This window comes from Thamnophis elegans, chromosome Z (assembly GCF_009769535.1).
Source record: "Thamnophis elegans isolate rThaEle1 chromosome Z, rThaEle1.pri, whole genome shotgun sequence".
NCBI classification, from domain to species: Eukaryota; Metazoa; Chordata; class Lepidosauria; order Squamata; family Colubridae; genus Thamnophis; species Thamnophis elegans.
The window spans coordinates 115,771,256-115,914,025 of NC_045558.1; the positions used below are offsets into that span (position 1 = coordinate 115,771,256).

Below are 142,770 nucleotides of genomic sequence, written 5' to 3' on the forward strand. Positions count from 1 at the left end.
TTTGGTCCTATCAAGGGTAAGTTCCAAATTCTAGGAGAGAATTTCCACTTTCACTTACAAACTCTCGCCTTTTTTCATTGTCATGTGATGCACAGCCCAAAACTTCCTGCCCAATTTAAACTAGAATTTAAGGGAACCGTAGGGTTCTCTTGGCCAGCTCAGCAGATACTTAACTGATACGAAGGCATCCCAGTGTAATTATTCATATTAGGAAAATGGATAAAAAGGCTGATGCACCAGACATTCAAGAATTCTACACTGCCTTCAAGAATAATACACTGAGCATGTAAACTCAAACTTAGTCAGGATCTGTTTAGGTTTACATGCTGTGCTGCAAATATGGCACAATAGTTTGGTTTGACATGTATCAGCTTGTTCCTCAAATATACTTAAAGACAACATAGGCTTAGAGTGATTTTTTTAACCCAGCAACAGAAGCCAATTAGCCTCATCAAAGTAACGCTTCATCTTTTCTCAATTTTTCTATCCATTTCTTGGAAGCAGCAAAGAATTCTTATTCAATTTCTTTCTGGCACAACCAGATTAGGATTAGTAGAACTGGACTGCAACAATATAGATAACCACTAAGTGGCAGCAAGGCATTAAAGCATTATACTGTATATTTTTCGCTACCATCTAGTGGTTGACTAAATGTTTTCAATCCAGATCTGAAAGCATTAGACTTGAGTACAGGTTGTTCTCAATTTATGGCCATTTGTTCAGTGACTAAAATTTCGATGGTGCTTAAAAATTGGTGGTTATGACTGCTTCTCAAAGTTCCATCTATCCCAGCATCCATGCAATCATATGATTTCAATCTGGAACTTAGCAACCACTCATACTTAAAATTGATTGTTGTGCTCTGCAAGCCATGATTGCAATTTGTTACCTTCCCTGAATGGCTTCCCCATCAATGGGGAAGTTGGAAAGGAAGGTTGCAAATCCCTGGGATATGCCTCTGCCACCCACACTGTTTCCCCTAGACCATCTGCTCTTGTTCCACAGAGACCACTCCACACACTGGCATCCTTGCACATCCCCCTAAACTTCACCTCCTCATGCCCTCTCCTTCTTATCTACCTGCCTGCTTGCAAGCCGCTTGTGACTTGCAACTTCCAAATGGCTTCCCCACTGATTTTAGTTGTGGGGCACGTCTGGAGGTTGCAAGGATGATGATGATGACTATTATTAGGTTATAGCGTTGTTATAGTAGCCAGGAGACCACAATGGTATTGCAGAATACTAGTTTGGCTTGCCAAGGTACCAGCCCACTTATAGGAAATGCTTGGGCATGTCCCAAGTTCCGCCACAGGAGGGCAACCTGGCTTCACTGGAAAAATGAATGGCTTTTCCTGCAGCTTCACCCAAGGGCCCCTTCTCTTCCCAGAGCTGCCTCATAAGCAGGCGCTGCAACCGGGAAAGTTCAGAGCCATAGGAACTGACTGCCTGCACAGAGAACCAGTTTGTCTCCCCTCCGAAGTGGTACCTATCTATCTACTTGCATAGACTATGCTTTCAAACTATTAAGAGGACAGAAGCTGAGGCGAGTGACAGGAACTCACCCTGCCACCCAATGCTAGGGCTCAAACTGTAGAACTGAGAACCATCTCCACCATCATTAAGCCACTGAGCCACCATGACTCCTTGTTGTGAGGATGTTCTTGCCTAACAACTGCTGCAATTCAGTTAACGGACATTGGAACTGCAGGGATTGTTGTCACTAAGCAATGCAGTCACGATTTATGACTGCACTGCTTAGCAACAGAAATTTTTATCCCAGTTGCCATTTGTACTTGAGGACTATCTTTATTAATGGAAGACAAGTCCACATACAAAATGCACATGCATCCTTTTTATAGGCTGCTTGAATAATTAAAACTTTTAAAATCTTGGGATACTACCCAACATTTTTGCAACAGCTGAAGCATCCCATTTGCTCTGCCTTATTCAGAGCTTTTCATCACTCACCAATTCGCCGTTCTTCCAGAAGAGACTTTATCTCAGCAATCTTGTCCAAGTCCTTGCGCAGGATGCTGGGTAAAGAGGGCAAAGAAGCAACATGAAAAGGATTCACCTTCTCTCCTCAGAAGCATTTAAGTTAGATATATACTCACTTGCATTCAGCTTCTGCATCAGCCTTAGCTGTTGTATAGAGGCCACGTAATTTTGTCCGATAATACGGAGAGACTAGACAGAAGAAACAAAGGCAGGTAATCCTGAGTGCCCATAGAAATCTAATTATCTATTGTTCTAAGCCATGTCCCAAAGGTGCTTTTTCAGGAGGCAATTGAACTTTCTTGTTTTTCTTTGAAGATATTTCGTTTCTCATCCAAGAAGCTTCTTCAGCTCTTGAATGAGTGGTGGGGAATAGAAGTATTTATATTCCTTGCAGACAGCTGGTCATTTACATTCTTTTAGAGAGTTGTTGAAAATAAATACTTCTGTTCCCACCATCCATGACCTGAGAATTTCCATAGATTTGTTTCATCAAGTTTGTCTGAATATATTAAAACTGAATTAACACAACACTGTGAGACATAATCTAAAGCTTAGAAGTGACAAGTCAGGCTCACCTGACACATTAAGCTAAATCAAATATACTACATATTCTAATATACCAGGCAAAAACTGTGGGATATTAGTCAAAATTAGTCAAACTTTTGACTAAGGGTATCTCGTATAGAAGAAATGGGAAACATCGAAAGCCTAAAGAATACAACAGACAATAAAATCACTTGTTCTAATTTGTGGCAACAGCCCAACCAGTTTAATTTTCTACAATGCTCAGCAAGTCATGGGAAGCCCATTCATTAGCTAGATGGAAGTGCTCTATATTATACATAATTCTGTATATATTCAATTTGTTGTCTGTTTATTCTTTTTTTTTCTTAATAATTTAAAAAGCACCATTTTATTATTCAGCCGAGAGAGCCATAAGTGAAGTGTGAGTGGAGAAAAACAACAATTCATTTTAAAACTAGATTTAAAATGTATTTCGATGACATAATCATTCATTATTCATTACTGAAAGAATATTATTGTTTCAATCTGCAAAATTAACCATATTATTTCATTCTCAAAATACACTTTGCAAGTTGGTCTCTTGTGAGGTAGAAATTCCGGATGAATGAGCAGCCCTAAGGACTATCTTCTGAAAATTAATTTAATACACACAAGTGATTGGCCAGAACATTTTGCAATTCAAGATTTTCTAGAAAACAGTCACCCATTTTCCTCTAAGAGGAAAACTTTAGTTCCAAACCTTTTCCAACTCCAGAGTATTCTTTCTGCAGCCACTAAATTGTTTAATTTATCTGCCTTTTGATGCAGCAAACAATGACTTTCCCTGCCTACAAGAACCTCCATGACCATTGCCACTATTGGCAATTGTTAAAGAGTAATGGTAGTTGAATAAATTGGCTCAACTAACTCTCTCTAGCACCAGTCTCAAAATGTTGCTTCACAAAGGATTTCTAGGGAAGATGTTACAAGGCTGGCATTTTCCACTTACTCTTGTTCTCTGTCTGCATCCGTTCATGTGTTTTCTGGATATTCACAAGATTATGTTCACTTCTTGATCGTTCCTCCTAGAAACAAAAAGTGTTTCTGGTTAATTTTTTTGGACAATACAGGGTTTATTCCTCAAAGTTAAGCCACCACACCAGTTTCATGCCTTCCTCTCATCATTGTTACATAGACTCTTTGGTGCATTACAAAAACAAGATGTGGGCCCAACTGAAAAAATACCCTCGCTTTCTAAAATTGCAAAAGGCAAACCTTCTCCTTTCCTCATCATTGGCTGTGACAAGCTAAGTAAATTTCATGTTACATACAGGCCTAAATATTCCAGGGGTGGGGAAAATCACATCACCTGGGTCTGTTTGATAAGCTGGTGCAATTCTCCTAGGAGTTCAGCAATTCTTGAATCAGCTGATACCAAAGCCATGTTGCTGAAAGAAATGTAAAGTGGGAGAAAGGAATTTCTCTCAAATCAATTGCATTATAACATTTGCACTGTTTATCTTAAAACATTAATAAAAACATTAATAAATACAGTATTTTTAGTCTTAAAGGTGCTTTTTCAAAAGGCAATTGGAAAAAACAGTCCAGTTGCCTTTTGAAAAGGCAATTTTGAGACAACTATGACCTGGATAACTGAGAATCTCCACAGACATACTTTTAGCATATCCTACATTTGGTGCAAATAAGTGTTCATAATGAAGTGAAAGTGTTTTCCTGTTTCATGGGAAGAACTAACTTTAATCTGCAAAATAGCTAAGATTTTGCTTATAAAACAAGTCTGCGTGTTTATTAAAGTCCATCTAATGAATTTGACTTTAGAAACATGAAATACAAACAAGTAAATAAAGTATTCTAGAAACTTTGGGAAAGTTTCCATATATTTTTATTTGGTAAAGTAGCCTTGGGACCAGGTTCATCTTGTATTCCTGTGCTTATATCTGCAGAATAAACTGAATTAAATGTACTTATTTTCTGAATTCAGCAGATATGAGGTGCATATTTTAATTTAAAAATAAAATTTGCTAGTTTAAATTGACCATTTTAATTTCTGTATGTTTTTAGCTGCCTTTTTATTCAACTTCAGCCTGACAGCTGTTATCTCCTTGGCATGAACAAAGTTGAACTTTAACATCCTTAATCAAGCATCTCACCATGGCTGGCCTAAGAGCTCTGGAAGCAGATTTACACTTCAACATATAGAAAAGGCCATCCCTCTGGAAAGTAATAAATACACATATGACTTCCAACTATCATTTGCAAATCCAGTATGCACATTTACAGTGTAAGGTGCATTAGGACAACTGCAATGTAGGCACTTGCTGTCAAAAACATGTCACTTTGTATGCTTTCACAGAACATTGAACAATACCACTTTCCATTTCTTTCATCCGAAGAAAACAGGAGAATCTGTGATCTCTTTCAAGATACAGTACGGATTCTCATGATGTGTTGGTTGAAAGAAGGGGCATCACTATATACAGATTGTCATGTTACAACCACCACAATTGAGACCAAAATTTATGTTGCTAAGTGAAACATTTGTTAAGTGAGTTTGCCCCATTTTACGATTTGTTTTTGGCCACAGTTGTTAAACAAATCATTGCATATGTTAAGTTAGTCACAGGGTTGTTAAGTGAATCTGGATTCTCCATTGACTTTGTTTGTCAGAAGGTTGCAGAACCGGATCCCATTATCCCAGGAAGCTGCAACGGTCATAAATATGAGTCAGTTGCCAAGCATCTGAATTCTGATCACGAAACCATGGGGATCCTGCAATGGTGTGAAAAATGGTCACATAAATCCCTTTTTTTCACTGGCGTTGGTCATTTTGAACGGTCACTAAATGATCTGTTGCAAGTTGAGGTCTACCTGTATTGCAATGATCGACCACACGCGCAGCAGCACAGAATAGATCCTCAACACGCAAAGGATACCAGTAGGGGGCGACACAGCACTATTATAATCAGTGCAATTATAAACTTCTTCACCCCTTTATTCCCGTTAAGTTCCCACTACCGCGACAAACACTTGACCCCCTACCGTTTAAAGTCCGCGGAGAATAACGCTCGACGCAGGTTCGCTAAACGATTGATAGAAAGATTAAAAAAAAAATAAAGACGGCACGCGCGCCTAAAAATGACGCAAAAACCTCGCCCAGTGAACTTCCTACAGCTAAGGGACTAGCGCGTGCGCACTGAACGGTGGGAAGTTAACGCACGCGCAATCCGCGGAATCAATTTTCCCGTTCATGGGCTTTATTTTTGCGCATGCGTCTATAGACTTCGCCGCAACCAACCCCCCCCCCAAAAAAAACCCGTTTTAACTGTGTTGTTTTTTCCAATCTTTAAAAAAAAAACAAAAAAAACAGAAGGTGGAAACATGGTCATAAGGAACAAGATATATCCAAGTGGACCTCTACAGAGGGACAATATTAAAAATACACCCCAAAGCAGGAGTTTGACCGTGGAATAATTTATTATTTCCAAAAAGTTAACGACCACTGCAAAAAGCCTCGTGGGAACTGTTGTTGATCGACGCTCTTTGGTTCACTTTCAAGCGCGGATTTGTTGCTGAGCCCGTGTTGGCATAACTTTTCAAACCTTGAAGTTTTTGAGGCGTGATCGTGGTTTATACAATGCTTATATTCTATAAAAAGTTGTTATTCCGTGTGCAAATCGGGAGGAGAAAGTAGAAAGGGAAATAATATATCTTTTTATATGGGGTTTATTTGGAGATGTCATACTCATTTAAGTTTCCTTCCAAGTAAGCGTTACAGAAACCTAGCATGGAATTGATATGAAAACAGAATTACAGTCACCAGCCATTCTCAAAGTCAAAACATGCTTTCTGTGCCTCCTAAAAAAGCTGGAAATTAATTGCAAAATGTGAGGGATTCCTGCTGAGAACATGCTTCGTTTTTGTAGCAAGCATATTGCAATGGATTAATGCAATCACACAACAAATACCAAAAGAGATTAAGACACATAACCGGTCAAACCACAATGTGGAACACTTAAATTGTTGGCATATGCCCTTTAGGTTTACAATTCATGCTTTGGATAAAATGAATTGTGGTCCATAAGAGTTTAAGCCAAATAAAGCTGCAGACTATCTTATTTATTTTTGTAGCCCTTCATTATTTTTACAAATGACTCAAGGTGGCAAACATGTTCCTCCTATTTTCCCCACTCAATCCTGTGAGTGGATTTAGGCTGAGAGAGATTGGATCAAAAATCATGTTTACCATTTGTTGAAGATTTAATTGAACAGCTGGAAAAGTGTTTATCGTTTTTTTAAAAAAGGCAAGCAGATGCAGAAGCGCTTCTCAAATTACAGTGACAATTTTATTAGCTGCACTTTTTGTCCACTCTTATTACATGGCAGGCAATTTCTCTCATTGGCCACTGATGCTTCCCTCCCCACATTCAGTTTGCATCATGTTGACTTCAGACATTACTCCGTTCAGTATGTTCAGGAACAAACTGTACCAGCCCAGTATTATTAACTTTACATAATTTACTGTGCTTCAGCATTGGCTGAACTGAACCTGCTAATCAGAATCACAAGACGGCAGAGTTCACATCAGAAGTATTGTAGTTTGGTACTACTTTTATAAATAGTCCCTCAGTTTACAACCATTTCTAGTGGCCATTTGATGTAGCAATGGCACTTACAACTGGTCCTCACACTTAACAACTGTCAAGTATCCCCCCCCCCCACAGTCACATGATCAAAATTCAAGCACTTGGCAACTACCACTAACATGTATTTACAAGGGTTGCAGCATCTCAATGTCATGTGATCAGCATTTGCAACTTTCCCAGCCAGTTTCTGACAAGTCAAAAGAGAAAGCGGGATTTGGTTAATGACCATGTGGTTAACAATGGTAGTGATTCAGGGTGAAATTCAGCAGGTTCTGGAAAACTAGTAATGGAAATTTTGAGTAGTTTGGAGAACCAGCAAATACCACCTCTGGCTGGCCCCAGAGTGGGGTGGGAATGGAGATTTTGCAATATCCTTTCCCAGCCCCGCCCATAGAACTGGTAGTAAAAAAAATGAATTTCACTATTGCAGTGATTCACTTATTAACCATAGCATTTGCCAAGGGGGCCACAGAAAAGAAAAATGTATTACACTGCAAATAATGTCATGTTCACATCAGAAAACATACCAGTTGCTGTTTTATGTCTTTATCTAGTAATGAGACTTGGAATGAAGGGAAAGAGGTTGGAAAAACACTGCTCTAAATGATTAACAATGCTATCAGGTCTGGTATTTATAAAGGGTGCTCCAGTGGTGGGATACGACCGGTATACCCTGGTATGGGAGCACTAGGTATCGTTCCAGTATGGTGCTCCAGAGGGTCTACCCACCCTCCTTACCTGTATTTGAGCCGATCAGGGCTTCTGCGCAATTGCCCGGAGCGTATGGCGCTTGCGCAATGCTCTGCCGAGCAGCTGGAGCATCGCAGAGCGTCACGGGCGGTAAGTACGTATGTGCATGCTGCGCACATGCACATATGGATGCCCAGCCCCATTGCACCGTACTGGTTGCAATGGGATCCGGAACCCACCACTAGGGTGCTTCCCTTAAGTATTATTGGTTGGCGTAATTTTGTGTTAATTTACAAATTATATACAGATAGTCCTTGGCTTAACAACTGTTCATTTGAAGCTTAACAACTGTTCATTTGACCACTTGAAGTTACAACGCTACTGAAAAAAGTGACGTATGACCATTTTTCATATGACCATTGCAGCATCCCCATGATCAAGTGAGTTACATTTGGATGCTCGAAACCTGACTCATATCAGTGTCTTGAGATCATGTGATCCCCTTCTGCAACGTCCTGACAAGCAAATCAATGGGTAAGCCAGATTCATTTAACAACCGTGTGATTAATTTAACAGCAGTGGTTCACTTAACAACAGTGGCAAGAAAAGTTGCAAAACTCATTAAATTTCTCACTTAGCAACATAGATTTTGGGCTCAATTGTAGCTATAAGTCAAGGACTACCTGTAAAGTAAATGAAAGAAATAGTAAGAAAACTGGTATAAAACTATGACATGTAAACTCTGACTCTGTAAATGTAGTTGTTAGATCAGGTAATGGATAGGCACACACAGGCTAACGGTAACAACAGCTGTTTATTAAATACAACAAGTGAGAACAATCCAGCAAAGGTTGAGTCTGACCGCAGCCCTTTTATAGGAAGCTGTCAGACCCTTCGACCAATGAGGTTAAACCCCTGTTCCCACTGGAACAGAGGACCTTGGTGGAGACCACTGTAACTGAAGCTAGTATATAACACTCCTCCCCTCTTAGATGGAATAATCCTACTGGTTATGTAGTCACGCGGGTAGGCAGGCTTTTTGGTACCGCTGCCTGACCTGCGCAGTTCAGTCGGAGGGTGCTCTTCAGACATGTCAGATGGACCTATTTGCTCCGCAGCTCCGCTTGGTGGAAGCTCCTGGAATCTTTCACAGGTCGCGGGTGGAGCTTCTAGAGCCGGTTCACTTGGAGCTTGCTGCGGGCCTGCAACACAATCAGATAAGTTCCCCGGTACCCTGGGGCTTGAGCTCCCTGTGGAAGAAGTACTTTCTTGCTCCATTTGGGTAGAGCTTTGACTAACTCATGCAGGAGTTATCTCTGGCTGCCTAAGAGTGGATTTGGAGAGGCGGCCACGGAGTTGGTCAATGTGCCTTCTCCAATTCCGGCCGTCCTCGAGCTCTACAAGATAAGAGCGAGGCCCGGTGATGCCTATCACTGTGGCAGGAATCCACAGAGTTCCCCTGGCATAGTTGTGGGCATATACTGAATCCCCTTTGCTAAAGTTCCGAATCTTGCTTGTGGAGTCAGGGGGCGATGCGACAGAATAGTTTGGGTGTAGCCGGTGTAAGTGGGACCTTAGCCAACGACCCATGAGAAGCTCGGAGGGGCTTCTCCCTGTAGTGGCACTGGGCGTGATATATTGGATTAGTAGGAATGGTCAACCCGTGTTTGCCAATCTCCCGGGCCCATCCTGGATAGGGCCTCTTTTGCAGATCTCACCATTCTCTCCGCCTGACCATTGGATGCCGGATGGAGTGGAGCGATCAGGGCATGTCTGATTCCTTGTGCTGCTAACGTCTCAAATTGCATGGCCGTGAATTGGGGCCCATTGTCAGAGACCAGGACATCGGGCAGGCTGTGCATGGAGAAAAGTCTCCGTAGTACCTTGATGACCGCTTCTGCCGTAGTGAAGGTCATCAGGACTACCTCTAGCCATTTTGAGTAGGCAACTACGAGGAATGTCTGGCCATGAACTGGGCCAGCAAAATCAATGTGCACCCTAGACCATGGTGCTTGAGGTTGCTCCCACTCCTTAGCAGACACCTCTGGGGGAACTGGTCTGGACTCCTGGCACCCATTCTTCAATCTCCCTGTCCATGTTAGGCCACCACACGTAACTCCTGGCCAAAAACTTCATCTTGACAATTCTAGGATGCCCTACGTGTAAAGCCTCTAATAATGCAAGGCACAGTTTGGGCGGAACAACAACCCGGTCCCCCCACAGCAAACAGCCATTAACAACAGACAATTTTTCACGCTTACAATGGTACATTTTGAATTCAGACCCAACAGGTCCATTGTGCCACCCCCTCCACACCCAATTCAAACTTTGTTTGATGGTGGAGTCTTTTGCAGAGTGGCGGGCAACATCACTAGACAAGAGAGGACCAGTCTCTAAACAATCAATAAGCAGGACTGGCATCTCGGGGGTAGGGTCTGCTAGAAGTTCTGGCAGCAGGCAGCGACTCAAAGCGTCGGCATGCCCCAAAGTGGAGCCAGATCGATGGATGAGATGGTAGGAGTAGGCAGCTAGGAAGATGGTCCATCTGGTCATCTGTGGTGATAATGACACAGGAGTAGGTCGGTCCCCAGCCAGTAAGTCCAGCAGCGGTTTGTGGTCCGTAATTAGTTCGAAATCACGTATAGGTACTCATGGAACCTAGCCATTTCGCATGGAGGGCCCTTGATGAGGACTATGACCTTCAGCTTTTTTGGCCACCTACTGCAGACTTGGCCGATTGAGATGTGATAGGTGACTCTGGTATCGCCCTCTGAGCGCCATGGTGGCTTCTGCCATGCCCCTTGGTTGGGCCTCTGCTGGCGATTAGCTCGGCTTCATAGCTGCCAGGTCGTCGTAGGGCAATGTGCCCCTTTTGCTTGCAGCGCTGGCAGATAGTGTTGCGGAAATGGCAAGCCAATTGGGCATGGTCTCCTCCGCAGCTAGCGCAAGGCAGGAATCATTCGAATTTGTGCACCTGCTTGGTGTTGCTACTGCGTATGGAACAGCTGCGATCTTCTTTGCCTTCAGAGCTCTCAGCCTCTGCTGTCTCACGATATACACGTTTGTTCTTCCGTGCGTCTTGCGGAGTGCTTTGATGCTGCAGGGTCTCTGTGGACTTGATGGCCGATTCTGACACCATGGCTTCATCCAAGGCAATTTGTAGAGTGAGGTTAGACTTGGCAAGTAACCTCCTCTGTAAATTAATGTCCCGCACACCGCTTATTATGCGGTCAAGAATAAGTTCGCCCAGGTCTCGGAACTCACAGTACGCTGCAGCCTTTTGTAGCGCCGCAATGTACTCGATTGATTCGCCTTCCCTCTGGTTGCGAATATTAAACTCATGCCGGCGGACGTGCTTAGACGGCTCAGGAGCTTAGTGAGTCCTCAGCGTCTGTTGGAGCACGGACCAAGCAACCGATTGTAGCGGCGTTGGTTCTGACAGGTCTTTGGCAGTTTTGAATACTTCCCGTCCACAGTAACCGAGGAACATGTTCTTCTTACGGCCTTCAGAAAGGCCCATGAGGTCGTTGGCTTTGAGGAAGCAGTCAAACCTTAGCATGTATGTGTCCCAGTGCTCGGTGACTGGGTCATACGGAGTCGGTAGGGCGTGCATGGCCATTTTGTGTTCTGAGGGCGTTTTGAGTTTGCCGCTCAAAAATGGCTGCTCGAAGCCACGCTGAGCTCCGGGCTGGATTACTTGCTGGATTGCTATGCTCTTTTTGGTTCACCTAGTTGCCTTCCAATCCTATCTTCGTCGCCAGTGTTAGGGGTAATGGATAGGCACACACAGGTTAACGTTAACAACAGCTCTTTATAAAATACAACAAGTGAGAACAATCCAGCGAAGGTTGAGTCTGACAGCAGCCCTTTTATAGGGAGCTGTCAGACCCTTCGACCAATGAGATTAAACCTCTGTTGCCGCCAGAACAGAGGACCTTGGTGGAGACCACTGTAACTGAAGCTAGTATCTAACAGTAGCTATGCTACAACTTTCTTTGAAGATCCCCTAATAGGAGTTGTAAATCAGCCATATCTAGGATCTTGGTATCTCTATTAAGGGGAAGGAAAAGAAATACAAAACAATTTTCACATTCTACACTTTAACTACACTTTAACACTTCTCTCTGAAATGTAAGTGTGCAAAGATCTCTCAGTTACCATTTATAGCAGCAAAAAATGCATTATATCCAGAAGAAGAGAAATATAATTATGTGGCAGCAAACCAATCATATGTTATTAGAACAGCTGTTATATGCTCTTGATCACACATGTATTTAAACATGAATCTATACCAGATTTGAAGGCAAACAGTAGAAGTTGTAAACTAGGATATAGGTTGCAAATTCCCGATAATTTATATTCATTTAATTATATTGAGGCTTAGGAACAGTAAAAGAGAGAAATCCTTGAGACTTTTTTTAATCACTTCACCATTATTTCTGTTTATTATGTACTTTTTAAATATCTCTGGAAAGGAAAAGTGGAGTGATGTATTTGAAAAATAAATCTACATCTTTCACTTTCTTCCTATGTGTTTCGTTTTTCAACTTACTTTTGCAGCTATAAAGTCGGGGTTATTTTTCTAAGTTTACTTTTTCTGGAGGATGGAAGCTTGAAAATTCAGAGAAGGGCATTTTTTTATATTTAGCTAAGACTACCTCACACCTTTGCTATATATTTACAATATTCAATATATTTATTTATTTAAATTTGTTTGCCGCCCATCTTACAACAAGGTAACTCCGGGTTGTAGCTTACAATGTTATACCTTTCTTCTGCCTATTGGGGCCATAACTGCATCCATCAGAAGCTAAAGTGAATTAAAATGTTACCTAGGCTTAATTTCTACTATATACTGGTGTATCTTTCTCAGATTCTTTCCCTGGATGAATTATTTTTGGCTACTTAAGCATCATAAGCCCATGCTTCCAAAAGTTCAATGTGGCAATGCCTTAACTGTGATGATTATCATGGATTTCACATAATCTTTCTAGAAATAGAATTTATACTTGTTTCCCTTAAATTTATTTCAGCAGACATTTTCATGAAGTAAAACAGGTATAGGCAGAACTACAGTAAGTACACTTATGTGATGTACAGCAGATTTTCAATTATTTCTGATTTCCAATTGTGTTTGGAATATTTGCATGAATTCATCTCAGATTCAGAAAATTAGCTCTTAAGTTCAGAAAACGCTCAGAGGTACCCTGATCTTTAACTCAAGACTCACACTAATACAAAGTGTGAATTGTTCATGTGCTTATTACAGGGTGATATGTAAATCCAGTCCTCGTGGTTTATAAATGATTTATAAAATAGAACGGTTGGCTCAACTAAAACCAAACAAACGGCATTATATAACTTAAAATAATATGCAAACTCAGCCATTTGTGGCTTTGACAACAAAATTAACTGAACATCGGATCAATGTACATGCCTTTTGTACCCAATTCTGATTAATCATGGATCTTGAACTTGTAGTAAAATGGAGTGAAATGAAACAGATCTGGCAAGTCTGAAATCTTTATTCATCTCGTGAAGCATTTCATGAATTTTATAACATAATAAATAAATTAGTCTTTATATTTATCTTAACCTGTGATGGCCTTGTTAAGATAATTACATAAGATGATTAGTAGTGATTATAGCTTTATTATAGGCAACTTAAGTCTGTACTTTGCTTCATTAAAATAAAATGTAGAGTTAATAAATGTTTTATGTTTACATTCACAAGAATGAAAACATTTCACTTGCAGTATATTACACCGTTCTTAAGATCAGAATCATGCAATGGTTTTCCCTGTGACCACCTATGGAAGCAAAAGTTGTACTTTGAAGATAATTTATGGATTTGAAGTTTGGTGTTGGAGAAGACTCCTGATAATGCCAAGCGCAGCCAGAAAAATAAACACATGCCTCCCAGAAAAAAAATTGATCCAGAATTCCTACTCAAGACATAAATTATCCTGTTTCAGACACATTATACAAAGACCCAGCTCTCTGGAGAATGTTCTATTGCTGGGAAAGTTGGAATGAAAGAAGATGACCAGTAACAAGAAGGAATGGGCTACAATGGTGATGGAACAACCTTCAAAGACCTGAAAAAACCTGGTTATACGATTGTACTGGAGAACATCTTATCTATGTTGTCATTAACAGTTGAGGTCAACTTGACAGCACATAAGTTAATCATTAATTGCATCCTTCACAGACTGGGCATACATGCTTGTGAAAGCCATGCAGAAAAATATGCATTTATGCTGCGTGCAAAATCAGATATGTAGAGTCTTCCCCAGACTCCTTTTTCAACCTATCTTGAGCAAAACAATTGCTGCAAGAAAGAAGAATGGGGAAATGAAACTTTAAAAATGCAATTTCACTTTCTTTAGAGAAGAGGAAAATGTAGAGTGCTAACTGTAAGTTTACTATTAATACACCAATATGACTTTCTTGTGAAATAAAAGCAGAACTCAAGAGCCAGAACAGGGGAAGAAAGAAGGAACAATGGAAAAAAGTGATTAATGATTTCTGATAAAAAAAACTTCAGCTGCCCAATAAAAAACAAAATATTACTGCTTCCAATACTAATCCCTGCAGACACTGATTATAAAATGGAACTTGGATTTCTCTGTAGTGTTAACATTGGTAGTATACAAAGTGAAGTAATGTTTTCTCTGGGCTAGCTTTGCCAAAGTCTCCAGAAAGACACATCTGATGAGAGTAATTGACCAATTGGATAGCTTGAACATAGAATAATAGCGTTGGAAAGGACCTTGGAGGTCTTCTAGTCCAACCCACCTATTCAAGCAGGAGACCCTGTACCATTTCAGACAAATTGTTATCCAGTCTCTTTTTGAAACCCTCTAGTAATGGAGCACCCACAATTTCTGAAGGCAAACCGTTCCTTTGGTTGACTGCTCTCACCAGATGTGTCCTTCTGGAGACTTTGACAGAACTAAAGAAAACATGGCTTGACTTCAGAAGACCTCCAAGGTCCCTTCCAACTAGTTCTATGTTCTAGGACAGCATTCATTTACTTCCTGTAGAATCAACTGCTTAACTGCAAGCTTTCCTTTCCCCTTTCCTTTCTATACCATCCATTCAGAAGCCTCTCGGCAGCATATAATGTACTATTAACATAAAAGAAGCAACTCACAAAAATATTCCTCCCCCATTTTATTTATTTATGAATTTTTTATGGCTACCCAACTGAACAATTGCAACTCTGTGTGCAACCAATAAGGAAAAAAAGAATCCATAGGTTCTGAAATATTAACTGAATATATAACTTCAATCATCTTCTCAGGAAGACTAGCAATAAAAGCAAAACTAATGTCTTGGTTGCCCAATAATCGTAAACCTGGTGTCAGATACCAGTTTTTAAAAGTTTGCAATGCCTTCTGTAACATCTTGAATGAAGGAGTAGCATCTTCTATCATGTGAGGGACAACCATAGAGAAGGTTCCTTTCTGGACCTCTCATGGAGTTAGAACCTTAAACAGGGCTTCTCAAGAAGCCTCTAGGACAAAAAGTGATTTTGTATAGTTATTCCTAATATACTTCAATTTTTTGAGCTTTATTGGCAGAAAATCTTGCTTAAAAAAGATATTATACTCCATTGACTTTGGATCTGCACTTATTGTTCCTGTAGAATATTTGAGAGAAACCATTTTGAATGCAACCATCATTGAAAGATTTGACTTTTGAAGCTCAAAGCTCAAAAAGATCACCTTCAGAGATCTGCTTTTGGAGGCTTGTTATTGCTTTAAAACTATCTGATCAGCCATATTCTGCTTTGCCAGTAGAGATATTATACCATAAAAAGCTTCTATAAAAGGCTCTCTAATGTGCTTTCACAGGTTCTCAGAAGAACAGAATATTATTGTTACATACATTATAAACTAGTGTAATGCCTTGCCAAATATCCAAACTATTGTTTAGTTGATTGACTCAGTGTTTTAGATTACCGTTGCCAATCTAAAATTCTTATCTTGTGTACTGTCTCTTGACTATGAAACAGTAATATCTGGGATCCATTATTATATGGTATGTCTTCCACAGAGTGGAATTCAGGGTGCTGTCTGAGGAATTCTGGGAGTTGAAGTCCACACCTTAAAGTTGCTGAGTTTGGAAAACACTGCTTTAGATGATCTGTATCTACATGGAGATGAAACACTCAAGTGTAGTCTGCACACATAAGTGTAGTGTAGATCTAAATGGGAGTGAGTAGCAGCATCTAGCCACAGATCTCTGCTGATTAGCACCTATTTCAGACTACCAGTTGTTTACCAATGCTAATAACCTCTTACAATTGCACTACCGAAAACTTTTGGATATGCCCACAGTGTTTTATGTATAGAGCCATATTCCATATAAAGTTGCATACATGGTTATATAGTGGGCATCCACAGGATGTCAAAAATTCAAAATAATATCTGCAACTGCAGTTGAAGCCCAATCACTTTTTACATACATATATCACACCTGTATAAAGGGATGGAACTTCAATTCAATTTTTTTGACTTGCCCAGATGCTGTTTGCAGTAAGGTAGGTCCTCTCCTTCTTCTTTTGATAGAATTATATGAACTGGAGAGAAATAATATTTATGTTATTTTATGCTCTCTTTCTTTTCCATGCCTAAACCTCCTCCCCTCTCTCCTCTCCTCTTGCCTTTCATCTTTTTCTTTCTTTTCTTTCCTTGATATTTGATTTCTCACTGAAGGTGGCCATATGTTGGCTGGGTTGACTGCACTCCCATACGAAACTGGCCATATGGGACAGCTCTTCTGTAGTTACGAATCTCTAATTTGACTCCTTCTCAACTGGAAAAGGGTGGGGTATGTCATCCAACACCTTTCCATTCTCCCCCCACCCACCCACCAATTATGTGAGCAACAGCAACTTCAAGGTGAGATTTTAGAAAAACTGGAAGACCATTTGAGTATCAGAAGCTCATTCTCTTGCATAGAGTCTGTTAGAGTCTTTTTCTTCTTTCCCTGTGCCTGATCAAACTGTTTATTTGTTCAGTTATGTAATAAAAGAATCGATGCATCATGACTGTTTTGCACTGGCAAAAAACCCATGTGCCTCCCGACTCTAGATTTGGTGTGTCCAAAATTAATACCTAGACAAGAGAAAGCAGTAATGAACTTTTTAAAAAACTGCTGAACAGTTCCTGATGGAGGTGGGTGAGAAAAGACAGTGTGTGCAGAGAGAGGAAAAAAGTCAGTGTAAGTCACCTTGGAACTCAGCAATAACATTGACTCAGCCTGTCCTTGTGATTCCATCTGTTTGTCTTGGACGTAGTCCAGACCAGGGCAAACACTGTAATAGCCAATAGAAAAGAAAAGAAAAGAAAGCAGCAGACAAGGGGGCCCTGTCTAGGGGGGGCTAAGAAGTCCAAATGGCAGTCCTAGTGACAGGACCATCACAGTAAAAGGAAGATAACTCAAGGATGGCAAGGAATTTGATTTAGCTTCTATGGTAATTGGGGTATGCATGTGTATGTCTCTTGAAAGTTTTTACACACTTCAGAAGATTTTTTAAAAATCCAACTCCCCCCCCCCCGATTTTCTTCCAGCTGTTTCTTCAGATGACTTGGATTGAAAGTACCACCGTTCCCATTCAGCCCTCATGATAGGAAGATGAGAGTTGTAGTACATGATAGACTGAACTCTCTGCATTGTTTGGAAGCTTATAGGCAGCTGTAAGCAAACAGCTCTAAAGTGACATGGTAGTTGCATCCATAGTCTGTAAACATCTAAAAATAGAGGTCTTCAAACCTCTGGTCTAAAATATTTTTGTTATTATAAAATGCAAAATGCACACAAAATGCACACAAAATGCACATATATAAATGCACACATGGTTTATATATTACTAACATCATTTAGCAACAATACAGAAATGAATAAGACTATGGTCGGCTCAAAAACCCACACTCCGAGCCCGGAAGGATAAACCAATGTATGCTTTTCACTCCATATAAGGTGACTTAAAAGCTTTACTTAGCAAATAACGTTTAAGCAAAAGACTTCTACAGTTCACGACCTATTTTTTCATATATAGTTTTCAAAACAGAACAGGCAATAGAATAATTTTGCTCAAGATGACACACATTTTAAATTGATCCTTATTCCTAGCAAAGCAACCCTTCTGGAAGATGACCTCATATATCCCTAGCCACTTCCCCTTAACAAGGGAGTAGCCCACATTAAGGAATGGTGAATACATATTGAAAAATGTGATGGAGTGATTTCAATTTTCACTAAAAAAAAATTGGTTTGCCAATTGCACAGTGGCAGATAGGACAGTGCTCCAGAGGGTCAATGTCATTGCCCACGCCAGAGGATAATTGGTTGGTCTCTCCCCTCTTTGGAAGAGCTTTATAGCTCCCACTGCCTTAAGAAAATTCAAAACATTCTTAAAGATCCATCTCATCCTGGGCACCCTTTTTTTTTAACTATTACCATCTGGCAGACGGTACAGGACAATAAAAACAAGCACAAAAAAGGCTGAAAAACAGCTTCTATCCCAGGGCAGTAACAATATTGAATTCTACGGTATAGTGCAAAATTAATGCAATGTCAGGATTTTCAATTGATTTGCAGAGAATGTGAAGGATGTGTGTTTTTGTTTTATTTTTTTATGTATAATGTACACTGAAGATGGCATTTAATTTTGTTGTACGATGTGCAATGACAATAAAGTAAACTAAACTAAACTCAAAGGATGTGGACAGATTACATATAAGCACCGTAGCACATGGAGGATTATTTTTATTTATTTGTAAGATGAATCTACATGGCCCACAGCAATTCAGAAGCAGAAATTCTAAAAATAGCCTCAGCATTACTTGCCTAGGCAGAGAAATCTTTTGCCTTTCCTTGTTCTCAAACAATGTTTTAATGAAACCCTAAAGACATGTGCTAACAATATGCTTTTTTCTTCGTCCTTGACTGAGGACAATTGTCTGAAGCTTATCTCAAATACAGTATTGGCTTGGCATCTATTTATCAGCCATTGCATCAGCTGGGCTGTTTTCTTGCCTGCAGCTTTAAGGGGTGGGAAAAGCTGATGCAATTGTGGGCGTTCTTGGAAAATATATATACATAGATATCCAGTTTCCCCCAAACAAACAAGTTTGGAAGATCAGTTGTCGCTACAAAACGCCTCGTCGCCCCTGGTTGTTTTCTTCTCTGCCATCTGGGAGCAAGAGACCTCTCATCATGTCCACTTCCTTCGTCCAAGCCGAAAAGCTGCGCCCGACCGCTTTCGAGGTGGAATACTTTGACCAGTACGATTTCTACAGCTTGACCGATAGATACAGCGGTAGGTGCACTGCCAGAATTGCCAGATGTGGGATGAGAAGGGGGGGGGAATTAAAGCAAGTTAGAATTAAAAAATCGGAGCTTTGAAGGGACCGATCAACAAATTTAAAAAAAAGGGCACAGGGAAAAAAAAACCCGAACAGCTCGGGCGTTAGCAAGTGGGATGTGGCGTCGCTTAATGTTGGATAGGACACCCGTGGGGCGTGGGAAGGAGAGATAGCTGACGTTAGGTGTACATTTCATCACCGTGGCTTGCGTCGCATGCCTGTGTTTACATTGTTTACATCGCTCCCACACTCAAGATTGCCCGTTTTGCAAACTGCATTAACGTGAAATTAATCAAATTAACAATCAGTGGAACAACTTTCCTCCAGAAATTGTGAATGCTCCAAAACTGGAAGTTTTTAAGAAGAGATCGGACAACTATTTGTTTGAAATACTATAGGGTTTCCTGCCTGAGAAGGGGGTTGGACCAGAAGACCTCCAAGGTCCCTTCCAATTCTGTTATTTTGTTCTGTTCAGGATGTGAGGGGTTTGCAGATATTTTCTTAGCCCTCCTACTGGTTCTGTTCTGAAATTATTAATCTGGAATTTGTCAGAATTCACCTTCATGCGTGTATTGTAATGAACACCACGCCCATAAGACAGAAACACAATCTCTACAAAAGTGCTTTAATACATACTAAACCAGGTGAAAAATACTAGTGGCTCTACTATACACCAAGGAATTGGTTGAAAGTACTTGCATAATATTCATTATTAATTATTTCTGAAACCTTGTGGGCCAACTGTACCTTGGCTTCACGATCTGACAAGAAGCAAGATACTCTCTAGATTCTTGGATTTTGTTAGTATTTTATGTAAATCCAGGCATTATGGGTTAATTAACCAAATGATTTATTAGGTTTTTCTTTTACTCAGCTACAAGCTGTTAAAAGCCCCACATTAGTCTTATTTCCACAGACACACAGGGACTCTGCTGGCACTGCTTAGAGATTTATGCATGCCTGGCACATGATTCCCACAATGGCTGGAAAACATTCCTTTGCTAAAAATAAATACATAATTTATGTTTTAGTTCTAGCGGCTGAAGAAAAAACAGTAACCAACAGCTTCCAAGTTGCTGAATTCTTACAACAACAAAAGGCTATTTTTTCATCCCATCAATTTTTTTAAAAAAGTCATAGCTTCCTGAATTTGCTTTTGCATTTTAGAAGACGCTGAAGAAAAATCAATTCTAGTGCACATCAAAAAGTTCCAGCCAGATTTTCTACCTAGGGACAAGCCTACATATGGTCAAAAACAAGCCCTGACAATTTATTTTAAGTGGAAACTTTCTGCTCAAAGCTATTATTATCCTTTCTAAAACATTATCCTCAAATTAGTATTGGCTTGTAGAATTTGGCAACCACATACCCTAAAAATAACCTTAAAAATTGATTTTGGTAAATATGGAGTCAAGTTTCTCTACAGAACTAGAACATTTTTTCATGGAGTCTGAAGATTATGAACCAAAATTTCAGAACAGTTCTTACTCTTTGCTAAGACAGTGTGAAAAGGGAAGGGTTTCCCCCTCCAAGTGATTGCTGATTGCAAAAGGAATAAATTAAGGTGGTACGCCATGCATATAAAAAGTAGCTGTTTTGATCATGTGGTGATGGTTGCCATCTTGACTTTTTTTTTTTTGACATCCGGTGGCTCTTCTTGCTACTCCTACTTTGCTTAATAGATAGTGAGAGGCTGGAGTTGATTTTCAACATCTAATAAACTGTTGATTATTTACTGGATTTACACAATAGCGAGTGTCAATGGCCCTAAGTAATTAACGGTTGTTCTGTGGTATGCCTAGGTGGCTCTTCACGCAAAGGCCGATCCAAGAAAGAGGCTGAGGACCATACAAATCGCCCAAATCCTGGTGGCCATGAACGCAAGATCGTTTTGAAACTGCAACGCACAGAGCAGAAGCGAAAGGCGGCAACCTCCAAAAAATGAAAAAATGAAGGTGAGGAGCCAATGTATGGCTTGATAAATAACTCCACTAATGTCAAGAGTTTAACCCCAAGTGATTGTCAGTTGACACAAATTAAGTGGGGATGCTTTCCTTGCAGAGGGGAGTACGTACAGCCATGTCTCAAATGCAATATATTTTTTATTCTCTTAAACCAAGTGTCCAATCTTGGCAACTCTTAAAAGACTTGTGAACTTCAACTCCCAGAATTCCCCAACCAGCCATGCTCTGAGGAATTCTGGGAGTTGAAGTCCACAAGTCTTAAAAGTTGCTAAGGTTGAACACCCCTTTTTTAAACCATTTTTTAATCAGCCATTCGGAATTCACATAGGGGCTACAAAAAATCCCCCCCCTTCCCTAGGTAGCTGTACCCATCACTCACCGTTTTCTTTCCTCTCTCGCCAGCTCTGAATCTGGTTTGCTATTCAGGTTCTGGACACCATGGCAATGTCGACGAGGATACGGAGACTGACGGATGGACGCCATGTAATTTGGTGGTTCTTTGAATTACGGAAGATGGTAGATAGTCTTACGGCTCACATCAGGAGCGAGTGAAAGTGAAGGCTGCAATTCACCCCAAAACCATCAGGGGGAAAAAAATCCACTGCCTTAATCATGGAAAAGCATATGGAATGATTGTACACTTAGGCTTGGAAAAGCAAATAGTTGTCCTAAGCTTACTTTTTTTCCCTTCAATGTTCCTCACCACTCAAAAAAAAACCAAACCCAAAACCAGTATATTTTGATGTCTTAAATAATTTTGAAACTTATGCTGAGGGAGGTGTTGATTCATCTATAAATGCTTTTATTAATTGTAGCCATTTTTTCTCTTTAAAAAGGGATGAAGATAGTAGATGAGTAAACTTTATAGTGTGGGGAAAAATGAGTTTGTAGCAATGTTAACCTTACATAAATTAGGAAAAGAGGGAGTGGGCAGGAGAATGGATCAAGATAAACCTATATTGGGATAGAGGGAATAACACACACACATATTATGTTCAATCTTTAGTTCCTTAAGATGCACATTTGTGTTTTTTCATGCTAAATAAAACCAGCTTAACTGTTTTCTTGCAATTATTTGAAATGAAGCACAGACTTTCACAGTGAGCAGAAGAAAACTGAGGCAGATTTTACAATAAGCTTTTATTAAACACGTAAATTCCTCCCTCTACCCTTCCAAAGTACCTTGGCAGTATTTGCTGGTGCACAAGGCATAAAAAGTGAGTCCTTTGATTTCAGGTCAGTTCGATGCCCCAAGAAGAGATGCATTCTAATAAATGTTAAGTAACTTCTGGCAAATATTTAACTTGGTTTGTTAACCTTCATCTCTGCCACTCTCCAGAAGCTCATGCAAACAAGATGGAGAGCTTGAAGAGAAGCAAAGACAATGCAAACCAATCCCCCCCACCCCCACTTGATATGGAACAGAGAATAAAGAGCTACCAAAATTATCTTAATGGGTTACCAGAGTCAGACTAATGCGGTCAACTGTTTTCCTATCCCCAAATAGCAAATTTTTGCTCAAATTGAAGCCAGAAGTTAATGTGTTTCAAATTTTTTTGTTGCACTTTTTATAAAGGACCCTGTTAAAAATTCTGATTCTGTCACCTCTATAACATGATGAGCTACATTATTTTGCTTAAGGCTGATGGGAGTTGAAGTCTAACTACAGAAGGACTTAATACACAGCATCTCAGAAGAGTCAGCAAAATGTTGTTTCCAGATACAGCCATGATAATTCTGGTATACAATAATTGATGAAGGCAGGGCAGTGAGATCAAGTGACCTGAACTGGCCAAAACAGTGGCTTCTTTTCAACGTAACTTATACTTCATGGCATTGGAGAAAAAGCTGGATTGGGGTTCCCAGCGTGTTCCAGGGGATGCTGAATAAATTATAAAGCCTAGAAAGTCACAGGTTTGGGGAAATCTCACAGTGTTAAGTACTATACTGGCATTGGTTGGGCTATGACCAAACAATGAGAGACTGTTACCGGGAACCATGTCCCATCTTGCACTCCCAAGAGATAGTCACATAAAGGCACTTGCTCATATGAAATGGAAGGGAAATACAGTCATCTGCATGCCTGCAGCATGCTGGTACATTTAGAAATATGAGGTATTCTACAAATGACAAATAGAATTATGCTACATTTAGCATAAGCTTATGTGAACTGTCGCTTTAGGTCACTGAACGACTAAGGCAGCAATCCAGAAATGGTGCCCATTACATCTTGGTGCAAATGCATTCTGCCCATCATGATAGGAGCCAACAAAGCAGATCACTGGTTTATAAAGTTGCCTATTTTCACATCGGGCAAGGCTCTACCATCCCTAAAGTCAGCTGGAGGCAGACTTGATCTTTACCGCTACGGTCCCCTCATAAGTCTGAAAAACATCTTTCTATCCACAGGCAGCAAACAGATTAGCAAAAAATATAACCAGTAAATCAATCCTTTCTGATGTAGGACATTAGAGGTATGGTTAGTCACAGTTCAAAAGGGCCCAGGATGCCATCCCTATCCAGCTGGTGTGAGAGAGATGGCAACTGGATTGGATCAATTAGATTTTTGACGGCTTGCCATTGTAAATGCTCTTTTCTGGGTATTGATGGGGGGCAGGAGGGAGGGGAGAAGAGGGGCGTGGAATCTCTTCAGAATAGGCCAGTTTCAGCTCAAGTCCTGTTCACCAATGCTCTGTCGAAGGTATTCCTCATAGAGCTTTCTCTGCAGAAAAACAGCAATTTAAAAAAATTTGCTATGCTCATCAATCCCTTTCAAGCCCCCACAGAATCTAAACAGGATTCATGTCCCTCTCCATTTAGGTCCTACAAAATAAGTACCAGGCCTCATGGCACAACTTCAAACCACCCTATACAAGTTGCTAAAGCATTAACCTTCTTAGCCAAGACCACATCCAACACGTAATCCCGTCGATCTTCCAGCTGCCGCTTTTGCTTTCTGGAGAGAGTGGGCTTCATTCTAAGTGGGGCAAGAGATACAAATGAACATTATAAGAAGTGCAGTAAACAGCCGTTCCTGGTAAACAGGAATGCTCTTACCTGAGAGTGTAGCTGGCCAAGAGTAGGAAGAGGATCGAGAGGAAGAGAAGACCAAAAAATACTGTTAAGGTTTGATCTTCAGGGACAAACTTCCAGACTGATGCAACCGGCTGCTAAAAATTAGAATTAAGAATAAATGGCATACTCGATGTTAGCTGAGGAAAATATAAGTGTAGCCACTTTTAAGAAAATAATAATATAAAAATACATTTCTTACAACAACATGTAAATTCTATGGCAATAATGTATAGATAATCCTCGATTTACAAGAGTTTGTTTAGCAACCATTCAAAGTTACAACGGCACTGAAAAAATGACTTATGACCATTTTTCAAACGTCATAGCATCACCAGAGTCACGTGACTTTTATCCTATTATTCTAGGCCAAGGGTGTCAATTTCATTGAGGGCTACATCAGGGCTGTGGCTGACCTTAGGGGGCCGGGTGGGCATGGCCAACTAAGTGGGTATGATCCAGTGGTGGGTTCTGGATTCCGTTGCAACCGGTATGGTTGCAACAGGCCTGGCGCTGCCCACATGGACGTGCGCAGCATGCGCCGCGTGCATGTGTCGTACCTACCAGCGATGCCTCCGCAAGCTTCAAGATGCTTGGCAGAGTGTCATGCAGGCACTGTACGCGCCATGCAGATGCGTGGAAGTACCAAAAGCTTTCAAGGACAGGTAAGGAGCTTGGGCGGTGGGTGGGCCCTCAAGAGCATCGTACCGGAATGGTACCTGGTGCTCTGGGCAAGCTCCGGTATTCCCGTACTGGGGCGTACCGCCTGCAACCCATCACTGGTGTGACCAGCTTGACACCACTCTCCAAACTGCTGGCATACTTCCTCTTTGCACTGGGTAGTCCAGGCTGAAGCTACATTGGCCTGATCTTTCCTCTTCACACTGGGTAGACCAGGATGATCCTGTGGGCTGGATCCAATCACATCACTGGCTGGATCCGGCCTGTGGGCCTTGAGTTTGGCACCCTTCCTTTAGGTTATCGTCTGTTCTACTTACAGCAGGCTTTAGACATTTTATTTCTATTGGTATAAGAATTAGAAACTTGATTATTACATATTTCTTCTGGGAAAAAAGATAGAAAGAAAAAAATATCCAGGATTCTGAATTTTGCAATAGTGGACCATTCTTAATTATCAATGGATAACATATATTCCTTAGATTTTGTGCTGTTTTCTCTTTCTCTCTTGTTCTGCAGTTTTTAGAAGCTGCATGTTTTAAAATCCTACCCATCAGTTTGTGTTGCTTTGTGGATGTGAGGCTAGAAAAACCTGTGTCCCACACCCTCAAGGCATGAAAGTTGAGACTCTGATGTTATGGAATCCAATGTCCTGCACCATTTTTTCTATGCAAAGTAGAAGAAGGCTTACTTGAAGGGTACTTATAAAGTGAGAAAAGGATGCTTTCAGGACCCTAGGGAACAGATACCAAAGTACTTACTATGTATAGTTCCAGGGCCTGGCTTTGCTTCTCCCCCAGGACCAAGGTCCACAGTTGGCGAGCAAATGTTGTACCAAATATCAATGTCAGAAGAAGAAAAATAGGCAGTAGGCAACCTGCTAGGCCCAGAAACACCCCGCGGAAGAAAGCACGGAAGTTGCTGTTTCTGGCCTCCCTGAGTAACAGAAAAAGCGTAAAAGCAAAATCAGCATATAGGATTCGGGAAGAAATTTAGCTGAATAGCATTAAATCCTGCATTCCCCTAGAACAGTGATGGCTAACCTTTTTCTAAAGGTGTGCCAAAATTGTGGGCGTCACCCAAGCATGGGTGTGCAACCCACCCTGTGCATGTGTGTGCAACACCCCTTCGGGGGGGGGGGGATTTTCGCCCTCCTCAGGCTCCAGAGGCTTTCCTATAGCCTGGGAAGACCCAAAAAAATCTAGTGGACCCATTGGGCCTCTTTTTCGCCCTCCCCAGGGAACGAACTTTCGGTTTTCCTGTTGGGCCATTTTTTGCCCTCCTCCTGCTCCAGAAGCTTTCCTGGAGCCTGGGGAGGGCAAAAACGGCCTCCCCCAGCCCTCTGGAAGGCCAAAAATCAGCTGGCTGGTGCACGCATGCGTGCCAGAGCTGAGGGATGCCATGCTGGCAAATATGGCTCCGCGTACCATAGGTTCACCATCACAGCCCTAGAAATAACCTACGTATCTTCAGAACTCTCCCAGATATTAGTTTCCTAGGACTTTTCCCCCTCTAACTGTAATCTTCTCACCCCTTTTAAAGTGAAGGTCAGCAGCCAGAACCTTCCAGTCCCAATTATATTTGAAATAGTTGTATATGTAACCAGCCTTCCCTTAAAGGAGTCTAGATAAGTCTACATTACAATTCAAGGCACTTATAATGCTCCATTTCTGTGGGATTTATTTCCAAGTAAATGTGAGCAAGACTGTGCTGTAAATTACACAACAATCCTTTGAAATAGGTCAAGCTAACGGCTTAACAGCATGCTTTCAGTACATTTTCTATTCACTTTCTACTCAATTTCCTTCCACAGCAATCTTTTATTTATCTCTCAACAGTTGTTAACTCAGAATTTTCCACTCAGTTTGTCAATTTATTATATTAATTAATTAATTAAATTTGCCACCCATCTCATCACAAGGTGACTTAATTTGCCATCTTATATACAAATTCACACACCCAGTTTTCTACGTGGGATCTGATATTCCATCCCTCTTTTGTTGTAAATGGTAGGACCTCTCAGATGTCACGTCTTTCACTCCCACAATGCTATGTTCTTACTTGTCATCCTCTAGCAAACGCTGTGTGGCCTCTTCTATGAGCTGGCAATCCCTTTCCAAGGCATTGAGTGTATGCTGCACAGTCTGGCTGATGGTCTTCTCAATTGTGCGACAGACCTCCTCAATCTGATTAACGCACCGAATCGGCTAAGGGTGAGTGCAAAACCCATTTCACCATTTTGCAGAGAATCTATCAGCATTCTATTTTCAGTCCCAATTTGTTCCACATCCTCATAAGGCGCTGACCAACAAGCTTTTCTCTTCCATCTACCCCAAGGCTCACCCATCCTTCCAGAAGTCTGGATTAATCATGGCTTCTGCTTCAATCTTACATCTAAAATAAATTCAAACTTGTCACTCACCTTACTGGGGCTGGGAATATAAATTGTAGGCATGTCAAACCCACATTTATTGAGGCCAGGGCGTTTACAAAGTTCTTGAACAATTTGCATCAACACTCTCTGTCGGACAAAAAGAAAAAGATTACACACACACATATATAATTTTACAAACTGCCATTCTTAATTCCTTCTGTTCCATGAGATGGCCATTCCCCACCCCATTATCCATGGGAGACTTTCTACCTGTCGGTCACCCTCAGCGCCTGCCTCATCAGCTTTGCTCAGATAAAAGCGTAACTTGTCTCCGTGCTCTTCATTGATCTTCTCCACTATATTTAAGGTACGTTTGCAAAGGGCCTGCCCCATGGGATCAAAGAAGACCAGGATGAGATCGCAGAGTTGGCCTGAACAGGATTACAAGGGAAGGACTTAGGGTGCTATATGACATGGGGAGAAAATTCTTATGGAAATAATAAATCAGTAAACAATTTCTTTCAAGCTGAGAGCTACTACAATAGAAAATGCCCTGTCCTAAAATCTTTTCTCCCATCACCATGCCTGTAGAACCCAAAATGGTTCTCTCAAGGATTTTTCCTAAGACTGAAACCATTCCTGGGTTACCTATATGAATCCTTCTTCAGTTTCAACCTTTCTCAGGCACATCTATTTCATTTTGAGGGCTAGGATGACTTGGGAAACAAATGTGTTTTCAAGACTTCCTGAGGCCAGGCTCCAGTTTAACAGAATCCTCCTTCAGGAACCAAGGCTGTTTCCTGAAGCTATACTAACCAAACCAGATCAGTGCTCCCTCCACATCAAAAGGGTATTTCATATCACCATCCACCAAGCCTGGTGTATCAAGAAAAGTGATCAGAGAAAATTGTTTCTGCTTGGAGGTACAAATCTCAGTACTCAGATATTCTGGCACTCCTAAATGAATGATAAAGAGCAGAAAGTTAAAAATTTGCTAGCAACTTCTTGCCATTAGCAGATAACAAAGAATATTTTCCTTCTAATAATCCTTAAACCAGACACCATACTTCAAATTTCATTACCGACATGAATTATTACAGGCAAGATGCCAATGATCAATTACCACAACTTTTAAATGTGAGCTTCCTGATCAAGGGCAATACTCATTCAGGCCACACAACACTGTTCTGAATTAAAAGCCAACTACTGATTTATCTTCAGGCTGCAACTAACCTTTGAAGTTTTGCAAAATCTGAAAATGAGGATAGAGGTGGAGTGTAGCATTGCCCTGCAGAAAAGGAGTGGAGAAAAAGAAGGCTTTAGCATACATGATATTATTATGGCTACAGCAGATAGCTTTTAAAGTCATTAGACAAGTTCTATTTAGCAAATTTGCATGACTATTTCAAGGCTGAAGGTTGCCTTTGATCTTTTATGTGAGATGTCAGTGTGTATGATCAAAGGCTAGATGGGCCCAGGAGGAAAATAAGTGCAATATTACAATTGAATTAATTAAATATTAATGTTATTGTTTCTCATGCATTTTCCTCTTTGGATACATAAAATATGCCTGTCTGAAGTAATGTTTGAAAGTCCAAACATCTGAATAACATGTGACCCTAGAAGCTAAGTCACATGCTTGCTCCAAACCACCAGCAAACTCACTGCATAGTCTAGGTCTGTGATGAGAACCTATGGCAGGAATGTCACAAGTGGCACGCAGAGCCCTCTCAGCAGGCATACGAGCCATCACCCCAGCTCAGTTCTACTGCACATGCGCGTGTGCCTCCTGCTGACAAGCTGGTTTTCGGGTCTTTGCCATGCATGCATCGGGGTGCGGGGGCATATGCGTCATGCACTCATGCGGTGTGTCATGCTCACACGCACAGGCTGCATGTGGGAGTCATGCGCGCATGTGTGCAGGGGCAAGCCACATTGGGGGGGGTTGTGTGTGCATTGCATTATAGGTAGGTGTGTGCACGTGCTTTCAGCATGCGGCAACAAAAAGGTTAGCCATCACTGGTCTACGTGGTGAGAAATGTGTGGCCCTCCAAATGTTGTGAAACATAAGTTTCTGCATTCTTTATCATTGCTTATTGTCTTATTGTGATTAAGACTGCTAGAATTATAGCTCCCCAACCAAATCTGCAGTACCCATGCACAGGAAGAAAACATCAGCAGGTTTGAGAAACCTAAGCTTTTTTTAGGGGGAGAGAAATGTAGAGGGTGGGGAGAGAAACTTTTATATATCTTTATGTATATTCAATAGTTGCATGTTGATTGGCTGTTGATAGGAAAACAAAACGAAGCAAAACAAAACTGGAGGAGAGGAAGAATTGACTGCCTGGAAGGAAGGGCAGTGCCTGGCATACTGAATAAGGGTAAGTCTTACTGGCTAAATAGCAATAGCCATAACAGTGATACATGCAATAGAACAGAACAGAACAGAATTCTCTATTGGCCAAGTGTGATTGGGCACACAAGGAATTTGTCTTTGGTGCATATGCTCTCAATATACATAAAGACAAGATACAGTTGTCAAGAATCATAAGGTACAACACTTAATGATAGTCATAGGGTACAAATAATGTACAATGTTACATTAAAAATGAATGTCTCATCTCACCGTGAGAGATTCTCGCTTTTTTCCACTGGTGATGAAGGTGAAGCCCTGAGTCTCAATAGCAACCCCAGTACGTTGGATGTGTTCCTCCACATACCTGCACAAATATGTCAAGAAAACCAAGATAGAATATTTTCTTCTTTGTCTGCAAAATACGGCCAAATCTGAACTAAAGTTGGGAAGTACAGTATTACAACACATTCAGAGCCCATTTCCTGAAATGTCCTGGGTTGGTAAATTGCTACAAGTGTCCCAACACCCATTTGTTCTTCAATTACATCAACATCATTTGTATCAATGACACAATAACTTAGGTATCTATGGATTACAATCCCTCTCCCTGTTTTAAAACTATTTTTAAAAATATTAACTCCTCTAGATCATATTCAGTATAATCAACAAACTGTTTTCATTTTGTTCATGAATCTTTTCTTAGTAGCCTTTAATCACTACTTTTAACATAAATTTGGCCAGAAGTATAAGAGTGGAGGGTTTTTTTCTCAGAGGAGCTATTGTCAGCCTCTGTTTTGCCGCTTGCTTTTCGGCTGCCACTGAAACGGGAAGGAAGGCCATGGTATTTGGGGGAGGGAAATATTCTGTGCAGGAGGACTGTTAATTGTGGGTTGTTCTCACCATCTGTTTGCGCATGTGGAAGGAGGAGAGTTTCCCGCTGAGGCCAACTGTCCAGCATTCCAACCTGATGATTTTTGAAGATGTCTCCCAACTGACAGTTGGGTGAATTATGATTTGACTATGGACTGGGGTACCAAGGGGAGGGGGGTGAATCATGTATTGATATCTATTGCTTTTGCGCTCTTTTACTCAGATCCAGCTTTGCTTTGCTTCTCATCGTTTATAATCAGTAAAAGTACACTTAATTCTGAAACTTGGAGTTGAGTGGTTTCTTTCTTGGTTATTAAATGAAGGAGCCGTGACAGGTTCAGCTTTTCAGACTGCCATTTTAAATGGAAGTCTTTCCCCAATATAATAATCACCAATGGAAATAAATAAGCAATAATTTCACCATTTTTAACCAGATATTATAGTTCACTAATTTCATTGTACTTATTTTGTATAATAACAATAAAGGCTGTCTGTCTGTCTATCTATCTATTTCAAAAAAATTAGAAGCAACAATTTCTGCAAGACCTGAACTACTACAGATTGCCTCCAACTTTTTGTACAGGTAGTTCTCGACTTACAATGGTTCATTTGGTGACTATTCAAAGTTATAACATCACTGAAAAAAGTGATTTATGACAATTTTTCACACTTACAACCTTTATAACATCCCCATGGTCACATGATCAAAATTCAGACTCTTGTCAAATGATTCAATTTATGATTGTTATGTTATCCAGGGGTCATTTTTGTGACCCTTCTGACAAGAAAAATCAAGGGGGAAACCTGATTTAACAACAGTGCTAGTAACCTAACAGTAGGAGTGATTCACTTAACAACGTAACAAGAAAGAGGGGCAAAATTCATTTAATTAATGCCTCACTTAAAATATAAATTTTGGGCTCAATTGTGGCTGTAGGCCGAGGATTATCTGTACTATGGATAACTTTTTAGGATTTTCCCAGAATGCCTTGTGCCATACCACCTTCTCCATTATGATTTTCCCAGAATGCCCTGCACTCATACCACCACCCTTTGGTTTCGTATCCTAATGATGCCATTCCAGAGATGGTATTTAGCGGGTTTCTGGCCAGTTCTGGAGAACCAGTAGCGGAAATTTTGAGTAGTTTGGAGAGAACCGGTAAATATCACTTCTGAGTGGCCCCGCCCCTTCTATTCTCTGCCTCCCGAGTCCCAGTTGATTGGGAGGAAATGGGGATTTTGCGGTAACCTTCCCCTGCCACGCCCACCACGCCACACCCACAGAACAAGTATTAAAACAAATTAAATCCCACCACTGTGCCATTCCCAGTTTTGACTTCCCTTGATTGATTTTCTGGCATTCCCCTTCAGCTCACCAGTTGATAAAGCTGCTCTTCCCAGCACTGTGGTTGCCCATCACCATGACAGTCACTCTACGGCGAGGGGGAAGCAGGGTCAGGCCCAGGCGCTCTCCTATGGACACCAAACCTGGGAGCAGAGCGGGAAAGTTATGGCAGACACTTGGAATGTTGTTTAACCCCACAAAAAAGAAAGAGTCCCCCCCCCCCCCTTTTATCATATCCCCTCAGCTCTCACCATGACCCTGCTGCACATAAAGCGAGTGGGCCTCCCGGAGGACTCGTTCTGTCACCGACTCCGTCCCACCGCCCACGGCGGGGTTGGCGGCTTCTCGGGGCTTCCCGCCCCGGCTCCCTGGCATACTTTCTGGCGGCCAAACCGGCAACGGAAGCTGCAAAGGCGACTGGGAAGAAGGAAGGGAATGAACTACAGCTCCCGAAAGGCATTTCGCGGAAAGAAGAAGCATGGCGCAGTCGCAGTAGCGTGTTTTTGATCGACGTCTGTCGCCACTGCATCACAGAACGACAACTCCCATGATGCCTTGTGGCCACAGGACGCGGTATTCAGCCTTCCCATCTGGACCTAAGTGGGTTATGAGGCAATGGAACTCTGAGGAAATTTACGGTTCCCGATCCTACAGTGCTTATTCGGGGACGCTTAGTGCGAATAAATGATGGAAATGTGGAAACATAAAGTCATCAGGGCCAGTGCATTTAAATTGGTCCTCTCCCTCCTATTCTTTCATGTATGTGGGGGTTGTCTTTAGGAGTCATGTGAATCGTTTTTTAATGCAGGTAGTCGCAATTTCCCGAATGTTATTTTTTGTAGTGCAAACCGTTGCAGTTTTCATATTTTATCTAAAGGATTTTCTTAAAAAGAGCCAGGTTGATGTGATGGTTAAAGCATCAGACAAAAAACAGGCGACTGGGAGTTCTAGTCCTGCCTTAGACACAAACCCAGTTACATGATCTTGGGTCAGTCACTCACTCTAGGATGAAGGCAATGGCCAAACCCTTCCAAAATCTTGTCAAGAAACTGCAAGGACTCATCCAAGCAATCAGGAGCCAAGGGAGAGGGAGAGAAGAAAATCCTGGTTCTCTTCGAAACAACCTTCTTTGATGCCTTCTAGATATGATGGAATATATAAGATATATATCTTACATATTTGGATTGGGGATAAGGTAAGAACTATATTTGAAAACTGGTATAAATTCTACAAATTAGTCTGAGAAATTGTAGCCTTGATCTTTTGACCATAGGTAAAGTTAAAGTTTCCCCTCACACATATATGTGCTAGTCGTTCCCAACTCTAGGGGGCAGTGCTCATCTCTGTTTCAAAGCCAAAGAGCACTGTCCAAAGACATCTCCGTAGTCATGTGGCCGGGATGACTCAATGCCAAAGGCATACGGAAAGTTGTTACCTTCCCAACAAAGTGGTTTTTCTACTTGCATTTTTACATGCTTTTGAATTGCTGGTTGGCAGAAGCTGGGACAAGTAACGGGAGGTAACTCCATTATGCGGCACTAGGGATTTGAAAACTGCCAACCTTTCTGATCGACAAACTCAGTCTTAGCCACTGAGCCACCACGTCCCCTATTGACCATAGCACTAGCTTAAACGAACACTGTCTTCACAGGCCAAATCCTACGAATTCAGGCTAGTATCAGAAAATGTTTTATAAAATTTGCCAAATTTCCATGGGAATAGTGGATCTCAAATTTTGAATGCATCGTGTAAATTAGCTCACTTGAGATACTTCGATTCAAAAATTGTGCTTTGTTGCACTGTTATAGGAACAAAGGTTCTAGTAGCATATATATGTCATTTTTTCACTTTAAGGCACCAGGAAATGTTCTTTCCAGTCTCCTATGCTTGCTGTCCAAAACAAGCCACACCAATCCACTTTCCCGCTTTCTATTTCTTGATTATCTAACCCACAAGATTTCAAATCGTTCTCCCAAAAAAAGTTTTACCAACTCATTTTATCTAATAAGGAGCCCCTGACAAACATCATATAATCCCAGACTGTTTTCAAAAATAAAAGTTTCTGTGGCTATAATTTTTAATGTTTAATAGGAAAAATATTTTTAATAGGAAAAAAAAGTTGAGGGAAAATACAAGGAAGATATGAAAGGTAATAATGTCCGGAACCCCTGTAAAAATTCTGTACTTGATCCAGAGTTCACTGTGGAATGCAAATCTTGTCTGGAAGCATTTCCATTTGCTTTCCAAAGGACTTCAGGCAATGTTCAAATACAAATATTCTAACTGTGGTAGAGTCTGACTTGTCTTTTAAATCTCTGGCTGAGAAACAGGTTGGGTGTTCCTGGAATTGCAAAACTAGGTATGGGGAAGATGGTATCTGCTTTTTTCTATTCTTAAACGGAAAAACTCATGTAAGGTTCAAAACAACCTGACATTCTGTGAAAAAGTGTTAATAAAAATCAATATTGAAATCTAACTTGGGCCAATAAAATCAGGTGATTTAGAACCTGCTTGTGAGGTTACCTTAAGGGTAGTTAATGATTTTCCCATTCCAGTTCCATAAATGAACAACAGGGCTAATATATCAAGAAGCCAAGATGGTGTGAAGGTAAATCTAAACGAATGAATAATAAACATTAATAAAAATACCTAGTTACAGAAACCTAGGTCCTTTATCTAATCTTAGATCTAAACACAGGCTTTCCTCTGATTGATTGGTCAAAGAGCATTAATTCCTTTTTACATTTTCTTCTTATAGTGGATTCCACAATTCCTAAGATCTTTTATTTGAACTGAAGGTTGTCCTCGGAATATGACTGGTAGCTTAACAATTGTTTGAAGTTACAATAGATGCCTCTCCCCCTCAAAAAAGCCTTGGAGTTGGACTAGCCACACACACAATTTTTGAATTACCGTAAAATTGTGACATACAAACACACACACACACACACACACACACACACACGATTGGATTTTGGATGCTTGGCAACTGACTTTATGACTGCTTGAAGCAGCCCTCAATCACATGACAATCATTTTTGATTTTTTTTTTTTTTTTTTTTGCTGATTTCTGATGTTTACTTCCAGTTTCCGACAAAAAATGCCCATCAGGTAAAAGTAAACTTGGCAAGTAAATAGAATTGTGAGTCTATCTTCTTACACACAAAAAAGTTTCAGATATTGTGAGATAGAAATGATGTCAAAAAAAGTAGTACCACAGGGTCGTCTGAAGCTGATGAGGTGTGAGCCACCTGTTCATCTGTGCAAACATACCTCTGTGCAGAAAAGCACCAACAAGACATACCTCTGTGCAAGAAGTGCAAAAGAGGTGCAAGCTTTGGAGAGAAGATTTTAAACCCTTCCTCTTGTTGCCTTCTTTTTCTCTATCCTTCTATTAATCAGCACTTCTTCTCTTTTTTACAGTACTTCCTTTTCACGCTGGACATCCAGTTAGAGAAAGCAGTTGACAAATACATGAGTCTTTGCAGTGCAAGACTTTACCATAGAAATGAAATGAAAAGAAACCACAAGCAGAAGCAAAGGTCATAAGTAGAGGCATCCAATTCTTGACTCCTAAGAGGTCCTTATTAATTTCTATACCACATAGCACTCTCTCTGCATGGGCCAACCGGACTCTGCCTGTAGAGAATGCAGTTGTTCCCCCCCTAAAGGGTTAGAGGGAAGAGAGCCCGCAAGGCACAGTATCAGGAACAGAAGATAATAGCTGGATGTTTTTTTCCATTAAGAGATTATCCCAAAGGTGCTTTTTCAGGAGGCAACTGGACTTCTTTGTTTTTTCTTTGGACATTTCACTTCTCATCCAAGGAGCTTCTTCAGCTCTGACTGGATGGTGAGGAATGGAAGGATTTATATTCCTGGCAGACAGCTGGTCATTTGCATTCTTCTAGAGAATCATTAAAGGACACAGACAAATCTCCAAGTGGCCTTAATGACTCCTTAAAAGACTGCAAATAACCAACTGTCTGCAAGGAATATAAATCCATCATCCAGTCAGAGCTGAAGAAGCTCCTTGGACGAGAAGCGAAACATCTTCAAAAAAACAACAACAACAAGAAAGTACAAGTTGCCTCCTGAAAAAGCACTTTAGGACAACCATGACCTGGATAACTGAGAATCTTCATAGACACTAAGACGTTATTTCCTGTTTTCTTTCCTCAGATTTAGAGTGGAAGGTGGTTATCACTAAGAAAGAAATAGAAAGAAAAAATACCTTTAGCAATCATGATAGCTCAGGAGCCAAAGATGCACAGCTTAAAATCAGAAGTTACTTTTTTTTGCTCAGTCAGGAGGTGGTTATCATTAGCAAATGTGATTAAAAGACATGCTTTTGTGAGCTAACCTTCACATCATCCGTTACACTGATAGAGTTTCCACTAACCTGAATTTCATGAAGACTTTTCTTGGCATAATATGATTTTTTTTTTTTACAAATAAAATCCATTCAGGATCTCAGATCAATGTGATACTTGGTTCAAATATGCATCTTCAATTCACAATCATTCATTTAGTAACCATTCAAATGACAGTGCTAAAAAATTCCATTCCTTCCACTTATGCCCTCTCCTTGCACTTATGACCAATACTCACACTTATGACTATCACATCAGTCATGTGATGGCAATTTGGGTGATTGGCAACCATCTTACACTTACCACTGGTTACGGCATGTTAAGGTTGCAGTTTGAGCCCAAACGCCCATACAGAAGAACAGGTTTATGCTTACAACCACAGTGGATTCACCCAAGTACCATGGATTCACTTAATGATCATAAAATCAGGTCCAACTTGATTTACAATTACAATGACTTACAGTAGAAGTACAAATTCCAATTGTGGTTGCAGGTTGAGAACCTCTATTTGAACATAATTTGGGTTCCTTTGTGATACAATCTATAATTATGTATTTTATGTTAGGTATTTAAGTGTGTTTTTCTGAGAAAGGGTCTTTAGGTTTTACCAGGCTGCCAAAAGATCCATGGCACAAAAAGGCTAAAAACTCTTAACAGATGTGAACTCACATTCTTCAATGTGGATCACCCCAATACTTTGGAATAGCAGTACATTCAGAGAGTATCAAACGGGAAAAAGTACAGTTTAAATGGTCCATCTGATTGATCCTAAGTTTGCAAGCTTGTAAGTTAAACATTACTGGTCAACTTATGTGGTTGGTACTTTTTTCTGCAAAGTAAACAGAGATAATAGAAGTAGCAGAGAAACTAAAATAAATTCATTTTCTTTTCATTTTCGTGTTAATGCCAAGATTATTAAAAGAAAAGGCAGACACATAGTTTGGTTTGCTCTTGCTTTCAGCAGTTTATTTTATTAAATACAAGGAATAGTCAGCATTCCAAGTGGTGAGAGGCACAGGTTTACAATTGGGTGTGGAATGTCAGGCCACTATCTGCTAGTAAGTGGACACAGAGATCATCTAGCTGTTCACTTTGAGCCACAGTGAACTGTTCTTTCCAGTCACCAACAGTGCCTGAAGGAAAGTAAATAATGCAGAATATAAAATACAGCAATAATAGTTAACTGATTAGATTGATTAGCAACTTTTGTTTAGTTTAGTCTACTTTATTGTCATTGCACATTGTATACCGAAATTAAATACCATCTTCAATGTACATTATAACAATAAAAATAAAACACAAACACACATCTTTCACATTCTATACAATTGAATTGAAAACATGATATTGCATTAATTTTGCACTATACCATAGAATTCAGTATAGTTACTGCCCTATGATAGAAGCTGTTTTTCAGCCTATTTGTCCTTGTTTTTATTATCCTGCCAGATGGTAATAGTTCAACTTTAGCAACTTCAATTGCTAAAGCAGTGATCTTGTGAAATAGGATGTATAAACACACACACACACACACACACACACAGTGAGAGACAATAACACTGTATATCTTCTAGTCATTAATATAAGCATTTTGTTGAATCTTGTAATACTTCTTAATATGAATTCACTTCTCGGAGAGTTAACTGTCCTGACATTTGGTATTATAAGTAAGAAAATAAGCATATCTGAGCATGTAGAGAGATTTATGCTCACTCTGAAGCAACAGCCAACAATAATGATGCATTTAGTATTGAAGATAGCATCTGCAGGAATGTGCCATAATGGCGCAGTGGTTAGGATGCAGTATTACAGGCTACTTCTGCTGGTTGCAGTTCAAGTCTCACTGCCTCAAGGTTGAGTCAGCCTTCTGTCCTCATGAGATTAGTAAAATGAGGTCCCAGATTGTTGGGGGTAACATGCTGACTTTGTAAATCACTTAGAGATGGCTATAAAGCACTGTGAAGCAGTATATAAATCTAAATGCTATTGCTATTCTATTAATGGCCCCTTTCTAAATATAAACCTAAAGGCATTTGTTTTCATTACTGTATTTAACAGAACATGAGACCAGAATCAAATTCACCCTCTCAATATTACCTTTTCTCATGAATGGAGAAATGTCTTGGTCTAAAATGAAACTAGGCAAGGTGCTGTAATTAACCATTGGATTTGTCTTCATGCTCTCAAACTTTGTATGTTGCACAATCTCACCCACAATTGCTCCTGAGAGCTCTGATCCCAGGAATTGGGCTACCTTCTGGACTTCTCGGGCTGGATCCTATGAGGTTAGGCAGAAAAATAAGATTGTGAATAAAATTCTTCAGTTTGTGCAGGATTCAAAGGCTAACTTTAAAATATCATTGCACTTCTTTTTTTTTTTTTTTGCTCATCTTTAATCATTGCTTGGTATACTGGTTCTAGGTAATTGACAAATCCTAATGTAGAATAAAAGGATTAAAATACATCTAAAAATTATAAAACAGTTGTTTTATGACTGGGAAAAATAAACATCTTAAGTCCTTTCTTAAATTGTAAGTCTCATCTCCAATAGCATGCTTTGTAGTTTAGGCATTATCATGAGAAAGACAGAATAAGCTGTTGAGGTGCCACATAATCCTTCATGGCACTTGCAAAAATGGTCCCACTGAAAATTTAAGAGGGCTAGGAAGTCTGTTTGGGGTAGATATTGTAGTAGGGTAGCCATGTTAGTCTACGGCGGTTAAATATCACTGGGAAAATGTATTATCATTGTCCAGTATGGGCTCTAGTTTATTTAAAATTGTGTGAGTGGTTTCAGCTATAGGTGATAACTAATGATGTTTTGTTTTTTGTATTTTTGTAGTTTAATAATCCTCCCAGGGAATTGATGCAGTTGCTTTGATTTCCTATACTCTTCATTCTGGACCAATGATAATTTCCAGACTGTCTTTAGGAACACACCCCACCCCACCCTAACAAAGATAAAACAGTATTTCAGTCATCTAGATATCCGATAAGCAATGTAGGTGTTCCCAATTGCCCAATCTTAAACCTCTAAGAATAGATACCACTGGTTTATAAAGTAATGCCAATTCAAAGAACCTCCTCACTATCAATATAACGTGACAATCAGCAATCAGTGTGAAATCCAGGAACTACCCTAATTCATCAGGAGGAGGGAGGGAGGGAGAGAAAGAGAGAAACACATGGAGGCCAAACATGAGGAAAGAGTATATTACTTCAGGGCAGAGGTCTCCTAACTTGGCAGCTTTAACACTAGTGGACTTCATATCCCATGATTCCGCTGCTGGCAGAGGAATTCTGGAAGTAGAAGTCCACAAGTCTTAAAGTTTGCAGACCCCTCATCTAGGGCCTAGAGATCCAGTAGACCTTTCCTACTGGGTTATTTCAAAATCATAAAGAACAAGAAGAAATAGGCTAAAATCAGGCTTGAGGATATTATATGTTTATGCATCATACCTATTGTCTAGATTTTGTAATATTAGCTGAATCCAATCAAATCAGTACTGGAACAGAATACCCATATTTTGAGCAGTCGTATTGAGATGAGGTCCTTCTTATAAAACAAGGGAAAGGGCCGACAAAGCATATTTATAAAAAAAGAGCTCCGAGTTTAAATAACATCCCTACCTAAACATTTGCCCTCAGTGTCCCCTGTGATTCAGCAAGAAAGTAATAAAACAATTAGAGACACCAATACAGGGATAATAAGACAGTGCCTCTGGAATAATTTATACCTCCAAAATATATGCAAGTAAGATATTATTCCTGGGATAGCGTTCAAGAGGCCATAAAATGTATTATAACTCCTCTTAGAACATATGGAAATCTCTCATAAAACTTTAGTGTCTTTCCATTTAGCCTCCTTAGAAAGTTCTTAAGTACTTAATGTTCTGATTATAATTATGATTAGAAGTGTGGTCAAGCCCGGCTAGCTGTTCCTGACCCCACTTGTAAGTGAACCATAAGCTTCCTAACAGACAGGAAGCAGCAGGTGAAGCTAGGCAAAATCGCATCAGATACCTGTACAATTGGCACAGGGGCCCCCAAGGCTGTGTGCTCTCTCTACTTCTCTCTATATACCAAAGACAGCATCTCAAAAGATCCCTCTGTTAAAGTACTGAAGTTTGCAGATGATACAACAGTGGTTGGTCTTGAGACAACAACGAATCTGCATACAGATGGGAGGTTAAACAATTAGCCCTGTGGTGCGGCAGGAACAATCTTGGACTAAACACATCCAAAACCATAGAAATGGTGGTAGGTTTTAGGAGAAACCCTCCTATACCACCCCTTCGTACAATACTAGACAACACAGTATCAACAGTAGAAGCCTTCAGGTTTCTAGATTCTATCTTATCTCAAGATTTAAAATAGACACCTAACATCAAAAATTTCATCACAAAAACGCAACAAAGAATGTTCTTTCTGCACCAACTCAGAAAGCTCAAATTGCCCAAGGAGCTGCTGATACAATTCTACAGAGGAATTATTGAGTCTGTCATCTACACCTCTGTAACATGTCTGGTTTGGCTCTGCAATCAAATGAGACAGAAACAGACTTCAACAGATAAATTAGAAGGCAGAAAAAACAATTGCTATCCACCTACCTTCCATTGAGGATCTGTATACTGCATAAGTCAAAAAGAGGGCTGTGAAAATATCTGCAGACCGCTCACATCCTGAGCATAAATTGTTTCAACTTCTACCCTCAAAACGACACTATAGAGCATTGCTCACTAACTAGACACAAGGTCAATTTTTCCCTGCATGCTATCACTCTGCTAAACAACTAATTCCCACAACACTCTCAAACTATTTACTAAGATTGTATTACTATTACTCTTCTCATCCTTCCTATTACCTATCTCCTTTCTACTTATGACTATAACCAGAGGTGATTTACTGCTGATTCGGCCAAGGTCAGGCAAACCAGTAGTAACGGCGGTGGGAGGCTGTGCCCACCTGCCCGGATGCTTCTGTGCATGTACACACACAAGCACACGAGCGAACCGGTAGGAAAAAAAAAATAGAAACCCCCCAATGACTATAACCTTGTTTGTATCTTTATAATTCATATTGTTTTATGTTGTTTCCTAGTATGATTTTAATTGCTTATTTAGTATCCTATAACTATCACTAAGTGTTGTATCTTATGATTCATGATGAATGTATTTATGATGACTACCCTACTTCCCTGAAAATAGGACTTCCCGGATAATTGGGCTTTTGAGCGCATGTGCTGAAATAAACCCTCACCTGAAAAAAAGCCCTCCCTGAAAATTTGCAACTACGAGGTGACCATGCTCGCTGCTTCTTGCACCTCAAAAATAATAAGACCTCTCGAAAATAAGACCAAGCGCTTATTTCGGTGTCAAAGAAAATAAGTCCCTGTCTTATTTTTGGGAAAACATGGTATGATCATGATTATCACTTATATCTTTTATGTACAGTGAGAGTTTATGCACTGAAGACAAATTCTTGTGTGCCCAATCACACTTGGCCAATGAAGAATTCTATTCTATTCTATTCTATTTCAATAATGGGATATAAAAAGGATGAATTAGGTGCGTAGCTGGGGTAATTCAAATATTGCTGGGAAGTTGTTGATCTGCCATCAATAATCCACTGAACTGCTACTATGAGCCAACCAGGGCTTGCTTTGTGTGTGTCAAAAGATCTGATTTCAGAACTTTCAAAAGAGATTGATGAATTTCTTGTCAGAATCAACTATAAAGAATAAAGATAAATACTGAGATGTACATATGAGATGGAATTGTGATATGTTTATGTTTGTGTGGTGTGTAGGTGTAGAGTCCAAAAACAAACCACTTACCTTCTTCATGTCTTCATAGAAGACATATAAAATTGGGTGACGATTTTTAGCTTTCCACCAACCTTGAACATGGTCAAACCAGGAGCCCCAAGCAACTGCAAAAATAAAATAAAAAGAAATTAGAGGAATTAAATTCAGCATACATTTCCTTCCATCTCTTAGTAGAGGTTGATAAATCGTGAGCCTGCTGTGATCCAGCCACTGAACCAATATCCACTTTCCCTTCCCCCCCCTTTTCTTTGTGCCAATTTACTGTTCCTTTCCTTCTGTTGCTTGTCTCCTATCTCCTTATCTAGCAGTAGCTGTTGTCATTTTTGAACTTCTTCATTTCTCTAGGATCTCTAGGGGAGAGGGAAAAATGTAGAAGGGAAAAGGACAGGACCCTTGATTGTTTTGTAACACACACACACACACATGCATGTGCAAATATATGCATTCTGAACTGGAGACCCTCCAAACTGAAGGGGAATCATGGACTCCAAAACATTTGGGGGGCACCTGCCTGGGGAAGCTGTTGATTGGTAGACAGAAAGTCAGTCAGACAGACAGCTGTTTATTAGGAAGGAAACAATGAAGAATTTGCAAGCTCACACAGAGCACAATTAATTATATCTCGCTGGCATTTTAGTACCTCTAATATCTACTCACCCTTTCCAGCAACAAATTTCTCCAGAAACTCATCCCAATTTCCAGACTCTGGCATCAATTTGCTAATCCGATGGAAGTGGAAATAGGAAACGGCATTGTCCTTGATGTTTCTGGCCACGTAAATAATCTGGGCAAATAAAATATTGAGGATGAAAACCAAGGAATTCTAGCTCCCAAGCTTTTCTATATATACATAACACACACAAATATATAAGTGGTGGTTCAGTGGCTAAGATACTGAGCTTGACAATCAGAAAGGTCAGCAGTTTGGCGGTTCGAATCCTAGCGTTGTGTAACAGAGACAGCTCCCATTACTTGTCCCAGATTCTGCCAACCTGTGCTAGGAGTACATACATATACATACATACATACATACATACATACATACATACATACATACATCATACATGATATACATCAATATAAATATTTTCACTTTCTATTGAAGAGGTACAATTTTCTATTCAACTGCAAATCTATCAGATGGTACAAACTTCTGGTTTGCATTTCATAACTTTGATGGTTCAAATACCTTGAGGGGTTTTGTCTAATACTTTGCTGAAAAACTACGATCATTCCTGCCTTGTGCTACAAAGAAAGAATTGGGCCAAACAAGCCTCCTTCCCCCACTCCATCTGCATGGACCAAATTATCTTGAAGATGGGGGCAAAACTTTTACATCACATCATCCAGTTTCAGAAAGGAAGCAACAACTACGAAGTATCTCTTCCCAAGGAAGACTGCATTAACAAGCACTCCAGCTGGCCACAATAGAAGTGTTTTGTTTGATTTTGATCGCCTTGTGTCAACAACGTCCCCCTTTTCGGGAAAGGTAGAAAAGTTGCCCTCTTCTGAAAATGTAGGTATTGTCATAGTTGGGAGATAGAGGTAAAACAAGCAGCTTTACTTGAGGCATTGCAAGAAGAAGGAAAGAGCAGATTCTTGGTCAGCCCGATTCAACCTCTGAGCTAAAGATTATCATCCATGATCTCCTTAGCTAATAATTAAAGACATAAAATGCCAACTTATTCATGGCAGATCTACACCGACATATATTGATTGCGGCAAACTTACAAGCTGGGTCATGGGCAAACTTTCTCATTAATTGCATCCATTCTGTGTTTTACAAACTTAGCTTGCAGGACTGAGCTTCAAACAAAGTTATACGCACAATTAGCTATGACAGGGATTTTTTTTCAACCAGAGTAGAAAACCATGTGCCTCTGATGCAGCGCACACTATCGGCATTCCTAGATAGCAACTCTGATGGTGAAAGAAAATAAACCAAATTCTAACTGCTCTAGAACTTCCATAAATGAGAATTTTCCTTCTCCTTATGCCAGAGGTGGGGAACCAAGGCCTTCAACTTGTGGACTTCAACTCCCAGAATTCTTGAGCTAGCAAGGCTGGCTCAGGAATTGTGGGAGCTGAAGTCCACAAGTCATAAAAGGGCCACCTCTGCCTTATGCCATCTCTGTTTCCAAGCAAAGGGTATTCACGTGCATAGCTTCATTTGAAAAGTTGACCCTTAACCCTAGGCTCAAGAATCCCCACTCTCCCAGCTTATAGTTCATAAACAATATGAGGATCAAGTAAACCAAAGCAAACCAGGTTTATTCTCTGTTGGAGTGGCTTGCAATCCCAGAGGTTTAGAGTGTGGTAAAGCCCAATGTATCTTCCAAGACTTATCCAAGTCCTTTCCCCCCCTCAGGTCTCAATACATCAGTCAGGAGTCCTTACCTTGCAATTCTGCTCCCAGAAGGAAGAGGGTAGGAGATGAATTGGCAGGTGAGTTTTGAGTGTGCGTGGAGAGGGCATGGCCTCTGCTTCTTCAAAACCTGGAAAGTTAGAATGGTATCTTCAGATCTGCACTTCCCATTGGCTCACAATCTCTCCGGAGCCAATTATTTTTCCTTACCTGTACGGATGGGTATGGGGGGGCACATCTCTATGAATGGCATCCGTTCATAGATGGGAGCCCGAGCACATTTCTGAGGATCTCCTTCCTGGTGGATCATGTCTACTATTTCTTGCATCCACGTTGTCCCTGGGAAGGAAAGGGGCAAGAGATGGAATGGAGTGGAGTAGAATAGAATAGAATAGAATAGAATTCTTTATTGGCCAAGAATGATTGGATACACAAGGAATTTGTCTTTGGTGCCTATGCTCTCAGTGTACATAAAAAGACAAGATACATTTTTCAAAAATCATAAGGTATAATACAATGACAGTCATAGGATGCTGATAAACTGTCAGGAAACAATCAATATCAATATAAATCGTTAGGATGCAAGCAACAAGTTACAGTCCTGCAGTCATAAATGGGAGGAGATAGGTGCTAGGAACTATGAGAAGAATAATAGTAATTGTAATGCAGCCTTAATGAATAGTTTGACTGTGGTGAGGGAATTACTTGTTTAGCAGAGTGATGGTGTTTGGGGAAAAACTGCTCTTGTGCCTAGTTGTCTCAGTGGGCAACAAGTTACGGAGGAAACCCAGTGGCTCTCATTCTCCCTCCATTTCTATACCCCTCTGTACCTATATCCCGTGTCTCCTTTGATCATACTTACCTGCTTTGGGATACGTGCAAATGAGAAGGTCATCGGGTCGAGCCTTAAAACCCCTTATAGCATCCCATTGCTCCACTATGGTCTCAGGTAGAGGAACTCCTTCAAGCTCCACCAACTGTAAGCGTTTGATGGATGCAGGATCCATAGCTTCTATTCCCATCTGAACGTCCATCTTCTGATGGGAAAAAGGGAAAATATTAATTTTAGCCCCAGCACCAGCCTCAGGCACCAGTCCCCTTGGTCTGTTCTCGTGGGTGCCATCAGTTGGCGGTAGAGTCATAGCACCTACCAACTCTCCACTTAGTCTCTCAGGCCGTCTGATGTCCTCCTTTGACTTGAGCGTTCTGCCTCTTGTCCTGAAGTGATCTGTGGGTGTGCCAGCAGGAATGCAGGGCGTGTGCTTCTTCTCACACAGTGTTTAAGCCAGGGTTTTCCAATGAAGTCTCTGACTCTGAAAGAGTTAAACTGCCATGGGTCTGAGTAAGCCTCTTCTGGGCTTCTTCTGTGTTGCAATTTGAAATATATATCCTAAATATCCTTGTTTTTCCCTTTGGAAGACATGCCTACCTTGGATTAGGAACACAGTCCTAAGCATTTTATTCTGAAATATATAACATGGTTTCCAGAACTGCGGCTGAAGTCCAGGGCTCTGCTTGCCTCTCCCTCCTCTGCCCCAAATGCCATAGAGCCACAATCTAAGAGTTGTCAAATGAGCTGCACAGTTTCAGATGAACACCAGATGGCAGGAAAGCAATGTGGAAAATTTCCTGCCATAAAGCGCATATGCAGATTTTTGCAGGGCAGATCTGGTAGCCTATGCCATTTTGCCCCTTTCCTGTCATATCCCATGCTGCATCACCTTTTAGGTTTATAGAACAAGGGAAGGGGGAAGGGAAAAAGAAAGGAAAGGAAATCCCTGTCAGTTCTTACCTCAAATACCTATGATTCCCCCGCCCTTCCTAGTGTTTCTCCTGCAAGTGCAGGGTTCACTTTTTCCCAATCAAGCGAACGTCAATCTATTGCAACAGGATTTGACCGAGTGGTTTGTCACCCAAGCCTGACATTGTGCACTGAGAGAGCGACTGATTGGCCCAAAATCACCCAATCCCTTTTCATGCCTAAGGTGGGACTAGAACATAGATTCTTCCAATTTCTAACCTGGAGCTGTGACCCTTGATCATGTAATTTATAGCTGTCGGTCATAAAGTTTTAAATCCTATGATGATTTAATTTCTGTTAACTTGAACCAGAATACAAGTTTGCTCCAAATATTTAACAGACTATTAAAAACAAATCCAAGAGTGGGACTTTATTATAAATGAAAAAGCAAAACATTCCTAACTCTGTCAGGACAAGCTGCTGGTATTTTAAAGTAAGAGCAAACCCCACTCCCTCCTAGCACTGATAATGTTACCTAATTTGCTAATGCAAGAAAACCACCAAGCTCAAGAAAGCACCAAGGACCTCAACCCTGAGCTACAGATATTCTCTTCGATAGTAATTCACAGACAGCTTACCAGCAGGCTAGTGGACAGGTTAAGGTTTGACCATGGTGGAGCCCAGAGTGACTTCTATCAAGCGGGAGGCGGTGCGAATGACTTACCAAGACAACATGTGACTTAACAAGCAAGCCTTCCCTGAAGGCTTCCCCATTGACCTTGCTTGTGGAAAGCCAGCAGAGAAGGTGTCAAATGGCGTTCGGGTGACCATGGGACTCTGCAACCACCGTTAGTGTAAATGTCAGTTGCCAAATGCTCAGATTGTGATTATGAGACCAAGTGGGTGCTTAGACAACTGAGGAAGGTCAGAAGTACCACATTTTCAGCAGCTGTTGTAACTTCAAAAGGCTGAAAAAATGTTGTTAAATGAGTGTTTGTTTAGTTAGCAGGACCAACAGAGTAACAGTTGGAGATTAATTTAGTAAGATTTGTAGATAATGGCCATTTGCCGCATGTTTTTCTCCCAACAGAAATCTGATCAAGACATGGAGAGAACGAGATGCTACGTTTGGTTATAATTTATATCTTTATTTTCTTACTCTTTTTTTTTCTTGCATAATGCACAAGCTGAATTTATGTAAGAGTAAAGTGCAAATTGTGTGTGCCTCTCTGACATCTTTGGGGAAAGGACAAGGTTATTCAAATAAAATGTACTCATTCTTTATCTCATCATCAGAGCGAGTGATTATGAGGTTAACTCTTTCCATTCATCTCAGGGCAATTCCTTTCCAAGGGAAAGGCTTATAAAATGGCAAGCCCACCCATCACAAAAGGACCTTCCACCATTGCTTGCAAATTCATAGTTATTTATTTAATTCAAGTAGAAATTAGTTGATGAAGAATTCTTTCTTTGAAGGCACTCTGAAGGTCTGTTTATAGCTCTGTGCGGAACTTCAGGCCAGTGTTGCCTAGTTCTTGAGTGCAGATTTCATCAAGCCATTCGCTTTGAGCCACTGTGAAATGGTCCTTCCAGTCCCCTACGGTGCCTAGTGATGAGTAAAACAATTTAGAGAAAGAAGGGAAAAACCTCAACAATCTGAATTTCCAGCATTTTTTCTTTAAACCCAGTGCTTCTCACTCTTGGCCATGTTAAAATGTGTAGACCTCAGGGAGTTGAACTCTACACAACCTAGCCTGGTCAAGGCCGAGAAACACTCTTCTGACACAACAAATTTCTGCACTCTTTCTCAACCAATTTGACTGCTAAGAAGTCCTTCTAATTTTAGCAATAGCAATAGCAGTTAGACTTATATACCACTCCACAGTGCTTTACAGCCCTCTCTAAGCAGTTTACAGAATCAGCCTATTGCCCCCAACAATCTGGGTCCTCATTTTACCCACCTTGGAAGGATGGAAGGCTGAGTTAACCTTGAGCCTGGTGAAATTTGAACTGCCAAATTGCAGGCAGGCAGCAGGCAGCAGAAGTAGCCTGCAATACTGCACTCTAACCACTGCACCACCGAGGCTCTTTTGTCACCTCTTTCTAGTTATTTGGGGAACTATTCTGGTCCACAATATACTATACTTTTCCAACTGCTCAACACAACACAACACATTCCCCTTCCCATCAGATGCAGCTAGTTACTCTCCCACCTTTTCTCATAAAGGGTGACACATTTTGGTCCATGATAACTGAAGGCATGTCGCAGTAATTAGTCATTGGGTTGCCTTTCATGCTCTCAAACGTGGTGTGCTGCACAATCTGATCCAGGACTGATTCTGAAAGCTCTATGTTTAGGAACTGAGCTACTTTCTGGATTTCCTTAGCTGGATTCTGGGAAGGAAAATAAAGATTAGAACGAGACATGACACGAATTAGATTGTGAGAATCTAGTCCCATCTTATAGAAAGTCTTGTTGAGGAGAACATATTTCTGTGTGTTCTTCACACCTTGTGTTTTGTTGGCATCATTAGGAACTTTTCATTCCACTCATTCAGCTTTTCCCAAAATAATGTTCTCATTGTCCAAATCACATTCATGTTTACATTGTCCAATTAATAAGGCAGTCAGATTTTCTTTGACTTGTGATAGACCAAATGCTCAGAATGCGCAACCCCCAGTCCATGAACCAACATCAGTCAATGGCCTGCCAGGAAGCAAGCAAAGCCCCATCTGTGCACATGCGTAACCACAAAATCACACTCCCAGCTGGTCCACAGAAAAATGCTCTCCATAGAATCAGTCCAGGGCACCCAAAAGTTTGGGGACTGCTGTGATGGACTAAAATAGACCAGTGGAAAGAATGAGGAAAAACAATTAACAAAAAACAATTAAGCTTTTCCCTTTGAAATCCAAATCTGTTATAGCAATCTATAGCCATTTTCAAATATGATTGCGTGGAATCCCAGGGTTCTGCAAGTGATTGCAATTGGAAAAAAACCACACTTTTTTTACAGTGCTACTCAGATGCCAATCTTCTGCTTTATGGATGGTATGTATGTGCATTTTGTGATTAACAGGCCTGTATTCAAACCTGATCATAATGTATAGGATTTGATTTTCAAAATGTATAAAATTGAGTTATATTTTTCCCTTAAAAATCACTATTAAAAGTATTAGTAGAAAAAAAAGCGACCCTTATTTTATGATTATTAATAGTTAGAAGCCCTAAGGTTCTCTTTAGTGGAAAATACCACCTGAATATGTCTGTACATAAAAATGTCTGAGAGATGCTTACCTCTTTTATGTTTTCATAAAAGAGGTACAAAATTGAATGATGGTATTTAGCCTCCCACCAACCATGAACATGGTCAAGCCATGAGCCATAAGGAACTTTAGAAAAAAAAAGAAAAAAATCATATTAGAAATTAGAAAATGATATATAGTATCCAACTCTGCTTCAGCCATATTCCCAAACTGTAAATCTAGAAAATAGTTAACATGGGCTTTTCCTGTATTTTTATCTTTTTTTTCCAAGAAGTTGTTCACTCCTCACCATGTGTGTTGTTAACCAGAAAGTTCCACTTGTCTCCTGTGTTATAAAATTCAATGAAAGGGTTATCAAGATCACCTACTCCCCTAAAACATGCAGGTAAGAAGTTTTGTTCTTTACATAAATAGCTTCTACTTACCTTTCCCAGCAATGAAATTCTCCAGAAAATCTTCCCACTTTCCTGGATCATCAAATGTTTTAAGCATGCGATGGAAATAGAAATAGGAGACAGCACAGTCCTTGGCATTTCTGGCTACATAAATGATCTGTGAAAATAAAACTTATGAAGAATATAAGTTGATGGAAACTCAATTTACAGGGACTATTTGATGGGTCAGGGCCTTTGGTTGCACTCCAGTGGTGGGTTGTGGCAGCCTCTACTCCCAGTTCACTCAGGGATGCGCCGCACATGTGCTTGATGCGTGCTGCACACATGCGCAGTACAATGAAAATTGCTCTGTGCATGCGCAGAAGTCAAAAACAAAATGGCAATGCCAACAGCACCACTGGCAGAACCAGTTCGGGGACATGGCAGGCCGCCAAGCTACTACCAGTTCAGCCGAACCGGGCCAAACTGGGTGGAACCCACCACTGGTGAACTTCCTTCCAGATAGTAAGCAAGTCCAATGTTACTTAGAAGTTAGAGAGCTTTAATTTAATCATTCATTTGTTCCCAGGCAAATGATTTAGCATTAGAGCAACCTTGGTGAGGAGGGCAGAATGAGTTCCCAGATTTATGTACCTTGTTATGGACAAAGTATTATAACAATGCGGAATCCTTTGTGGTCTTTGTTTTCTTGCAAATGTTTCATTACCCAAACTATGCAACAACATTAAGAAGTTTTGTAACAATCAAGGGAAAAAGGGAAAATGCCCTAATTCATATCAAATATATGTCAGCTGCAGGGGTGGGTTTCTGCCGGTATGGTACGTGCGTACCCATTCATCAAATTTAGCGTGCCTTTTAGTACCCATTCATCCGGTGGCACCGTACCAGAACACTCCCTCCCCTATCTCTGCCTCTCGCTCCCCCCACCCAGTTGCCACTTGATCTCTCTCCCCACCTCACCATGCTTGCAAAGCATGGCACGAGGGACAGAAGCCCCCAAACCCAGCGGGGAGCCTAAGCAAAGGAGGAGGTGGAGAGCTCGGCAGAGGAAGGGAGAAACTCTAGCAAGGGTGGCCTGTTTGACTCCATGCAGAACAGGCTGCAGAGGATTCCATAAGGTAAGTTGATCAGGACAGTGTGCTGCTGCAAGAAGCCATGCCACTACTGCTGGAGTTGCATTGCCCCACTGGGTTTGGGGACTTCTGTCCCTCATGCTGCGGCTTTGCAGCTGCTAGAGTCCTGCACGGACCTCTTTGGAGTGCTGGGCAATCTGGTTCTGGGGATTTCCCCTCCCCCAAAAATATCTACCACCTGTTTCTCCAGATCTTGCGGCTTTTTCAGGATTTTCTTTTTAAAAAACGCCTCTCCAGAGGATCTTGAAAACTTGCGAGGTTGCTTTGGGAGCGGCAGCAGATGGGCAGCATTCCCCTTCTTTTGCCCAGCTCTCTGTCTCCTCCTTTGCTTAGGTTACCTGCTGGGTTCGGGGGCTTCTGCCCCTCGTGCCACACTTTGCAGCCACTGGAGCCCAGCGCGGATCTTTTCAGGGCGCTGGGCAACCTGGTTCTGGGGATTTCCCTCTGATAAAAGACCGCCCGTCTCTCCATATCTTGTGGCTTTTTCAGGGATTTCTTTTAAAAAATGCCTCTCCAGACAATCTTGAATGACGCTGCTTGTCTGTCCCCCTCCCAAAGCAACCTCTCAGGTTTTCAAGATTGTCTGGAGAGGTGTTTTTTAAAAGAACCCCCCCCCCCAAGCCATAAGAACCGCAGCAAAAGGTGGTCAGTCTTTTTTGGAGGGTCAGATTGCCCAACACCCCATAAGAGGTCCATGCGGGGCTCCGGCAGCTGCAAAGCACAGCACGAGGGGCAGCAGTACACCACCCTGATCAACCTGGCTTATAGTTGGTGGCAGTCAGCCCTCACTAGGGTTTCATCCTTCTTCCTCCCGGCTCTCCACTTCCTCCGTTGCTTAGGCCCCCTTTCCAGTTGGCACAGAAAAGGGCTCAACTTTAAAATGGGGCATCTTGGCCCTGGGCCATCACGGGGTTTTCCCCGCTAGCTGCATCTTGGGTAAAGGAGGAGGAGAGGAGGTCGTAAGGTAGAAGATAAACTTCTTCCCCCTGCCCTCTGGTTCGCCAGCATGAGCATGGCTCTTCATGAGCTCGGCAACAACATGAGTAGCAATGGCGGCTGCCCACCCACCCGCTTTAGTTGAGGGCAGGCTTGGTTTGCAAAAGCTCAGCGCAGCCGAGGGTTGAAGAAACTGCCTGATGCAAAGGTGGAGATGCTTTTTTGCAGGGGAGGGGGTACGCCATACCAACAACTTTTATCCCTCGCCCACCCACTTATCCCCCCCATGTCTGGGAACTACGTTGGGGGAACTTGGGCGTGATTGGACTTGAATGTGGGACATGCACCTCCCTCCCCCGTGCCCACCTCCGCACTTTTGCAGATTGGCTGGCTGTGGGGCATGGGCCCTTTTTCAAGCTGGGTTGAGTCCTTCCTTGGGTTGGATGCCCGGACCCGATGGGCCCAGGCTAGGACTGGGTGCCCTCATTCGTTTCTCCCAAAGGTGCTTTTTTCCCCTCAAAGAGGCAACTGGACTTTCTGGTTTTTCTTTGAAGATGTTTTGCTTCTTCTCCAGGAAGCTTCTTCAGCTCTGAGGAAGCTTCTGGAGGAACTGAAGAAGCTTCTTGGAGAAGAAATGAAAGATCTTCGAAGAAAAAGCAGAAAGTCCAGCTGCCTCTTGGGGAAAAAAACATATCTTTGGGATATCCTGGATGACCAAGAATCCCCATAGACATCCCTCATCCTAGTCTTCCTTTCTGATGCCTCCTAGCCTTGCTTGCTTTCCATCCCTTGTGGTGGCCACTCTCCCAAAGCCCATGATAGTTGAGTATCAATAAGTCCTCTTGTAGTACCAAGGGTGGCTGAGGGTTCAGAGGAGGCACACACCCATGGTTTCCTGGTTGTCAGGACTATTTGGGAAATCTAAGCTGGAGAGACATGGTCTGTCACAAATCTTTGAAGCTGCTGGGTTCTGGATAAAAGTCAAAACGTTAGCTTGATGCTGACCCAGAGGTTTTTATTGAAATCCAACAAGTCTTTCTCCTTTTGGAGAAAGACTTAATTCACCCTAAACTTGTGACTGCTGTCATCAAATGTTAGAGTGATTTAGAAAGAAAGAGAGAAAGAAAGAAAGAAAGAAAGAAAAAGAAAAAAAGAAAGAGACACAGAAAGAGAGAAAGTACGAGAGAGAGAGAAAGAAAGAAGGAAGGAAGGAGGGAAGGGAAGAGAGAAAGAAAGAAAGTGACAGAGATGCACACATAAGAAAGGAAGGAAGTAATGGAGGGAGAGGGAGAGAAAAAAGAAAGACAAAGATAGAAAGAAAAAGAGAGAGAAAGAAAGAGAAAGAGAAAGAAGGAAAGAGAAAGAAAGGAAGAGAACCTATGACCACAATTGGTTCCACAATTTTGGTTGCTAAGCAAGAGCATTGTTTTCACCACATTTTCCAAGTTGGCCACTCCCACCTGGTCACATGACCACTGAGCCACTCCCACAAAACTGGTCATACCTACAGAATAGGTTCTAAAATATTTTGAAACCCACCATTGGTCAGCTGCCACCTTGTTCTTCACCGCTCTGAAGTGGGGAATGCTTGGGGAAATGAAAGTAAACACTGTGCTTCCTTGAGACACTGCCTCAAGGTCACCCAGTTGGAAAAAGGAGTAGGCCGCATACCAAACTGCGCTTCGACTAATCGTTATGGAAACACATTGCTTGAACCTGATTAGTTATATCAGGATGGGCAATCTGAGAGAGTTAAAGGATGTAAAAGTAGAATTTAAGGATTTTGGCACACGATTCTCAGTTCAGTCTTTGATCTCCAATAAACTATATTTTTTTCAACAAATGGAGCCAAGCATCATTTCTATTTAGAGGTTTAAATTGTGGCAGGTCCGACAATGATGTAGAACAGAACCCTGGCAATGGAAATTGATTCCAAGATCAAATGTGCATCAGATTAAATTATGAGTCAGCTTAGGTTCAATGACATCATCTTCTCCAAGTGAAATGTTTATGAGAGAAGCAAAACATTTAGAAATTTTGGGCTGTTCAAACATAGTTAATTCCTGTTTCCCTGAGCTATTCTTCAAATGCAAATGCCACCTATTACCACGTTGTGCTGAATGGGGGTAGTGAGCAATGTAGTCCAACAAGTACCAGATTGGAAAACAGATCTTGTTCACCTCAGAACAAATGTTAGATTGAGGGGATTCTGAAAAAGTGGAGTGCCTGTGCTGTGCTGTAAGGTAGGAAAGCATTACACAATGAAACCCTACACCTGAGTAAAGAGTTCCAAATCTTTCAATATCACCTCCGATAATTCTAATAAATTTCAGATCTTTGAATCCCCCCCCCCCCCCAGTTCTAATCTTGCACTTTTGTTCCCAGAAGGAAGTTGGCAGGAGTTGAACTGGAAAATGAGACTGGAGGGTTCGTGGGGAAGGCATTGCCAATGCCAATTCAAAGCCTGCAAAGTCAGAGGACACATCCACATGTTGCAGAGTACAGTGTTTAATTCTACTTTTTTCCCTCTGTGCCTGAGAGACTCACCTGAAGGCATGGGCTTTGGAGGGAAAAGTTCTATCTAGGGGCACCGCTCAGTAATGGGTGCCCAGGCACATTTTTGTGCATCTCCTCTATGTTGGACCATGTCCACAATTTCCTGTATCCACGTGGTTCCTAGCAGGAAGGAAGGAGAAAAGCTATAGGAAACAGAGAATTCATCCAGCTGCCGTGGCTATCCACATTTCCTGGTTCTCCTTCTCCCACAGCTCTGCCAATAATTCACATGAACTCCTCTTTACCTGATTTGGGATAAGAGCAGAGAAGAAGGTCATCAGGCCGAGCTTGAAAGCCACTTATTAGATTCCAATTTTCTAACGTTTCTCTGGCCATTAGGATTCCTTCAATTTCCGCCAGTTTGGAGGGCTTCATAGATTTGGTTTCCAAGCTTTCCATCTCTGACTTGAGGCCCACCTACAACACAGCAAAAGAGATATTATTGTATGGTACTTCTTAGTCACTTCTGTTTCCTTTAGCAGAGTTATCAGAATATACAATCTCCAATCCACTTGCTTTTTCACCTCTGTTGTGGACTTTCAGCTTTCTGTCTACTCCTTCCTCTTAACAAAATTCTGGGTGGGGCATATCTGTTGATGCAGATTTGGAAATACTAAGTTTCAGGTTAATATTTCTCATATATGAAAACTGAGTAACCAGCTTCTGTCTCCTTTTCAACTGGATGAGTGAATTGTACACATACAATAATTTTTCGCTGACCAAGACTTTTGATTTCCACACCACATTTCTTCATTATGTAAAACACGGAGACATGAGCTCTATTTAATCTAAACGTAAGCAGTGCTCTGCTGGATCAAACCCCTGGCCTATCTCACTCAGCAGTCCATTCTCACTGGTCTCCAAGCAAATAGTCTTCAGAGAAGACTAATATCTATTGATCTCCCATTTGAATGAGGTATACAGTATATAAAATAAAATTTAATGTCAGTTCTGATCTCATGTCATAAATGTTTGGTGTATGAGCACTAGCATGACTATTTGTGGTCTAGAAACAACCTAACATCAACATTAATTTATCTATTGCATATTTATCCTGGCTTATGTCTTTGAAGTTCTCCTTTTGGTTTATTCCTAAAATGGCAACAATCCTCTGGATGTGGATGGGCTAACAGAGTATCCAATGAGATAAATGGCTGAGTGAGGACAGGGTGGAGTTTCCTAGGTCCAACTCAAATATTGACGACTATTGTGTAGATTTTATTGTTAAAAACAGATTATTTTCCTAAGGAAGTCCACCAGGGTGCCTCATGTTAAAAGAAGGTCTTATTAATGCCATAATCTTTATAAACATATTTTTATTTCCATTTTCATAACATACAATCATATATATACTATACATAGCCAGTATCATATAGTATTAAATAATTATTACATCAGTTCCTCTTGTCATCAACGCCCCCAAAATTAAAAACCCCTATTAGCTCTTCTGCTCTCCATACACCTCTTTCTTCTACCTCTCTCCTATTTCCTATCTTCCCTCCATCATCCTTTCCTACTCTACTTCCCCTTCCTTTCTCCTTCTCCTCTCTACATTCCACTCCTCCTTATCCTCATCCTCCCCCCTTACTTTCTCTCCTATCCCTCTCTTCCCATCTTTCTTCTCCCTTCTGTTTCCCACTCTTCCTCTCATTGGTGTATTTCCGCTTCCATATCAATATACTTAACATATCCTAGTTTTGAAGAAAAAAATAAGAGAAGACAGTATACATGTGGAATCAAATTACATTAAAATCTAACACCTCTCGTCAAGCCTGATATATATCCCTCCGATCCACCCTCCCCCCCAACCCCCCCCCCAGCCTTCCCTCCCCCGACTTCCCAGAACCCATACACGGTATAAATCTTTAACAAAAACAATCTAAAACAGCGTTTCTCAACCTTGTCAACTTGAAGATGTCTGGACTTCAACTCCCAGAATTCCCCAGCCAGCATTCCCTGGCTGGGGAATTCTGGGAATTGAAGTTCAGACATCTTCAAGTTGACAAGGTTGAGAAACGCTGGTCTAAAATATATTGGAAAAAAGAATTGAAAATTGATAACATCCAATGCCTTAACCTTTTTGCAAGTCCACCATATATGAAAATATGTAGCATCGAGAGAACCACATCTCCAACATTTGGGTTGTAAAGTCGGATACATAAAAGCCAACTTTTTAGGATCCAAATGCCATCTATAAAACATCTTATAAATTTTTTCTCTCAAGTTTTGGGCTTGTGTAAATTTTACATTTCTTACCCAAATTCTTTCCCATGTATCCAACATTATTGGTTCTTCAATATTTTGAGCCCACTTTAACATACAGTCTTTAACTAATTCTGTTTCGGAATCCATCTGTACTAATACATTGTATATTCTCTTTATATGCATTAAACTTTGATCTCTTATTTGTTTAAATAAGTTGTCCTCGACTTGCAAGAAACCAATTTTTTGATCTGTTTTCTACCTGGCCTGTAGCTGTCCATACTGGAACCATGTTTGAATTACCTTTTCCTCTTTTAATACATCTAAGGGTTTTAGTTGTAATACATCCCTTTCTAGGGTAAGAAGCTGTCTGTAAGTACTTATATCCTATTTTTGGGCTATGTTCATATTTTCTATTGCATGTCTAGGAATTGCCCACATGGGTATCTTATCATTTAATTTATATTGATATTTTTTCCATACCCGCAGTAAAGCATTTCTTAAGATATGACTTTTAAAATTCTTGTCCACTTTTTTGTTGTATAACAGGTAAGCATGCCAGCCATATACCAGATCATACCCCTCGATATTAAGTATCCTATCATTTGTTAAATCAATCCAATCACTAATTACAGATAATGCTACTGCATCATAATATAATTTTAGGTTGGGTAATTTCAAACCTCCCCTCTCACGCATATCTTGCATTATTTTTAGTTTTACTCTCGGCTTCTTTTCTGCCCATACAAATTTATTAATACCCTTCTGCCATTCTAACAGGTTCACATCTTTTTTCAGTATAGGTAGCATTTGGAAAAGAAATAAAAATTTAGGTAAAATATTCATTTTCACAGCTGCTATTCTTCCCAGCAAAGATAACTGTAACTTGTCCCATTTTTTCATCTCTGTCTGTATACTATGCCAAAGTGGTTCATAATTATACTTATATAATTTCCCGTTTGAGGTTGAAATATGAACTCCTAAATATTTGACCTTCTTAACTATTTCACATCCTATCATTCCTTCTAGTTCTTCCTTTTGTTTAGTATTCATATTTATAGCTAGTATTTTTGTTTTCCCTAGATTTATTTTAAATCCTGACATTTGACCGTATTGGTTAATCATATTCATTAAGATCATACTAGATTCCTATGGTTGGTTTAATATTATAACCAAATCATCCGCAAAAGCACACATCTATATTCTTGCTGCCTAATCTTAATTCCCTTTAGGTCCTCCAAGCCCCGTATTTGGTTCATCAATATTTCCAAAGTTATAATAAACAGTAATGGAGACAAGAGACAACCCTGTCTTGTACCTTTTTCAATTTGAAAAGAGTCTGTTAAACTTCCATTAACTATAATTTGAGCCATTTGCTGTTGATATATTGCTTTAATTGATTGTAAGAAACGTTCTCCTATTTGCATTTTTTGCAGTGTGTTCAACAAGAATTGCCAATTAACTCGATCAAAGGCTTTCTCAGCATCCAGAAATATGAACGCGGCAGGAATTTGGTTATTCTTTCCCAAATATTCTAGTGCATTAACAATTAATCTTACGTTACTTCTCATTTGTCTCCCTTGAATAAAACCTGTTTGATCATTATGAATCAATTGTTGAATAACCAACATTAACCTATTTGTTAGTATTTTAGTAAAGATTTCATAATCTACATTAAGTAGTGAAATAGGTTTATAGTTTTTTGGTTGGGTAATATCTTGGTCTTCTTTGGGTATCAGGGATATATAAGCTGTCTTCCAGGATGGGAGTACCTTACCTTCCGTTTGAATCTTATTAAATAATTCCTTAAGAGGTGCTACCATTTCTAATTGTAGATTTTTATAGTAAGCCGCTGTCAAGCCATCTGTACCAGCCTTTAACTGCTTAATTACCTGTAAAATTTCCCCCGGAGTTATTGGTTGATTCAGTCTTTGCCTGTGCTCTTCTTTAACTAAGGGTATTTTTTCTTTGTCCAAGTATCTCTCTATATCTAGACCATTAATTTTGTCTTCCTTTTACAGCTCTGTAAAAAATTCACGGAAGATCTTTTGAATCTCACCCTGTTGAAACACTTCTTTCCCTCTATAGTGAATTTAGCTATGTTACACGAGATTTTTGCTTTTTCCTAATCTGATATGCTAACCATCTGCCAGATTTATTTGCATTACAAAAAGTATTATGTTTTGCATATAACAGATTAGTGACTACCTGGTCTGAGATCAACATATTAAATTGGTCTTTTAATATGGTAATTGCTTCTTTAATCTTTATATCTCCTGGTTTTAAAGTTAACTCTTGCTCTTTCTTTCTGATTTCATCTTCCAGTTCTCTTCGCTTTACCCCTTGTTTACGTCTATGTAATCTATTTAGATTTATCAAAGCTCCTCTCATATACGCTTTACTTGCATCCCATACAATTTCCATAGATGTGCCCTTATTCATATTAAAAACAAAATATTCTGTTAACCATTTTTTACATTCATTAATGTATTTCTCATATCTGAATAAATTTTCATTCAATCTCCAAGACCTTCTTGCTTGTGTCACCCCTCCCAACTCCATCCAAACTGGATTATGATCTGATAAGACTCTGGCACAAATCTTTTGTCTTCTTCACCCTAGAAAGCAAGTCATTGATAATTAATATGAAATCAATTCTGGAAAGGGATTGATGTCTATCAGAAAAGAAAGTAAAAACATATTCTTCTGCATTTCTTTCTCGCCAGATATCTCTCAGTTCGAAATCATCCATCATATCGAAAAGGACTTAGGTAAGTTTCGCTCGCATTTGAGTATTTGGATGAGAAACCTTCTTATCTTTCTTAGTGTCCATAACACCGTTCCAGTCACCCAGTACTATGCAAGACCTATAATCCCACTGTACTAATTTGGCATGAAGTTTTCTATAAAATCCATCTTGTTGTTGTTTGGGAGCATATATTCCCAGTAGCAATGTCTTTTTCCCTTCTAATACCAGGTCTAATGCAATATATCTTCCGTGGGGATCTGCTTCAATTAATTCAGCTTTCATGTCCTTTCTTAAGTATATAACTATACCATTTTTCTTCTCCGTAGCAGAAGCTATAAAGTGTTGTCCAAATCTTGTATTAATCAGATATTTTTGATAGTTGATCTAATGTGAGTTTCTTGCAAACAAATTATATCGTTCTTGAACTGTTTAAGATAGTGATATATTTTCTTTCTTTTCTGTGGAGAGTTTAATCCGTTGACGTTCCATGTTAGAAACTTAGTTGTCATCTTTGGTTCCCTGAAGCTTTTTTAGAGCCATATGAACCTCTTGGAGTTTAAGCTTGGGTCTGGCTCCTCCCACTGCTTCTAAGCTGGTAACTGTAGCATCTTGGCCGGTGACAGGTGTTTGTTGTGATTGTTGCTTTTTTAATTGTTGATCCATTCGTCTGGTAATCACACGGTTTGGTCTTTGTTCCATGGCTCCTTGTACTTCTGAGAGAGAAAGATGATCCATCCTTGTTGATAATTGTGTAGTTTGCTGTCTATCTTGTCCTTCTTGTTCTCTTTCTTTAGGTCCAGGTGGGGCGGGATGTCCGGCCTTCAAAATATTATGGTAAAAATCTCAAGCTTTCCATACTGAATTAAGATGGTATCTTTGCCCCTCGAAAATGGTGCATCCCATCTAAACTGTAGCTGACGATTTTTAAGCTCTTTGACTAAAAAGGCATAGTCTTTCCTGGATCTTAGCATTTGAGGTGTTATCTCTTTCAGAACAGTCAGTTCCTGACCCCCAATTTGAAGCTTGGTTTTATAGGACTCTTGCAATATCATATTCCTGATGTCTCTTGTAGTAAAGTAGATCACAATGTCCCGTGGAAGCTGCTTCTGTCTCGCCAGCCAAGAATTAGCGCGATAAACCTTATCAATTTGCCAATCAAAATTACTCCCTGGCCTTCCCATCAGGCTATCGAAAGCTTCTGAAAGAATCTGTTTCAAGTTTTCCTGATTGTTTTCACACAAACCTCTTACTCTTAGTGCAAGTTCCATTTGTCTATACTGTAACATAATAATTTCTTTTTCAGCATTTTTGACTTTGTTGTGCCACATCTATTTTCAATACCAAATTAATATTGGCATCATTAAGATCTTCTAATCTGTCTTCCATTCCTGAAACATGTTCTGTTAATAAATTAACAACCCCCAACATATCATCCCCGATCTTCTGAACCCGGGTCTCAAGTTTATCAGACAGTTTTTTATGAGCAACGGATATCTCTTCTTTAAATTTTGTTTCCATCGTAACTGCATGATTCTTAAATGCTTCAGCCAATTCCTTCTGAAAAAATTCTTTAGTTAGTGGCTCCCCTGTGGGGGGAGGAAGCAATGACTGCCGTTTTGTGCCAGGGATGGGTGAGCTGCCAGAACTTTTTGGAACCGGGAGGGTGGGGGGCTTTTGAGTAGGGTTTTGCTTAGAAGCTATTCCAAGTTTTAATCTTCTTCAACCAATTAATAAATCTCTGCTGGCCAATTGTACAGCTGTTACTATTTAATTTAGTATTAAATCACTCCTTTCCTTTGAAGTTTTAAACTCTGTAGAAATTCAAAGCATGAACAGTGTTACGAAGCTGCTCAGCGCCATTTTGAATGTCTCTTTAGCAAGTAAGTTATCAGAAGGAATTCTTGTAAAAATGAAGCTAAGGTTTAATACAAACAATTAACAGTTCATGTGTACAGGGTCCGCTCGCCTTGGATTCAATAAATCAAATTTTGTTCTGAGGAAGGGAGGGTTTGCTTTGCACTGCAAATCGCAGCTGGAATTCCTGGCACAGAGACAATTCTGCCCTCAGCTGGCCTTCCCCCCCTCCCAGAAACGAACTGCAAGGGTTGGTTGGCACGTTGCCTGGCACAATGGCTCACCTTATCTTCTTGGCTCGAAGAAAAAGGTAAACAAGCTGTCAGATGGCTGATGGATTGGTCATCTGACAGATAACGTGACCAGAATTCCAGAGCTGTAACGGCCAGCTTCCATCAGCAAGCCCCTCCCAGCGGAAGTCTTTTTTTTTTTTTAGCATTGGAATTTATTTAATTCAAAAAAGCAAGGTGTACAAGTTCCTACATATATAAAATTCATTCATCCAACATAACAGCCAAAGGCAATGTTTTCCATCAAATTTTCCTCAGAAAAGTGGATTGTCCAAGTTCATTAAATTTTGAATATTTGAATTATTTCAAAATAGCTAGTTTTAAGAATATTTTTATATTCATTTCCATAACATATAATCACATGTATATTATTACATAGAGAATATCATGTTGTAAGAGAAAACAATATACATATGCAATCATACTACTTTGAAATCAAACCTGCAATAATTCCCCCCCCCACCCTCCCACCGAGCCCCCACAACCTACCCCCTGACTTCCCAGAACCCGTACACGGTATAGATATTTAACAACCACAGTGTAAGATATATTAATGAAAAATGGAAGTAAGGAATTAATAACCTCTTTACATTGAACTTAGCTCCTCCTTGCTAAATTAACTTTAAACAGTTCAAATCATTCCTAGTCTTAAGCATAGGCTATGTGGAATTTCTTAGTTCCATATTTATTTTGTATATAATCGATCCATTTTTTCCAGTCTCGTTTGTATCTCTCATTTGAATGGTCTTTAAGATATGCAGATATTTTCGCCATCTCAGCTAAATTTGTGACTTTCAGTGTCCATTCTTGGATTGTAGGCAAATCTTCCTTCTTCCAGTGTTGTGCCACCAACAGTCTTGCTGCCGTTATTAAATGCAAAATCAGATTAACCTCTACCACTGTACAATCAGTAATTATACCTAACAAAAATAACTGAGGAGTAAATTTTATCCTTCTTTAAAGAATATTTTGTATAATCCACCATATTTTTATCCAAAATGCCTTAACCTTTTGACAAGTCCACCATATATGAAAATATGTAGCATCAAGAGAACCACATCTCCAACATCTGGGTTGTAAATTTGAATACATCGAGGCCAATTTTTTAGGATCTAAATGCCATCTATAGAACATCTTGTAGAAATTTTCTCTCAGGTTTTGGGCTTGTGTAAATTTCACATTTCTTACCCAAATTCTTTCCCACGTATCCAACATTATTGGTTCTTCAATATTTTGAGCCCACTTTATCATGCAGTCTTTAACTAATTCTGTTTCCGAATCCATCTATATTAATACATTATATATCCTCTTTATATGCATTAAGCTTTGATCTCTTATTTGTTTAAATAGATTACCCTCAACTTGGATAAAACCAATTTTTTGATCTATTTTCCACCTGGCCTGTAATTGCCATACTGGAACCATGTTTGAACTACCTTCTCCTCTTTTAATACCTCTAAGGATTTTAGTTGTAGTATCCCCCTTTCCAGGGTGAGAAGCTGTCTGTAAGTAATTCTATCCTGTTTTTGTGCTATATTCATATTTTCAATTGCATGTCTAGGAATTGCTCACATGGGTATCTTGTCATTTAGTTTATGTTGATATTTTTTCCAGACCCGCAATAAAGCATTTCTTAAAATATGACTTTTAAAATTTTTGTCCAGTTTTTTGTTAAATAACAGGTAAGCATGCCAACCATATACCAAGTCATGTCCCTCAATATTCAGTATCCTATTATTGGTTAAATCGATCCAATCACTGATTACGGATAATACCACTACATCATAATATAGTTTTAGGTTGGGTAGTTTCAAACCTCCCCTCTCACGTACATCTTGCATTATTTTCAGCTTTACTCTTGGCTTCTTTCCTGCCCATACAAATTTATTGATACCCTTCTGCCATTCTAAAAGATTTGCATCTTTTTTAAGTATAGGTAACATTTGGAAAAGAAATAAAATTTTTGGTAAGGTATTCATTTTCACTGCCGCTATTCTTCCCAACAAAGATAAGTGCAACTTATCCCATTTTTTCATCTCTATCTGTATACTATGCCAGAGTGGTTCATAATTATACATATAATTTCCCATTTGAGATTGAGATATTATTCCGAGATATTTGACCTTTTTGACTATCTCACATCCTAACATTCCTCCTAATTCTTCCTTTTGTTTAGTATTCATATTTATGGCTAATATTTTTGTTTTCCCTAAATTTATTTTAAAACCAGACACTTGACCATATTGATTAATCGTATTCATTAGGATCATACTAGATTCCTGCGGTTGATCCAATACTATAACCAGATCATCCGCAAAAGCACGCACTCTGTATTCTTGCTGCCTAATCTTAATTCCTTTTAGACCCTCCAAGCCCCGTATTTTATTCAACAATACTTCCAAAGTTATAATAAACAATAGTGGGGACAAGGGACAGCCCTGTCTTGTACCTTTTCCAATTTGAAAAGAGTCTGTTAAACTTCTATTGACTATGATTTGAGCCATTTGCTGTTGATATATTGCTTTGATTGATTGTAAAAAATTTTCTCCTATTTGCATTTTTTGCAATGTCTTCAACAAGAATTGCCAATTAACTCGATCAAAGGCTTTCTCAGCATCTAGAAATATGAACGCAGCAGGAATTTAATTGTTCTTTCCCAAATATTCTAATGCATTAATAATTAATCTTACATTACTTTTCATTTGTCTCCCTTGAATAAAACCTATTTGGTCAGTGTGTATCAATTGTTGAGTAACCAACATTAACTTGTTTGCTAGTATTTTAGTAAAGATTTTATAATCTACATTAAGTAATGAGATAGGTCTATAGTTTTTTGGTTGAGTAATATCTTGATCTTCTTTGGGTATCAGAGATATAAAAGCTGTCTTCCAAGATGGAGGCACCTTACCTTCCGTGTGAATCTTATTAAATAATTCTCTAAGAGGTTCTACCATTTCTAACTGTAGATTTTTATAGTAAGCCGCTGTCAAGCCATCTGTGCCTGGTGCCTTCCCTGCCTTTAATTGCTTAATTACCTGTAAAATTTCCCCCGAGGTTATTGGTTGATTCAATTTTTGCCTGTGCTCTTCTTTAACTAAGGGTATTTTCTCTTTATCTAAATATCTCTCTATATCTAGACCGTTAATTTTATCCCCCTTATACAACTCTGTAAAAAATTCCCAGAATGCTTTTTGAATCTCATCCTGTTGGAACACCTCCTTCCCTCTGTAGATCAATTTAGATATGTTTTGAGAATTCTGTTGTTTCCTAAACTGATAAGCTAACCATCTGCCAGGTTTTTTTTCCGTTGCAGAAAGTATTGTGTTTTGCGTATGACAAACTAGTCGCTACCTGATCCGAAATCAACATATTAAATTAAGCCTTTAATATAGTAATTGCTTCCTTAACCTTTGTATCCCCTGGGTTTAATGTTAACTCTGGCTCTTTCCTCCTAATTTCATCTTCCAATTCTGTTCGTTTTACCCCTTGTTTATGTCTATGTGATTTATTTATATTTATCAACACTCCTCTCATATACGCTTTGCTTGCATCCCATACGAATTCCATAGGTGTACCCTTATTCATATTAAAAACAAAGCATTCTGTTAGCAATTTTTTACAATCATTGATATACTTCTCATATCTAAATAAGTTTTCATTCAATCTCCAAGACCTTCTTGCCTGTACCACCCATCCCAACTCCATCCAAACTGGGTTATGATCCGAAAAAACTCTAGCCGCAATCTTTGTCTTCTTCACCCTGGAAAGCAAATCATTAGTAATTAATATAAAATCAATCCTAGAAAAGGATTGATGCCTATCAGAAAAGAAGGTAAAACCGAGAAGAAGGCGGGGCTTAGCAGTGAGAAGATGGAGTTTCAGGCTATTCCTGAAATTCCTCTATTCCAAAGGATTTTTGGATGGGTTCTTTGAACTCTAGCTGTCCCGGAGACGACAGTGAAGGTGAGGAGAGACCCAGGACCTCAGAGACACCCGCAAAGTCTCTGGGGGGGGGGTATTAACTCCTCGTGCCAATTCCTTTCTGGATTAGCTGCGTGCTAACTGAAACTGCAGGTTGCCCCTAAGAATGGCAGAAGTGATGTCATCTGGTAAGCTGATTTTATTACTCAAGAGAGACTGTCCGCGCTAAAAGCCTAACTAATTGAAACCATAAAATAGAAGAATCTAGCGGCGAATTGGTCTTTTTTTAATGGATTTATGGCTGGTGGCTACCTTATTTCTTAAATGCTTCAAGGAATGCTCTGGCAACCCCCCTCACTGACTCTTTTTAAGTGGATCGTAAAGTCAACTTTCTACTAATTAGCCTGTTACGATCTGACATCTTTACTACCTGGCTGTGTTTACGAACAGATAAGATTGCACAGTTTTCAGCATATTTGGAATTTCTAACTGCGACACATCATGGCGTCTGAAGCCTCATTTCAGATTCTTTTTTCCGCATGTCAAGAGCTTTTTGACTCTTTTCAGAATTTGGAAAGAAAATTGGATCATATGATTTTAAAATATGAAGGAAAAACTGAGATTGGTGAATGTTTGAATGTTCCTGAAATACAAATGGAAAATGTGAGAAATGGCGTCTGGTCTATCTCAGAGGAAGAAAGGAGGGGGGGAGCCATAAAGAAGATTCATTTAAAGAGTCAGAGTGCAGGAGAAATGGAAACTCCACCCTGGAGAATTAAAGTCAATCTGAAAAATTTTACAAGCCCGGGACAACATTATTATTTCATCACTGACATTCAGAGGCAAAAGGTGCGAAGATATTTCTGTTTGGACTTGCTTATAAAAACATTTGGTAAATTTATTCAACGAATGGCAACTGGATTAAGAATATTTTGCTGTTGGAGGGACACAGGCTGACAGATGCAAGAATATAATTTAAAATTAGCTAAATCTGATTATTTTAATTTGTAATAGATATAGCTGAATAATAATTGATATTGATGGTAATGTATATAATGTGGAATTGGCTGATAGATTGAAGAAATCTAGCTAATCTAATTGCTCTCTTTGTAACAGATATAGCTGAATAATAATTGATATTGATAGTAATGTATATAATGTGGAGTCGATATGATAAATAACAATTGGATATGAGAAAACATTTTTGGATTATACATAAAGAGTATTAATTACAATAACTACCACTATTATAAAAACTAAATAAAATACATACAATCAAATGTTAATCAACACTGGGAAAATGTTATGATATATGATATAACTAAATATTATGGATGTTCAGCTAAAATAGGATATGAGGATTTGATGCAAATAGAGGACTTTATAAGTAGGAAATGAAATGTCAGCATGTGTTATGGATTAATTTTTTGGTATAGCTAAGGATGAAGGATGTTTAAATAACTATAGGTAATTAAAACTGGAGGTATAATGATGTTAATATGGTAAACATTTGAGTTAAGATATTTGAATTAATATGAATTAATGGAAGAGAAGCACTAAAGCATGTTGTAACCAGCTGATATACTTCTTTTTTTTTAATAGATACCTGTGTTTTGTTCTTTTTCCCTGCCTGTCGTGTTTGTTCTTTTTTTTTTTTTTTTGCCTTTTCTTTTTGATTTTTTCTTTTCCCACTGGTGTGGGCAGGTATTGTTCAAGATTATTACTTGTATTAATACTTTTAAATAATAATTACAGTCAAATGAAAATGGATATATAATAATGCTTAAGTTAATATGAGTTATGTTTGTTGACCGTGGAGGATCTGTAATCGACTGATACATTTTCTATAGATGTAAAGAAAGATGCTGTACTTGTTTCAATTAAAATTAAAAAACATTTATTTTAAAAAAAAGAAAAGAAAAGAAGGTAAAATCATATTCTTCTGCATTTCTTTCTCGCCAGATATCTCTCAATTCAAAGTCATCCATCATATCGAAAAAGGATTTAGGTAACTTTGCTCGCATCTGAGTGTTTGGGCGAGAAACTTTCTTATCTCTCTTAGTATCTATAACACCATTCCAGTCACCCAATAGTATGCAAGACCTATAATCCCACTGTAATAATTTAGCATGAAGATTACTATAGAATCCATCTTGTTGTTGATTAGGACCATAACTTCCCAAAATCAATGTCTTTTTCCCTTCTAAGATCAAATCTTACGCGATGTATCTTCCTTGGGGATCTGCTTCAATTAATTCAGCTTTCATATCTTTTCTTAAGTATATAACTATACCATTTTTCTTTTCCATAGCAGAAGCTACAAAATGTTGACCAAGTCTTGGGTTAATCAAATATTTTTGATTGGTTGATTTAATATGAGTTTCTTGCAAACAAATTATATCATTCTTGAACTGTTTAAGATAGTGAAATCTTCTGTGGAGAGTTCAATCCATTGACATTCCATGTTAGAATCTTAATTGTCATCTTTGGTTTCCTGAAGCTTTTTTAGAGCCTCCTGCATAGCCTGTTTAACCTTTGGCCTGGCTCCTCCCACTGCTTCTGGACTGGTTCCTGTAGCTTCTTGACCAATAGCAGGTAATTGTTGAAGTTGTTGCGTTTTGGCTTGTTGCTCCATTCGTCTGGTAATCATACGGCTTGGTCTTTGTTCCATAGCTCCTTGCGCTTCTAGGAGAGAGAGATGATCCATCTTATCTGGTAGTTGTGTGGTTTGCTGTCTATCTTGTCCTTCTTGTGGTCTTTCTCTGGGTCCAGATCGTTTAGGATGTCCAGCCTTCAAAATATTGTGGTAGAAATCTTGAGCTTTCCATACTGAGTTGAGACGCTATCTTTGCCAATCAAATGTGAGTATAATGCCAAATGGTGCGTCCCATCTGTACTGTATCTGACGATTTCTAAGCCCTTCAACTAAAAAAGCATAATCTTTCCTGGCTCTTAACATTTGAGGTGGTATCTCTTTCAAAACAGTCAAGTCCTGACCCCCAATTTGGAGCTTAGTTTTATAAGACTCTTGTAATATCGTATTTCTGAGCTCTCTTGTGGTAAAATATATAACAATGTCTCAAGGGAGCTGCTTCTGCTTTGCCAGCCAAGAATTAACGTGATAAACTTTATCAATTTGCCAGTCAAAATTAGCCCCCAGTCTTCCCAACAGACTATCAAAAGCTTCTGAAAAAATCTGTTTCAGGTTTTCCTGCTTTTCTTCACGCAACCCCCTTACTCTTAATGCCAGCTCCATTTGTCTGTACTGTATCATAATAATTTCTTTTTCAGCATTTTCAACTTTTAGTTGCACCACCTCTGTTTTCGATGTCAAATTAATATTGGCTTCATTAAGATCCTCTAGACTATCTTCAATTCCGGAAACATGTTCTGTAAGTACATTTACAATCCCCAGCATATCATCTCTGATTTTAGACACCCGGGTATCAATTTTATCAGACAACTCCTCGTTAAGTTCTTTTATCTCCTCTTTAACACCTTTAAGTTTGTCTTCCACCTTAATTGTCTGAGTGTTAAAAGCCTCATTCAGTTCCTTCAGAGAAAATTCTTTCGTTAGTAGATCACCAGTAGGGGGCGCAGAGACGGAGGCTGCAACTTTGTGCCAGGTATGGGCAATGTGCCAGTGCTTCTGGGGGCTGAGGGGGGCATCTTCAAATTAAGATTTGGTTTTGAGGCCATTCCAAGTTTTATCTTCAAGCAATTAGTAAAACTCTACTGGCCAGCTATACAGCTGTGGAACGAGGTAATAAATCACCCCTTTCCTTTGAGATTTTAAAGCTCCGTAGGACTTTACAAAAAGTTTCAAAAGATAAACATTGTTACAAGGCAGTTCAGCGTGCTCATTACCATTTTAAGTGTCTCTTTGTTAGCTAGGTTAACGGAAGAAGGTCTTGTAAAAATGAAGCTAAGATTTGAATAAACAATTAAAGTTCTCGCATACCAGTCCTGCTCGTGTTGAAATCAAATAAATCAAGCCTTGTGCTGAGAAAGAGAGAGCTTACTTGGTGCTGCAAAAGCAGCTGGAGATCCCCAACGCGGAGGTAGTTCTGCCCTTAGCTGGCCCCCGTCTCCTCGCAGACACAAACTGCAAAGATCAGAAGGCACTTGCTCAACAGAACCCGCTCCCCTTCTCTTCTTTGCCCGAAGAGTAAACAACCTGCCAGACATCAGATAGATGATCATCTAACAGATAACGCGACCAGGAATTCAGGAGCAGCTATGTTAAGCTGCTTCCATCAGTAAGCCCCTCCCAGGAAGTCTTATTAATGTCATAATGGTGGCACTGTGTGAGAATAGGTTCTCAGAAGATCAGAAAGCAGCTATAACTATATTACTCTATTACTAAACTATGGACATGTAGAACCTGGCCTTTTGGGGTTTTTTTTTAAAAAAGAGACTGATTTCAATTCTATGACGTCTCTTTTGATGCTCACAGTAGAAACTATCCTAAATTTAAACCTCAATTTCACTATAAATAGTGAATGCCATTATGATATCAGAAGGCAGGGTCTTTTGCTTTGTTTTTCACAAATACTATAAATCTATCTAAGATTAAGATTCTTGAGTAGCTTGCAATTCTGCTTGTGTGGTTTGCAATTCTGCTATGGTCAAGGAAAGTATGACAAATGGAATTAGAATATAATTCTTTCTCTCTTTCTCATACTGCCCTTCTCTTTCACCCTTTCCATGTCTGTCTGTCTGTCTGTCTGTCTATATCTGTCTGTCTTTCTGTCTATATCTATCTTACCTATCTATCTATCTATCTATCTATCTATCTATCTATCTATCTATCTATCTATCTATCTTATCTATCAGCCAAATACCACTCACTCATCACGAAATGTCCACAACTGTAAAGCCTACAAACTTGAAATTCAGCATGTATGTTCCTTTTGGCTTTTAGGTGCTTGCTAAGAAAGGATTTTTCAAAATACCATCATATCATCAGTGTTTCTTATACAGCATTATATCAACACACACCGATGCTAAGGAGTTAGATATTCTACTCCCCTCCCCACCTGAAAGGAACTCTGTGTTCCAACTTCCAGTTGCCTTATGTGGGCATGGCCAGTAGGTGACTCATCTAATTGTGGGCTGGGAGTTTAGACATTCTACTCCTCCTCCCCTCCTGAAAAGTACTTTGTTCCAACTGCCAGTTACCTTATATTAACATGCTCTGATGCTAAGGAACTACACATTCTACATTAATTTTCAAGCTTTAAGTGTCAATGTATCCAGCCTGATTGTAACTACTCATTTACGTAGGGTGGAATGGGATGTTAATTCTGTGTTGGTCCCAAGAATAAAGAAATGAGCTGAAAGTCTGTACACCAACTTTGTCGTTCATTTAGCCTAGTAATAAAAAACCAGGAAATTATTGTAAAGTTATTGTTACATTTTTTAAAAAATAAGTGCCGCATCCACTTATTTTTTCCAGATCAACTGATCCATTGGTAGTGACAGGAATTGACCAACTGACTTGTCGCCGAAGCTGAACATTGTGGACTGAGAAAGAGTGACTGTCTCAAAATCAGCCATCTGACTTTCATGCCTAAAATGGGACTAGAGCTCACAACTCCTGGTTTCTAGCCTGGAGCCTTAACCACTTTCCTTAAGACGTTAATATGGATATTGCTATTTGTGATATAATTTATAGCTGTCAGTTCTGAACCCCATGATGATTTGGTTTTCTTCTCTGAACTTGAACCAAACACAAGTTTACTCCAAGCATTTAGCAGAGTATTGGGGACTTTCTACATTATGCTCTCCAGGACTAAAAATAAAGATCATCCCACAAAAGATAGATATTTATCTTATTTTATTCTGTTGTTCATAAACCTTAATTTTAAACTGGTCTAGAACCATTCTGCGTGATATGAGCTACATTTTAAGGATTAAGTTTGAGAAGAAGGGAAGGAAGAAAAGGCTGGTTAATTTACTTAATCAGTGGGGATCACAATCGTAAATAACACTCTGTTGCCTTCTTATTTTATTTTGCTATTCATAAGACTTGATGTTGATGGACTAGATCAATGTGATCAATATTTTAAGGATTAAGTTAGAAATAAAGGGAAGGAAGGAATGGTTGATTTATTTGCTTAATGTTATCACCAGTGCAAATAACATTTGCCTTCTTTCTCAATAATTCTTCTTCAGCCAGGGATTGCTGCTGTCAGATACTGGAGTGTGCAGGCAACTTGCCCAAAGTAATCTGCAACATTGTCTGACAGCTTCCTTTGCTTGCTTGCAGAAGGCCTGCAGGGAAGCTCCCAAATGGCAATCACATGACTGTGGAACATTGCAACTGTCATAGGTTCAAATCAGTCAGACTGGGATCACATGATCGCAAGATTGGTGGGACAGCCACAACTTGGAGGATTGTCATAAGTACCACTCTTTCAGCGCTGTAGTAACTTTGAAAAGTTGCAGAACAAGTGGTTGTTAAATGAGGACTACCTGTCTACTTAGCATAGCCAAGAGGGAGGTTTGGATTGGCAAGATTTTTGAATATTGGCCACTTGCTGCAAATTTTCTCCAAAAACAGATGTGATCAGAGCAAGGAGAGCAGGCTATGCTGTGTTTGGCTATAATTTAGATTTTTGATCATCTTAGTTCTCTTTTTCTTCTTTTTTCTTGCACAATCTACAAGCTGAATTCCTGTAAGGATAAAATGTACCGTCACCACAAATTATGTCTGCCTCTCTCTTTGGGAAAAAACATAACGCAAAGGTTATTCAAATAAAATGTACTCATTTTTTATCTCCTCATCACAGAGAGTGATAAGGAGGCTAACTCTTTACGTTTCTCTCGGGAATTTTTTCCCAAGGGAAAGGCTTATAAAATGGCAAGCCCATCCATCGCAAAATGGCTTCCTTGCATGTAAATTTGTGATTATTTCTTTTAAATCAAGTAGAAATCAGTCCGAGAAAAAGTTTTGCTTGAAGGCATTGTGAAGTCTGTTTATAGCTCTGTGCGGAATTTCAAGCCACTGTCACCTAGTTTTTGGATGCAGATTTCATCTAGTTGTTGGCTTTGAGCCTCTGTGAAGTGTTCCTTCCAGTCCCCAACGGTGCCTAGAGATGAGAAAAATACTTAAATACTTAAAAATACTTGAACCAGACCATAATCCTTAAGTGATCCCCCCCCCCCAAATCTTACTTAAATAGTGTTATATTTTATTCCTATTGCTTAGGATTGTGGTTTTTAATAAGTTTACTATTCAATATTGTCAGGTTATGTTTCTGATTTAAATAGTGTAAATTAATTTCTTATCCTAATTGTGGTTGTTAAATCAAGGACCATCTATAGAAAAAAATGTGTGCCTTGTTGGTGAACATTAGTAGTAAGAAGTTCTAAGGTTCTCTTTAATGGAAATTATCACTTGAGTATGTTTGTACATAGAAATGCATGAGAGATGCTTACCTCTTTTATGTCTTCATAAAAGAGGTACAAAATTGAATGGTGGTTTTTAGCCTCCCACCAACCACGAACATGGTCAAACCATGAGCCATAACCAACTGCAAAGAGAAACTTGAATTAGAAATATAAAAGGTTAAATATTACCAAACTGTACATCTGAACTATACATCTAAAAAAAAATTAGCACCAGATTTTCCTGTATTTTTATCTTCTTTTTACCAGATCTTGTTCAATCTTCACCATGTATGTTATTAACCAGAAAGTTCCACTTGTCTCCTGTATCATGAAACTTAATGAAAGAGCTATCAGGATCACCTGCCCCTTTAAAACATTCAGGTAAGAAGCATTGTTCTTTACATAAATAGCTTCTAATTACCTTTCCCAGCAATGAAATTCTCCAGAAAGTCTTCCCACTTTCCTGGAAGTATTTTATTCATGCGATGGAAATGGAAGAAGGAAACAGCACAGTCCTTGGCATTTCTGGCTACATAAGTGATCTGTGAAAATAAAACATAGGGAACGTAAGTTGAAGGAAGTTCAACTTATGGGGACTATTTGATGTGTCTGGGCCATGGGTGAAACCTCTTCCACATAGCAATCAAATCAAATTCTGCTTAATTTTTCAAGATTAAGTTGATTAGGTGATGTAACCTCACCTAAATCTGATCCAGTGGAAAGCAAAATTTAGTGTAAAAGTTTCAGACTTTTCCTTCTTGACTGCTGAAACTTTTCTTTCTTGATTGCTGCTGTGACTTTTTTTGTATTTTATTTTATTTAATTAACTGTATTTAATTCACTTATATCAAATAATTAATTTAGAAATTAGGCCCACTGTGTATTGCTGTAGGTTGGGAAAGCATTATGTAATGAAACTCTACAGTAAACATTTGATATACTGAGTAAAGAATTCCAGATCTTTGAATAACACCCCCCCTCCCCCCCAAAAAAGCCTAACCTTGCAATTTTGTTCCCAGAAGGAAGTTGGCAGGAGTTGAACTGGGAGATGAGATTTAAGGGTTCGCGGGGATGGCATTGCCATTGACAGTTCAAAGCCTGCAAGGTCAGATGAGACAGTCACACCTTGCAGAGTACAGTGTTTAATTCTACTTTTTTCCCTGTGTGCCTGAGAGACTTACCTGAAGGCACAGGCTTTGGAGGGAAAAGTTCTATGTAGGGGCTCCGCTCATAAATGGATGCCCGGGCACATTTCTGTGCATCTCCCCTATGAAGGACCATGTCCACAATTTCCTGTATCCATGTGGTCCCTAGCAGGAAGGAAGGAGAAAAGCTATAGGAAACAGAGAATTTATCCAGCTGACATGGCTATCCACATTTCCTGGTTCTCCTCCCACAGCTCTGCCAAGCATTCACATGAACTCCTCTTTACCTGCTTTGGGGTGAGTGCAGAGAAGAAGATCATCAGGCCGAGCTTGAAAGCCACTTATTAGATTCTAATTTTCTAATGTTTCTCTGAGCATTGGAATTCCTTCAATTTCCACCAGTTTGGGGCGTTTGATAGCATCCAAACTTTCCATCTCTGATTTAAAGTCCACCCACAATACAGCAGAAACATTATTACTGTACTTCTTGGCCACCTCTGCCAGGGCTCTGCTTCCTGTGCCACTGTTGCCACGATGTACAGTGTCAAATTCAGTTCCTTTTTCATCTTAAAATTATAAAACAGTTCTTTTATGACTGGGAAGAATAAACATCTTAAGTCCTTTCTTAAATTGTAAGTCCCATCTCCAATAGCATGCTTTGTAGTTTAGGCATTATCATGAGAAAGACAGAATAACCTGTTGAGGTGTCACATAATCCTTCATGGCACTTGCAAAAAGGGTCCCACTGAAAATTTAAGAGGGCTAGGAAGTCTGTTTGGGGTAGATATTGTAGTAAGGTAGCCATGTCAGCCAAGGTGGCGCAGTGGTTAAATGCAGCACTGCAGGCTACTGCTAGATCAGCAGGTCAGCGGTTCAAATCTCACCGGCTCAGGGTTGACTCAGCCTTCCATCCTTCCGAGGTGGGTAAAATGAGGACAGAGATTGTTGGGGGCAATATGCTGACTCTCTGTAAACCGCTTAGAGAGGCCTGAAAGGCCTATGAAGCGGTATATAAGTCTACTGCTATTGCTATTGCTATGGTGGTTAAATATCACTGAGAAAATGTATTATCATTGTCCAGTATGGGCTCTAGATTATTTAAAATTGTGTGAGTGGTTTCAGCTATAGGTGATAACTAGTGGTATTTTGTTTTGTTTTGTATTTTTGTACTTTAATAATCCTCCCAGGGAATTGATGCAGTTGCTTTGATTTCCTATACTCTTCACATCCACACCAACAGAATCTACATGTCCAGTTCCTTCTCCTCCTGCCTCACCCCAACCTAAATAAATCTCATCTCTGGGGAATTCTGAGAGTTGAAGGTCCACACTTCATCCAGTTGTCAAGGTTGAAGAACATTGGGCTAGCCACTCAATGCATCTGATAAAGTAAGCTATAGCTCACAAAAGTTTGACAGTAACACAGTAAAATGTGTTACTTGGAATTTTTGCCACCTTCTGATTTCTCTGGAGCCCTACGTAATCTGGACCCAAGCCATGCAAAGTTTTCTACATGGTAGAAATTACTTGAATTTACCCTGGAAAGCAACTGCAACTCTTTCAATACCAGAAGCAGTGTATCCTTTTGCTGCCACATTCTGGACCAATGATAATTTCCAGACTGTCTTTAGGAACACACCCCACCCCACCCTAACAAAGATAAAACAGTATTTCAGTCATCTAGATATCTGATAAGCAATGTAGGTGTTCCCAATTGCCCAATCTTAAACCTCTAAGAATAGATACCACTGGTTTATAAAGTAATGCCAATTCAAAGAACCTCCTCACTATCAATATAACGTGACAATCAGCAATCAGTGTGAAATCCAGGAACTACCCTAATTCATCAGGAGGAGGGAGGGAGGGAGAGAAAGAGAGAAACACATGGAGGCCAAACATGAGGAAAGAGTATATTACTTCAGGGCAGAGGTCTCCTAACTTGGCAGCTTTAACACTAGTGGACTTCATATCCCATGATTCCGCTGCTGGCAGAGGAATTCTGGATGTAGAAGTCCACAAGTCTTAAAGTTTGCAGACCCCTCATCTAGGGCCTAGAGATCCAGTAGACCTTTCCTACTGGGTTATTTCAAAATCATAAAGAACAAGAAGAAATAGGCTAAAATCAGGCTTGAGGATATTATATGTTTATGCATCATACCTATTGTCTAGATTTTGTAATATTAGCTGAATCCAATCAAATCAGTACTGGAACAGAATACCCATATTTTGAGCAGTCGTATTGAGATGAGGTCCTTCTTATAAAACAAGGGAAAGGGCCGACAAAGCATATTTATAAAAAAAGAGCTCCGAGTTTAAATAACATCCCTACCTAAACATTTGCCCTCAGTGTCCCCTGTGATTCAGCAAGAAAGTAATAAAACAATTAGAGACACCAATACAGGGATAATAAGACAGTGCCTCTGGAATAATTTATACCTCCAAAATATATGCAAGTAAGATATTATTCCTGGGATAGCGTTCAAGAGGCCATAAAATGTATTATAACTCCTCTTAGAACATATGGAAATCTCTCATAAAACTTTAGTGTCTTTCCATTTAGCCTCCTTAGAAAGTTCTTAAGTACTTAATGTTCTGATTATAATTATGATTAGAAGTGTGGTCAAGCCCGGCTAGCTGTTCCTGACCCCACTTGTAAGTGAACCATAAGCTTCCTAACAGACAGGAAGCAGCAGGTGAAGCTAGGCAAAATCGCATCAGATACCTGTACAATTGGCACAGGGGCCCCCAAGGCTGTGTGCTCTCTCTACTTCTCTCTATATACCAAAGACAGCATCTCAAAGATCCCTCTGTTAAAGTACTGAAGTTTGCAGATGATACAACAGTGGTTGGTCTTGAGACAACAACGAATCTGCATACAGATGGGAGGTTAAACAATTAGCCCTGTGGTGCGGCAGGAACAATCTTGGACTAAACACATCCAAAACCATAGAAATGGTGGTAGGTTTTAGGAGAAACCCTCCTATACCACCCCTTCGTACAATACTAGACAACACAGTATCAACAGTAGAAGCCTTCAGGTTTCTAGATTCTATCTTATCTCAAGATTTAAAATAGACACCTAACATCAAAAATTTCATCACAAAAACGCAACAAAGAATGTTCTTTCTGCACCAACTCAGAAAGCTCAAATTGCCCAAGGAGCTGCTGATACAATTCTACAGAGGAATTATTGAGTCTGTCATCTACACCTCTGTAACATGTCTGGTTTGGCTCTGCAATCAAATGAGACAGAAACAGACTTCAACAGATAAATTAGAAGGCAGAAAAAACAATTGCTATCCACCTACCTTCCATTGAGGATCTGTATACTGCATAAGTCAAAAAGAGGGCTGTGAAAATATCTGCAGACCGCTCACATCCTGAGCATAAATTGTTTCAACTTCTACCCTCAAAACGACACTATAGAGCATTGCTCACTAACTAGACACAAGGTCAATTTTTCCCTGCATGCTATCACTCTGCTAAACAACTAATTCCCACAACACTCTCAAACTATTTACTAAGATTGTATTACTATTACTCTTCTCATCCTTCCTATTACCTATCTCCTTTCTACTTATGACTATAACCAGAGGTGATTTACTGCTGATTCGGCCAAGGTCAGGCAAACCAGTAGTAACGGCGGTGGGAGGCTGTGCCCACCTGCCCGGATGCTTCTGTGCATGTACACACACAAGCACACGAGCGAACCGGTAGGAAAAAAAAAATAGAAACCCCCCAATGACTATAACCTTGTTTGTATCTTTATAATTCATATTGTTTTATGTTGTTTCCTAGTATGATTTTAATTGCTTATTTAGTATCCTATAACTATCACTAAGTGTTGTATCTTATGATTCATGATGAATGTATTTATGATGACTACCCTACTTCCCTGAAAATAGGACTTCCCGGATAATTGGGCTTTTGAGCGCATGTGCTGAAATAAACCCTCACCTGAAAAAAAGCCCTCCCTGAAAATTTGCAACTACGAGGTGACCATGCTCGCTGCTTCTTGCACCTCAAAATAATAAGACCTCTCGAAAATAAGACCAAGCGCTTATTTCGGTGTCAAAGAAAATAAGTCCCTGTCTTATTTTCGGGAAAACATGGTATGATCATGATTATCACTTATATCTTTTATGTACAGTGAGAGTTTATGCACTGAAGACAAATTCTTGTGTGCCCAATCACACTTGGCCAATGAAGAATTCTATTCTATTCTATTCTATTCTATTTCAATAATGGGATATAAAAAGGATGAATTAGGTGCGTAGCTGGGGTAATTCAAATATTGCTGGGAAGTTGTTGATCTGCCATCAATAATCCACTGAACTGCTACTATGAGCCAACCAGGGCTTGCTTTGTGTGTGTCAAAAGATCTGATTTCAGAACTTTCAAAAGAGATTGATGAATTTCTTGTCAGAATCAACTATAAAGAATAAAGATAAATACTGAGATGTACATATGAGATGGAATTGTGATATGTTTATGTTTGTGTGGTGTGTAGGTGTAGAGTCCAAAAACAAACCACTTACCTTCTTCATGTCTTCATAGAAGACATATAAAATTGGGTGACGATTTTTAGCTTTCCACCAACCTTGAACATGGTCAAACCAGGAGCCCCAAGCAACTGCAAAAATAAAATAAAAAGAAATTAGAGGAATTAAATTCAGCATACATTTCCTTCCATCTCTTAGTAGAGGTTGATAAATCGTGAGCCTGCTGTGATCCAGCCACTGAATCAATATCCACTTTCCCTCCCCCCCCCTTTTCTTTGTGCCAATTTACTGTTCCTTTCCTTCTGTTGCTTGTCTCCTATCTCCTTATCTAGCAGTAGCTGTTGTCATTTTTGAACTTCTTCATTTCTCTAGGATCTCTAGGGGAGAGGGAAAAATGTAGAAGGGAAAAGGACAGGACCCTTGATTGTTTTGTAACACACACACACACACATGCATGTGCAAATATATGCATTCTGAACTGGAGACCCTCCAAACTGAAGGGGAATCATGGACTCCAAAACATTTGGGGGGCACCTGCCTGGGGAAGCTGTTGATTGGTAGACAGAAAGTCAGTCAGACAGACAGCTGTTTATTAGGAAGGAAACAATGAAGAATTTGCAAGCTCACACAGAGCACAATTAATTATATCTCGCTGGCATTTTAGTACCTCTAATATCTACTCACCCTTTCCAGCAACAAATTTCTCCAGAAACTCATCCCAATTTCCAGACTCTGGCATCAATTTGCTAATCCGATGGAAGTGGAAATAGGAAACGGCATTGTCCTTGATGTTTCTGGCCACGTAAATAATCTGGGCAAATAAAATATTGAGGATGAAAACCAAGGAATTCTAGCTCCCAAGCTTTTCTATATATACATAACACACACAAATATATAAGTGGTGGTTCAGTGGCTAAGATACTGAGCTTGACAATCAGAAAGGTCAGCAGTTTGGCGGTTCGAATCCTAGCGTTGTGTAACAGAGACAGCTCCCATTACTTGTCCCAGATTCTGCCAACCTGTGCTAGGAGTACATACATATACATACATACATACATACATACATACATACATACATACATACATCATACATGATATACATCAATATAAATATTTTCACTTTCTATTGAAGAGGTACAATTTTCTATTCAACTGCAAATCTATCAGATGGTACAAACTTCTGGTTTGCATTTCATAACTTTGATGGTTCAAATACCTTGAGGGGTTTTGTCTAATACTTTGCTGAAAAACTACGATCATTCCTGCCTTGTGCTACAAAGAAAGAATTGGGCCAAACAAGCCTCCTTCCCCCACTCCATCTGCATGGACCAAATTATCTTGAAGATGGGGGCAAAACTTTTACATCACATCATCCAGTTTCAGAAAGGAAGCAACAACTACGAAGTATCTCTTCCCAAGGAAGACTGCATTAACAAGCACTCCAGCTGGCCACAATAGAAGTGTTTTGTTTGATTTTGATCGCCTTGTGTCAACAACGTCCCCCTTTTCGGGAAAGGTAGAAAAGTTGCCCTCTTCTGAAAATGTAGGTATTGTCATAGTTGGGAGATAGAGGTAAACAAGCAGCTTTACTTGAGGCATTGCAAGAAGAAGGAAAGAGCAGATTCTTGGTCAGCCCGATTCAACCTCTGAGCTAAAGATTATCATCCATGATCTCCTTAGCTAATAATTAAAGACATAAAATGCCAACTTATTCATGGCAGATCTACACCGACATATATTGATTGCGGCAAACTTACAAGCTGGGTCATGGGCAAACTTTCTCATTAATTGCATCCATTCTGTGTTTTACAAACTTAGCTTGCAGGACTGAGCTTCAAACAAAGTTATACGCACAATTAGCTATGACAGGGATTTTTTTTCAACCAGAGTAGAAAACCATGTGCCTCTGATGCAGCGCACACTATCGGCATTCCTAGATAGCAACTCTGATGGTGAAAGAAAATAAACCAAATTCTAACTGCTCTAGAACTTCCATAAATGAGAATTTTCCTTCTCCTTATGCCAGAGGTGGGGAACCAAGGCCTTCAACTTGTGGACTTCAACTCCCAGAATTCTTGAGCTAGCAAGGCTGGCTCAGGAATTGTGGGAGCTGAAGTCCACAAGTCATAAAAGGGCCACCTCTGCCTTATGCCATCTCTGTTTCCAAGCAAAGGGTATTCACGTGCATAGCTTCATTTGAAAAGTTGACCCTTAACCCTAGGCTCAAGAATCCCCACTCTCCCAGCTTATAGTTCATAAACAATATGAGGATCAAGTAAACCAAAGCAAACCAGGTTTATTCTCTGTTGGAGTGGCTTGCAATCCCAGAGGTTTAGAGTGTGGTAAAGCCCAATGTATCTTCCAAGACTTATCCAAGTCCTTTCCCCCCCTCAGGTCTCAATACATCAGTCAGGAGTCCTTACCTTGCAATTCTTCTCCCAGAAGGAAGAGGGTAGGAGATGAGTTGGCAGGTGAGTTTTGAGTGTGCGTGGAGAGGGCATGGCCTCTGCTTCTTCAAAACCTGGAAAGTTAGAATGGTATCTTCAGATCTGCACTTCCCATTGGCTCACAATCTCTCCGGAGCCAATTATTTTTCCTTACCTGTACGGATGGGTATGGGGGGGCACATCTCTATGAATGGCATCCGTTCATAGATGGGAGCCCGAGCACATTTCTGAGGATCTCCTTCCTGGTGGATCATGTCTACTATTTCTTGCATCCACGTTGTCCCTGGGAAGGAAAGGGGCAAGAGATGGAATGGAGTGGAGTAGAATAGAATAGAATAGAATAGAATAGAATTCTTTATTGGCCAAGAATGATTGGATACACAAGGAATTTGTCTTTGGTGCCTATGCTCTCAGTGTACATAAAAAGACAAGATACATTTTTCAAAAATCATAAGGTATAATACAATGACAGTCATAGGATGCTGATAAACTGTCAGGAAACAATCAATATCAATATAAATCGTTAGGATGCAAGCAACAAGTTACAGTCCTGCAGTCATAAATGGGAGGAGATAGGTGCTAGGAACTATGAGAAGAATAATAGTAATTGTAATGCAGCCTTAGTGAATAGTTTGACTGTGGTGAGGGAATTACTTGTTTAGCAGAGTGATGGTGTTTGGGGAAAAACTGCTCTTGTGCCTAGTTGTCTCAGTGGGCAACAAGTTACGGAGGAAACCCAGTGGCTCTCATTCTCCCTCCATTTCTATACCCCTCTGTACCTATATCCCGTGTCTCCTTTGATCATACTTACCTGCTTTGGGATACGTGCAAATGAGAAGGTCATCGGGTCGAGCCTTAAAACCCCTTATAGCATCCCATTGCTCCACTATGGTCTCAGGTAGAGGAACTCCTTCAAGCTCCACCAACTGTAAGCGTTTGATGGATGCAGGATCCATAGCTTCTATTCCCATCTGAACGTCCATCTTCTGATGGGAAAAAGGGAAAATATTAATTTTAGCCCCAGCACCAGCCTCAGGTACCAGTCCCCTTGGTCTGTTCTCGTGGGTGCCATCAGTTGGCGGTAGAGTCATAGCACCTACCAACTCTCCACTTAGTCTCTCAGGCCGTCTGTTGTCCTCCTTTGACTTGAGCGTTCTGCCTCTTGTCCTGAAGTGATCTGTGGGTGTGCCAGCAGGAATGCAGGGCGTGTGCTTCTTCTCACACAGTGTTTAAGCCAGGGTTTTCCAATGAAGTCTCTGACTCTGAAAGAGTTAAACTGCCATGGGTCTGAGTAAGCCTCTTCTGGGCTTCTTCTGTGTTGCAATTTGAAATATATATCCTAAATATCCTTGTTTTTCCCTTTGGAAGACATGCCTACCTTGGATTAGGAACACAGTCCTAAGCATTTTATTCTGAAATATATAACATGGTTTCCAGAACTGCGGCTGAAGTCCAGGGCTCTGCTTGCCTCTCCCTCCTCTGCCCCAAATGCCATAGAGCCACAATCTAAGAGTTGTCAAATGAGCTGCACAGTTTCAGATGAACACCAGATGGCAGGAAAGCAATGTGGAAAATTTCCTGCCATAAAGCGCATATGCAGATTTTTGCAGGGCAGATCTGGTAGCCTATGCCATTTTGCCCCTTTCCTGTCATATCCCATGCTGCATCACCTTTTAGGTTTATAGAACAAGGGAAGGGGGAAGGGAAAAAGAAAGGAAAGGAAATCCCTGTCAGTTCTTACCTCAAATACCTATGATTCCCCCGCCCTTCCTAGTGTTTCTCCTGCAAGTGCAGGGTTCACTTTTTCCCAATCAAGCGAACGTCAATCTATTGCAACAGGATTTGACCGAGTGGTTTGTCACCCAAGCCTGACATTGTGCACTGAGAGAGCGACTGATTGGCCCAAAATCACCCAATCCCTTTTCATGCCTAAGGTGGGACTAGAACATAGATTCTTCCAATTTCTAACCTGGAGCTGTGACCCTTGATCATGTAATTTATAGCTGTCGGTCATAAAGTTTTAAATCCTATGATGATTTAATTTCTGTTAACTTGAACCAGAATACAAGTTTGCTCCAAATATTTATCAGACTATTAAAAACAAATCCAAGAGTGGGACTTTATTATAAATGAAAAAGCAAAACATTCCTAACTCTGTCAGGACAAGCTGCTGGTATTTTAAAGTAAGAGCAAACCCCACTCCCTCCTAGCACTGATAATGTTACCTAATTTGCTAATGCAAGAAAACCACCAAGCTCAAGAAAGCACCAAGGACCTCAACCCTGAGCTACAGATATTCTCTTCGATAGTAATTCACAGACAGCTTACCAGCAGGCTAGTGGACAGGTTAAGGTTTGACCATGGTGGAGCCCAGAGTGACTTCTATCAAGCGGGAGGCGGTGCGAATGACTTACCAAGACAACATGTGACTTAACAAGCAAGCCTTCCCTGAAGGCTTCCCCATTGACCTTGCTTGTGGAAAGCCAGCAGAGAAGGTGTCAAATGGCGTTCGGGTGACCATGGGACTCTGCAACCACCGTTAGTGTAAATGTCAGTTGCCAAATGCTCAGATTGTGATTATGAGACCAAGTGGGTGCTTAGACAACTGAGGAAGGTCAGAAGTACCACATTTTCAGCAGCTGTTGTAACTTCAAAAGGCTGAAAAAATGTTGTTAAATGAGTGTTTGTTTAGTTAGCAGGACCAACAGAGTAACAGTTGGAGATTAATTTAGTAAGATTTGTAGATAATGGCCATTTGCCGCATGTTTTTCTCCCAACAGAAATCTGATCAAGACATGGAGAGAACGAGATGCTACGTTTGGTTATAATTTATATCTTTATTTTCTTACTCTTTTTTTTCCTTGCATAATGCACAAGCTGAATTTATGTAAGAGTAAAGTGCAAATTGTGTGTGCCTCTCTGACATCTTTGGGGAAAGGACAAGGTTATTCAAATAAAATGTACTCATTCTTTATCTCATCATCAGAGCGAGTGATTATGAGGTTAACTCTTTCCATTCATCTCAGGGCAATTCCTTTCCAAGGGAAAGGCTTATAAAATGGCAAGCCCACCCATCACAAAAGGACCTTCCACCATTGCTTGCAAATTCATAGTTATTTATTTAATTCAAGTAGAAATTAGTTGATGAAGAATTCTTTCTTTGAAGGCACTCTGAAGGTCTGTTTATAGCTCTGTGCGGAACTTCAGGCCAGTGTTGCCTAGTTCTTGAGTGCAGATTTCATCAAGCCGTTCGCTTTGAGCCACTGTGAAATGGTCCTTCCAGTCCCCTACGGTGCCTAGTGATGAGTAAAACAATTTAGAGAAAGAAGGGAAAAACCTCAACAATCTGAATTTCCAGCATTTTTTCTTTAAGCCTGGGCTTCCTCACTCTTGGCCATGTTAAAATGTGTAGACCTCAGGGAGTTGAACTCTACACAATTTAGCCTGGTCAAGGCCGAGAAACACTTTTCTGACACAACAGATTTCTGCACTCTTTCTCAGCCAATTTGACTGCTAAGAAGTCCTTCTAATTTTAGCAATAGCAATAGCAGTTAGACTTATATACCACTCCACAGTGCTTTACAGCCCTCTCTACGCAGTTTACAGAGTCAGCCTATTGCCCCCAACAATCTGGGTCCTCATTTTACCTGCCTTGGAAGGATGGAAGGCTGAGTTAACCTTGAGCCTGGTGAAATTTGAACTGCCAAATTGCAGGCAGGCAGCAGGCAGCAGAAGTAGCCTGCAATACTGCACTCTAACCACTGCACCACCGAGGCTCTTTTGTCACCTCTTTCTAGTTATTTGGGGAACTATTCTGGTCCACAATATACTACTTCCCTTTTACTCTTCCAACTGCTCAACACAACACAACACAACACATTCCCCTTCCCATCAGATGCAGCTAGAAATTAGTTACTCTCCCACCTTTTCTCATAAAGGGTGACACATTTTGGTCCATGATAACTGAAGGTATGTTGGTGTAATTAGTCATTGGGTTGCCTTTCATGCTCTCAAACGTGGTGTGCTGCACAATCTGATCCAGGATTGATTCTGAAAGCTCTATATTTAGGAACTGAGCTACTTTCTGGATTTCCTTAGCTGGATTCTGGGAAGGAAAAGAAAGATTAGAACGAGACATGACATGAATTAGATTGTGAAAATCTAGTTTCATCTTATAGAAAGTCTTGTTGAGGAGAACATGTTTCTGTGTGTTCTTCACACCTTGTGTTTTGTTGGCATCATTAGGAACTTTTCATTCCACTTATTCAGCTTTTCCCAAAATAATGTTCTCATTGTCCAAATCACATTCATGTTTACATTGTCCAATTAATAAGGCAGTCAGATTTTCTTTGACTTGTGATAGACCAAATGCTCAGAATGCCCAACCCCCAGTCCATGAACCAACATCAGTCAATAGCCTGACAGGAAGCAAGCAAAGCCCCATCTGTGCACATGCGTAACCACAAAATCACACTCCCAGCTGGTCCACAGAAAAATGCTCTCCATAGAATCAGTCCAGGGCACCCAAAAGTTTGGGGACTGCTGTGATGGACTAAAATAGACCAGTGGAAAGAATGAGGAAAAACAATTAACCTTTTCCCTTTGAAATCCAAATCTGTTATAGCAATCTATAGCCATTTTCAAATATGATTGCGTGGAATCCCAGGGTTCTGCAAGTGATTGCAATTGGAAAAAAACCACACTTTTTTTACAGTGCTACTCAGATGCCAATCTTCTGCTTTATGGATGGTATGTATGTGCATTTTGTGATTAACAGGCCTGTATTCAAACCTGATCATAATGTATAGGATTTGATTTTCAAAATGTATAAAATTGAGTTATATTTTTCCCTTAAAAATCACTATTAAAAGTATTAGTAGAAAAAAAGAGACCCTTATTTTATGATCATTAATAGTTAGAAGCCCTAAGGTTCTCTTTAGTGGAAAATACCACCTGAATATGTCTGTACATAAAAATGTCTGAGAGATGCTTACCTCTTTTATGTCTTCATAAAAGAGGTACAAAATTGAATGATGGTCTTTAGCCTCCCACCAACCACGAACATGGTCAAGCCATGAGCCATAAGGAACTTTAGAAGAAAGAAGGAAAAAATCAGATTAGAAATTAGAAAATAATATATAGTATCCAAATCTGCTTCAGCCATTTTCCCAAACTGTAAATCTAGAAAATAATTAACATGGGCTTTTCCTGTATTTTTATCTTTTTTTTTTTTACAAGAAGTTGTTCACTCCTCACCATGTGTGTTGTTAACCAGAAAATTCCACTTGTCTCTGTGTTATAAAATTCAATGAAAGGGTTATCAAGATCACCTATTCCCCTAAAACATGCAGGTAAGAAGCTTTGTTCTTTACATAAATAGCTTCTACCTACCTTTCCCAGCAATGAAATTCTCCAGAAAATCTTCCCACTTTCCTGGATCGTCAAATGTTTTAAGCATGCGTTGGAAATAGAAGAAGGAAACAGCACAGTCCTTGGGATTTCTGGCTACATAAATGATCTGTGAAAATAAAACTTATGAAGAATATAAGTTGATGGAAACTCAATTTACAGAGACTATTTGATGGGTCAGGGCTTTGGTTGAACATCAGTGGTGGGTTCTGGCAGCCTCTACTGCCAGTTCACTCAGGGATGCACTGCGCACGTGCTTGATGCGTGCTGCACACATGCACAGTGCAATGGAAATTGCTCTGCGCAGGCGCAGAAGCCAAAAACAAAATGGCAGTGCCTATGGCACCACTGGCAGAACCAGTTCGGGGACATGGCAGGCCTGGGTTGCTGCCAGTTCCAGCAATCCAGGCCGCCAAGCTACTACCAGTTCGGCCAAACCGGGCCAAACTGGGTGGAACCCACCACTGGTGAACTTCCTTCCAGATAGTAAGCAAGTCCAATGTTACTTAGAAGTTAGAGAGCGAGACTTCCTGGGGGCGTGGCCTGTTGCCGAGGAGGGCTCCACCGAGCTCCTCAGAGATCTGGTCTGTATATCTAATTAAGATCATAGATAGCACCCCTTTTTGGCTAAGAAAGGGGCAGGGAGGATAGCTCCGTAGGCTAGGGTCTAATCGTAAGCCACAGCCTTTTTTCTTTTTTGGCTGTGGAAAGAGATTAGATCCAGCCGAAGCGGAGCGTTTATCTCCAGCCATTTCTTCTCAGCTGCCTTTTTTTTTTTTTGGCAGCCCCAGACAGGCTAGCCCCCCCCAGGACAAAATAAAGTTTTCTCAAGCTAGAATTGATACGGGCGGGTCCCACCCCTGTGAGATTTATGCTTTCATTACTATCGTAAATACCAGCACCATTCGTCTTAGAGACTTCTTTGTCTAAACAGACCTTAAAATGGCGATTTCTCTCCGTGGATGATTGATGTACTCAGCCGGTGTTATCTTCTTGCAGACCGCTCCTTAACAAAATAAACTCTTCTTCTTTGGAAATAGAGGGGAGCGAAGCTCTGCTTACTTGCTTATCTATTATGCCACCCAAGTCAAAGAAGCGTCTTGCTACAAATGTGTCTAAAGAATGTAAAGAATTTTTATTGGAAACACAGCCTTTGTCTCCTACGCCCTCTACTGGAGAAGTTTTAACACAGGAATATCTCTTTAAAATCTTTAATGCCTTTAAGCAAGAACTTAAGGAATTTGTATTGCAACTTTATGATGATCTAAAATCTAAAGTTAATCAAATGAAGGCGAATACGTTTGCAGCCGTGTCTGCCCTGTCAGATTACTCTGCTGAAATAGAGAACAAATTGGAAAGTCTGGAGAAGGCTAATTTTAATTTGACTACCAATATTCAAATTTTACAAGAAAAAATTAGAAATAACGAAGAACAGCTTATGATGCTAAATTTTGATAGGAAGGCATTTTCAATAAGAGTCAGAGGATTCCGTGAAAAGGAACAAGAGAATTTGAAACAGACCTTTGCTGAAGCCTTCAGCCATGCGCTGGGAAGCCCGGGACTTAACTTTGATTGGCAGATTCGGAAAATCTATCGCCAAAACTCATTGATAGCGGAACAGCGACAGCTCCCGAGGGACATAATTATACATTTCTCTACAAAAGAATCTAGAAACGCGATTGTGCAAAAGTTTTATAATAACAGTCTCCGAGTTGATGACCAAGACGTGATTGTCTTCAAAGATATACCTTTCCACATGTTGAAAGCAAGAAGGGAATATACTTTTTTAACTAAAGAGCTTAGGAGTCAACAGATTCGATACAGATGGGAGGCCCCTGCCGGCATCACGGTTACATTTGAGAATCAAAGATTTCGTCTTAACTCTGTTTCGGAGGCTCAAGATTTCTATTCTAGGATTCTGAAGGCGGGACTTCCTAACGCGCTTGGAAGAGAGGAGAGACAAGCGGAAGGAGAAAGCAAACGGCTGGCCATGCGGCTGCAAGATGGAGGGGGCAGCCCCTCCTCCCTCGGAGAAGCAGAAGAACGCAGATCGAGAATTTAGATACTTCAAAAGACTTCCTAAAGTTGAGGACTGAATGGGGGTTTGAGACCTCTCTCCGGTAGAAAAAGTGGACTAATTTTTATCAGAAGGGAAAGCTGGGTGAAACTACTTTGAGCTAGATTCCAAAGTAACGTTAGCATAAATTTGATAGTGGTTAAAAGAATGCGGAATGATCTATGTTGTTTAAACTTTGTTAGATGGGACTATTTTAAAATAGAAGGTTAACTGACTCTTGCTGAAAGTATTATTTGAATATGATCCATGCTATTTAACTTTTATTTGAAGGGAAAGTTGGTTGTAATAGTTCTGAGTTACTTTTCAAATAAACGTTAGTATAAATTTGATAGTGGTAAATATTAGACAAGCAAGAGATGAGGGTAAAATGCATGTGGAATGAACTACGTTATTTGTGGTAAATATCAGACAAGCAAGGGAAGAGGGCAAAATTTACGTTGTTTAAAGCTTATTAGAACAGGAAGCCGCTTGGGATTATTTTAAGATAACTGTAAAAAGAATGCGGAATGATTTATGTTGTTTAAACTTTGTTAGAAGCGACTACCTTAAAATAGAAGGTTAACTGATTCTTGCTGAAAGTATTATTGGAATATGTGGAATGATTCATGCTACAAATCGCTCTGAGTTATATTTTAAACAAATGGTAGTATAAATTTGATAGTGGTAAATATCAGACAAGTGGGGGATGAGGGTAAAATACATGTGGAATGAACTAAGTTTTTTAAATCCTATTAGAAGGGGAAGTCGGTTGGAATTATCTTAAGATAGAAATTGATTCCTGTGTAAAGTAATATCTGATCTACGCTGCTTAACTTTACTAAGAAGGGGAAATCTGGTTAGATTATTTTGAATTACTGTTTGAAAAAGGGGTAAAGAAAGATCATTTACGCTGTTTAAATTTTACTAGAAGGGAAAGTTTGATTACTTGTCTGTAAAGTTATATTTGAATATATGGCATGAATCACGCTGCTTAAATCTTATTGGAAGGGATCATGAGGTTTAGGAAGGGAACGGGAGAGCCTACAGAAGGTCGGGGTAAATAGCAAAGAAGTAAGAGATGAGAATAAAATATAGATAGAATGATTTATACTATTTAAGCATAGATAAAGATGGGGGGCTGAGATCAACACAAAGAGTGGTTTCTTTTTTTCTTTTTTCTCTTTTCTCTTTTCTTTTTTTCCTTTTTTTTTTCTTTCTCTGCTTTTCTTTTTCTTTTTTTTTTTTTTGATATATTACTTTTATTTTTTTAATTCATATGTATACAAGATATTTTAGATAGAAGGTAATGCCAGGTGTGGGCCCTGGGAAGTCGGGAGGATTAGGGATGGGGATTGTGGGGGGTGGGGTGGGGGGGTGTTAACATAGTCTTAATAAGAACAAGAATGTATTTATATACGGTGGTCCTTTTTTTTTTTTTTATTATTATTATTATTATTATTATTATTATTTTCCTTGGTTCATTTTACTTTTATCAGATCAAACAACATTCGAATAAAGGCATACACCAAGGAGGGAGGTAGAGGGAAGGAAGAGGGAGGAGTAGGAAGGAGTAAGGGGAATGTAAGGAGTAAGGGGAATGTAAGGAGGGTGTCTGGGGAGTAAGGGGAGAAGGAAGGTTTGAGGGGAAAGGGAAGTAGGAGGGGAGTGTTAGAGGGAGAAAGGAAAGTTGGAGGGGGTAGATGGGGTGTATGGAGGATGCAAGGGTTAGGTGGGGTTGTGAATGATGAGTTGTGTTTCCTTTTTACTTGTTCGTTTTATTCCCTTTTTTCTTTTCTTTTTTTTTTCTTTTCTTATAGTAAATACCCTGTATATAAATGATTGCAAATGGAATGTGAAAATTGAATAAAATATTTTATTTAGAAGTTAGAGAGCTTTAATTTAATAATTCATTTGTTCCCAGGCAAATGATTTCGGATTAAAGCAACCTTGGTGGGGGCAGAATGAGTTCCCAGATTTATGTACCTTGTTATGGACAAAGTATTATAACAATGAGGGATCCTTTGTGCTCTCTGTTTTCTTGCAAATGTTTCATTACCCAAACTAGGCAACAACATTAAGAAGTTTTGTAACAATCAAGGGAAAAAGGGAAAATGCCCTCATTCATATCAAATATATGTCAGCTGCCGGTGTGGTACGTGCGTACCCATTCATCTAATTTGGCGTGCCTTTCAGTACCCGTTCATCCGGTGACACCGTACCAGAACACTCCCTCCCCTAGCTCTGCCACTCGCTCCCCTGCCCCAGTCGCCACTTGATCTCTCTCTCTCCCCCACCTCACCATGCTTGCAAAGCACGGCACGGGGGGACAGAAGCCCCCAAACCCAGTGGGGAGCCTAAGCAAAGGAAGAGGCAGAGAGCTGGGCAGTGGAAGGGGGAAACTCTAGCAAGGGCTGCCTGCCACCAACTTGAATCCAGCTGCTGGATTCCTGCACGGACCTCTTTGGAGTGTTGGCAACCTGGTTCTGAAGATTCCCCCCCCAAAAAAATATCTACCACCTGTTTCTCCAGATCTTGCAGCTTTTTCAGGATTTTCTTTTTAAAAAACGCCTCTCCAGAGGATCTTGAAAACTTGCGAGGTTGCTTTGGGAGGGGCAGCAGATGGGCAGCATTCCCCTTCTTCTGCCCAGCTCTCCGCCTACTCCTTTGCTTAGGCTACCCGCTGGGTTTGGGGGCTTCTGCCCCTCGTGCCATACTTTGCAGCCACTGGAGCCCAGTGTGGACCTCTTCAGGGCCCTGGACAATCTGGTTCTGGGGATTTCCTGCTGAAAAAAGACAGCTTGTCTCTCCAATCTTGTGGCTTTTTCGGGGATTTCTTTTAAAAAATGCCTCTCCAGATTATCTTGAATGATGCTGCCTGTCTGTCCCCCTCCCAAAGCAACTTCTCAGGTTTTCAAGATCGTCTGGAGAGGTGTTTTTTAAAAGAAACCCCCCCAAAAGCCGTAAGAACTGGAGCAACAGGTGGTCGGTCTTTTTTGAGGGGGATTCCCAGGACCAGATTGCCCAACACCCCATAAGTTTCCTTTTTTCTTTTTCTTCTCCCTTCCCCTCTTTGCTCCCTCTCTCCCTCCCCCCCTCAAACACACCCACATACCCACACAGAGACACAGAAGTTGGATTGGACTATCTCTCCTACCCCATTCCCTCTCTCACTCAAACAAACTCTCTCTCAAACAAGCACACATACACACACACAAAGTTGGATTGGAGGGAGTCAGGGAGACCACAGGAGGAGGCAGGAAGCCAGTCAAAGAGTCATACTGGAGCACACACACTTTTCCCCAGCCCCAGAAGGATCCAGCTCAGCTTCACTGATTACAGTGAAAAGACAACGTGGCTCTGCCTGCAATCAAACTACACTTGGGGAGGGAGAGCACTTCCCTCCAGCCTTTGCCCAAAGCCCGCACCAGGAGGATGAAGTTTGAATTCCTCCCCTTCCCTCTGACCCATACATACCTTTTCCAGCTGTTTCAGAGAGGATTTCAACTCTGCTCTTGCCTCGGGTCCTCTGAAGAAGCCCCGCCCAAATGAGCACACTCTACTATGAGGCAGGAGAACTGGATGCCTCAACTACGTCAGGAATTTTTAGGCTTTTAACCCTTGCTTAACTCTGCTCAAGTGATCATAAAACGCCTAAAGTCAGACTAGATGAGGCATGCAGTTCTCCTGCCTCATAGAAGAGGGCGCTTTTTTAGAGGCTTTTTTAAACAGTTAAGCAGAGTCATCCATGGTGAGGCAGTAACTAGCGCAGCCTGACCTCAGCTCTTGCCTTTTCCTTTTACATTTTTTTTCTTTTCATGGTGACAGTGGTGAGGCTGTTCTCCCCTGCCTCGCCTGACTGCACGTCACTGGTTATGATGTAAAAGTAGAATTTAGGGATTTTGGCACACGATTCTCAGTTCAGGCTTTGCAGTAACACTTGATCTCCAATAAACTATATCTTTTTCAACAAATGGAGCCAAGGATCGTTTCTATTTAGAGGTTTAAATTGTGGCAGGTCCAACAATGTTGTAGAACCCTGGCAATGGAAATTGATTCCAAGATCAAATGTGCATCAGATTAAATTCTGAGTCCGCTTAGGTTCAGTGATATCATCTTCTCCAAGTGAAATGTTTATGAGAGAAGCAAAACATTTAGAAATTTTGGGCTGTTCAAACATAGTTAATTCCTGTTTCCCTGAGCTATTCTTCAAATGCAAATGCCACCTATTACCACGTTGTGCTGAATGGGGGTAGTGAGCAATGTAGTCCAACAAGTACCAGATTGGAAAACAGATCTTGTTCACCTCAGAACAAATGTTAGATTGAGGGGATTCTGAAAAAGTGGAGTGCCTGTGCTGTGCTGTAAGGTAGGAAAGCATTACACAATGAAACCCTACACCTGAGTAAAGAGTTCCAAATCTTTCAATATCACCTCCGATAATTCTAATAAATTTCAGATCTTTGAATAACACCCTCTCCCCCCAGTTCTAACCTTGCACTTTTGTTCCCAGAAGGAAGTTGGCAGGAGTTGAACTGGAAAATGAGACTTGAGGGTTCGCGGGGAAGGCATTGCCATTGCCAATTCAAAGCCTGCAAAGTCAGAGGAGACATCCACACGTTGCAGAGTACAGTGTTTAATTCTACTTTTTTCCCTCTGTGCCTGAGAGACTCACCTGAAGGCATGGGCTTTGGAGGGAAAAGTTCTATGTAGGGACTCCGCTCAGTAATGGGTGCCCGGGCACATTTCTGTGCATCTCCTCTATGCTGGACCATGTCCACAATTTCCTGTATCCATGTGGTCCCTAGCAAGAAGGAAGGAGAAAAGCTATAGGAAACAGAGAATTCATCCACCTGCCATGGCTATCCACATTTCCTGGTTCTCCTTCTCCCACAGCTCTGCCAATAATTCACATGAACTCCTCTTTACCTGCTTTGGGATAAGTGCAGAGAAGAAGGTCATCAGGCCGAGCTTGAAAGCCACTTATTAGATTCCAATTTTCTAACGTTTCTCTGGGCATTAGGATTCCTTCAATTTCCACCAGGCTAGAGGGCTTCATAGATTTGGTTTCCAAGCTTTCCATCTCTGATTTGAGGTTCACCTACAACACAGCAAAAGAGATATTATTGTATGGTACTTCTTAGTCACTTCTGTTTCCTTTAGCAGAGTTATCAGAATATCAGTTATCAGAACTCTGTTGTGGACTTTCAGCTTTCTGTCTACTCCTCCCTCTTACCAAACTTTCTGGGTGGGGCATATCTGTTGATGCAGATTTGGAAATACTAAGTTTCAGGTTAATATTTCTCATATATGAAAACTGAGTAACCAGCTTCTGTCTCCTTTTCAACTGGATGAGTGAATTGTACACATAAAACAATTTTATGCTGACCAAGACTTTTGATTTCCACACCACATTTCTTCATTATGCAAAACACGGAGACATGAGCTGTATTTAATGTAAACATAAGCAGTGCTCTACTGGATCAAACCCCTGGCCTATCTCACTCAGCAGTCCATTCTCACTGGTCTCCCAGCAAATAGTCTTCAGACAAGACTAATATCTATTGATCTCCCATTTGAATGTCAGTTCTCATGTCATAAATGTTTGGTGTTAGAGCACTAGCATGACTTTTTGTGGTCTAGAAACAACCTAACATCAACATTAATTTATCTATTGCATATTTATCCTGGCTTATGTCTTTGAAGTTCTCCTTTTGGTTTATTCCTAAAATGGCAACAATCCTCTGGATGTGGATGGGCTAACAGAGTATCCAATGGGCTGAGTGAGGACAGGGTGGAGTTTCCTAGGTCCAACCCAAATATTGACGACTATTGTGTAGATTTTATTGTTAAAAACAGATTATTTTCCTAAGGAAGTCCACCAGGGTCCCTCATGTTGAAAGAAGGTCTTATTAACGCCATAATGGTGGCACTGTGTGAGAATAGGTTCTCAGAAGATCAGAAAGCAGCTTGTTCTGCCCCGGGCAATGAGGTTCTGCTCGGGCAGCCAGTTAACTCCACGCTTGGGAATAGTTTTTCAGATCAAGTTTATTATCAGGAATCCTTAATAACAAAACTTTCAGTTCAGTAATGAGGTTCTTCTGACTTTCCCTGATCTGTCCCATCACATAGTGTAAAAAGACATTAATTCCTCTAACCCATGCCGCTGGTGCAAAGCTGCTTCTGATAGTGCTGATGGCGATTCAGTGAGTGTGCAGTAATAAAACAATTTCCCGGGCAAAATACCCCACTGCCCAATCAGGGAGCACAGATGTGGTCACATGTTATGGGACTACATTTCCCATAAGGTAGTTATCTTTCCCATGAGATAGTTGCTTAAAGGAGACAGCTTCTAATTCTTAAATTAGCTATATACTGTTGGGACAGCACACTCCCCACCTGGTATTATAAATTCCACTATCAACTATCCTTTAACTAAAGATAAACAAAGGCATGGCATAAAAATGCAAACTGACTGCCTAACTAACTGAGATACACAAGGCATAGCATCAAAACAGTGCAAACAATCGTGTAAACACAAAGCATGCAAAGCTTGAGGTTCAAACTTCTAGTTCAGTCTTTTGTGGCAACAGTTCTGGGTCGCTGATTGGTCTGATGTAGAGTTTCGTGGTGGAAATCTGCTTTGCGACCTGAGCCTCCATCTGACAAACTAGTTCATCATTACAGGGTGGGGCTTGGTGCACAAGTCCCATAGGCCATGAGTTCCCGTGGACACAAGTCCCTTAGGCCACAAGTTCCAATACATGTATTTGGGAATGAAGTTCCCTGATGGTTCTGGCCAGTCACCTGTCTTCTGGCTCAGTAAGGTGGCTGGGGTAAGGGCAGTTGGTATTTCAGGATCCAAAAACTCTGGAACCAAGGCTTGAGAGTTGATGACGGCTGCACCCTCTACCACGAGGGTGGTGAAGATGATTACTGCTAAGCCCAACATGAGAGTCTGGAGAGTTGTTTGAAGCGAGTTGATTCTTGGGACTGGTTGACGGGTAGTTGTGGTGCTAGTTTCACCCTTCCCATGATGAGACTGATGTGGACGTTGTTCTCCCCACTGTAGACGATGTGAACGTAGTTCTCCCCACTGTAGATCTTGATGTATCCTATAGCTGTTACCGCCTTTGTTGTGGCGATAAGCAAGGTGGGAACGTACTTGTGTTGGACAGGAACGCCTTGGAGACAACTCGGGGGTTCTCGCCATATTGGCCGTTCTTGCTTCTGTTGGTTGTGCTGTTCGTTGCTGGACCACATGAAACATAGATAACTTTGATGGTTTTCTCTGACACGGAATAAGTTGAACATCTGCTGGATGTTGTCAGCTTCCTTTCTGGGCTGAATGAGCATGCTGAGTCGACTGTTGATGAGGTTGGGACTTTTGAAGAGCACTTTATTCAGAGAGACACCTTGGGATTGCACGCTGGTATCGAAAAGTGCTCGAATCTGGTCTGGCTCTTGTGGCTGGCACTTTCTAAAGGATGGTGAGTGCCAGTATTCTTCATCAATTTCTAGAGGTGGAGCAAGTTCTGCATGTCTGTTCTGGACCATCTTATTCATGAACTCTACTAAATTAGCTATCATTTCGGGCTTCTTTTTCATGATTTGTCTCAGATTGAGGAGGTGAGAGAGGGGCTGCTCATAGTTTTTTGGCAACTGTTGCCTTGGTATGCAAAGAGGTATTGGAGCCATCCAAATCTTGGTGGCCTACTGTAGGAATTCCTTGACCATGAACCTCAGAAATTCTTTGTTCTCTATTGACAAGGCCAAGCCATTGTCTTCTTTGCTGGTCTGGAACACTGTTGCTCCTAAAACTGGTTTGGGTGTCGAGGTCGTGAAGTGTTCTTGGCATGGTTTCAAGTGGGATGTTCTTCCATTACTGAGAGTGGAAGTTGTGAAGACGTTTGTCTGGGTTGGGACCTGAGGTTGATCGACATACACCATCCCAAAGATGCCCCTTCCAAGTTCTGTCTCGAGGGCGGATGGGGAGTCCTTTGAACCTTTGACCACTTGTTGAGGGGTGAAAGCGTTAGAGGAGTCTGTTCCTGGCAAGAGCAGGATTTCGGCTTTGGGGTCTAGAACAGGAGAGTGATTACTCATGTGCTTCAGGTGAGGTGGGATGCTTGCTACCTCTGGTGTCGCAATCTGACTGCGATCATCTGGTGGGTTGTCCCATTCTAGTAATGGTGGCAGTGGGAGCTGTGCACTGCCACCTAATGCTTCTCTGCAGAATCCATTGACTTCCTTCCCCACCATGCACTGGGACCCGGTGCATGTTGATGGCATGATGTGCATTTCTTCATTTTGGACATTGATGAGACTGTCGAGTATTGAGTCTCATGATCCAGATCGAGATTTTCCACCTTGTTCCTGTTGTGGTGGGCTTGGGTCATCCATGCAGGCCTTAGCATGCTTGTGCTGGTTATCTTTTTCCAGCTTCCTAGGACTGAAGTTGAGGGAGGAACAGTTAGCCTTCATCTGTAGAACTTTGGCCCATATTAGTCTTTCTTTCGCTTCCCGCTTGCGCTGAAGGTATTCCAGTTGAGCCTGAGCTTTGGCTTCTGCAGCTGCCAACTCTTCCTTCAGTAACTGCTCTTCTCTTGCTGTCTCTAGATCTATCTCTGCCATCCCAGCTTCTATTAGTGCCTCTCCAGCTGTAGATATCCGTGACCTGTGGCTGTAACGGGAAGATTGCTGTGAGACGCTGCTACCTGCCTTTGATCGGAAAGATGAGGCCTTTCTGGAGGCGTGGGAGGAAGCTGCGTGTGACTGTTGAGATGTCGTGTGTGAATGATGAGACTTCACTGATGCGGTCTTTTCTCCCTGTGTAACTTTTGGGCTAGATGAGGATGTCCTCTTAGAAGCGTGAGAGGGGGCTGCATGTGACCCCTGAGATGGTGCTCGCGAACGATGAGACACTTCAGATCTGGCATTTGTTTCTGATGTGTCCTTGGGGTAGGATAAGGACACTTTCCTGGAAGCATGAGAGTGAGCTACATATGACTGTCGAGATGCTTTAGACTCAGACTTCTCATCTGGGGCTGTCTCCCTCTTCAGATTGGATTGTATAAGGTCTTTGCTGCGTCGGATCTGCTTTTTATGCTCTTTGTTTAACATATGAATGTGCAGCATTTCCTTCTGGAGTGCTTCATCATCATTTAGTTGTAATTGGATATCAGTGAGGCGGTTTCCATAAAATCTCCATAGCTTGTAGATGTCGTCCATATATTTATATAAAGAACGGAGGCGTTTTGGGGGTAAATCGTCTTCGAGTTTGTCGCAAAGATGCTGCAACTGCTTCCAGCCACTTTCCTGCCTTCGATAAACTCTGTCCCATTCCTCCAAGAGGTCTGACGGCGTAATCTGCGTAATGTCCTCTCTTAGGTCATAGTCTATTTGATGTATTTCTGCCTTTTCTGATACTTGGACATTTGATTCTGAGTTTTGGATGACCAATTCTGAGTCTATGGTGGGTTCAGCCATGTCTGACCTCCTGCCATGGTTAGAAAGGTTCTATAACTAGGATTAATTCAGAAAATGTCTAGAATGCGTTGTCGATTTTTGAGTCCAACTCCCTTCTTTGGCCACTAGGTTGCGTTGCAAGACTTGAAGATGTAGCCGCAGTTCACTTGTCAGCCACTAGGGTGCGTTGCAGGACTTGAAGAGGTAGCTGCAGTTCACTTGTCAGCCACTAGGGTGCGTTGAGAAGCTTTGGAGATGCAGGCGCAGTTCACCTGCCAGCCACTAGAGTGCGTTGAGAAGTTTGGAGATGCAGGCGCAGTTCACCTGCCAGCCACTAGAGTGCGTTGAGAAGCTTTGGAGATGCAGGCACAGTTCACCTGCCAGCCACTAGAGTGCGTTGAGAAGCTTTGGAGATGCAGGCGCAGTTCACCTGCCAGCCACTAGAGTGCGTTGAGAAGTTTTGGAGATTCAGGCCCAGTTCACCTGCCAGCCACTAGAGTGCGTTGAGAAGTTTTGGAGATGCAGGCGCAGTTCACCTGCCAGCCACTAGAGTGCGTTGAGAATGCAGGCGCAGTTCACCTGCCAGCCACTAGAGTGTGTTGAGAAGTTTTGGAGATGCAGGTGCAGTTCACCTGCCAGCCACTAGAGTGCGTTGAGAAGTTTGGAGATGCAGGCGCAGTTCACCTGCCAGCCACTAGAGTGCGTTGAGAAGCTTGGAGATGTAGGCGCAGTTCACCTACCAGCCACTAGAGTGCGTTGAGAAGCTTTGGAGATGCAGGCGCAGTTCACCTGCCAGCCTCTCGCGTTGTTAGTGTTGGCTTAAGGTACTGTACTGCAGTTCTAGAGTAGCCACTAAATGGCGTTTGTTGTGTCTATTGTTTGGATTGATGGCAATGGTGTTTCCTATTGAGGTTTTTGCTCAGCTGCCTCTCTCTCTCCAATGTTGGGATTCCTAAGGGAGAGCACCCGAACTCGGAACCCCACTTGGACCTGGCTGGCTTGATACCTCCTAAGGGCTTGCACCTTTTCCCACTTCACAAACAATAACAAATCAGCAAGAACATAACATGCACTCTCTTTTAATTCATTCAGCTGGTCTGCCTCTGCCTTACGTCTCTTTTGGCTTTCTGCAGGCTGGGCCGCTAGCTTCTTCCTTACTCAAATTTCGTTTGCATGGAGATTTTTCCATGAGGCATTCACTACACAAAGAACTTCTTTTTGTTAGTTTTGGGAATGAAAGGGGGGGTTGCTTTATCATGCAAATCCTGATTTCCTTTTAACACACTTTCTCAATCGCAACAAAGTCCTTCACCTCAGAAGAGATAATCTGCCTTTTTTGCTGAAACGGGATGTTTCTCTTTGCTCCAAAAAAGGGCGGGAAAATCCTGGCAGCTTTTTTCAGTTTAAATGCAAACGGAGTTTAGGATTCCACCTCAACGTCTTATTTACTCAGGAGCTTCTGAATGGGGGCAAATCATTCATCAAAATTTTTTTTTACTTGAGGGGAATAACTTCAAAGCCTTTTCACTCTGAGGAGGTTGAAGGATTTCTACTGTCTTTTACTTCAGAGCTCAGAGAGGAAGACAAAGGAGGTTAAAGGAGTTTTAATGTCTTTTTACTGTTCTGCCCCGGGCAATGAGGTTCTGCTTGGGCAGCCAGTTAACTCCACGCTTGGGAATATCTTTCAGATCACGTTTATTATCAGGAATCCTTAATAGCAAAACTTACAGTTCAGTGTTAAGATTCTTCTGACTTTCCCTGATCTATCCCATCACGTAGTGTAAAAAGACATTAATTCCTCTAACCCATGCCGCTGGTGCAAAGCTGCTTCTGATAGTGCTGATGGCGATTCAGTGAGTGCGCAGTAATAAAACAATTTCCCGGGCAAAATACCCCACTGCCCAATCTGGGAGCACAGATGTGGTCACATGTTATGGGATTACATTTCCCATAAGGTAGTTACCTTTCCCATGAGATAGTTGCTTAAAGGAGACAGCTTCTAATTCTTAAATTAGCTATATACTGTTGGGACAGCACACAGCTGTAAATATATTACTCTATTACTAAACTATGGACATGTAGAACCTGGCCTTTAGAGGGTTTTTTTTTCAAAAAAGAGACTGATTTCAATACTATGACATCTCTTTTGATGCTCACAGTAGAAACTATCCTAAATTTAAACCTCAATTTCACTATAAATAGTGAATGCCATTATGATATCAGAAGGCAGGGCCTTTTGCTTTGTTTTTTACAAATACTATAAATCTACCTAAGATTAAGATTCTTGAGTAGCTTGCAATTCTGCTTGGGTAGTTTGCAATTCTGCTATGGTCGAGGATAGTACGACAAATGGAGTTAAAATATAATTCTTTCTTTCTCTCTTTCTCATACTGCCCTTCTTGTCCACCCTTTCCATGTCTGTCTGTCTGTCTGTCTGTCTGTCTGTCTGTCTGTCTGTCTGTCTATATCTATCTATCTATCTATCTATCTATCTATCTATCTATCTATCTATCTATCTATCTATCTATCTATCTATATATCTATATATCTATATATCTATATATCTATATATCATCTATCTATCAGCCAAATACCACTCAGTCATCACAAAATGTCCACAACTGTAAAGCCTACAAACTTGTAATTCAGCATGTTTGTTCCTTTTGGCTTTTAGGTGCTTGCTAAGAAAGGATTTTTCAAAATGACCATCAGATCATCAGTGTTTCTTATACAGCATTATATAAACACACATCGATGCTAAGGAGTTAGACATTCTACTCCCCTCCCCACCTGAAAGGAACTCTGTGTTCCAACTTCCAGTTGTTTTATGTGGGCATGGCCAGTAGGTGACTCATCTAATTGTGGGCTGGGAGTTTAGACATTCTACTCCTCCTCCCATCCTGAAAAGTACTCTGTTCCAACTGCCAGTTACCTTATATTAACATGCTCTGATGCTAAGGAGTTACACATTCTGCATTAATTTTCAAGCTTTAAGTGTCAATGTATCCAGCCTGGTTGTAACTACTCATTTACGCAGGGTGGGGTGGGATGTTAATTCTGTGTTGGTCCCAAGAATAAAGAAATGAGCTGAAAGTCTGTACATTTAGTATAGTAATAAAAAACCAGGAAATTATTATAAAGTTACTGTTACATTTTTTAAAAATAAGTGCAGCATCCACTTATTTTTTCCAGAACAACTGATCCATTGGTAGTGACAGGAATTGACCAACAGACTTGTCGCCGAAGCCGGACATTGTGGACTGAGAAAGAGTGACTGTCTCAAAATCAGCCATCTGACTTTCATGCCTAAAATGGGACTAGAGCTCACAACTCCTGGTTTCTAGCCTGGAGCATTAACCACTTTCCTTAAGATGTTAATATGGATATTGTTATTGTGATATAATTTATAGCTGCCAGTTCTGAACCCCATGATGATTTGGTTTTCTTCTCTGAACTTGAACCAAACACAAGTTTACTCCAAGCATTTAGCAGACAATTGGGGACTCTCTACATTATGCTCTCCAGGACTAAAAATAAAGATCATCCCACAAAAGATAGATATTTATCTTATTTTATTCTGTTGTTCATAAACCTTCATTTTAAACTGGTCTAGATCCATTCTGCATGATGTGAGCTACGTTTTAAGGATTAAGTTTGAGAAGAAGGGAAGGAAGAAAAGGCTGATTAATTTACTTAATCAGTGGGGATAACAATCGTAAATAACACTCTGTTGCCTTCTTATTTTATTTTGCTATTCATAAGCCTTGATGTTGATGGACTAGATCTATTGTCCATAGGTAATGTGATCAATATTTTAAGGATTAAGTTAGAAACAAAGGGAAGGAAGGAATGGTTGATTTATTTGCTTAATGTTATCACCAGTGCAAATAACATTTGCCTTCTTTCTCAATAACTCTTCTTTAGCCAGGGATTGCTGCTGTCAGATACTGGAGTGTGCAGGCAACTTGCCCAAAGTAATCTGCAACATTGTCTGACAGCTTCCTTTGCTTGCTTGCAGAAGGCCTGCAGGGAAGCTCCCAAATGGCAATCACATGACTGTGGAACATTGCAACTGTCATAGGTTCAAATCAGTCAGACTGGGATCACATGATCGCAAGATTGGTGGGACAGCCGCAACTTGGAGGATTGTCATAAGTACCACTCTTTCAGCACTGTAGTATCTTTGAAAAGTTGCAGAACAAGTGGTTGTTAAATGAGGACTACCTGTCTACTTAGCATAGCCAAGAGGGAGAAGTTTGGATTGGCAAGATTTTTGAATATTGGCCACTTGCTGCAAATTTTCTCCAAAAACAGATGTGATCAGAGCAAGGAGAGCAGGCTATGCTGTGTTTGGCTATAATTTAGATTTTTGATCATCTTAGTTCTCTTTTTATTCTTTTTTCTTGCACAATCTACAAGCTGAATTCCTGTAAGGATAAAATGTACCCTCACCACAAATTATGTCTGCCTCTCTCTTTGGGAAAAGACATAATGCAAAGGTTATTCAAATAAAATGTACTCATTTTTTATCTCCCCATCACAGAGAGTGATTAGGAGGCTAACTCTTTACGTTTCTCTCAGGAATTTTTTCCCAAGGGAAAGGCTTATAAAATAGCAAGCCCATCCATCGCAAAATGGCTTCCTTGCATGTAAATTTGTGATTATTTCTTTTAAATCAAGTAGAAATCAGTCCCAGAAAAAGTTTTGCTTGAAGGCATAGTGAAGTCTGTTTATAGCTCTGTGCGGAATTCCAAGCCACTGTCACCTAGTTTTTGGGTGCAGATTTCATCTAGTTGTTGGCTTTGAGCCTCTGTGAAGTGTTCCTTCCAGTCCCCAACGGTGCCTAGAGATGAGAAAAATACTTAGAGAAAGACAAAAAACATTCTCAACAACTTGGATTTCCAGATTTCTTTCTTCAAACTCAGTGCTTCTCAATCTTTGCCTTGTTAAGATGTGCGGATTCTGAGGATTGAAGTCAACACATCCTCACATTGGCCCCAGCTGAGAAATGCTGTTCTGACCCAGTTTTCAGAACTCTTTCTCAGAGCTGTTTGATTGCTAAGAAGCCTTTCCACCGGGGTGAAATCCTCCCGGTTCGGCCCGGTTCAGTCGAACTGGTAGGGACAATTGTCCTTGGTTCTGTGAACCAGTAGTAAAAAAAAGCTATGAGCTGCACAATTGTCAGAAGCTTCAGCTCTACCCTCCTTTTTAAATCACTTTTCCCTGCTTATTTGGCCGGAACTGGCAGGAAAAAATAATGTTGTAAAAAGTGGTGGTGGTGGAGCTTCTGACAGTCACACAGCTCATAGCTGATCCGCATGATCGTAGGAAGCTCCCCCTCCCCGTGCTGTTTAAAGCATTTTTTTTGCTCCTGGTTTGTGCGAATAGGTGAGGAAAATACTTTAAAAAGTGAAAAAAAGTTGGCCATGCCCACCCAGTCATATGACCCCCCACCACCAAGCCATACCCACAGAAACGGTGGGCAAAAAATTTAGATTTCACCACTGCTTTCCACATTGGATGTTGGAAACTTATCAATGAGTGATCCAACCTAGACATACGGAGAAATTTCCTGACAGTGAGAACAATTAATCAGTGAAATGGCTTATCTTCTGAAGTTGTGAGTGCTCCATCACTGGAGGTTTTTTAAAGAAGAACCTGGACAGCCATTTGTCTGATATGGTACAGGGTCTCCTGCTTAAGCAGGGTGTTGGACTAGAAGACCTCCGAGGTCCCCTCCAACTTCGTTATTCTATTACTGTCACCTTTGTTTCAGTTACTTTGGAAATTATTTTGGACAGCAATATAATATTTCCTTTTTATTTTTCTCACTGCTTAATACAATCCCAAATGCTCCCCTTCCCATCAGGTGTATCTAGAACCTGCGGCTCTGGAGGTGCATGTGGCTCTTTCATCCCTTTGCTGCGACTCCCTTTCATTGGTGGGCTCCACAATTGATAGAGTTAGGGTTAGATCTTTTGGTTAGGATGGGTAGAGGAAAAAGGACGCCGTGCTAGAAGGAGACTCTGTTGTGGGGGAACTGGACTTCCGGTTGACTCCAGAATTGAACAGGAGGCTTTTGGTTAGGACCTTTGTGGCTCTTTGAATGTTTAAGGTTGCTGACCCCTGAGCTAGAATTTTGTTATTCTCCTCACCTTTTCTCATAAAGGGTGACACTGTCTGGTCAAGGACCGAGGAAGGCATGTTGCTATAATTAGCCATTGGGTTCTCTTTCATGCTCTCAAATTTAGTGTGCTGCACAATCTGATCCAGGACTGGTGCTGAAAGCTCTATATTTAGGAACTCAGCTACTTTCTGGATTTCCTGAGCTGGATTCTGGGAAGGAAAAGAAAGATTAGAACGAGACATAACGTGAATTAGGTTGTGAGAATATAGAAAGTCTGATTGAGAAAAGATGTTTTTATGTGGTCTTCACCCTCCCCGTGTTTTGTTGTCATAATTAGGAGCTTCTGGTTAGTTTACTCATTTAGCTTTTCTCAAAGTAACTTGTTTTCTCACTGATCGATCAATAAGGTTTTCAGATTTTCTATTTATTGTGATAGACTACAACAGAGCAGTAGATATAGGAGAATGAGGAAAACAATTAATGAAAAGTAGATGCACCTTTCTCCTTCGAAATACAAATCTGCTTAGCAGTCTATATCTATCTTTTCAACTGCAAATGCATGGAATCCCAGGGTTCCGCAAGTAATTGCAATTGAAAAAGAAAAAATAAAAACAATTTTTTGAACTTTGCATTGCAAACAATGATATCACACACAGTGGGGTGAATTTTTATATACTGTACTTCAGATGCAAGTCTACTGTTTTATAGTTGGTCTGTACGTGTAATAATGTTGTGATTACTATATCTGTATTTGAACCAGACCATAATCTTTAAGTGATCCCCCCCCCCCCCAAATCTTACATGAAATTGTGCTATATTTTTATTCCCATTGCTTAGGGTTGTGGTTTTTAATAAGTTTACTATTCAATATTGTCAGGTTATGTTTCTGATTTAAATAGTGTAAATTAATTTCTTATCCCAATTGTGGTTTTAAATCAAGGACCATCTATAGAAAAAATGTGAACCTTGTTGGTGAACATTAGTAGTAAGAAGTTCTAAGGTTCTCTTTAATGGAAATTATCACTTAAGTATGTTTGTACATAGAAATATATGAGAGATGCTTACCTCTTTTATGTCTTCATAAAAGAGGTACAAAATTGAATGGTGGTTTTTAGCCTCCCACCAAACACGAACATGGTCAAACCATGAGCCATAACCAACTGCAAAGAGAAACTTGAATTAGAAATATAAAAGTTTAAATATTACCAAACTGTACATCTAAACTATAAATCTAAAAAAAAAAAATTAGCACCAGATTTTCCTGTATTTTTATCTTCTTTTTAGCAGATCTTGTTCAATCTTCACCATGTATGTTATTAACCAGAAAGTTCCACTTGTCTCCTGTATCATGAAACTTAATGAAAGAGCTATCGGGATCACCTGCCCCTCTAAAACATTCAGGTAAGAAGCATTGTTCTTTACATAAATAGCTTCTAATTACCTTTCCCAGCAATGAAATTCTCCAGAAAATCTTCCCACTTTCCTGGATCTGGAAGTATTTTATTCATGCGATGGAAATAGAAGAAGGAAACAGCACAGTCCTTGGCATTTCTGGCCACATAAATGATCTGTGAAAATAAAACATAGGGAACGTAAGTTGAAGGAAGTTCAACTTATGGGAACTATTTGTTGTGTCTGGGCCATGGGTGAAACCCCTTCCACATAGCAATCAAATCAAATTCTGCTTAATTTTTCAAGATTAATCAAAGTTGATTAGGTGATGTAACCTCACCTAAATCTGATCCAATGGAAAGCAAAATGTAGTGTAAAAATTTCAGACTTTTCCTTCTTGACTGCTGAAACTTTTCTTTCTTGATTGCTGCTGTGACTTTTATGTATTTTTTTATTTCATTAACTGTATTTAATTCACTTATATCAAATAATTAATTTAGAAATTAGGCCCACTGTGTATTGCTGTAGGTTGGGAAAGCATTATGTAATGAAACTCTACAGTAAACATTTGATATACTGAGTAAAGAATTCCAGATCTTTGAATAACACCCCCCCCCCCAAAAGTCTAACCTTGCAATTTTGTTCCCAGAAGGAAGTTGGCAGGAGTTGAACTGGGAGATGAGATTTGAGGGTTCGCGGGGATGGCATTGCCATTGCCAGTTCAAAGCCTGCAAGATCAGAGGAGACAGTCACACATTGCAGAGTACAGTGTTTAATTCTACTTTTTTCCCTCTGTGGCTGAGAGACTCACCTGAAGGCATGGGCTTTGGAGGGAAAAGTTCTATGTAGGGGCTCCGCTCGTAAATGGGTGCCCGGGCACATTTCTGTGCATCTCCTCTATGCTGGACCATGTCCACAATTTCCTGTATCCACGTGGTCCCTAGTAGGAAGGAAGGAGAAAAGCTATACGGAACAGAGAATTCATCCAGCTGCCATGGCTATCCACATTTCCTGGTTCTCCTTCTCCCACAGCTCTGCCAATCATTCACATGAACTCCTCTTTACCTGCTTTGGGATAAGTGCAGAGAAGAAGGTCATCAGGCCGAGCTTGAAAGCCACTTATTAGATTCCAATTTTCTAATGTTTCTCTGAGCATTGGAATTCCTTCAATTTCCACCAGTTTGGGGCGTTTGATAGCATCCAAACTTTCCATCTCTGATTTGAAGTCCACCCACAATACAGCAGAAACGTTTTTACTGTACTTCTTGGCTACCTCTGCCAGGGCTCTGCTTCCTGTGCCACTGTTGCCACGATGTACAGTGTCAAATTCAGTTCCTTTTTCATCCCTGCTATGGACTTTTCAGGTTTCCTACTGCTCCTCCCTCTTAACAGCTGCCAAAACTGGCATTCAACTTCAATAGATATGGGTGGAGCATGTCCGTTGTGGCAGAATTGAAAATACTTGTATGTTTCAGGTAAATATGTGTAAATTGGGCATCCAGCTTCTATCTGTTTTTCAACTCAATGGATTACATATAAAATGATTTTGTGCAAAAGTTGCTGATCAAGACTTCTGGTTTCCTCACCAAATGTGTTAACTATGCAAAGCAAAAGTAAGGCATCCAGAAGACCCGAGTGAAAAGTTATGGTACAAACTGTATTTAATCTAAACATACGAATGTAAGCAGTGCTCTGTTGGATCAGACCCCTGGCAACTCTAGCCCAGCAGTCGGTTTTCACAGTGGCAAACCAATTGCACACGGGATCCCATGAGTCTCCCAATAGATGGCCTTTAGACAAAGCTTATAACTATTGGTCTCCCATCGGTATGAAATATATGGTATATAAAATTAAATTTAATGTTGGTTCTTTTTTCGTCAACAATTTTATTTTATTCAAAAGGTTAAAATACACAATCCAAAAGAAAAAGATTAAAGACAAAGCAAAACTAAACTTTGAAAAAAATTGAATTAAAAAAAGGACAAAAATACAAATTATCCTTCCCAGTTAAATGCTGTTTAAATCCATTGCAAAATAATATCTCCCCCTCCGGCAAACAGGTTCAAAATTTATGAGTACATCTATTTGCAACACAATTGATCTGTCATACATTACATATTTGAAAAGAAAATAGTTTACAGGTTAAGCAACAAAGAAGTTAAAGTTCAATGCACTCTGTTAACAGTCTGTAATTGTCATTTATGTATAGAAAGTCCACAGGGTTTTTTTATTTACCACAAGTCGACCAAATCATTATCTTTGAGTCCAAGGTCAAATATCTTTGTTTGGTTCTTCATAATAAAACTTTATCTTGGATTTTTAATTGGGAAAAAAATAATTTTGGTTCTGATCTCTTTCCATTATTTTTTGAAGTATGATAATAGATATGCATTTTTGAGGCCAAATATGATTCTAGGGCCTAGAAATAATCTAACATTGACTTTAATTTATCTCTTGCAGATCCCGCCAACCTTATCTATTTTTCAAACATTTATCCTAGTAATTAAGTCCCAGGAAGTTTTTGTGAGATTGTTAAGGTTAATTGAGTCAACCCTGATTCGTGGTGACTGAAGGAATAAATCCATGCTGGATTTTTTTTTAATATTTTGGGAGTAGCTTAATTGTATTTTTGTCCCAGGCCTGGGAGCAAATGACTGGTGTCAAATCCTCCAATTGGGTTGTATCTAAGGCAGAACTAGAACTCATGGGCTCATCTTTAATAACTACACAAAATTACTATCCTGCAAAATTCCCACCTGGTACAATAAAAGGAAGAGCCGCAGTGGCACAGTGGTTAGAGTGCAATACTGCAGGCTGCTTCTGCTGACTGTCAGCTGCCTGAAATTTGGCAGTTCAAATCTCATCAGGCTCAAGGTTGACACATTCTTCCATCCTTCCTAGGTGGGTAAAATGAGGACCCAGATTGTTAGAGGTAATATGCTGCCTCTGTAAATGACTTAGAGAGGGCTGTAAAAGCACTGTGAAGCAGTATATACCTATGTCTAAGTGCTATTGCTAGGAGAGCCAGTTTGGTGTAGCAGTTAAAGCACCAGGGTAGAAATTGGGAAACTGAGTTTTAGTTCCACAAGAAGCCAGTTGAATAGCCTTGGGCCAGTCACTTTCTCTCAGCCCTGGGAAGCAGACAATGACAAACTGCTTCTGAAAATCTGCAAGAACTTGTCCAGGCAGCCATCAGGAATTAACACTGACTCAAACACACATACACAAACAAACAAAAACAAAAATCCATACCCTAGCACTTAAAGGGGAAGTGTAAAGTACCCACATGTGCCCGCACCACATGGGCATATGAACTGTGGAGCACAAACAAAGAAACTAAATTAATGTGAATACACATGATGCTTGTTTGTTATTGCATAGGGTTAACTTATTAATGCTCTGAAATTTTTATCTTTAAATTAGCAAGGCAAGTACACTTGCAAATACGGTTTTTGGCTTTCTTGAAAAATAAGGAAAAAAGAATATTTCCTCATTCTGAACACTAATCCAATACACAAAACAATAGAAAAACACGAATGCTTATTTATCCTTCTATTTAGTAACTCAGACAAAGAGAGATATAAATTACCCCGTATTCTGAAAAATTATGCAATTGCACCTGTTAGAGATTTTGGAATGAATTGCTCCATAAAAATAATTTGTCAGCTGTGTGAACTTGAACATAAATCTGTAGTTATGCATATTGGATCTTATCTTTCGTTTGTTATATCCTGTAAATTCCTGGTAGAATGGCGTAAGAAAATAGATATGTACATTCCATAATTAAACCAGTGGCCATCAGATTCCAAATAATGTCTTTCATTTCTGTCTCACCATTACCTTGTCAAGTTACCTTGTTCCTCTTCCATAGCACTGCTATTTGTACTTGAAGTAAAAGCAAGTAAGAAAGTCAGTAGGTGAAAAGTGAAATTCTAATGAATGCCAACTTCTTCTTGGTACCATTGGAAGAAGATATTTCTTTATTGTGGTGTATGATGGTCTGTTTCAAATTCTCTCTGACTCAAATTTAAGATGCACTACATGACAGCGCAGGAAAAAAATCTCTATAAAAGAAGGTAAAATTCCTCGTTTCCAATCCAATAGTCTCCCTGGAACTAAGTTGAAAGAAAAAGACATGCTTGCTTAAATGTTAATCAAAGGATATGTTGCTAAATTATAGTTCCTCTACTTGTACAAAGTAAAATTAATTCAACTAGCTAGAACCTATTTCTGGAGACCCTTAATGAATGATACAGCATCTTTGAGTCCCCAACTCAGTTGTATCAGTTGAGTAGTGATTCAGATCTTGGTTTCACTTTTCCTGGATAAACTTGGGCAGAATTGGCATTGGATTTTCATTTTTAGATTGGAAGAGCTTATTTTGCATACATATCGTACAACTTCTGTCTATCCTAGATATTCTAGTTAAATGGGGAGCAAAGAATTCTACTTGCTTCAGTCACATTAACTACCATAGCTAATGGTACAGAACACTGTTGTATAGAACACTGTTTGCACCCAGGATAGATATGGAAGTTTTCCTAAATAATGCAAAAGATTTCAAACGCTAGGAAAAAGTATATTTAATTTATTTATTTACTATCACATATTTAGAGGTATCAGGATTTTTATTTTGAATAAGTATTTGATTAAACGGCAACAACATTTTAGCATCTCTGACATTCAGTACATCTGGAATCACTTCTTAACTGATATAGCAACTGACAATGGAGCTGCGGACTTAAAGGTTGAGAGGCCAAGTCGTTCATTTAACATAGGTGAAGGTCCAGGTTAAATGTGTAAATTTAGGATTAAGTTATATTAATAAGCAAAAATTCTTAATTACTCCATCAGTTGGGGTCTGCAGACCTGGAGGAAAGCCAAACACTGAGGCATATGAAAAGAAGAATTATTGTAGACCTGAAGAACAAGAACATTGGAGCACCAGAAAAAGCTTTACCCGTTGGTAAGATCAGACATTGAATGAAGCAGAGGAAAGGCACCAATGGGATGACTGGGATAAAATCAAGAAAGCACAATTTTCTGATGTTATCTTTTCTCTCCACAACCAGAATATGGAGCTACCTTCTAGCCTTGAAGATTTGGACCCCAAATTTGTCACACGTTGCTCACTGATAGAGATCGAAGGCATTTCTTTGCCCACCACAACTGCAAAACACTGGGGTCAGATAAAAAGCTTCCAGGCACGGCCAGATGATCTCCTCATCTGCTCTTACCCCAAAGCAGGTAAATGTCAAGGAGATAAATAGGAAGACCCTGACATCTAAGTGGGGGGAGGGTTTCCCTCCCCCAAAAAGGTACTGGAAGTAAAGGTCTACATGCTGTGCTGCTTAAGTGTTTTATTTAAACATTTAAAGAATTCATTAGTTAAAAGGACCTACAAAAATTGTAATTGGACCTTTTTTATTCTTGGGCTTACAAAACAACTGATACTAGAGCAAAAGAAAAGGCTTGAGGAAGGAAAAGGAGAAAAATTGTTTGATGACAATTGATTCAGTAGACCAGACTGATGGAAATATACTGTATGTACTCTGATGCAGTGTATTCTGCTTTTCCCTGCATCTATTTTCTCTCTGGGATGATGTGATATCTCTCCCTCTCTCTCTCTCCCCCTCCCATCCACCCTCCCTCTTTTCTTTCTTTCTTTCTTTCTTTCTTTCTTTCTTTCTTTCTTTCTTTCTTTCTTTCTTTCTTCTGCTATTGAATTTAATCTTAATCTACTTTTTCGCTTCTTAGGGTAAAAGTTGGTTCCTCAGAAGCTTTTTCTGTAGCAAGCCTAAACATCTAGATGGTGGAGAGACAATGGGAAAGAGTTCAGAGCAGTCAAGATGGCAGCCTTGACTAAAACCCCACCTCTTTTAAAACCTGAGAGGAATAGGGTTTCAATTCATGGTCTTGACAGGCATGTTGACTTTGTTGATCCACCTATGGATGCCCATAGGAGAGTAGATTCTCAAGGTTTTACACTTCCTTTGAACTCTTTACTCTTCTTCTTTCCAGGGAGCACCTGGTTGCAGGAAACTGTGGACATGATCCAAAATGCAGACAATCTGCAGAGATGTGCTCAAGCCCCCATCTACAAGCGGATGCCCTTTCTGGGTATGTTTCCAATCACCTTTCCTTCAGGTGAGCATCTGCGGCGAGAACAATGAGAATCTTTGTCAAAGCTTGCCTGAATGTTTTTCAGACTTGGACAATGTTGTTTCAGACTTGGACAATGCAGAAGCAAGGCCTTCTCCACGCTCACTCAAAAGTCATCTCCCGGTTCATCTTCTGGCTCCATCCTTTTGGGAACAAAAGTGCAAGGTCAGGACAATTGGGAGGGGGGTGTGTGGAATGGTAGGAAAGCAGCTTAATCTAAATCGAGATTCCGTGTCAGCACCTCCTTCTATTTCCTGGCTTGATGCGATGTTGGCATCAACTTTGGTATCTGTGACTTGGTCAAGAATTTATAAAATCTTGACCAAATCAATGTTCCTCCTTCAACTTTCAAAGTCTGTATCCGGTTAGGAGTTCTTCAACAATATTTGTGGATTGGCCTTTTCTTTCTTTTTCTTCTTTCTGGAACCAAACTCTATAGAGCACGGGCATTACCTCACTTTGGTGTGATAGGGAGGGGAACAGCCTGAAAATTGCTTTTGCATTCTCCCTTGTTTTCCCCTTTTCTTCAGGTAATCTATATTGCCAGGAACGTCAAGGACACTGTGGTTTCGTATTTCCATTTCCATCACATGAACAAAACCTTGCCACATCCAGGAAACTGGGAAGAGTTTCTGGATAAGTTCCTTGCTGGAAAAGGTGCGTAAAACCTGCCTGGAGAATTACAGCTAAATCCTTGATCTATATCAGTTAGTTTAAGTGACCATTCAAAGTCATGATGGCACTGAAAAAAATTACTTATCACCATTTTTCACACATTGCAACATCCCCTTGGTCCCCATTGCAGCATCAAAATTCAGATGCTTGACAACTGACTCACGTTTATGACAGTTGCAGAATCGAAGGGTCAAGTGATCACTGTTTGCGACCTTCTGACACCCAAAGTCAATGGGGAAGCCAGAATCACTTAACAACCATGGTACTTAACTTAGCAACTGCAGTGATTCACTTAACAACTGTGGCAAAAAAGGTTGTAAAAGGGGGCAAAACTCACTTAACAAATGTCTTGCCTAGCAACAGAAATGTTGGGCTGATGTTGGGTTATGGTCATAACTTGAGGATCGCCTGTATTTCCTCCAAACCATGCCACATTCCACAACTGAAAACCATGTTATAACCATGCAAAATAACCTGTTATCAGAATAATGAAATATCGAGAAAAAAAGGGTACAAATGTTGCTGATTTGGGGGCCATGACTGAAAAAGTTTGGAAGCTTAGAGACTCTTCAGACATGCAGATTGGGTGCTATCTTATAATTGGATATACTAGCTTGTAGTAATTCCCTTCATTTGCATGATAGTAGAGTTCCATGGTTAGGAGGCAAATTAGCACTCTAAGATTTGCAATGGTTCATCAAAGACAACAGGGGTCCCGGTGCAATTTGCTGACCTTCACGTTATGTGATATTGGAAGTGTTTGTTTATAAGGCATTTCAGTTCAGTTCAATTCAATTCAATCAGTATAGCGCTGGAAGAGACCTTGTGGGTCTTCTAGTCCAATCCCTTGCTCGTGACCAGGTGGCAGTGGCTTGCCAGCCATGTGACCGAGTGGGAGTGGCTTGCTGGCCATGTGACTAGGAGGGCCTAGGCAACTTGTAAAATGCGGTGAAACTCACTTAACAATGCTTTGCTTAGCAACCAAAATGTTGGCTCAGAAACTCTGGCATTTGAAGCAGGCAAGTCTTAAAGCTGTCAAGTTACAAGACCCTTGTACCCCTAACCCTTTAGAAAAAAAAATCCAGGGGTGTTCAAACTTGACAGCTTTAAGAGGTCTGGACTTCAACTCCCAGAATTCTTCCTTTTGCTCTTCATCTGGATGGTATGCGGACGGGCAGGGGGAGGCAGTTGGAACCGGTTCTAAACGGCACTGTAGATTTGTGGAACCTCTTTTGTAGAAGAGGTTAGAATTGGCAGGAACCCACCCATGTCCCCTAGTCTTCTTTTCTCCAGACCAGCCAAACTCAAATTCTGCAACCGTTCTTCATATGTTTTTGTCTCCAGGCCTTTAATTGTCTTATTTGCTCTTCTCTGCACTTTTTCCAAAGTCTCAACATCCTTTTCATAATGTGGTAAATGAGTCATATTCTACAGGTAGTCCTTGACTTATGACCACAAAAGAGCCCCAAATTTCTGTTGCTGAGACAGTTAAGTGAATGTTGCCCCATTTTATGAACTTTCTTGTCACAGTTGTTAAGTTAGTAAAATGGTTGTTAAGTGAATCTAACTTCCCCGTTGACTTTGCTTGTCAGAAGATTGCAAAAGGTGGTCATATGATCCCAGGACACTGCAACAGTCATAAGTATATGTCAGTTGCCAAGCATCTGAATTGTGATCATTGGGGATGCTGCAACAGTCCTAAATGTGAAAAACTCCCAGAAGTCACTTTTTTCAGAGCTGTTGCAACTTCGAACAGTCACTATGGGAACTGTTGTAAGTTGAGGACTATCTATATTTTATTTATTTCTCCTTGAGAAAAGAGGCTGAAGTACATTTTCCAGTGTTCTCTGATGTCTGTTTCTAGTTATCTGCGGCTCATGGTTTGACCATGTCTGTGGCTGGTGGGAGGCCAAGAAACGCCACCCGATTCTCTATCTCTTTTACGAAGACATGAAAGAGGTGAGAAGCTTCCCTTTCCATAACAAACTTGCCACAAAAATGTTTCAGGGAGGGAATTCAATGATACAGGCCTGTCTTTCTCAATTGGGTCCCGTGGAATTTTAAGGTTTTACAAGAGTTGATGAATAAAAAATAGACAAAACTTTGTTTCTTGAACTTTGCGCAATGCCAACGCTCATAAGAATTTGAGCGTCTATGCACCACAACTTAACTGCCAGCTTGTCACTTTGTTATTGTTGTAATTGGATGATAAATGTGAACTGTAGAGTGAAACTTTCGCTTTGTTTGTGTTATTTTTATGCTGCGTTTCTCTGAAAATGATTTCAAGAATTCTTCCTAGCTAAATGTTTGAGAAAGGCCGGCAAAGACTTTGGATTGAGATGTTCAAAAACACATGGCCAGTCTCCTGTCAGTAACCCTTATCACTTTTTTCCTTCCCGTTAACCATTTCAGCCCTTTCCGTAGGACCCAATTCGGGAAATGAGGAAAATAGCCCAGTTCCTGGGATTAGAGATTCAAGAACCAGTTCTGAATCAGATTTTGGAGCACACCCAGTTTGAGACCATGAAAAGAAACACAATGGCTAATTATAGTAACGTGTCTCCCTGTCTCATGGACCACAACGTGTCACCCTTCCTGAGAAAAGGTGAGGGTGGAAACTAGAGCGGGCAGATGGGGAGAGTGGGTTCTTCTAGTCCAACCCCCTGCTTAGGCAGGAAACTCTATACCGTTTCAGACAAATGGTTATCCAACATCTTCTTTAAAACTTCCAGTGTTGGAGCATTCACAAATTCTAGAGGCAAGTTGTTCCACTGATTAATTGTTCTGTCAGGAAATTTCTCCTTAGTTCTAAGTTGCTTCTTGTCCTTGATTAGTTTCCACCCATTGCTTCTTGTCCTACCCTCAGATACTTTGGAGAATAGCTTGTCTCCCTCTTCTTTGTGGCAACCTCTGAGATATTGGAACACTACTATCATGTTACCCCAAACCCTTCTTTTTATTGAACTAGACATGGTGTAAAAGTATACAGTGTGGGAAACACATTTGGAGGTTGGGGGGAAGAGATGCTGCCTAGGGAATGGTCAGATAAGAGCATAATCCGCAGCTGGACAGTAGGTAGGGCAAGGAGCTCAGCATGGACTCACCCTAATTTTCTCAAAAAAAGAGATGGCAGGAAATTATACTTTCAGACTTGCAAGATTCTGTCAGTGTAGCCTTAAATTAAGTAGAATAAACCTATCTGGTCTTGTTTCCTGTCTGTATACCTGTTAAGGCTCCCACCTGGGGAGGCTTGAGTCCCATGATGGGTGTCAAATTTTGGAAAGGTGATCCTTGCAGTGTTGAAATGCAACTGAGAGGTGTGGGAAAGCAAACAGGAGGAGAGGGTAGCTACTACAAAAGATGAGTTATCTAAATCCTGCTGGATTAGAATAGCAGAAAAGTAGCAGGGGAAACCTGGCAACTGAGTTTTGTTACTCCCGCTCTCTCTGCAGGTATTGTTGGTGACTGGAAGAAATGCTTCACAGTGTCTCAAAGTGAGCAGCTGGATGGCCTCTGTAGTCAGTTGCTGGAAGGCAGTGGCCTGACCTTCCGCACAGAGCTGTAAAAGCAGTTCTTCTCCACACAGCCTTCTCAATCAAGCCTGCTTAAATTATTAATCTTCCTTGCATTTAATAAAATAAGCCATGGATCCATAATCAAATGACAATCCAAGCTTTACTGTGCATTTCTTCAAAAAGCTGATTCTTGTTCAAAAGCATTTGTCATTGCCAATTAAATCTCCTTTTGCTGCGTGACCCAACAAATGCGTGCCGACAAAACCGCGCCGACGAAATCGCGCTGCGATGAAAAAAACAACATAGTGGGATGCGAAAACAATATTAGGGGTTAGGGTTAGGGTTATAATGTTGTTTTCACGTTGCAGAACGTTGTTTGTTTTGGCATGGCGCGGTTTCATCAGCGCGGTTTTGTCGGCACGCATTTGTCGGTGAACCCTTTTGCTGAAATTCTCTTATTGAGTTGCTTGCTCTCTCTGTCTCATTTTCTATACTGTATATGTATATGATGGAAAAAGGAGGGTTGCCCGCTTTTTAATTTAAAGATTTCTCTCTAATTTGTACTTAAATTTTCTTTCCTATTGCTTAAAAAATTACTAGTAGGAAAAACATTTTAAAAGGAAAGTGGAAGGAGAAAAGAGGAAGGCAGAAATAGCCCTTTCCTGATATTCCAATCCCTTAAAGGTAAAGATAATGGTTCTCCCACAAATATGTGCTAGTTGTTCTCGACTCTAGGGGGCAATGCTCATCTCTGTTTCTAAGCCAAAGACCTACCACTGTCCAAAGACGTCTCCGTGGTCATGTGGCCAGCATGACTAAACGACGAAGGTGCATGGAACACTGGTACCTTCCCACCAAAGGTGGTTCCTATTTTTCTACTTGCATTTTTTTATGTGCTTTCGAACTGCTCGGTTGGCAGATGCTGGGACAAGTAATGGGAGCTCATTCTGTTACGTGGCACTAGGGATTCAACCCGCTGAACTGCCAACCTTTCTGATCAACAAGCTCAGTGTCTTAGCCACTGAGCCATCATGTCCCTTAGTTGAGAGCAAATATGGCTCTATTTCATATATTTTATGTTTATTTTATTTACCATTTTTTTAAACATTTATTTTTTATTTTTTGAACAAACACAAACAGACAAACCAAAAACATAAAAGCATCTTTCATTACAAATTATAGAAAGTGTGTCATTTGGTTACAAAATTTCTATGCATCCCTTCCATAGTCATCACTTACCATTCATATCAAATCACCTATTTTAAAATCAAATATATTTATATATACAGGGCGGGGCATAACCTTTTCCTAGGGGGTCACAGCAACACTTGTAATAACAACACAAATAATTCATACACCATTCGAAAGCCCATCAAAAACTGAGTTTATTGACACGATTTAATAGTCAGTATGACCACCATTAGCCCTTCGAACAGCATTCAAACGAGGTGGATAAGAACACAACAAATCTTCAAACAGTTCCGTTCGATTTTCCAGATTTTTCAACACAGTTTCCAAATTCATTCTCAAAGTTTCAACCGAATATCGATTTTGACCTTGCTCCTGAATCATCAGAGCTTCCACTTCATCCTTAATTATGGCCCCAATGTTCTCTGCCGGATTGAGATCTGGCGAATTTCCCGGCCAGACGTCATTGCCCCAAAATTCGACATTGTTTTCCTTTAACAATTGCTGAGTCGCATTTGCACGCATGCAAGGAGCTTTGTCATGAAGAAAGACAGCCTCACCAACCACCAAGACATTGTCTGGATCACTGAGAAATGGAATGACATTCTCCAATAAAATTTTCTCACGGAAATAACTGCCATCCCAGGATTCCCCTTTATCCTTCAAAACCCAATGCAGTTTCTTGGCTGTGAAAATGACGAAAATCCCGATGCAAGTCGGATTGCGAACGATTTGTCGATATCGTTCATGTTTGGCGATGTCGTCGACGTCTTTAGCCCAAATTCGATCGTTCTGGAAATTCGGTTTTTGAATGGCATAAACGAAGAATTCGTCAGATGGCGCCAAATGAAGAAAATCTTCCTCGGTCCATTCAGACAACCAATCGCACAACCAAAGCTGATCTTGAACGTGTGTTTGAGTTTTCAATGGTTTGCAAATGACGTGGAATGGCTTCAAACCTTCTCGTTCTCGATATCGGCCGATTGTCCTTTGATCAACTCGTTTTCCACGAATTTGAAGGATTTCTTGGGCCACTTTTCGGTTTCCTTTTCGTTGTTTGCGACTGCCAGTTGCAATGATGGCTTTGCTTTCTTGGGACAGTTGCAGAGGACGCCCTTCTCCAAATTTTGTGAAACATTCTTGGGCTGTTTTGTTCCAATTATCAGTAACCCAATCCGGATGACGTTTCAATTTGTTTGCAATCCATTTTCAATTGATAAACGTCGCTCCAGCATCGCGAGCCTCTCGAAAGGCAATGCATTTTATTCTGTCAATGATCCTTTGTTCTTCCGAATCGAATTTTCCAGCCATTCTTAAAGCAAATTTAACATTTAATAGCTCATTCAATTCAGTTTTTTATGGGCTTTAAAATGAGGTGTCGCGGAAGTTGTAAACTGCTGTCGATCTTGCTGTGACCCCCTAGGAAAAGGTTATGCCCCGCCCTGTATATTACTACCGTGTTTCCCCGAAAATACAACATGTCCTGAAACTAAGGCCATGCCAGATTTTTGCAGTGGGCAAAAATATAAACCCTCCACTGAAAATAAGCCCTAGTGAAGGGGTGGGTTTCGCTAGAACAGGGGGCAGCCCTTCCCTTCCCTGGTCACCTCAGGGCTTCTTGGCCCTTAATTGGATCAGCTGGGCCACTCCATTCACAAAACAGCTGGTTTGCGGGTGCCGCTCAGGCCTCTGCCTCCAGCAAATCCCGGTCGCTTTTGCAGCCAATTGTGGCTGCAAAAGAAGCTGAAGGCCAAGCAACACAACCCAAATGCTTCATGCCCTCCTTATGTAACGGTGACAGTCACAGCTTGCAATTCCATCCACGGAACAGAAAAAGAAGGCATGGAAATCAATACACTTGGGACATCGGAAGAAGCTCTGGAAGGAGACGCCGCTACTGATGTGCAGGAAATCCATCCACCACCTGCAGATTGTCCTTTCAAAGAGGAGTTTCACCAGGATGAAGGCGACACAAACGCCGTCTTCAGCCACCTCTTCGTCCTGGTGAAACTCCTCTTTGAAAGGACGATCTGCAGGGGGGGGGGATTTCCTGCACTTTCCTGCAGCAGCGTCTCCTCGCAGGGCTTCTTCCGATGTCCCAAGTGTATGGATTTCCATGCCTGTAGGAAATCGCTTTTCACCTGCATATTCAGGCTCGAAATGGGGCGTTTTTGCAAACAGTTGAAAATGTGGCGAAGGATATTCCTGCCTCTCACCCTGTTCAGAAGGTCAGCACAGACTAAAAACAGGATAAGAGACAAAATCCCCCCCCCCCTTCCCATTTTCAAGCAGTTTGCAAAAACGCTCCATTCCGATCCTTCACATTATCCAGGATTGAAGGCATGGAATGGGGCATTTTTGCAAAACTCTTGAAAATGGGGGTGGGGGATTTTACTTTCTCTTACCCTGTTCTGAAGCTCATCACAGACTCAGAACAGGATAAGAGGCAACCCCCCCCCCCTTTTTCTGGCTATCGTTCTTTCCCTGGGATCTCAGCACAGATGCACATTCCCCAAATGCTCTATCCAAAGCCTTCTCTGTGTCTGCAGAGTTCCCAAGGAAAGGATGGTGTGAGGGTGTGTGTGTGAGAGAGATCCCTACCTCCCCCACCACACCAGCCACATCCCTCCACTAACCTGCTTTCCTGCTCCATTCTCCACTGCCATGTGCAGGGCAAGAAAAGTAGTTTGTGGGACTACTTCCAATTTCACGAGATCTATTTTTTTCCCCACAAGAACTTGGAAGGTATTTTCTGGTATTTTTTTCACCATAGCACACAGTCTACTTTTCTTGTCCTGCATGTGGAGCGGAGAATCGAGCTGTAAACCAAGTTAGTGAAGGGGTGTGGCTGCCTTGGAGGAGGAGTGTGTGTGGTTTGTCTGTGTGTTTGATCTGCCGCCCAACGACCGAATGGTGAAGCAAAGAGGCAGGAGAGACGAAGCGGGAGCCAAGCCAGGTCATTCCTTCCAAGAGGCAACTTTCCCATTGAATGGCTCACTGCCCTAGACTCGAGGAGACACTCTGCAGTCTTTCTAGTCTGGCCGGGATGCCAGCGAGAGTGTTGGGCTGAAGGAAGGAGGGATACACACGCTCGCGCTCTCCCTCCTCCCTCCCTCCCTCCCTCTCTCTCTTTCTCTTTTAAATGGCAAATCCGAGCAGCCGCTGCTGGGAGCCCATCCCCACGCCTTCTCCCAACCCCCACACTCCTTCTCTCAGCTACTTTCTGCTTTGTGGACCTAGAACTGATTGCTGTCTCCAGGCTGGCTCTCCTCTCCTATTATCATGGAAGGCGTCTCACAAAAACTATTGAGCAGCAGTTGGAAACTGCTGTGTGGTGTTTTGTTGCCATGTGCGCGGCCGTGCACCTGCGCAGCTTAGAGGGAACATTGCTTCTGGAGCATTCATCATCCAAGGCTTAGGAATAGGAACAGCTAGAGACCAACAGGACAATTGTTAGATCATTTAATAGGAGTGGATTCCCAGACTTCCATAGCCAGCATGTAGTCAACATGCACTCATGAGAGGACTTTAATTCCCAGAACTCCCCAGTCAGCAATTTTAAGATGGATGGATGTCTCCACAGCTTATGAGATGCTGAGGTTGAGAAACACTGCTCTAGAGAAACGAGGAAGTTGCAAAATAACATTAATATTCTAAGAATTCCTCGCTGGAGTACTGCACACAGATACCCTGTTAAGTAACATTGTGAAAGAGCACTCTCACCATCAGATTGAGTAGCCATTTGAACCCCTCTTGGGTTCTAGGGAGTTAGAATAGGCCCACTCTCTTTCCTTATAGATAGTCCTCAACTTATGACCATAACTGAGTGCAGAATTCCAGTTGTACATTGTTGCAGTTGTACGTTGAGGCATCTTGTAATCAGACCTATTTTTAGAGATTTCTTGCAACAGGCATTACATCAATTTCCCCCAATGAGTGGGGGAAATTTTAGTGGAAACTAGAAGTAAATGCTGGAAATTAGCAAAAAAACATTGCAAATCACAATAATAGTTTTTTTTTTTAAAAAAGGGTCCTTGTCTCTTAAATTTTTGCCTCAACTTGCATATTACAATTCTGCAGTGAATATCCAGATTGTTAGCTAGCCAGAAGTGCTGGCACAGATATTTTTCCTGGAACCAGGATGCACCTAGAGGAAGTTGGATGTGCACCTTTTTCATACAGAGAATTCATCCCATCCATGGTTTTGGCGCTGCTGCTCTGAAAGTGTGGAGAGGATGAGAGAGGGAAGAATAGGAGTCACTTTGGATAGTGAGATGACTACGGTATCAATTTAACAAACACACAAAATATTGTAAGAATATGTCCAATGCTAAAGTAGCATATCTCAAGCAGACTTTTAAAAGACTGCTAAATATATATTGAAAATGCCACCTGTGGCTTCAGTCTTGGCGCATATAGGTTTTTGTGAGAGGGGAGGTTAACGCTAATCAGGAGTGGGCTTCAAACATTTCAGCAACGGGTTCTCTGCCCGGTTGCTGGGTGAGCATGGCCATGGTGGGCGTGGCCTAGTCAGCCTCCTGCACCATGGTGGAAGGGGAATTTTTGTCTTCCCCAGGCTCCGGAGGCTTTCCTTGAGCCTCTGGGAGGGTGAAAACTGCTTTCCCTGGGCTCCAAAGGTCTTCCAGAACGCCTGTTTTTCCCCCTCCCCGAACCTCCATGCAAGCCCTGCACTTACCTCACATCCAAAACAGGCCACATGGAGACTCCTGGGAGGGGCAGGGCAGGGTGAGAGGGGCAGGGTGGGGTGAGCAGGCCAAGCCAAGGGTAGGATTTGGTGGTTCTCCAAACTGGCCATAATATTAGCTACAGGTTCTCCTGAACCCAGGCGAACCTGTAGCAGCTCACCCCTGATCCTAATTCATGGTGGCAGGAGAAGAGGGGAGAAAGAAAGAGGGGGAGAACATCTCCTTTGCTGATGGCCATGGAGGCTAGAGAATTGACAACAAATTGACTCCGATTTCTTCCTTCTGAGGGAGGAAGTGGGACTCCTGAGTGTCCAGGAGAAAAGGAATCCCAAAAGTACCATGACAAATAAGGTATATGGACAAGCTGTATTTCAATAGCTTTATTTATTGAGCATACCCAAATGACACAGGCAGGTGGCAATTACATTATTCTCAAGGCGAAGACTTACAGCTCCGTGCGGAAAACCAGGCCACTGTCTGCTAATAACTGGGAAGTGATTTCATCTATCTTTTCATTTTGAGCCACGGTAAAATGCTCCTTCCAGTTTCCCACAATACCTGTTGATGGGAAACAATCCAAGAAAACAAAGTCAGCGATTTCTGTTTCCTGATAGTTCAGCAATGGAGTGTGCATTCTTCTTTGCTTCAAAGGATCCCTCCGGGGAACAGCTTGGAACATCTAGATCACATAGTACCGCTGGAACAACCTATTCCCAAAGAGATTGAAAGGACTTTATGTGGGCAGGAGGATTATACATAGAACATTGGATATGCATGTCAGTACAGGTTGTCAGGGAAATACAGGTGGTCTTCAATTTAGAAAGAGAGAGAGAGAGAGAGGTGTACATAGGTGTGTTTATTCTTGAGAACATGCTCTGGGAGACGTAATTTACCTAACTTTGTTTTTAAAGACTTTATTATCCTTTTGTGGATTCTGTCTGGGAAACTTATTTTGGAGTTTGAGAAAGTTTGCTAATTTAATTAACTTGGAGATACTGATTCTCACACCATTGTGGATCCTGTTAATACTTTAAGGGAAGATGTTAGCAGGATATAGAATAAAATATACTTGGATATAAAACTTCTTACAATCAGAACTTTGAACCTAGGTCACAGGTAGCCCCAGGTAAATCCATCATAACTTTGAATTGTCACTAAACAATTGGCTCTAAGTTGGAAGTACTTGTACTGAGATGGTTCATGGCAGAGCCATTTTGAATTCTGTCTCTAAAATGTCTTCCCCTCTAAAACGGCAACTGAGTGCTTTTCTTCACCACAGACCCCTTTTGTGGCCACGATGGCCACATAACCTCAAGACATAACTCAAGATATACATTACAACATTTCTTCAAAGCCTTCACAGACTCCCCCTGTGATGACATTGCGGTCCCCCAGGGATCTGCTGACCACAAGCTGAGAACCATTGTGCTCGTGAATTAAGCATAAGAGGTTCAATGTTTTCTCTACTAGAAGAGATCTCTGGAAGGAATAGGTGATACCTGCTCAATAGCAGTAACTGTGAGAGGGATTTAGAAGTCCTAGCGGACAATCACTTAAATATGATCCAGCAGTGTGTGGGCAACAGCCAAAATAGCCAACATAGTCTTAGGCTGCATTAACATATCACATAAAGTGTGCACACCACTTTATTATCCCTTGATTAGGACCACAGTTGGAATATTGCATTCAGTCTTGGTCAGCATGATATAAAAAAGAAGTTGAAAAAGTGCAGAGAAGAACAACAGAGATGTTTAGGGGGCAAAACATATGAAGAATAGTTGCTGGAATTGGGTATGTCTAGTCTAATGAAAAGAAGAACTAGGGGTGACATGATAGCAGTATTCCAATATCTAGGAGGTTGCCCCGAGGAAAAGAGAATCAAGCTATTCTCCAAAGCACTTGAAGGACAAGAAGCAATGGATGGAAATTAATAAAGGAGGGGATCCAACCTAAAAACAAGGAGAAATTTTGTGACAGTGAGAAAATTATTTAGTGGAAAATCTTGCTTTCACAAATATCTATAGAGATTCTCAGTCATCCAGATTATGATCGTCCCACAAGTGCTTTTCAAAAGGCAAAAGCGTCAGAATACCCACGAGGCAAGTTCCAAAGGTATTTTTCGAAAAGCAATTGGACTGTCTTGGTTTTCTCTGAAAACATTTTGCTTCTCATTCAAGAAGCTTCAAGAAATTACTTGGGTGAGAAGCAAAATGCTTTTGAAGAAAAGCAAGTAAGTCCAGTTGCCTTCAAAAAACACCTTTGGAACTTGCCTCCAGGACTTGTGGACGCTCCATCACTGCAGGTTTCTAAAGCGAGATTGGGTAGCCATTTGTCTGAAATGATATAGGGGCTCCTGCGTGAGCAGGGGTTTAGACTAGAACAGAGATCCTCAAACTTTCCAGCTTTGTAGACTGGATGGGGGATGAGAACAGTGCATGTATGCACTGCCCTATTTATAAATGGAACACATGTAGTCACTCACCCACTGCTCATGCAAGTGGGGATACACACACTTCCATGGGCTGGTTGTGAAGAACTCGCAGCACAGAAGTGGGCCAGGGCCTGGAGAATCCCTGGACTAGAAGACATCCAAGATTGCTTCCAATTCTGTTATGCTGTTAATTCACATCCTAGCTACCATCTAGAACAAAAGATTCAACTTTTTACCTTCTTTCCCAAAAAAGAAACCACAAATTGTGACTATTTGTGTCTAATGGACCAAGTAGAAAAACTCTTGCATGCTCACAGATTCTATTTTGAAACTCCCCTTTTTTATATGATCCACATCTATTCTTTCCCAACTATGTCTCATCTATTATTCCCAACCGTTTCCTCCTATCCATGGCTGCGTCTGTGGTTGAAACAACACCAAGGGTAAAATATTTAATTCCTAATAATTACGTACAACCAGTTGTTCATGTATGCTGCTTTTATTAAACAATTATAAATGAAGCTATACCCTAAAAGGTATATTTAGAGGCATCTTTGAGCACACCAAATTAATTATTAGTGCTTTTCATGTTGGATGTTCTATTCTGAAATGATTAGATTTGCAAAATGTAATCTTACGGTGTTCTTTCACAGCTATTATGAAGTCAATGCCTGTGCTTTGTGCTTGTTTTTTTTTGCCACTATTCCTGAGACCTTCACCAGCCCCTCCTATTGGATGCAGTTAAAATTCAGCTTCAGTTCTGACCCTCACCTTTTCTCATGAAGGGGGACAAGGATTGGTTCATCACGAAGGCAGGCAGAGTGAGGTAATTGGCCATGGGGTTGCTTTTCATAGTTTCAAACTTTGTATGTTCCACAATCTCCTTCAGAAGTGGATCTGGGAGTTCAAAGTTGAGGAAGTGAGCAATCTTCTGGATTTCTCTGGTTGGATCCTATTACGGATATGGAGAGAATTCTGGCTATTATTTTGATGCTTTCTTGACTGGAATGATTAGAAAATGGAGCTTGCTCTTTTTTCGGTTAGTCAAGAGGCAATCCACAATAAGCTCTGAGCTCCAACAAAATGGGCATTTTTGACGCTCATCTTCAGGCCCTGCCCTGAGTACCTTATATAAATTTTCTCTTGTAATCATTTGTATTTTGTCCATATCTGCCTATATTATATAGCACTGGTTTCCAGTTTCTTTCTGGGTGTGGTTCAAAATGTTGATTATCATCTCTAAAATCCTGCATGCTACAGGACCAGTTTGTGGCACCAAGTTTCTATCAATCATGTCCAATAGGATGGGTGTATACTAGTGGTGGGATATTCAGCCAGTTCGCACCTATTTGGGAGAACCAGTTGGTAACTTTCTAAGCAGTTCGGAGAACCGGTTGTTGGAAGAAATCTCTTTTTGTTTTCTCCCCACTTTACAGGGCTAATCTTGTAAGGAAGGCAGGAAAGAAACATTCTGGGTTGTTTCTAGCCTAATCTTGCCCTGCTTACAGAAACTGCCTCTCCGCTTAACCCTTAATACATTGTAACAGCTAAGGCGAAGTGTCTATCGACCTGAATGACATTGAGTTGGCCACACCCACCCAGTCACAAGACCACCAAGCCACACCTACCCAGCTGGTCATTAGGGCAGAGGACCGGTTGTTAAATTATTTGAATCCCACCACTGGTATATACAGATCCCTTCTCTTAAATGTCATCTAATGGGACGAGGAAGCACGCCCTAGGAAGCAGTTCCCCCACTCAAGATCTGGCAGCTCCCCCCCCCCCCCACACAACTTTTCTGGAAGACTTAAAATGATGCCCCTCCCCCCGCCGATACGAGTCTGCTTATGGTTTCTTATACATTGCAGAGTGTTGGTTTAGGAGATTGGGGTTTGAGTTTTTATTGTTTTGAGGTGTGTTTTTTAATGTTCTTGTTACTGTTGCTGACAGCTACCAAGAGCTATGGCTTGTAAGATGGGCTGCCATATAACGCTCCTAAATTTTAAAAAAATAGCTTTCAATGCAGAATGAGCTTCCCTTACGCCCTGCAGTACAGCTTGTATCCATTATCTCATGGTTGAAATTTGATGGAAATGTATTCTGTGTGTATGTGTGTGAGTGTGGGGGGGCATAAGCAACTTACTTCTTTTATGTCTTCATAAAAGAGATACAGGATTGGGTGATGTTCCTTAGCCTCCCACCAGCCTCTGACATGTTCAAACCAAGAGCCCCAGGCAACTGCAAAAGAAAGAAAAAAAGACAAGAGAATCTTGATTTACCTCTCTTTCCTTTCTGCTTCATAACTCTAGGGTCTACCAGCTTTCCCTTCAAAATGGCTTTCATCATGGGTATTGAACTATTCTGGTTGGGAATGATAGGAACTATAGTTTTTCGGGAAATGATGGCACACAGCTTCTCAGATTTAAGGGGAGAAATCATTAACTTTTTTTCCCCAGAGTCACAAAATTATCATTGGTACAGGGAGATCCACACTTCTTTTTCAAGAGTAGTTGGGTAGCTATACTTCACGTTTTCTATAGGCCTGATAGTAACTGGCATCCAGAGTCTTCTAGTGGCAAGAAAATTTAATAAATAAAGAAACTGATGGTGATGACATGATGACATATTACTGCTAGGAATTCAGCAAGCAATCATTTCCCACATGCTTTTCATTCCTATTATTCCTGCAGCTTCCACTTACTCTGTCCTGTAAGGAAGTTCTCTAAAAACTGATCCCAGTTCCCTGGCTTTGGCATCGCCTGGTTCATGCGGTGAAAATGGAAGTAGGAAACAATGGTATCCTTAATATTCCTCGCTACATAAATGATCTACAGAAAGAACAGAAAGTCATAAAGACTGATTATGTTATTTTAGTTAGGGTAATGAAACATCTACAAGAAAACCAGCAAGCTCAGAAAGCAACAAGGACTTCATCTTAAAGACTCTAGGATAAGCTTTTCATATTCATGCATACATATATCTATGTTGTTTCTAAGAGTTGACACAGACTTGATGGCAAATAATCAAATCATACACACACCTTCACACAAACACACATCTAGCTCTGCCTTATTCCTATCTCTGCCTCTTTTCCAACACATAAAATGATCCTAATCTGTCCAAGCTCCAAACTCTCATTTATTCAGATCATATTCACCATGTTTCTCAACCTTGTCAACTTGAAGATGTCTGGACTTCAACTCCCAGAATTTCCCAGCCAGCGATATACACTCTTGGTTTAATTTAGGAAGCTGAAAAAAATACTGCGGATGAATTCAGATAAGAATTAAGACTTACTTCCCCATGTAATAGGCAGAAGGAATGACCTTGAAGATAGGAGGAAGATCTTCTATCAAGATATTGGTCAGATAAAAGATATATGAGTTTGGACCAGAACTCTTATTGAGAAAACATCTCAGACAAGACTGTCCCTAGTTTTCATGAAGATAAAGGAAGGGAAATACATTCAGACTTGCAAGACTTTGTTACCACAACCTTATAACAAAAGTGGGATTGTCTTGCATGACTTTCATTTCCTTATTGGATCTAACTTGAAAAACTGAGATTCTATCAATAGCTGTTCTAACCTTGCAATTCTGTTCCCAGAAGGAAGGTGGTAGAAGCTGGACTGGAAGGTGAGATTTCAGAGTGCGTGGGGAAGGCATTGCTTCTGCCATTTCCAAACCTGCAACATGGGAGGGGGAGATGGATGGACATAATTCAGGCTCATGGAAAGGAAAACCTTTCCCATCACTTCCATGAAGCAGTACCTTGCTACTCACCCGAAGATATGGGTTTCATAGGAAACAAATCTATGAAGGGAATCCGTTCATATATGGGAGCCCTTGCACATTTCTGTTTGTCTCCTCCATGCTGCACCATGTCCACTATTTCTTGCACCCAGGTAGTCCCTGATATGAGGAATGAAGAGAACAGATAGATTGATGTAGAGATTAAGTCCTGCTCCTTGTTTAATTTAAACTTTATATCTCTTTCCTAAAAAAGTTCCATCATGCTTTTCCATGTCTCCTTCCCACTTACCTGCTTTGGGATAAGTGCAAATTAGAAGGTCATCAGGCTGGGCTTTAAAATTCCTTAAGAGCTCCAGGTTCGCAGCAGTATTATCAAGTAAAGAAGTTCCTTCAACTTCCACCAGCTTTGAGCGTTTGAGTAACCTAGGATCAAACTCTTCCAATGCTCTTCTTAAATACTCCATAACTGAGTGGAAAAGGCAGGAGAAGGGAGCTTACAACCTGCAGAGATGTGAATACAAATCTTTGGGATTTAGACTTCCAGTTTTGCAAAGATTCTGCTCTAGAGTTCCTTATGAATCAAAGTCAAGTTGTCTTCCTGGCACTATATAAATTCATGTCTGTCTCCACCCACTTTCTCTTTTCTTCCCTAAAATTTCTGCAAGGACTGGAAATTTGATGATGGGTACATTTTCTAGACAGCAGAGACTTGGGAAATGTTTTCCTGAATAGGTTTGTATCTTGTGAGATGGGTTGGGCTGAGAGAGCGAGAGATCCCAAAGTCACCTACCAGCTTTTACACCTGAAGAAAAGAACTCATGGCCTCCCTGTTTCTAACCCAACATTTTAACCATTACACTAAACTATGTGTGTTTTTAATCCTAAGACTTTCTTTCTTATTTTTTTATTGCCTATGTTAAGGGAGGATTCTATGATCACTTTAGGTCTATGCTTCTTAAAACAATTTCTATCTTATTTAATACACAATATACTGTACCTAATCAGTGGTCTGACTAGTGAACCCAAGAAAAGTAGACATTCTCAGGAACTCTTAAATCCCAAAAGTAAAATTTTATTGGCTACACTAAGAATCAAAACCAACTCCGATTTTTACTCTGCAATGCTTATATAGTTAAACAATAGCTTCTCCTTCCCCCCCACTCTGGCTTGATCATATTGTCCAATTATGAATAGTCCGTCTGTTTAAAGAACAGTTCACTTCTCTGTTGTACCTTGCAGCATCTTGGCTCTCACAGTCTGTCTCTGGAGTATCTGCATTCTTTCACCCTTCCCTCCTCCCAGTTCTTTGGCAAGCTGAATAGCAATCTTGGCAAATTGACCCTCTGGGAAGAAGGGGAGACTGGAAAGACATCAGAGATAGATTAATATTAATATTCATGCTCCTTGAGCATTCACTCCCCCTCCTGGTTTTCATGGGAGCTTGGCATGGAATCTTCTCACTAACCTACCAGTATTAACATCTTCTTCTTTCACCCATTCTGTTTCTGACGTCGGATACCCCTTCTATTGTACCAGATATTGCAATTTCCCTTTCTATTACCTTGAATCTAGAATTCTATTAATTTCATAATGCTTCTCTCCTCTCACCCAAATAGAGAGTGGTAGTTCCCTTCCAGCCTGTCTCAAGTTAGAGCCTTTAACAGGATTCAACAAACTGGAACCGCTTCCAGTTCCTCCAGTGGAACCCCTTCCCTAGTTTTTTTTTTTGCAGTTTTTATTCCCCTGTGACCGGGCTGATGATGCACACACCATTTAGGACCCAGTTTTATACAGGGTTGCCTTAATTTCAAGTATCTTATGGATAAATATACTTTATCCCTGATCTTGAACTCTCTCTAGGGGGCCTCTTCCAATCTTTGTTTCCTTTGTGACTCTCCCGCCTTCACTAAAGATTTCTGCATATTTCCCCAAGTGCTTCTTAGGGTGTCCATTCACTCCACTAGCGTTACTGAGGGGGGAGGTTCACTTGGAAGCTCTCACATGGGCACACTCCATTCCTGTAGCCACATTGGGTGGGGTGAACCCAGTGCTCTTGTGAACTGATGCTTGTATAGTTATTACAGATTATCCCTATGAATGGCAAGAGTTTTGCCCAATTTGTTTGCTGATAGTTCACATAGCAACATAAATATTGCCTGATTATTGCATTGGTTTACTCTGCTACCCTGTTAGTGCTTGGATGGAAATTGGAACTAAGCCTCTGGGAGAAACCTGTTAACTTTAAAAACTCCTGCCAGAATTTTGAATTGAACTGCAATCCCCCAGTCTGAGATGTGCATTTTGGAACTTCATGCAGCTGGTAAATGTGTTGTGCAAACAGTTTAGCTAGCTTCTAAGCTGACGGAAGCTTGGGAAACACAATGAAGTGGGCTTGCTTTGAAAATAAGCTGACCATGGTCCAAATCACTGTGCTTCTCCCACTCTCCAGCAATTCCACAAGTCCATAGTGATTTCTCCCCATGGTTGCTAGAGATGTTTCCTAGCATTCATTTCACAGATGTACACATTGGGCAGCTCATCATGTAGCGCTCCACGTCCTTCTTCATTTTAGGCCACCAGAACAAACTTGAGTTTCTCAAAAACCTCTTGGCATTCCATGGTCCAGTTCAATAGCTGACTGGGCTTGGATTTTACTCCCCCTCTACCTGTCTTTAGCAGCTTGGTGATTGGCAGAATGATTTGGGTTAAAGCTGGAATAAACTCTTTATAGAAGTTGGCGAAGCCTAGGAAACTTTGCAGCTGTTTTCTGGTTCAAGGACCCTCCACTGCAATCTGGCTTTTACCTTCCTGGGATCCATTTCCACCCCCTCACTTGACACCTGATGACCCAAATAATCCAGGCTAGTTTTATGAAAATCACATTTCAATAGTTTGGTGTAGAGTTTAGCATCTAGGAGTTTCCTTGGCACCTCACACACTAACTTCACATGTTCTTCCATTGTCTAAGAGTAAATGAGGATGTCATTCAAGTATACTAGAACTTCTTTATATAGATGCTTGTGCAGCACCTTGTTTATTAATTGTATGACTATGGTTGGGGCTTCCTGCATCCCAAATGGAACTGATAGCATCCCAGGAGGCAATTAAAAGCTGTCTTCCACTTTAATCCTTTCTTGGTAATAAGCTTCCTTAAAATCCAGCTTGGTGAATACCTTTCCTTTGGATAGGTACCCCAGCATGTCCTTCATGGGGAAAGGGTACATGTTTTTGACGCACATCTCATTAATTCCATGGAAACCCATGTACAGCCTCATGGACTCATCCTTCTTCTCCTTGAAAAGTACAGGGGCTGCCACCCGGGGGTATCTCTGCTTCAGCCTGGCAGGTCTGTGAGGGGTCCCTGAATCTGACCCAAAGCTCTTCCATGAAAGCATCAACATTTCCCAACTCCAGAGCTCCTTCTTCCATCCAATCTCACAGCGATGGCATTTACACATGCAATGACATCTGGATAGTCAGCCCCGTACAGATCCATATAGCTCCAGACTTGATTTAGGAAGTAAGATAACTTCTCTAGTTTTCCATTGAATGTTTGTGAGATCACTTGCGCTTGCAGTCCCGCATCACTCTGAGGCATGGGCTTGTCTCAGGGTCACCTGAGGAGGGATGGTCATCCCTTAGGGACTCCCAGTTCCTGAGCCGCTAGTCCAGTCATCATGGGTTGGGATCAGGGACGGCAAGGGACACACGAAAGTTTGGGTTTGACCAGACCCCGCTCCTTGTATGCTTGTATGGCTAAAGAGTAGCTTCTTCTTCTCCCCACCCCAGTCCAATTAGGAACCATCCATTTGTTTTGAGAACTGTTCACTTTCTGCTGGACACTTGCAGCAGTGTCCTGCTGGTTCTCACAGTCTCTGGAGCATCTGCATTCTTTCACCCTCCCCTCCTCCCAGTTCTTTGGCAAGTTGAATAGCAATAGGAACTAAATGTTTCAAAAGCGGTTCAACCTTGATCCCTATTGTTCTATATCCTGATTCTATGATTACTATTTCCTACCACTGTGGACTTTTTTTTTGTTTTCTTTATCTTCAGCTCTTGTAGCCAAATCCGGTCAATTTGAACACAAAGGCCCTTTTTATTTCTTATCAAAGGTCACTTTACCTAGGAGCATGCTGTCCTGAAGTTTATTTGTAGAATTTCCTCTACTTGCTGCATACAACTAATCAATATTGCACACATTGTTCTGACCCTTCCCTGTCTTTTGGCTCAGTTTTGGCTTATATTTCTGTTGGGAGCCTGCTTCACGTTTGTCATTCCCTTTTGACTGCACTGCTGGGACTGCCTCTGAGTTTCCTTGGCAGTCTTTAAATTGGGAGTTGTTTTTTCCCCCTGTGATCCTGCAAGCATTCTGGCCCAATCCCTTCATCCCTACAGGTGCAAGTAGTCCTTGTCTTGCAACCACAAGAAGGACCAAAATTTCCATTGCTAAGCAAGGCAGTATTTCAATGAGTTGCACCAGATTATATAACCTTTTTTGGGGACGGGGGGCACAGTTATTTTTTAAAAAAATATATTTATATTACCGTGAAGTCGAAGTGACCATACATTCACATTATATACAGCTAGTCTCAACCATTAACTATTAGCCTTCTTAGTACATTGTCTATCCTTCTGTCCAATCACAATATATAAAGTTTGTTCCAGTCTTGTCACCTTGTCTTATACCAATCATAAAATCTGTTCCAGACTTCGAAATATTCTGATTCCCCTTTATTTTTAAGTTCAAGAGTGAGCCTATCTGCTTCTGCACAGGCCAACACTTTTCTGATTATATCTAGCTCTGGTGGTGTATTTTATTTTTTCCAATATTGTGCATAAGTTATGCACGCTGCAGTTAGTACATGTATAATTAGATAAAGTGTATCTTTCTTAAACCCCTCCAGTATTATACCTAGGAGAAAAAATTCTGGTTTAAACAAGATTTGGTCTCCCACCATTTGTTCTAACCATGATTGAATCATTTTCAATATTTTTTTGCCTCATTGCACGTCCACCACATATGATTAAAAGTGTTTTTTTACGCATCCAACAATTTGGGGCCAGATTTTTAAACATTTTGGGTATTTTGGTACAATGGCTGTGTTTAATTTCGTTTCCATATTAATAACAGGGACTGTCTGATGTAGTGTCTATTGAAATATTTGTGTGCAGATCCTTTTTCATACCAAAGAAAGGCATGCCATCCTACTTGGAGGTCATGACCTTTCAATTTGAGTAATCTTTTATTTCTCAACATTATCCATTCTTTTAATCGTGTTAAAGTAGCCGCAGTATAGTAAAGTTCCCAATCTGGTACACCAAATCCTCCTTTTTCCTTAGTGTCTTGCATAGCCTTGAGTTTTATTCTTGATTTTCTTCCTTGCCAAATAAATTTCAAAACCAATTGATTCAAATCCTTAAAAAACTCTTTTTCTAATTTAATGGGAATATTCTGAAATAGGAAAAAAAATTTTGGTAATACATTCATTTTTATGACTGCGATGGTACCCATCAGGGACAATTGTAGGTTTTTCCACTTTTCTAAGTCTTTCTTAGTTTTATTGATTAAATTAGTATAGTTATCTTCTTTAATGGACACACACCTCGCAGATAAATGTATACCTAGATATTTGATTTTTTTTGACAGTTTGATTACCCAATTTCTTCGTTAACTCCTCTTTTGATTTTGATGTCATATTTTTAACCAGCATTTTAGTCTTTGTCATATTTATCTTTAACCCGCTACTTTCCCATACTGTCAATTCCTCAATAAGTTTCATACCAGACTTTATAGGATCCTCTAACACAAACACTAGATCAGTGGTTCCCAAACTTGGCAACTTTAAGACTTGTGGACTTCAACTCCCAGAATTCTCCAGCTAGCTCTTCTGGCTGGAGAACTCTGGGAGTTGAAGTTCACAAGTCTTAAAGGTGCCAAGTTTGGGAACCACTGCACTAGATCGTCCGCAAAAGCCTGTAACTTAAATTGTTCCTTTTTAATTTCTAGTCCCTTTATCTGTTCCTCTTTACATACATTCCTGGCTAAAACGTCTAAGGTTAATATAAACAGCAGCAACCTTGTCTTGTACCATTCTGGATTGCTATACTTTGCGTTAATTCCCCATTAATCCCCATTAATTATTACTTTGGCTTTTTGATTTGTATATATTGCTCTAATCGTGTTTATAAATTTATCCCCAAATTCCATGTGTTCCAATTGTTGATGCAAAAATTCCCAGTTCACATTATCAAATGCCTTTTGGGCATTGAGAAAAAAATAGTGCAACCTGTTTTTCATTATGCACTTCATAATATTTGAGAATGTTCAGCATAATTCTCATATTGTTTTTATTTGTCTTCTGGGGAGGAATCCATTTTGATCTGTGTGGAAGAATTATGTAAGGAATTTTTTCAACCGTTCTGCTATTATCAGAGCAAAAAGTTTGTAGTCTGCATTTAGCAGTGAGATTGTTCTGTAATTTTGTATAAACATCTGGTCTGTGTCCACTTGGGTAATAATACAATATTAGCCTCCGTCCATGATAACGGTGTCTTCGCCTCTTTCAACACAGCATTATAAACTTCCAACAGCGTTGGAACAAGCATATCCTGGAATTCTTTATATATTTCCGCTGGCAGCCCATCTGGCCCTGCAGCTTTATTATTCTTTTGTCTTTGTATGGCCTCAATTATCTCTGATGTTTTAATTTCTTCATTGAGCATATCTTTTATTTCCTCTGGTATCTTTGGCAGATCTGACTTTTCCAGATATTATAGTATTCCTTCCTTTGTATAGTCTCGGTTTTCTCTATATAATTGTTCATAGAACTCTTGGGTAATCCTTTTCTTTTCCTCTAGTTGATAGCAGATCTTGCCTTTTTCAACTTGTAATTTATTGATCCAATTCTCTTGCTTCTGCTTCCTCAGCCTATAGGATAGCCACCGCCCTGGTTTATTTGCATTCTCAAAGAAATTTTGTTTTGCTTTTTTATAGACTGTGCCAATTTTGCTTTTTCAAATATAGCCAATTCATGTTTAATCAATTCCATACTTCCTTTTACAGTATACTTCTATTTTGTGGTTTCTATTGAAGTTCACTCTCTAAATTTCTATACCTTTCTTTCAACTCTCTTATTTTTTGATTGTCAATTTTTTTCTTCCTAGCTGTTGCCGATATTGTGATCCCTCTAATAAATGCCTTAGTAGTATCCCATAGGTTTTGTATGTGTCTCCTTGCAGTTTTCTTTGAAGAAAAATCTTAATTCCCGATTAACTCTTTTAATATATTCCTGATCCTTTAGGATTGTTCTATTGAATAACCAACGATAACTGCCCTTTTGTTTTTTCCATATAATCCTCATGTGGTCAGCCCATAAATTGGTTCTATGTCTATCTCCTTCACTTCCAAAATTAACTCCATTGACATCCAGACCATATCTATCCTTGACCAGGATTCATGTCTATTCGAGTAGACGGTACATTGCTTTCCCTCTGGACATCTTTCTCGCCATACATCATAGATATTTAATTCTTCAGCCATTTGGAAGAATGACCTGGGCAAAATTCTCCTAGCTCTTTTTCTCTTCTTTCCACTTTTACAGTCCCATTTCTGGTCAACTATAGCATTGAAATCACCCATTAAACAGATATTTTCATTTCCCATCTCTCGAATAATACTATATAGTCTATAATAAAAATTTTCCTGAACTTCATTAGGTGCATTGTACACCATCCTACTGGAAATAAAATGGAGACTGATTGGAAAGAAGGACTCTGTTTATTGATGAGCAGAACAGCATGTAGTTCTGGGACAGCTGACAAATTAGCTTGATGAGTGCAAGGATTTTTATACAGTCTACAGTATTTTGTAATTTTGAGGTTTGCTTTGTGTGCTTTTATTATTTGATTGGTGGTGAGTTAATCCTATTATGTCTTAACGGTCATGTCCTGTCTTTCATAATTCCATCAGCTGCAGTTGAAGGTGTTCTGTTTGTGAATAGATTGGCCTGGAAAATGGACCCCACAGATGAGAAAAAAGAGAAGCTGGATTCTGGTAATAAGGCAAAAGATGTCTGGTGATGAAAGAGAATTTTAAAAAAGATGAAGGGTGCCATCTCTGAAAATGAACAAATGCATAAAGTTTGTAAAGCACTTAACAAAGAGGATCTAAGGACTGGCTGCTTAAGAATGCTGAAAGTTCCAAATAGTTTTATAAGCCTAATATTTTAATGTGTACAATTTGTCAGGGGCATGGAGGGTCTACCTCAGTGGTGGGTTACAAAATTTTTTAGAACCTATTCTATAGGTGTGGCCTGTTTTCTGGGAGTGGCTTGGTGGTCATGTGACCGGGTGGGAGTGGCTTGGTGATCATGTGACCGGGTGGGAGTAGTTTGGCAGTCATGTGACTGGGTGGGAGTGGCCAAGTCAATGTCACTGAATTCTTTGCCCCAAAGAATGACCTACAAAAAGAAGATATAAAAAAAGGAAATTTATTATTTTGTACACTTACTACTTAAATAATAATAAAATAAGTATACAAAACAATAAAACAGCTACTTAGAGAGGAAATATGTCTGTCCTTGCCGGTCTTCAACATTACTGACCACCTTACACACACACTTCCAGCCCCTCTGCTTCTTCCCTCTTCCTGGATTCACTCAGACATTTTTTTTACATTTTTTTTATTTTTTATTTTTATACACATAAGGACATCAACAGAACACATAAACACATCAACAAAAATAACAACATAACTTAAAAACAACATAGGAACAATAAGTTCCATCGTATATCATACAGCAGTTCCGAATTAGATTCTTTGCCGTTAGTGTTTTCCTTTCTATACATTTTTATCTTGCGTTCGTAATCTCGTTACTCATTATCCATTTTTATATACATTTCTTTATTTATTTATACTTAGCTACTTATGATCAAGTATTATTTATCTATATTGTGCTTTATATTTTTACTATCATCTATTCTCTTACATGCGGTTATAGGTATACATTCACATAGTTATTCTTTTTCTTTGCCATTCTTATATTATTATTATTCCATTTAAAAGGGGTATAAGGTATAATTTGGACTGTATTATTTACCACCCTTCACACCTGCTTTGACACCACCTTATTTTCTCTTTCTTTTCTTTTCTCCCTCCCTTCCTTCTCTACTTCTTTCCTTCCTCCTCTCCTTGCCCTTCTTCCTTCCCTTACTTCTCCCCTACTCTTACCCTCTGTCTTCTCCTTCCTACCCTCTCCTTCTCTTTTTCTCTCTTCCTCCCTCCTCTCCTTCTCTTTCTCTCCCTCCCACCCATCTCTCCTTACCTCTTTCTTCTTCCCCTACCTCTCCTCCACATCTCACCTTATTTTCTCTTTCTTTTCTTTTCTCCCTCCTTTCCTTCTCTACTTCCTTCTTTCCTCCTCTCCTTCCCTTTCTTCCTTCCCTTACTTCTCCCCCACTTCTACCCTCTTTCTTCTCCTTCCTACCCTTTCTCCTTCTCTTTTTCTCTCTTCCCCCCTGCTCTCCTTCTCTTTCTCCTTTCCACCCACCTCTCCTTACTTCTTTCTTCTTCCCCTACCTCTCCTCCACACTTCTTCTTCCTCTCCTACTATCTCTCCTTTTCTCTCCCTCTCTCCCACCCTCCACTTCTTTCCTTTCCTTCGTCCCTCCATTCTCTACTTCCTTCCTCCCCTCCTTTCCTTCCTTCTTCCCTTCCTTTCTTTTTCTATTGTTATAGGTGTCTCTTTCAGATCCAATTTATGTTTTCTTGAAGGTGTTATTTCCACAAGTCCATTTTTTTCATATTATTTCCTTTTTTCTCTATCATTCTACAGTCTATATGCCAGCTATCATCCTGATTTGATTTCACCAATCATGACCCCCTTGTTTTACTCATAATTATTATTTTTGAGCGTTGTTCTATTCTTTCATTGCTTTTTATTTCTTTGCTCCATCCATCTATACCAATTAACCCATATCTGGTCTACTTTCAATTTCTTAGGAATATTAAACATCTGGGCTCTTTTTTTTGTGAGTTCAGTCCATTCAAGTTTATCGACATAATTGTTATTTCTTGATCCATCTTTAGTTGAGATTGTTTCTTTTACTTCTAGTTTGTATCTGACTTTTCCCTCTCGCGCCTTCCTTCTCTGCTCTCTCTCTTTCTTGCCTCTGTTCTTGTCTCCTGCTTCTTCTGCTGTCTTCCTTCTCTGTTCTTTCTTTTTCTTGCCTCTGTTCTTCTCTCCTGCTTCTTTCGCTGTCTTCTGATGTTTCTTCCACTTGACCTCTGTATTCTAATTCCTCTTTGCTTCCTTGTTTTCCTTCCCTATTACAGTGTTCTTCATAGAATTTGTGTGCTTCTTCTAAATTCTCTATCTTATATCTTTTTCCTTGCCAAGATACCAGAACCCCTTCTGGTACCAGCCATCTGTACATTGTTCTGTTTTTATTCAATTCGTTTGTTAAAAATTGGTATTGCCTGCGTTGTTCCCGGTTTCTCCGTGGGATCTGTTTAAGCGTGGTCAGCTCTTTTCCCTGTAGTATAATCGTCTCTTCTCTGGTTTTTTTGTACACTTCATCTCTGGCAGTTTTCTTAGTGAATCTTACATGTACTTTTCTCGGGAGCCTATGTCTCCTTGCATAATTAGTATTCACCCTATAAGCCTCATCAATGTTTGCTCTCATTTCTTGTTCTGTTTTTTGCAGAAATTCAGTGATAATAACCATTTTTTCTTTCAGATCTTCCTCCTTCTCTTCCGGTATGTTTTGAAATCTTAGGTAGAATGCCGCTTTTTTGTTTTCAAGTCGGATTATTGACAATTCCAATTCTTTATTAAGTTCCCTATATTCTATTTACATTTTTTCCCATCTTCTGATCTGATTGTTGTATTTTTTCTTCTATACATTGGATTTTCTGTTTGTTGATTGTTAAGGCATTCTGTATCTTTTCAACTTTATCGTCTACAATTTTGATTGTTCCTTTCAATTCTCCCATTTCATTTTTTAATTCTTCGTGATTTTTCCTTGTCTCTGCTTGGCTTATAGCCAAGGTGTCCTGTATCATCTGGAGCATCGATTGCATGTTTTGCATCATAGGTGCTGGTCCCGCTGATTCTGCCATCTTTTCCCCTTTCTCCAACCCCCATGCACTCTCCATTGTTTTTTGATTTGAGGAGGGGGGCGTTGCTGCACTCACATTGGATATGGTCTTTTTCCCTAATTTTGATGAGGTTGCCATTTTTAACCCCCTTTTTTGGTCTTCCCCACTATTGGTTATAACTTTTACCTTATTTATACCTTATCAGTAATATCAATAATATATTATAATTATTATAATTGTATAAACCAATATTCAACAACCATTCCACAATTATCCTTCCTTGGTATCACCTTTCAATACTTAAACAGTCCTATGTAATAATACTAGTAGTATTCTATTTGATTAATTTGATTAGTAAATATCATAAATTTATACATCACACCCTATTCTTATATCAATAAATATCTCTCAGTTTTGTCGGTTGTTCAATATTCAGTTCTAATAATTAGTCTCTCTAAGTCACTCTCTTCTTGATGTCAGTGTTAGAATCCACGAAGCAAAAGACAGACCTCTATTTCTTGTCTCTGGCACAGCTCCATGCTCCCAGTCAGATCAATATCAAATACTTAAGAAATTCAGCCCAGCAGCAGAAGAGCTGGTAGGCAGAAAAAAAGGAAACTCCATTTGCCAACCCGACTATTATGCAGTCACTTCTTTAAACCTTCCAAATCCTTCCGGCAAATTTTGTTCCCTGAAGTCCATGTCGGGATTTCGTTCTTACTGTGGCTGATCTTAAGGTTGTTGCTGTCCCTTCCTGTCCGTTCTAACTCAGCCTCTTTGTACTGCTTCTTTTCGGCAAACTTAAACTGTAAAAAAAAACAGCCTCTCTCCTGGCTCCTTCTTCTCTCAGCTCACCCACTTTGCCAGTTTCGGTTGCTTTCCTCTCTGGATTGTCGGCAATAATAACAAGCACCCGAATTCGTCTGCTTCTATTTCTGTTTCTTCCTTCTATGCGGCCGCCATTGCTCAGTCCTAACCAGATGGTAGGATATTTCTTTGTCCGTTTAGGGGGGTTTCTCCTATCTCACTCAGACATTTTTAAAAGAGTGGAGGAGTGTGTGCGTGTGCACAGGCTGTGAGTTTTAAAAATGTCTCAGTGAATGCAGGAAGAAGGAAGAGGCAGAAGGGCTGGAAGTGTGTGCATGTGCACAGGCTGTGAATTTTAAAGACATCTGAGTGAATCTAGGAAGAGGCAGAGGGGCTGGAAGCATGTGTTCCTATAGTATCTTCCAGCCCCTCTGCCTCTTCCCTCTTCCTGGATTCACTCAGAAGTTTTTTGAAACCCACAGCCTGTGCACACGTACACACTCTTCTAGCAGCCCCTCTGCCTCTTCCTTCTTCCCCAACATCCTCCCGCCCCCACCCCAGTCACTCACTAGTTTTTTCTTCTTCTGGTTCTTCTTCTGAAAACCTTTTAGCAGCATGGTGAGGATGGGCAGGGCAAGTGAAAGAGTGAACGAGGGGAGGGAGTGTTCCAGTATGGGGCCTCCTGACCGGTAGGGGAAGGCACGCTAAATTTCACCAGCCGGTATGGCCGTACCAGGCCATACTGGTTGAAACCCACCCCGGTCTACCTTTAACATTTGTTTTACAATATTTAAACATCTTGACAGCATTTGGCCCAGTATTATCAAGTACACAGTTTAGATGAAAAGACCACATTATTTAGAGACTGCTTATACCTTCCAGGATTAGTTCCATAGTAATTTTACTGACTACTGATAGGCTAATAAAAGTAACCTAAATAAGAAAAAGTTTATTTCCCTATACAAGCAAACTTGAGAGGCTCTTATGGATGGATATACCTCATGTTTCAGGAAAAGGACAGACAGACAAAACCCATTTACAACACATACAGAAAATGCAAAAAACCAAAACTTTTCTTCTAAATGTGCTAAATTAACATTCCCTTCTTTGGCAACCTTGGGCTGTTCTTAAAGACACAGGAAGGAAAGAAAAAAGGGAACACAGTTCTGTTCACCCTGTTTGGCTGGCTGAACTAGGGAAAATGTATTTTTCTTTTCATTGCTTATTTTAACATTATTTTCCAACAGAATTTTAAATTCTTGTCTCTGGGGATTAGAGACATTTAATAGTTACATTTACCTAACACAAAAAGACTTAGACACAGACAAATACAAGGGAAAGAGAAAAGAAAAGGATAGCAGAATTCTCAGGTTTACACACCCTGGTCATTCTCTGGACAAATCTTAGTAAGCTTAAATCAGAAAGGGCAAAGATCTTAATATATTAAGTGGTTGCATAGAAGAGAGAGAGAAAAACCCCAATGTTACACTATATGAATCACCTATTGTAATACCAGGATTTTAGCAGTCTCCCTAATGGAGACATTCGCAGAACTTTGGAATCAGAGTTTCCCATATTTTCAGGCAAGACTATGACCTGTTTACCCACAGTGAGTCTTTTCTTCCTGCACCCCCAGAGTGATCCTCTCCTGGAATCCCCTGTCCCGGCAAAGCAATCTTTCAGCCCTTTCCCCTGGTTAGGCAATCTTTCAGCCTTTTTAAGCCACATGAGCTCAACCAAGATGGCTTTTAAGCCACCCTAGCCCTGTGCCCCAGTCTGAGACTTCAAGGGGGTCTGGGAGACTCCACCTTCGTTCTTTTTCCTAAAAGAATGGAGCTTTGCCCAGAGATTTCAGCCAGTTGCCTGGTTTCGACTCTCTCACTCATTTTTCCATTCCACTTTCACACAACCTTTCCCTTTTCCCTAACAGAAGGTCCTGCACTCTGGCCAACCCCCCCTACTTTCCAGGGTCTGTTGGTTGAACAGATGTTTTTGAGGCTAGGAAAGACACAGAGGGAGCAGCATCCAGCTATGATTGGGAGAAGGGTCCTCTCACTCACACACCCAGAGCATACACACATTTCCCATGCTTTTCTGGGCTATAAAAGTTAAAATTTAGAGGTACTTACCTTCTTTCCAAGCAGCTGATAAGCTCAAAGCTACCCTTTACTACCCTTGCTCCAAATGGCCAAGGTCCGGGGGGACAACCCACAGACACAAGGAATCTGCTGCCAGCATTGTGGAAGCTTAGCCAGGCCAGGTCCATGGGTCAGTCTTCTTGGAGTCCCACCTGGCGTGCCAAATTGTAGGAAGAAAAATCAGGTCCAGTTCCAATTCGGGAGAAAGGCACTGGAAATAAAATGGAAGCTGTTTATTTTTATTTTTTATTTTATTTATTGTCATTGCACCTCATAAAAGAAAATTAAATACCATCTTCAGGGTACATTATACATAAAAAATATAACAAAAACGCATTATATACAATTGAATTGAAAACCCTGATATTGCATTAATATTGTACTATACAGTAGAATTCAAAATAGTTTCTGCCCTGGGATAGAAGCTGTTTTTCAGCCTTTTTGTCCTTGCTTTTATTGTCCTGTACCACCTGCCAGACGGTAATAGTTCAAAAAAAGGTTGCCCAGGATGAGATGGATCTTTAAGAATGTTTTGAACTTTCTTAAGGCAGTGGAAGCTATAAAGTTCTTCCAAAGAGGGGAGAGCAATGATCCTCTGAGCAATGGCGACCCTCTGGAGTGCTGTCCTACCCGCCACTGTGCAATTGACAAATCAACACAGGTGCAGTAATTTGGAAAGGACTCTGTTTATTGATGAGCAGAACCAACAACAGCATGTAGTTCTGGGACCGAGAAATTAGTTTCATGAGTGCAAGGATTTTTATACAGTTTACAGTATTTTGTAATTTTCAGGTTTGCTTTGTGTGCTTTTATTATTTGACTAGCTAATGACCTGGCGTTGCCCGGGTATTTATAGATGTTG

General features: G+C 40.4%; 7 protein-coding genes and 1 pseudogene across 21 annotated transcripts in view; 1 reads left to right on the plus strand and 7 right to left on the minus strand.

Annotated features, from left to right (window-relative positions):
- SGF29 (SAGA complex associated factor 29) overlaps window positions 1-5,721 on the minus strand; it is a 13,586-nt gene extending 7,865 nt beyond the window's left edge. The window contains exons 1-5 of the mRNA XM_032238140.1: window positions 5,563-5,721; window positions 3,872-3,950; window positions 3,512-3,587; window positions 2,115-2,187; window positions 1,969-2,033 (exon numbers count right to left, since the gene is read on the minus strand). Of these exons, the coding sequence (XP_032094031.1) occupies window positions 1,969-2,033; window positions 2,115-2,187; window positions 3,512-3,587; window positions 3,872-3,946 (289 nt within the window). The 5' untranslated portion in view covers window positions 3,947-3,950; window positions 5,563-5,721. The remainder of the gene's footprint in view (window positions 1-1,968; window positions 2,034-2,114; window positions 2,188-3,511; window positions 3,588-3,871; window positions 3,951-5,562) is intronic.
- A 15,903-nt stretch (window positions 5,722-21,624) lies between these two features.
- Window positions 21,625-32,306, minus strand: LOC116522086 (EH domain-containing protein 1-like). 3 transcript variants are annotated; one of them, XM_032236691.1, is made up of 12 exons: window positions 32,145-32,306; window positions 31,925-32,036; window positions 29,949-30,042; window positions 28,556-28,610; window positions 28,139-28,279; window positions 27,593-27,753; window positions 27,371-27,469; window positions 27,010-27,155; window positions 25,710-25,884; window positions 24,256-24,365; window positions 24,091-24,175; window positions 21,625-23,920 (listed from the first exon to the last, which is right to left on the minus strand). In XM_032236691.1, the coding sequence occupies exons 1-12, from the start codon at window positions 32,266-32,268 to the stop codon at window positions 23,864-23,866; spliced, it is 1,359 nt and encodes a 452-aa protein (XP_032092582.1). In that variant the 5' UTR covers window positions 32,269-32,306; the 3' UTR covers window positions 21,625-23,863. The 3 variants fall into 3 exon arrangements, with proteins under 3 accessions (XP_032092582.1, XP_032092581.1, XP_032092583.1); XM_032236690.1 differs by having other exon boundaries at window positions 24,256-24,368; XM_032236692.1 differs by lacking the exon at window positions 28,139-28,279 and having other exon boundaries at window positions 24,256-24,368.
- A 4,896-nt stretch (window positions 32,307-37,202) lies between these two features.
- LOC116521057 (sulfotransferase 1C2-like) lies at window positions 37,203-47,333 on the minus strand. 7 transcript variants are annotated; one of them, XM_032235669.1, is made up of 9 exons: window positions 46,835-47,333; window positions 45,607-45,768; window positions 45,318-45,492; window positions 44,666-44,794; window positions 44,488-44,585; window positions 42,748-42,874; window positions 42,100-42,194; window positions 38,361-38,541; window positions 37,203-37,396 (listed from the first exon to the last, which is right to left on the minus strand). In XM_032235669.1, exons 3-9 carry the CDS (start codon window positions 45,487-45,489, stop codon window positions 37,284-37,286), a joined length of 915 nt encoding a protein of 304 aa, XP_032091560.1. In that variant the 5' UTR covers window positions 45,490-45,492; window positions 45,607-45,768; window positions 46,835-47,333; the 3' UTR covers window positions 37,203-37,283. The 7 variants fall into 7 exon arrangements, with proteins under 7 accessions (XP_032091560.1, XP_032091563.1, XP_032091561.1 ...); XM_032235672.1 differs by having other exon boundaries at window positions 45,607-45,782; XM_032235670.1 differs by lacking the exon at window positions 46,835-47,333 and adding an exon at window positions 46,248-46,716.
- Window positions 47,334-47,601: 268 nt separating this feature from the next.
- LOC116521060 lies at window positions 47,602-82,722 on the minus strand (annotated as a pseudogene).
- Window positions 82,723-84,086: 1,364 nt separating this feature from the next.
- Window positions 84,087-93,645, minus strand: LOC116521059 (sulfotransferase 1C2-like). The gene is made up of 7 exons (XM_032235676.1): window positions 93,379-93,645; window positions 93,125-93,253; window positions 92,944-93,041; window positions 86,379-86,505; window positions 85,982-86,076; window positions 84,912-85,092; window positions 84,087-84,283 (listed from the first exon to the last, which is right to left on the minus strand). The coding sequence occupies exons 1-7, from the start codon at window positions 93,530-93,532 to the stop codon at window positions 84,171-84,173; spliced, it is 897 nt and encodes a 298-aa protein (XP_032091567.1). The 5' UTR covers window positions 93,533-93,645; the 3' UTR covers window positions 84,087-84,170.
- An 8,897-nt stretch (window positions 93,646-102,542) lies between these two features.
- On the minus strand, window positions 102,543-111,740 carry LOC116522953 (sulfotransferase 1C2-like). 2 transcript variants are annotated; one of them, XM_032238072.1, is made up of 8 exons: window positions 111,710-111,740; window positions 106,502-106,621; window positions 106,248-106,376; window positions 106,067-106,164; window positions 105,486-105,612; window positions 105,110-105,204; window positions 104,073-104,253; window positions 102,543-102,760 (listed from the first exon to the last, which is right to left on the minus strand). In XM_032238072.1, the coding sequence occupies exons 1-8, from the start codon at window positions 111,738-111,740 to the stop codon at window positions 102,648-102,650; spliced, it is 894 nt and encodes a 297-aa protein (XP_032093963.1). In that variant the 3' UTR covers window positions 102,543-102,647. The 2 variants fall into 2 exon arrangements, with proteins under 2 accessions (XP_032093963.1, XP_032093964.1); XM_032238073.1 differs by lacking the exon at window positions 111,710-111,740 and having other exon boundaries at window positions 106,502-106,768.
- LOC116522952 (sulfotransferase 1C2-like) lies at window positions 105,302-115,940 on the plus strand. The gene is made up of 9 exons (XM_032238071.1): window positions 105,302-105,445; window positions 110,291-110,402; window positions 110,509-110,683; window positions 111,458-111,583; window positions 111,666-111,763; window positions 112,129-112,255; window positions 114,138-114,232; window positions 114,698-114,878; window positions 115,726-115,940. The coding sequence occupies exons 3-9, from the start codon at window positions 110,512-110,514 to the stop codon at window positions 115,836-115,838; spliced, it is 912 nt and encodes a 303-aa protein (XP_032093962.1). The 5' UTR covers window positions 105,302-105,445; window positions 110,291-110,402; window positions 110,509-110,511; the 3' UTR covers window positions 115,839-115,940.
- Window positions 115,941-122,047: 6,107 nt separating this feature from the next.
- LOC116522525 (sulfotransferase 1C2-like) lies at window positions 122,048-142,137 on the minus strand. 6 transcript variants are annotated; one of them, XM_032237463.1, is made up of 10 exons: window positions 141,900-142,137; window positions 129,098-129,225; window positions 128,155-128,331; window positions 127,896-128,024; window positions 127,701-127,798; window positions 127,284-127,364; window positions 126,815-126,941; window positions 126,257-126,351; window positions 124,885-125,065; window positions 122,048-122,240 (listed from the first exon to the last, which is right to left on the minus strand). In XM_032237463.1, exons 1-10 carry the CDS (start codon window positions 142,034-142,036, stop codon window positions 122,128-122,130), a joined length of 1,266 nt encoding a protein of 421 aa, XP_032093354.1. In that variant the 5' UTR covers window positions 142,037-142,137; the 3' UTR covers window positions 122,048-122,127. The 6 variants fall into 6 exon arrangements, with proteins under 6 accessions (XP_032093354.1, XP_032093355.1, XP_032093359.1 ...); XM_032237465.1 differs by having other exon boundaries at window positions 122,148-122,389; XM_032237464.1 differs by lacking the exon at window positions 127,284-127,364 and having other exon boundaries at window positions 141,900-142,136.
- Window positions 142,138-142,770: the final 633 nt, after the last annotated feature.

Coding starts and splice junctions, on each gene's coding strand:
- LOC116522086 (XM_032236690.1), bottom strand. CDS start 32,268: ATGCCAGGGAGCCGGGGCGGGAAGCCCCGAGAAGCCGCCAACCCCGCC. Junction 28,280..28,555: donor GATTTTGCAAAACTTCAAAG/GTTAGTTGCAGC, acceptor TCATTCATTTAG/GAGTGCCAGAATATCTGAGT. Junction 23,921..24,090: donor ATGTGGTCTTGGCTAAGAAG/GTTAATGCTTTA, acceptor GTTTTTCTGCAG/AGAAAGCTCTATGAGGAATA.
- LOC116521057 (XM_032235669.1), bottom strand. CDS start 45,489: ATGGACGTTCAGATGGGAATAGAAGCTATGGATCCTGCATCCATCAAA. Junction 44,795..45,317: donor TTGCACGTATCCCAAAGCAG/GTAAGTATGATC, acceptor TTTCCTTCCCAG/GGACAACGTGGATGCAAGAA. Junction 38,542..42,099: donor TCTATGAAGACATGAAGAAG/GTAAGTGGTTTG, acceptor CTAACCTCATAG/GATCCAGCCCGAGAAGTCCA.
- LOC116521059 (XM_032235676.1), bottom strand. CDS start 93,532: ATGGAAAGCTTGGAAACCAAATCTATGAAGCCCTCTAGCCTGGTGGAA. Junction 86,506..92,943: donor TCTGGGAACAAAAGTGCAAG/GTTAGAACTGGG, acceptor TTATTTTCACAG/ATCATTTATGTAGCCAGAAA. Junction 85,093..85,981: donor TTTATGAAGACATAAAAGAG/GTAAGCATCTCT, acceptor TTTCCTTCCCAG/AATCCAGCTAAGGAAATCCA.
- LOC116522952 (XM_032238071.1), top strand. CDS start 110,512: ATGGAGCTACCTTCTAGCCTTGAAGATTTGGACCCCAAATTTGTCACA. Junction 110,684..111,457: donor CTGCTCTTACCCCAAAGCAG/GTAAATGTCAAG, acceptor TCTTCTTTCCAG/GGAGCACCTGGTTGCAGGAA. Junction 112,256..114,137: donor TAAGTTCCTTGCTGGAAAAG/GTGCGTAAAACC, acceptor GTCTGTTTCTAG/TTATCTGCGGCTCATGGTTT.
- LOC116522953 (XM_032238072.1), bottom strand. CDS start 111,740: ATGGAGCCAGAAGATGAACCGGGAGATGACT. Junction 106,377..106,501: donor CTGCACTTATCCCAAAGCAG/GTAAAGAGGAGT, acceptor CCTTCCTACTAG/GGACCACGTGGATACAGGAA. Junction 105,613..106,066: donor TCTGGGAACAAAATTGCAAG/GTTAGACTTTTG, acceptor TTATTTTCACAG/ATCATTTATGTGGCCAGAAA.
- LOC116522525 (XM_032237463.1), bottom strand. CDS start 142,036: ATGGACCTGGCCTGGCTAAGCTTCCACAATGCTGGCAGCAGATTCCTT. Junction 128,025..128,154: donor TTGCACTTATCCCAAAGCAG/GTAAGTGGGAAG, acceptor TCCTCATATCAG/GGACTACCTGGGTGCAAGAA. Junction 127,799..127,895: donor TATGAAACCCATATCTTCGG/GTGAGTAGCAAG, acceptor CCCATGTTGCAG/GTTTGGAAATGGCAGAAGCA.